General features: G+C 31.1%; 15 protein-coding genes, 1 long non-coding RNA gene and 4 pseudogenes across 55 annotated transcripts in view; 9 read left to right on the forward strand and 11 right to left on the reverse strand.

Annotated features, from left to right (window-relative positions):
* Positions 1-9,216: 9,216 nt before the first annotated feature.
* On the reverse strand, positions 9,217-12,927 carry LOC111296690 (protein SMAX1-LIKE 3-like). The gene is made up of 3 exons (XM_022891118.2): positions 11,481-12,927; positions 10,678-10,906; positions 9,217-10,559 (listed from the first exon to the last, which is right to left on the reverse strand). The coding sequence occupies exons 1-3, from the start codon at positions 12,674-12,676 to the stop codon at positions 9,402-9,404; spliced, it is 2,583 nt and encodes an 860-aa protein (XP_022746853.2). The 5' UTR covers positions 12,677-12,927; the 3' UTR covers positions 9,217-9,401.
* Positions 12,928-14,872: 1,945 nt separating this feature from the next.
* Positions 14,873-16,488, reverse strand: LOC111296579 (uncharacterized). The gene is made up of 3 exons (XR_016326137.1): positions 16,107-16,488; positions 15,615-16,029; positions 14,873-15,532 (listed from the first exon to the last, which is right to left on the reverse strand). It is a non-coding gene; the product is annotated as an uncharacterized LOC111296579 (long non-coding RNA).
* A 22,186-nt stretch (positions 16,489-38,674) lies between these two features.
* Positions 38,675-43,402, forward strand: LOC111296523 (cytokinin riboside 5'-monophosphate phosphoribohydrolase LOG7-like). The gene is made up of 7 exons (XM_022890873.2): positions 38,675-38,959; positions 39,973-40,070; positions 40,714-40,744; positions 41,180-41,279; positions 41,483-41,553; positions 42,428-42,571; positions 42,872-43,402. The coding sequence occupies exons 1-7, from the start codon at positions 38,801-38,803 to the stop codon at positions 42,968-42,970; spliced, it is 702 nt and encodes a 233-aa protein (XP_022746608.1). The 5' UTR covers positions 38,675-38,800; the 3' UTR covers positions 42,971-43,402.
* A 2,603-nt stretch (positions 43,403-46,005) lies between these two features.
* LOC111296355 (2-Cys peroxiredoxin BAS1, chloroplastic-like) lies at positions 46,006-50,451 on the reverse strand. The gene is made up of 7 exons (XM_022890618.2): positions 50,127-50,451; positions 49,354-49,428; positions 49,181-49,262; positions 49,007-49,086; positions 47,601-47,726; positions 46,605-46,718; positions 46,006-46,363 (listed from the first exon to the last, which is right to left on the reverse strand). Exons 1-7 carry the CDS (start codon positions 50,331-50,333, stop codon positions 46,247-46,249), a joined length of 801 nt encoding a protein of 266 aa, XP_022746353.2. The 5' UTR covers positions 50,334-50,451; the 3' UTR covers positions 46,006-46,246.
* A 70-nt stretch (positions 50,452-50,521) lies between these two features.
* Positions 50,522-51,142, forward strand: LOC111297795 (protein SEEDLING LETHAL 1, chloroplastic-like). The gene is given in 1 exon segment (XM_089741817.1): positions 50,522-51,142. A coding segment is annotated over 1 exon segment (621 nt).
* A 2,060-nt stretch (positions 51,143-53,202) lies between these two features.
* Positions 53,203-58,085, forward strand: LOC111297210 (transcription factor E2FA-like). 3 transcript variants are annotated; one of them, XM_022891860.2, is made up of 14 exons: positions 53,203-53,612; positions 54,724-54,907; positions 55,055-55,108; positions 55,217-55,302; positions 55,417-55,505; positions 55,622-55,676; positions 55,859-55,911; positions 56,000-56,050; positions 56,154-56,202; positions 56,321-56,386; positions 56,475-56,551; positions 56,709-56,937; positions 57,218-57,284; positions 57,427-58,085. In XM_022891860.2, the coding sequence occupies exons 1-14, from the start codon at positions 53,340-53,342 to the stop codon at positions 57,561-57,563; spliced, it is 1,470 nt and encodes a 489-aa protein (XP_022747595.2). In that variant the 5' UTR covers positions 53,203-53,339; the 3' UTR covers positions 57,564-58,085. The 3 variants fall into 3 exon arrangements, with proteins under 3 accessions (XP_022747595.2, XP_022747596.2, XP_089597421.1); XM_022891861.2 differs by having other exon boundaries at positions 57,430-58,085; XM_089741295.1 differs by having other exon boundaries at positions 53,590-53,605.
* Positions 58,086-60,898: 2,813 nt separating this feature from the next.
* On the forward strand, positions 60,899-61,603 carry LOC111297232 (uncharacterized). Its single transcript, XM_022891884.2, has one exon. It carries the CDS (start codon positions 60,974-60,976, stop codon positions 61,601-61,603), a length of 630 nt encoding a protein of 209 aa, XP_022747619.2. The 5' UTR covers positions 60,899-60,973.
* Positions 61,604-61,639: 36 nt separating this feature from the next.
* On the reverse strand, positions 61,640-64,371 carry LOC111297231 (putative HVA22-like protein g). Of its 3 annotated transcripts, none has more exons than XM_089741296.1 (7): positions 64,004-64,371; positions 63,837-63,910; positions 63,576-63,674; positions 62,687-62,743; positions 62,540-62,603; positions 62,247-62,456; positions 61,640-61,976 (listed from the first exon to the last, which is right to left on the reverse strand). In XM_089741296.1, the coding sequence occupies exons 2-7, from the start codon at positions 63,866-63,868 to the stop codon at positions 61,818-61,820; spliced, it is 621 nt and encodes a 206-aa protein (XP_089597422.1). In that variant the 5' UTR covers positions 63,869-63,910; positions 64,004-64,371; the 3' UTR covers positions 61,640-61,817. The 3 variants fall into 3 exon arrangements, with proteins under 3 accessions (XP_089597422.1, XP_089597423.1, XP_022747618.1); XM_089741297.1 differs by having other exon boundaries at positions 63,837-63,901; positions 64,004-64,083; XM_022891883.2 differs by lacking the exon at positions 64,004-64,371 and having other exon boundaries at positions 63,837-63,992.
* Positions 64,372-69,459: 5,088 nt separating this feature from the next.
* LOC111297907 (alpha/beta-Hydrolases superfamily protein) lies at positions 69,460-75,423 on the forward strand. 4 transcript variants are annotated; one of them, XM_089741300.1, is made up of 14 exons: positions 69,460-69,509; positions 69,594-69,839; positions 70,148-70,249; positions 70,337-70,410; positions 70,492-70,563; positions 70,659-70,687; positions 70,836-70,886; positions 71,363-71,407; positions 72,144-72,203; positions 72,307-72,389; positions 72,778-72,925; positions 73,163-73,213; positions 73,947-74,051; positions 74,881-75,423. In XM_089741300.1, exons 2-14 carry the CDS (start codon positions 69,781-69,783, stop codon positions 75,025-75,027), a joined length of 1,026 nt encoding a protein of 341 aa, XP_089597426.1. In that variant the 5' UTR covers positions 69,460-69,509; positions 69,594-69,780; the 3' UTR covers positions 75,028-75,423. The 4 variants fall into 4 exon arrangements, with proteins under 4 accessions (XP_089597426.1, XP_089597425.1, XP_089597427.1 ...); XM_089741299.1 differs by having other exon boundaries at positions 69,466-69,839; XM_089741301.1 differs by having other exon boundaries at positions 69,471-69,707.
* A 1,780-nt stretch (positions 75,424-77,203) lies between these two features.
* LOC111296611 (transcription repressor OFP6 pseudogene) lies at positions 77,204-78,462 on the forward strand (annotated as a pseudogene).
* Positions 78,463-89,563: 11,101 nt separating this feature from the next.
* LOC111295810 (transcription repressor OFP13 pseudogene) lies at positions 89,564-90,574 on the reverse strand (annotated as a pseudogene).
* Positions 90,575-96,793: 6,219 nt separating this feature from the next.
* On the reverse strand, positions 96,794-103,091 carry LOC111298023 (putative CCR4-associated factor 1 homolog 11). Of its 24 annotated transcripts, none has more exons than XR_016326144.1 (4): positions 102,145-103,091; positions 99,552-99,625; positions 98,367-98,431; positions 96,794-97,251 (listed from the first exon to the last, which is right to left on the reverse strand). XR_016326144.1 is itself a non-coding variant. In XM_089741304.1 (3 exons), the coding sequence occupies exons 1-3, from the start codon at positions 102,918-102,920 to the stop codon at positions 97,229-97,231; spliced, it is 873 nt and encodes a 290-aa protein (XP_089597430.1). In that variant the 5' UTR covers positions 102,921-103,091; the 3' UTR covers positions 96,794-97,228. The 24 variants fall into 24 exon arrangements, 10 of the variants coding, with proteins under 10 accessions (XP_089597430.1, XP_089597432.1, XP_089597431.1 ...); XR_016326141.1 differs by having other exon boundaries at positions 98,362-98,431; XR_016326139.1 differs by having other exon boundaries at positions 97,358-98,431.
* A 1,407-nt stretch (positions 103,092-104,498) lies between these two features.
* On the reverse strand, positions 104,499-107,530 carry LOC111298025 (ubiquitin-conjugating enzyme E2 variant 1D-like). The gene is made up of 4 exons (XM_022892712.2): positions 107,366-107,530; positions 105,754-105,893; positions 105,202-105,327; positions 104,499-104,885 (listed from the first exon to the last, which is right to left on the reverse strand). The coding sequence occupies exons 1-4, from the start codon at positions 107,397-107,399 to the stop codon at positions 104,745-104,747; spliced, it is 441 nt and encodes a 146-aa protein (XP_022748447.1). The 5' UTR covers positions 107,400-107,530; the 3' UTR covers positions 104,499-104,744.
* Positions 107,531-108,760: 1,230 nt separating this feature from the next.
* Positions 108,761-115,740, forward strand: LOC111298022 (uncharacterized). Of its 3 annotated transcripts, none has more exons than XR_002691136.2 (3): positions 108,768-109,017; positions 109,988-112,147; positions 114,966-115,591. XR_002691136.2 is itself a non-coding variant. In XM_022892703.2 (2 exons), the coding sequence occupies exon 2, from the start codon at positions 109,988-109,990 to the stop codon at positions 112,034-112,036; it is 2,049 nt and encodes a 682-aa protein (XP_022748438.1). In that variant the 5' UTR covers positions 108,761-109,017; the 3' UTR covers positions 112,037-112,407. The 3 variants fall into 3 exon arrangements, 1 of the variants encoding a protein (XP_022748438.1); XR_016326138.1 differs by lacking the exon at positions 114,966-115,591 and adding an exon at positions 115,611-115,740 and having other exon boundaries at positions 108,769-109,017; XM_022892703.2 differs by lacking the exon at positions 114,966-115,591 and having other exon boundaries at positions 108,761-109,017; positions 109,988-112,407.
* Positions 115,741-116,506: 766 nt separating this feature from the next.
* LOC111297120 (protein GL2-INTERACTING REPRESSOR 1-like) lies at positions 116,507-118,016 on the reverse strand. 2 transcript variants are annotated; one of them, XM_022891740.2, is made up of 2 exons: positions 117,732-118,016; positions 116,507-116,872 (listed from the first exon to the last, which is right to left on the reverse strand). In XM_022891740.2, the coding sequence occupies exon 2, from the start codon at positions 116,843-116,845 to the stop codon at positions 116,507-116,509; it is 339 nt and encodes a 112-aa protein (XP_022747475.1). In that variant the 5' UTR covers positions 116,846-116,872; positions 117,732-118,016. The 2 variants fall into 2 exon arrangements, with proteins under 2 accessions (XP_022747475.1, XP_089597436.1); XM_089741310.1 differs by lacking the exon at positions 117,732-118,016 and adding an exon at positions 117,002-117,714.
* A 9,833-nt stretch (positions 118,017-127,849) lies between these two features.
* LOC111297895 (uncharacterized) lies at positions 127,850-132,758 on the reverse strand. Of its 6 annotated transcripts, none has more exons than XR_002691113.2 (4): positions 132,402-132,758; positions 130,209-130,415; positions 130,078-130,135; positions 127,850-128,070 (listed from the first exon to the last, which is right to left on the reverse strand). XR_002691113.2 is itself a non-coding variant. In XM_022892484.2 (3 exons), the coding sequence occupies exons 1-2, from the start codon at positions 132,558-132,560 to the stop codon at positions 130,248-130,250; spliced, it is 327 nt and encodes a 108-aa protein (XP_022748219.1). In that variant the 5' UTR covers positions 132,561-132,757; the 3' UTR covers positions 127,850-128,127; positions 130,209-130,247. The 6 variants fall into 6 exon arrangements, 4 of the variants coding, with proteins under 4 accessions (XP_022748219.1, XP_022748220.1, XP_022748216.1 ...); XR_002691112.2 differs by having other exon boundaries at positions 127,850-128,127; XM_022892484.2 differs by lacking the exon at positions 130,078-130,135 and having other exon boundaries at positions 127,850-128,127; positions 132,402-132,757.
* Positions 132,759-133,658: 900 nt separating this feature from the next.
* LOC111297796 (short chain aldehyde dehydrogenase 1-like) lies at positions 133,659-135,260 on the reverse strand (annotated as a pseudogene). The gene is made up of 2 exons (XR_016326151.1): positions 134,983-135,260; positions 133,659-134,862 (listed from the first exon to the last, which is right to left on the reverse strand). The product of XR_016326151.1 is annotated as a short chain aldehyde dehydrogenase 1-like (transcript).
* Positions 135,261-137,426: 2,166 nt separating this feature from the next.
* Positions 137,427-138,941, reverse strand: LOC111296553 (short chain aldehyde dehydrogenase 1-like). The gene is made up of 2 exons (XM_022890920.2): positions 138,784-138,941; positions 137,427-138,437 (listed from the first exon to the last, which is right to left on the reverse strand). The coding sequence occupies exons 1-2, from the start codon at positions 138,813-138,815 to the stop codon at positions 137,636-137,638; spliced, it is 834 nt and encodes a 277-aa protein (XP_022746655.1). The 5' UTR covers positions 138,816-138,941; the 3' UTR covers positions 137,427-137,635.
* Positions 138,942-140,943: 2,002 nt separating this feature from the next.
* LOC111297798 ((21S)-21-acetoxyl-apo-melianone synthase SDR pseudogene) lies at positions 140,944-141,938 on the forward strand (annotated as a pseudogene).
* Positions 141,939-142,185: 247 nt separating this feature from the next.
* The window catches only part of LOC111296550 (IAA-amino acid hydrolase ILR1-like 3), a 3,853-nt gene continuing 3,642 nt past the window's right edge, over positions 142,186-142,396 (forward strand). The window contains exon 1 of the mRNA XM_022890919.2: positions 142,186-142,396. This exon is cut by the window's right edge and continues 606 nt beyond it. The gene's annotated coding sequence lies outside the window, so the exon portion shown is untranslated.

The following is a 142,396-nucleotide window of genomic DNA, read 5'->3' on the forward strand; positions in this document are numbered from 1 at the left end:
CAAACTTTTTTTTAGTTTACAAACTAAGTGCTCTTCTCTTTCACTTTAAAACCCTTAAGCTGATATATATAAATATCTTCTGGTAAGTCACCATGCAAGAATACAATTTTAACATCAAGTTGCTCAAGCTTAAGATTCAAACTAACTGTTAATCTCAATACCATTCCAATGAAACTCATCTTTACAATGGAAAAAAGATCTCATCAAAATTGAAGTCAGATTTCTGAGTAAAACTTTTCACCACTAATCGAGTTTTGTACCTTACTAGTTTATCACCTTTTTTTTTAGCTTGAACACCCATTTATTTTTCAATGACCTCTTCCTTTTTGAAAGTTTAATTAGATCATATATACCATTTTTCTATAATAACTCAATTTTTTCTTTCATTATTTTTAATCAGTGCTCTCTATCTAGAGTAGTTTATACATTTTGAAAGCTTTTTGGCTCCCTCTCATTGTAACTAAAATAAAATCTAAACTTAGTTACCTAGTAAATGGCCTATGTTTTTTGGTAAATCTCCTAGGCTGAGACGCTACACTACCTAATTTTGAATGTAACTTATTCTGTTCAACACTCTCTGGTAGAGAGGACTGTTCACCCTGCTCAATATTTTCAAATAGAGAAGACTGCTCTTATTGCTCAAAATTAATTGTATCTGACTCATCACTAACTATGGTTCACTTATTCATATCCTTAAGTTTTGTTTCTTGCTCAATTCTACCATTTGTGGCTCCTTTCGATGGACCTACTATTAGTGTTGAAACATTACACTCAATAATAACCTTTATAGTCTTCTTATTTTTTTCAAAGTTTGCTATAGTTTTTTTTTTTATGAAAGATCACATATTTGCTTCTGACTGTCTTTTTTTTCACTGGATTTCATACCTTTTAGTCAAATACTTCATCATCATATCCTATAAACACACACTGTATGACTTTATTGTCAAGCTTTGACCTCTATTCTTTCAGCACATGCATGAATGCTTTACACCTAAAAATTTTTAAATGAGAATATGAATCATTTTTTTCTATTCACACTCTTTTTAAAATGTCAAAGCCCAAAGAAACTAATGGTGATCTGTTAAGCAAATAACAAGCTGTGTTGACTACTTCACCCTAGAATAGCTTTAATTTTGTTATCCTCAATATACATTTGACTTTTTTCATAACAGTACGATTTATCCTTTAGCTACACCATTATGCTGTGGTGTTTCAGGTTCTATCATCTCACGTCTAATCTCATGCTTTGAACAATACTCTTCAAAGGCTTTGGATATGTATTCCTTATCATTATCAATCCGAATACATTTTAAGGGTAACTCTATTATTCTTTCCACCATGACATAAAATTTTTAAAAATATTACAATACATGACTCTTATTTTTTAACATAAATATCCAAGTTTTACGTGAAGCATCATCAATAAAAATAATAAAACACCTACATCACCCAATAACTCGACCTTAATAATACCACATACGTCAGAATAAATCAATTTCAATCTGTTTTCTTTTCTTTAAGAACTCTTACGAAAAGAAACTCTATGATACTTGCCTAACAAATAATAATCATATGAATTATGAGACATACATTTGGTCAAAGTAATGAGAGACAATCTTGCCAAAACTTATAACTTTTTTTCACTCATGTGTGCCAATCTCTTATGCCATAAGTTTGCTAAAACATCATCCTCAACAGCATTTATCTAGTTACCATTCAATTACATCTATGTCTTGTATATTTTACAGTATAGTTTTTCTCTTGCAACTATCATAGATCCTTTGAGAAGCTTTCACTGCCTATTAATTTATCGACTTTCATATCCTTCCTTATCAAAGGCATTAATAGCAAGCAAGTTTATTTTCATATTCAAAATGTGTCTAACATCCTTCAAAGTCAATATGTAGTTGATACTAATTTGTACAATAATATTACCAATCTCAACAATCTGTAACACACTATTATTTTCTATCTTGGTGTAATCAAAGTCTCATACTTTGTAAGTTGTAAACAACTCATTCTTAGAAACACAATCATGTTCCACTATTGTATTAACTATCCACTTAATGCCTGAATCACCAACATTATTACAACTACCATGTGTACAAATCAAAGCAACTAGATCACTATCTGAATTCACTGTTACAATATTACTATCATCTGAAGTCTTATCTTTTTTATTTTTTCGCTCTTGTTTTAAGATTTTGTAGTATTGCTTTATATAACATGCTTTACCACAGTGAAAGTATTTCACTTTATCTTTAAACTTGGATCTATGTTTAGACTTACTACGACCTTTTGAGTTTTGACTTCGTTGACATTTCTACCATTATTCTCTATAACAGAAGCTTGATTTCTATGGGCTAAGTCTTTCTGCCTTACTTTTTCATTAAGCATAGTATCTTTTACTATCTCTAATGTCACATTGTAATCAGAAATTGAATTAAGAATAGTCACAACTAAAGTATATTCTAGCTGTTTGGTAATAAACAAAAAAAAAAAATAATGCCTTCATTTTATCATCCATCTTAAGCTCCATAATAGTCATCCGATTAAATATATCCTGAAAATCACTTAATTACTTTGTAATCAATCGTCCATCCATGTACTGTAAAGTTACAAGCTTTTTAATAAGCATAATTTTATTCATATGTATTTTTCTCTCATACAATGCTGTCAATTTTTTTTACACAGTGTGAGCATCTATCTCCTACACTACATAATAGAACACATTGATATCAACCCATTTTTTTATTATAGCCAATATTTTTCTGCCTAACTTCTTTCAGTTTTCATCTTTCGTATCTATTAGTTTAACCAAATCACCCAATAATAGCTCATACAAATCTTTGTAATATAAACGATCTTCCATCATAGGCTTTCAAGTTTAATAATTTGATACTAACAATTTTATCATGAAACTTATGATCTTCTACGATCTCAAACAAAATTTACTTTTATCTTGGATTATTTTTGTATAAATGTTTCAAAAATAACCCAAGCTCCGATACCACTTATTGGGCTTAAAGTAACAAACACAATAACTCAAAAATAATAAATCGTAATAAACCCATAATAATATACAATAATCAATAATCAACAATGTAGAAAAAATAAAGCAAACCAAGATTTACAATATAAAACTCTTTAGTGTAGAGAAAAAAAATCATGAACCACAAGAAAAATCTTCACTATCAAATAATGAATATACAAAGTTCTTCTCTAGCTAAAACTAAAGCTAATCAACAACTAGAAAAATAATTGGAGAAACTCACAAAATAGGTGATTCAATAAATACACCATGAATTTGTTCCTAGAGGGCTTTAAACTCGATTTTCACCATTCAGAATGTATAACTCTGAATCATAAACTTACTGATAAAATTTCAGCTCAATCGGATTATGGGTCGACTTCCATTCAACCAACTCTCCCTTCTTTCTTTTCTTTCTTTTTTTTTTGGCTTTTTTTCTTTCTCTTGGTTTTGGCACCACCTTCTATTTTTCTATTACACAGTCCTGTTTTATTGTTTAAGATTTTATTTAAGTAGGGCTCTCTTAGCTCAAAGATAAAAAAAGGCTTTAGGTTTTTTAAGTGACCAAAACCAATAAGGCTGGACCCCACATATCCTAACAAATACAAGTACTTGGTATTTCAACTTTGTTGTCATTATTAGTTGGCTCAAAAACTTGAAATTTAATTCAATTAATTAGTTTATGTAATAAATTTTAAAAAATGACATTCATTAAATTTGATATTCAAATATTAGTACCTACAACATACCATAAATTTTTATGTACTAAGAAGTTCTCTTTTTCTATTTATAACTTCATACAAAAAAAGTACCATTAATTAAGGTAATATCCTACCCTCGTATGACTTACAAGCCAAACTTATTAATTAATTATGAATTGAGATTATTAAATTGGATTAATCCAAATTAACATCTAGGATTAAATGATGGCACCAAATTAAAATTTGTTTGGGGTGCCAAAGGAATATAACATATTGTTGTTTGAATACCTTAGCTCAATTGGGAAAAAATTTTCTATTTATTACCTTTGAAACCAATAATAGTAATTAATATACTCATTATCATCTTTTATATGTATGAAATTCAAGTATCACAAAAGTAATGATCAATATGAAATAATTAAGTCCTTTATAAAATGTAACTATTGGTGACAAGACTACCAACTCTTTAACAATTATTATTTCATAATAATATTATATATAATAATTTCCTTTATGCTAGTTGTAAAAGCAATATATGCCTTAAGGGTCTTCTAAGAATATATACCATACCTTTATGATGAAAAGAAAAGGGTAAGAGATCTGATAAAGGAGCACCATGATTTGAATAAGAAAAAAAAACAGATAAAATCGATATCTGAAGAAAGATACATGATTAGAGTTTCCAAAAAGTTGCTTAGTTATTATTCATTTTGTGGGTGGTTGGAAAAGGTTTACAAATCAAAAGAAAGAGAAACCAATATTTTTCTTATAGAATTATAAGTATAAGAGATGTTACAATCATGATTCAGAATTATATTCATGTAAAAATTATTAAATAATTTATTAAAGGATTAAAATATAACTAGTTAAATTTAATATAAAATTAAATCAAATCCATACATAATAAAATTTGAATATAAAATTTCATGATTTTAGAATCTCTTTTTTGTCACTAAACCAAAACGTTGACGCATGGCCAAAGGGAAACCAATATCGGCATAAAAGAAGGGTAAAGAGTAAGCTTAATTGGCTTCGAAAAAAGCAAAGAAGGGTTTTTGCCTTAATGAGTATGTCTCCTCTTATATTCATAAGGCTTATGGATGAAGTTTCAGACGTCCACTATCAATAAACAGACCCTTAAATGAGAGACAAAGGGCTCCACTTAAGGGACTTTTACCATCATTTTTATGGGCCAAATTGGAGTCCTTTTATTCCCCAGTGCGAGGAATTTTTGGCCACATAAAACTAATATCGTTTTACATATGTTTCAAAAGAAAGACACATGATTATTCCCTAGTGAAAAGGTTCCTCAGTTGAACCAGAATTCTTATTTTTGGAGATCCTGACCCCCATTGTTTCTGAAATATTTGTATTTGCACAAACGGTCTTTAATCGAAAATGACTCGAGTGACAAACTATACAGAAACCTGAGTTTAATCAACAAAATTAAACTTTACGGGCTTTTATTTGATCCAAATTAATCAAATAATTAAAGGAAATAAATCAAATGATAAATTTATTATAGAATACCTCATTTTTCTTTAATAATGTTAGAAGCAGAAGAAGAAGAAATTTTGATAGAGATTGAATAAGATCAGTTATCCTGGAAAAGAATTACGTCCAAAACTGTGTGTATATTATGGTTTCTTCGATCCTAAATTGTATGGAAAGACTGGCCGAAAGAAACCTAGTTTGCCAGCTTTGAATTTAATTTTATCTGATCATTTGTCGTTGCTTGATAAATTTTTTGAGCTGAGAAAAAGAAAGTTAGGACTGAAGTTAGGGTAAAGTTTCTTTCCTTTAAATTGGTGCTTTTATCCAATTAGACCATCTTTTAAGAATTTGAAAATACCAAGTGGATTAATTAATAACTTAGTTGGAATTTAATATCTTAATATTTCATTATGTAAAATTTTTTGATTGACTGATGTAATTTATAAAAAAAAATATTTGATTTTATTTGGATGAATTGAATTATAAATACTTAAAATGATGATATTTTAATAATTTTTGTAATTGAATTTATTTATTTATATTTTAAATTTAAAAAATTTATGAAATTAGAACTTTGAAATAAAGGGTATAATTACAATTAATCAAATTTGTCCATTCGTCAATTCTCTGCACTTTTTTTTCCACCCCAAACACATTGTTCATTGAGCTAATAATGGGTAACCTTTTTCCCATTAATAATATCATTGTTGCGCCTCTCAGAAGGAAAAAAAAAAAGTTAATAAACAAATAGATGAATAGGGATCAAAGTTAACCCCAGCAAGGAAGCGTAAAAAACCAATTGGAGAGAGTTAAAAAAAAAAAAAAAAAAAAAAAAAAGAGCTTTTGCTTTAAAAGGGGCACCCACTTTATGCAAATTAATTAATATTTTGTACATTTTTTTTTTACTTTTTCTTAATTAAATCATTTACAGCTTTATCTTCCATCTCTCCTAGCTTCCTGCTTTTGAGGGAAAAAATTAGATTCCATAATGTTTACAACTTATTAAAATAACACACTCTTTCCTACAAAAGATATCATTCAGATAATCATAAAAGAACATGATTACCCACATATTTTGACAAACCAATCTTCACTAAACAAAGATTTACTCCATACATCATATCAAAATTAATTTGCCACATTCATTAATTAAAGTAATGTATAATCTTCGATTATGTCAACACGTGCTCAGATGTCCTATTAGTAAAATGTTAAATTTTTAACTTCAATAATTAAGATTTAATTGTTTATTGTCTTAAATAAAAAAAAAAAACTTTAAATTATGTGATTAATGCCCTTTATATACCTACCTTGACTTTTTTTTCTTTGTTAATTTTTATAGCTAGGACGAGGACTAGTTATTTTTCTATATTAACTTCCCTACTCCTCCCAATCTTCATAGTATCAACTGATGAAGCATGATATTGTCTCAACTCTATATTTATAGTATTGACCCTTTAGATGAAGCGAAGAATGATGCCAGGAATTTCAATGGCGAGGTTAGTACCAACAGAAAACATTTATAGCTGGTATATAACAAGGTTATAGATGGACATCACGTTATCTGGGAAAGGGCTATAGATCTCTAAGAGAGGGAGATGGAAATGAGATTGATAGAGGAGGTAGAAGTGGGATCTGAGACTGAGAGAAAGGGAGACGGAAGTGGAAAAGAAAAAAAAAAGGAGAAAAATCACTAATTCTAAAATAACATTATACATATGTGTGTGTGAAGGGCATTTTGATAAATATATTGAGTCGGTCCATTTTCATCTAAATCTGTATTCTATTCTATAAGATCAGATTAAAACTTAAAGATTATGAGTTGAATTACCAACCCTGGTAGACCTCTGTTTAAAAGTTCAATACCGTTCTTTCACTAATGTAGAAAACTTATAAGGAAAAAAATAAAAGAAATAAAGGATATATAAATGTCTTAAAGGATTTGTTGGTGCCGAGTTAAATGTTCTTGCTCAACAGTGACAATAATGAGATCCTGAACATCTCATATTAGTAAGTAATAACAGGAAAGAAATGAAATGAGAAAGTTCAATATAGTTTCCAAATGTGTTAGTGAAAACAGCAATTCCCAAAATTAAAAATGAAAATAAAGATAAAGTTGAAAAGAAGAAGCAATCCATAAGCATTTATCCCTAACAAGTAATCAAAGCGAATAGAATTTTGCCATCTCATTCAGCAAAGAAAATTTCATTGTTGGGAAGAAAAGGTGAAAAAGTTGAAAGAACAAAAAAAGAGAAAAAAAATTAAAGAAAAAAAAAAGTGAGAAGAAGAAGAAAAAGGCAGTCTTAAATGGAGGCTTTTTCCTTTGAGATAGGCAAAAGGATGAAAGTTATAATAAGCAAAAAGTTGATTAATCAAATTATAAAACCACCACTAAGTTGGATTAGTTAAAAAGAAGAAAGAGAGAGGGAATGCAACTCATCAAACCCCAATTTTTTTTCGTCCAAATAAATATGCACTAATAATTTCAAAAGCCCTAATCTTTTTAAAAAGCTAAAAACGACAAATTCCCTACTTATACAGATTTAATTTAAAGTTGTGAAGAGATAATGATCTTTTTGTGATTCTAAAGTAAAAACAACTTTTATAAGATTTAAAGAGAGTTGCTTATCTATTTTTTCTTTTTTTAAAAAACTTTTTATGTAAAATAAATCATACTAAAAATAAAAAATAAAAGTGCTGAGATTCAAATTTTAAATTTATTAAATTTCTCTTAAAATTTTTTTAACTCGATATTGTTTTGAATTTGGTAACACCACAACTTTAATTTCCAATGCTTTGCCAAAGATGAGAATGTTTGGGGTTTGCGAAATCCAAAGGAAGGAAAAGTTATTATTTTAGAAAACACATCAAAAAGCATGAAAAGTAGTGCTCTCTTTTGATATTTCTAAGGGAAGATTTTGCTTTTCCCTTTAAAGCCTAAAGCAGAAAGAAAAAAGTTGCTTCTCCTTTGCACAACCCTTAAGTTTTGGATCATAAACTTAATCTTTACTTAGTGCTTCTATAATATATAACTCCCTCACATCTATATATTTACCCCTAAATACTATAATATTCAATTGCATAATACAACTTTAATTTTTCTTGGTATCCAAACCCATACAAGATAATCAAATGCATAGTCTTTTCTTGTTCCTTTTATAATTTAGTTTTCTATGGAACTTTTTTTTTTAACACAATAAAAGAAAATTGGATTTAAATTCAACTTTTACTTTTAGATATAATCAGTCAAAAAAACTATGACAAATGTAGCATTTTTTAAAATTCAAATTTTACATATCATGTTATACCCTATATCCCAAGTTGACTCATTCATGTTAATTTCTCTTTTTTTTTTTTTTTTAATTTTATGGACAATGTGATTCATTAAAAGAACACCTTCTATTTCTATTTGAAATAAGAAACTCCAAGATGAAATTTCAAATTCTAACCATCAAAGTGTCCTATTGAAAACTTAAAAAAAAAAGGTTCAGATATTCTATTTGAAATCAGAAATATTTCTCTCTCTCTCTTTTTTTTTTTTTCTCTTCTTTCCAATATTAAGATGTATATGCTTATTTGTTAAGTACAAGTATATTGGGGCCTCAAATATAATCAAAGGCTTGAGATTGATGTCAGCACAAGACAAGGATTCCATAACAGCTGGAAAATGGTTACCCACCCACACGGTTGGAATGCGTTTATATGTATATGATTTTAATTTGCTTTGTTAGAAAGACAAAAGAGCAACTTCATTTTTAGTTAAAGTCAGAAGTTATTATAATTTTGTCTGAGTCTGAAGAGCAGCCAGATGCTCTAAGCTAGACAGGATTCTTTTCTTCATTATACATATATATATATGTATGTATGTATGTATGTATATTGAAGTTGATTGATTGCTATTTGCATCTAATATCTTGAATTATCGTGTTTCAATTTAAAGATTCATATCTAAAGAAGAAGGGGGAAGATGTGATGGGAACCATCAACCTATTAGAAGAAAGATAATGTTTAATGTACATATGGTTTTACAAAAAGGCAAATTCTTCTTCTATTTCAGCCCTACCAAATGTCTAAGAATCTAAAGAAAGACAATTCAAACAAAGAGAATTTTCACAAAAAGTATTAAAAAAAAAAAGGAAAGTAGTGACTTAACAACTTGAAGGGTTTGTTCAATTTTATAATTCCTGAATTTTGAAAATGATCCTCCTGTCAGCAGATTCAAGAAGCCCAATGTCGTCGATTGATTGTTCCTCGAGACTATCATCGTCAATGGAAATATTCAAATCCAATGACACGCAAGGACTTGTCTCCTCCGATGCAGCAACTTTTTCTTCCTTAGACCCCTCCGATTTTTGCTTGGTAGGAGGAGAGCAAGCTCTGGATCTCGAGTTGAAGCTTTCACAGCTCAAAATGATGATAGCATCGCTAAGGGTAGCTTCTTCTCCATTTGCATTGCTTATTCTTCCTCTTTCACTAGCTCTTTTGAAAGCCATTTGAGAGCAATAATCTGCTTGCTCAACATCTTCAATTAGGAAGACTCGATGTGGGTTTCTCGAAACTGCTTCAGCAAACTTCTCAATGTAACTGCAACTTTGTTCGTCTCTTGATCTCTTGTTTCGACTATCTTCAGTCGAGTCTGCTCTTGTAGATGAGAAACTGCTTAGTGCAATCGTAATGAAGTTCGTCTGTGAACCAAAAACAAGCCTGGCCAGCTCTTTCGCTATCTTCTCTTTAGCTTGAACGTCAACACCTTGGAAAAACAACCAAGTGTCTTCTTTAGACTCACCTTCACTCAACTTACCTTTTCTTCTTAACATCCCCGACCTGCACTTTAAGATTGTGCTCACGATCTCCGGAATTATATCTTTTTGCCAAGGAACCTTCTTTTCCAATGCGGTGCATAAGGTGGTTAAGTTCTCAGCATTTAGTTCCTTGAACTTGTGAGCATATTCCATCTCCATCACATCACTGGAACAAGCTGAGTTAGGGGTTGAATTAGGGTTTGACGATAATAGTTGTTTAGGGTCCTTATTACCATGTTCGGGAATATATAATCTCAAACCGGTGGGTTCAACAGTAGTCTTGTCTACTGTTTCAGAAATCCAAAAATGGCTGTCTCTCCATGACTGTCTAGTTTCAACCACAGGCCAGTAGTGGTGGGGCTGCTGGTGCAAATGAGGGTATTGCCGGTGATGTGAAAAGCAAGAAGTAGAGGAAGGAGGTGAAACAGAAGAGATTAATGTATGGGTTCTTTCAGATGAAAATGGTTGTTTATGGACTGAATTGCAAAATGAATTCCACTTTTTGCAAAGTTCTCTGACTGAGGCAGAGTCCTAGTAGAGAGGGAAGAGAAAACAAGTTGCAAAAGAAAAAGTTAGTTTTAAACTTGTACGTGGTTGGACACTAATTTTGTTTGAAGAACAGAGGGATATTTGTGAATGTGATTATAACCTTATCATTGCTGCCAAGTCCTTTGTTCTCAATATCCTTGCATGTTTGAAACCATGGAGGAAGGCTTGAGGTGGTGGACTCATTGCTGCTTTGTAAGCTTCCAACTTCATTTTCAAACTTGGCGGAGCAATCAGCACAGCAAGTCAGTTGCTTCTCCTCTCCACCATCAAGCAAAATCCAGCTTGACCCGTTTTCAACTTTTTGGCTTGTGGACTCACTTTGTAGATCACTGAATGGAAAAAAAAAAAAAAAAAAAGGGGTTCAATGAACTTGAATTGATAAATATCCAATCTTTACACTATGGGAATTTGGAAACCCCAATCCTGAAGATTTTTGGGAAACTGTAACTTGAAGGGGAATAAGTATATTCGATATAGAGAAACCTAGCCTCCTTTCCTCTGACCCCTTACCCCCGCTTACCTTTCTTTTTTGCTTCTTTTAAGGACAAAGTGACTATGAATAACTGTCTTCAATTCAAGAAATGAAGCAAAGAATAACCACTTAGACATTTGTTAAAGAAGATAAACAAAACAAAAGGAAAAGAAGCTAAAATGAAAAGAAGCGTGAAGAAAAACTTGATTTTCCATTGCTACTGTGTTTACATTTACCCATAATAATATTTCCTTTTCCTGTTTGTATTCTTTAGCTACCTTGTTTAGTCTCTCAAAAGAAGAAAAGAGAATCCAGTTTTTCAGGATCAGTTTAGTTGATTCATATGAATTACATGAGAATCAAAAACTATAAATCCAATCTAATAATTTGCATATGTATATTTGAAAAACCTTTATGCAAGGCTAATTTACCCGTCAATAAGGAGACTCAAGCGTAAGATGCCTGCAGGAATTGTTAGAGGATGCAAACCCCAAAGATTTTCCAGTGATGGATGGCCAGATTTACATCTCATGTAAGTTTGGAAAGTGGCAATCCCCATGAGCCTAAACATTCCACTCTCTCCAATATTACAAACCAATTTCCCTATCTCCATGATCATATGCTCCACTGGATGGTAATAGCCCCTACCTTGGTCACTTGAACTTGCCGTATACTCAACAGCCCATTTGAGATCACCCAAATTGAAAACAATCCCTGTTCCTAAAGAATTCCTGACATGGGTCTTTAGCTCTTCTAGTTTTTGCTCAACATCTACTCTGTTTAGATGCCCAAAAGAAGAGAAAGAAAGGTTTACAAACTTAACATCTCTCAAAGACTCAGGAACATCTCGCTTGTCAACTTTGTCAAACACTGCTCTAACTACACCGTCAATACTAGAAATACACTCTCCCACAACCACAAAACTTCTTCTCTTTTTGTTCATCAAATTCTCTATCACAAACATGACATCTTCATTCCTGATTATCGGATCTGGTCCTCTTGGTTTCCCTGCTTTACTTCCAACTTGAGCAGCAGTAGGAGATTGAGAGAGAACTAAATTACCATTATTACTTTCCTTGGATGTACTGTTCACTGAAGGAGCGTTTTGGGAACAGATTTCTAAGGAAAGAGCTTGTTCGACGTTGCTTTTGACTTGTGTACTAGAAAAACCAGCTTCTCTCATGACTCTACTTACACTTGGATCGTCTAAAATGGATATTATAAGCTGCTCGAGCTCTATCTTAACTGCCAAGAGTGGTTGTTGCTGGTTTTCAATGGAGCCACGCCTTTGGTGAGCCTGAGCACGCTTGAAGGCTGCAACCAAGGCATTAGAGATGGAAGGGTATTGTGAATGACCTCCAAACATAGGGCTCGCCGTCGAAGCCGGAAGGCGATTAAGGGCAACATTGAAACAAAGCTCCAAGGCTCTGCACTGAAGCGGGTGAGAGTGGGATTGAATGCAGGCCGTGCGCAGCAGGCCTGTAGAAGCGGAAAACATAGTGTTAGCTACGTGGAGGGGAGTAACTTGGGCATGGCCACGACGCCTAGCAAGAGTTACAGCCTGCTTTACGACATTAGCAGCCTCATTTGTTAGAGCTTGTTGCAGTGTGCAACCTCCTGCTCTCATATTGTCTCTCTCGAAATCTATTTTTCTACAAAAATATATAGTGAAAGGATACTTAAAACAAAGATTAGATCAAGCAAGGAAGATGGAGTTAAAATTCAAGCTTCATGGATGCTGCTGCTTGGACTAAAACAAACTAGGATCGAAATTTGGGAGGCAGAGCCTAACAAAATCTAGTCTATTAGGAAAGTACTGATTGAAGGGTGGAGTTTCAGCTTTCTAATGCAATTCTAGATTAAGATTTGGTAGTGGGGAGAGAGAGAGAGGGAGTGTGTGTGAAATATAAGAAGGTAGGCTATGCTTTTCTTGTAGGTGAGGCAAAATTTTGGGGTCCAAAGTCTATTTTGCAGTGGAAAGTGGAATGCATGTGTTGACAAGCATGACGAATGCAGCAGTACCAAAGGCAACTCAGCTTTGCCCTTTCTCTCTTTCTTTCTGTCTCAATTTTGATGCAAAAAGTAATTAATAAAACATTTACGGGTTTTTTAACCTCAAAATCAACAAACGTCGACACCTATCTCCAAGTGCACATAAACAAAATCTTGGTATAACCATTATCATTTGTAACCTTGAAGCCTTACCCAATCCAGCACTTTTTCAGTAAAACCTAGCTCAATCAGATTCTTTTTAGCCACATGGAAGGAACAAAGTATTGATATAATAAGAAGAAAATTGTATCTTTAAAGAAACATTTTAATTTACAATTACAATATTATAAAGAAGTAAAGTTAGATATTATAGGAATTCAAAATATAATTTAATTGATTTATATAATTATTTTTAAAATATAATATTTAATAAATTTTAGATTTAAATTTGGATCTTTTTAAAGCAAAAAAAATTAAATATTATACATTTATGATTGAGGTAAAATGATAAAATACACCCTAGTCATATCAAGCATGGACATATGTGGAATTTTAGTGAAGCAAATTGGTGGCTGGAGTTAGCTCAAACCGAGGGAGGGAAAGAAAGAAATTAATGATGTTTAATTTCCACAACGTCAATCCGCCAAAACCGAGGACCTGAAAAGAGAATGGGGACTATGTGTCTAAAGGAGTCGGGAACTGTGTACGGTTTTCTTCCGAACATGGAATAAAGTGTTCCTCTCGTTTTATGTTTTTTTTAAGCTAAGGATTTGTTTGGAGGAAGGATTATATTGATTTTGGTAAAATTAAAAAAGAAATTTATAAATGTAATTAAAAAATTTATAAAAAAATTTATACTAAATATATCTTATTAAAATTCACATTTAAATTCAATTAATTAATATTACAATGAAGTCAATTGTATTACACTAAACGTACAAAAAAAATCCAAACACCCCCACTATATTACATACACCAAAACGTACTAGCATATGCTTTGCATGGGGATTGTTGACAAAACTTCCCAAAGGCCAAAAACATTCTCCTCTCACTCCCTCTCTCTTCATTATTTCATAAAGTTGGAGCTTTTGGACCCTCTCTTCGATTTTAAAAATAAAAAACAAAATGAAAAATGAAGAAACAAATGATCGAGTAAAACATATGATAACGAACTTCCAGAGTCCTAGGGGCATTCCTCGATGGGTCTGATTTCTTTTTAACATGGCCGATTACATGGTTCCAAATCATTTGCAAACAAGGCTGTTGTGCTCATTGCACTAAAAATAATTATCTTATACAAATGGGGTTGAAAAGTTGATAAGTGTCTGATCATCAAATTATATTTATAAAAATTAATTATTAAATTAGTACGTGTTAATTTTTAAATTTTATTTGTAAAATTTAAAAACTTTATTAGTATTAATGTGTATGATGAATATTTGTTGGTTATACTATGAAAGAGCTATGCATCAAGTATTACAGGAATGAACTTGGTACTATCAATTTGCCTATGTATAGATATGGTAGTCATGAGTATTGCTTGTATTGCACATCATAAGTGTAGACATCTTATTTTGTTCGAAATTTTTTGTCAATTGAGATCAATTCAAGTTCGATTGTAAAAATTTTTATTCATTTTTATTTTAAATTTTTATTTTGTATTTATTATTTATTATTTTATTTTATGGTCTATTTATTTTTTATTTTCTTTTTCTGTCTTCACTATCTGATTAATAAAAAAAAGAGAAAAAATTGAAAACTGAGATTAAGCTTGATGATGATTAGAAAGCATAATTTTATGTTAATCTTTAGCTTTGGATACTAATTAGAATTGAATTAAAATTCTATCAGTATAGATCTATATATCAACAATGAATACACTGGGAACGAAAAAAAAAAAACCAGTCATCCCCTACCTACAGACAATGGCTTAACCTCTTTTTACCACCAGTACCTCCAACTCCAAAATTCAAGACCATAGTTCACAGCCTCGACTGAAATCGATAATCCCTAGAGGCCAACACAATCCCACAATCACCGCCCACCATCCCACGACCATCCAGCGATCCCTACTAGAACAATCCCGATCCTAATCCCAACCGAAACCCACAGTCATCCAGTACAAGCCTTTAATAATCCTAAGTCCAAAACTGAAACCCATAGTCATCTAGTAACCTTAGACAATCAGATTCAGCCTAAGATACACCCAACTCTAGACTTAGCAGTGATCATCATAGCAATAATTCAGCCTAGACTCTAGGAACCCATACAAATCCAGAACACCCAGCAATCACTCAGAAGACTCCATGAAACAAAAAAATAAAAAGCAGAGCAAAATCATTTCATCATCCACAAATCCATCACGCTGAAACCAAGGTGGTACGTAGCACACCCTACCAAAGCCCTAAGTTCAATTCCAACAAACAATCAGAAGCGACCTTCATTCTGATTGCAACCCTGTAGCCCAAAAAAAGAATCTCGTTCCATCGTCCTGCAAAACAAAAAGGAAATAAGGGATTGGAAAATAGGATACAGAGAAAAAATAGAGTAACCCAGTGGTATCGAGAGCATACAGAAAGTAGCAGCACACATACAGAGCCCTCACTGAGCTCTACCAACACAAACATTATCTCCACCCATTGAAACCCCTTTGCACTAACACATATAGAAGCTACCAGCTACAAGAACCGAAACTTGCCACTACATTCAGCTTCTTGTTGAATAATCACCCCTTGTTAGTCAGTCACGTCAACATCAATTCAGAAATGTGACAAAATCAGAAACCAAAGATCAGAAACTAAAAGTAGAGGATTAAACAAAACAAAAAAAAAAAAGAGAAAAGAAAAGGGGAAAACCAGAAACCCCCTGGCAATGACGGTGACAGGCGATTGTTGGTGCGACTTCTGGGAAATCTGAACGGTGAAGACGTGGAGCTTGACGAAATAAATCATATACTGAAAGTTGGTGAAGATCCGATGGTGGGAGGGGCTGAAACAGAAGAAAGAAAAATTATAACTTGGACACCAGATCTACGCCTTTAGGAAGCGATTTACGAAAAAACAAACCGATATTCGAGACGAGAAGAGTAAGAAGCAGCGATGGAAAGAATTTTGGCTTGATCGATCGTCGGACGGTGGCAGAGTACGACGACACAAGTGGCGGGGAGCGATGGAGTCGGTGCCGAAATCTGGAAACTTTTGAAGTTTCCATCCTTCATTCTTCTGTCCTTAGAGAGAGAAAAAGAGAAAGCTGAGTGTAGAGAGAGAGGAGGAAACGGTAAAATGAAGAGAAATGCTTGAGGGTAGGCTTTTATAGGATCAATAAAACGGTGTCGTTTTGGCAAAAAAAAATCAGGTTTTTTTACCCGTTTCAAGGATCCACACGTCAAACATTGGGCGATTTGACCCAGTCGCTTAACCCGATCTTCTGTTCTAGTCCAGCTTCACGCCATTTGAGTTCTAAGTCGCGCTAATTTCTATGTCTGGAGTCGAGCGCGTCAACCTTTCAGTTAAGCTGTTTCGATTTTTTTAGTATTTTTTTATTTATTTTCTTTTATTTTTATTTTTTTGTATTTTTTTAATTTATGTGTTTGTATTTTTTTGCATTAATAAATAAAAAAAGAATAGAAAAAATATAAAATAAAATTTTCAAGAATAATATTTTTAAGAAAAAATTAAAAGTATCAAGTTTCTTTGAAAATAAAATTAAAAAATATATATTTTTAAAGGAAAGTTGAAAGTATCAATTTCCTTTATAAGTAAAAAGTTTTTAAAAATATATATTTTTGAAGAGAAGTTGAAAGTATTAATTTTTCTTAAAAATAAATTTTTTTTTAAAAAAATAAAAGTGTTTAAAAAAATATTTTTGAGAAAAAATTGAAAGTATCAATTTTTCTCGAAATTAAAATTTCAAAAAAAAATATTTTGAGGAAAAGTTAGAATTACCAATTTTTCTTAAAAATAATTTTTCAACAAAAACTTTTAAGAAAAAGTTGAAAGTATCAATTTTTCTTAAAATAAAAACTTCCAAATGCTTTAAGAAAAAGTTAAAAGTATCAATTTTTTTTTGCACAGAAGCAATGAATTTAAAAAATAAAAAATAAATAAATAAAAGATTTATATCTAAGGTTGAATCATTATTTTTTTTCTTTTCCTTTTTTTCTTAAATTTTCTTTAATGTTAAATAATCCGATGATGGAGTCTCTGCAAGTGAAACAATAATTTTTTTTTATACTCTTGAGGTGAGGGAATTTTTTTAATTTTTTGTCAAAAGTATTTGAGTCAATTAATAATAATTTCTAATAATTAATTACTCAGTAAAATTTTAAAAGCTTATTGGATAACATAAAATTAAGCTGGTACCATCTTTCGATGGACGTTGTGAGGGTGTTATAACTTTTTTCACACGTAATCGAACTTCCAAACCCTATTCTGGTTAGTAGACCTGAACCTATTCTTTTAGAAACCTTTAGGCTTAGGTGTTCCTTAAAATGATAGATTCCTTAAGTGGTCAATCACACCTAAACAAAAAAGATTTATGGTGAATCCTTCAAGTCAATGTCTAGCAATAGATCCTCGGATCTATATGTTATGACAATGAGTAACTATAAGACATGGGTTGTTTGGCAAATGTAGAATAGACGATCTCAATTAGATTATTAAATTAAATCATAGATCAATTGGCATGTACAGCATCAAATATTGAAAAGAAAAAAAGAATATACATGCCCTAAAACCACACTTAAATTCTAAGATTATGAAAACTAAGTAAAATGAAATTTGAGGCTAATATGGAAACCAAACCACATTTTATTCTTTTTTTCTTAAGGAAAACCACAGTTTATTCTAAAAAAAAAAAAGAAAGTCTATTATTAAAATGAAACTAAATAAAACTATATTTATAATAGGTTTATTAGACATTAGCTATGTAAGTGAAACGACCTTTTAGAGACCAAAATTTGAGATCCCCTAATTAAAAATCTATAAAATGAGTTGACCTAAACTACTACTAACAGATAAATTTAGGGATAACTTTTATTGGACAAGGCAAACATTTTTTCATTAATTTTAAGAATTTATTTAAGAAAAAAAGAAAGATTTGAGCCTAACTTTTTGAACAGAAGAATACATGTATAAACCACTTAGTCAAATACCCATGTGCAACATATAGCAATATTTTTTAAAAAGCTTTTCTTAATCAGACCTTTGTTTTTAACTAAGTTTCAAAGAAACTTAAAAAGTCCATTTTTAACCTCTCAACCAATAGCTTAAATTTTTAATTCAAGTAATTTCACAAAATGAGATTGTTAGAGTTTCATGAATTATAATCATCCTCATTTGTAGTAATTAAAATCTCACCACAAGCTAAGTATAAGGTGAATTTATATTTTGTATAGAAAATGAAGCTTTACCGATGAGTTTTAGTTTAATGGTATTAGAGTCGATTTCAAGATTGAAGGCCTCCAATTCGAACCCTATCTAAACCCAAAAACCAAAAAAAAAATAAAATTTGTGGGCATTTGAGAAGTGGTTATAATTAAAGTATAAGCTAAAGGAAAAAGAGAGAAAAAAAAAAAAAAACCTATGCATTTACATTAAAGGTTGCACTATATCTATCACAAATCAAAATTACTTATCGTTTCTTCATTTTTTTGCTCTGTTGGCTTAGTCGACAGAGGGAGGCCGACTGGTTCTAGGTGTTATAGCTTTGTTATGGCCCATCTTTAAACTTACTGCTCTTATTCCTTGGCATGCCATTTACATAGAAATGAGAACTACACCAACTACACTATCATAAATCTAGGAATTCTCATATAAAACTAATTATCAAAGCATATTTTTCTTACACAACAAACGAGATATCTCCTTTTAATTCCTCAACCATCTAATTCTATCTTTTACTTATTTTTTTTAATGTCAAATGTAGGCACCAATTTTGTTTGATTCTATTTTAACTTAAATATAATTTTGTTATTATTATTATTATTATTAAAAAAAAAGTCAAAACAAAAAAATTCAAGTTTCAACTCTGGCAGTTGAAATCAAGGTGCTAGAGTAATTATTTTCTCCTTGACACTACCTAATCTTGTAGCATGGAATCTGGTACCCAAAAAGGTCACTAGACAAGTTTTTTCACAAACCCCAAAAAGTCTACAAAATCTCATATTTTTTGAGATTTTGATTAATTCTATAAATAAAGCCAAGTTTTTGTAAAACAAAAGGAGGAAGAACAACACAGTGCAAAGCCTAAAGAAAAAAAGAGAAAAATACTGTAAAAAAAAAGAGGAACTAAAAAAAGGGTAACATTGCCAAAAAAAAAGTAGAAAGCAATTTTTACAACCATTTACACACATAAAAAAAATAAAAAAACAGTCATCTTTAATAAAGGAACCAGTAGCAAACATACAAAAAAAATTTCAGAAACAAAAAAGACCCCCCAAGAATGAAATTCTTGATCTAGAAGGCTTGAAAATTTTTTTATTTTTTTGAAAAATCTGATTTGGAAAGAGTGTTTAAAAAACAAAAAAGCTCAATTTGATATTTTTTGAGAATTTTTGAAAAATTTTTGAAGTCACTAGAAATTGAAAAAGTTTGACTTTTTCAATGACCTTTGAAGTTTTCAGCAATCGAATTTTGGGAATATTGCCAAAATTTGAAAACTTTAAATTTTTTGACGCGTTGAAGATTTTGATCACTAATGCACAACGACGACTGGCCAAAATTTAGGTTGTCACAATGGCTGACTAAGGGGTTGAGTTTTTAAAAATAGAGGTTCTAGGGGCAAAAAGAGACAATGGAAGGAAAAAAATATAAAAAAATAGAAACAGGCCTTTTATAAGTGCACCAAAATAACGCCGTTTTAGGTATCTGACCCGCACCCCACCTATACAAGATTTGCATGTGACTTGCACTCCAACTCGATCCGTTTGTAAGTTTTTCTTTTTATATTTTATTTTATATTTGTTATCTGTTTAAGATTTTTATAATTTATATTTTATAATATTTATATATTTTTATATTAAAAATAAATAATTATCAGTAACAATAAACATTAAAAAAATAATTACTAAGATTTTAATTAAATAAAATAAAGGAAAATGATAGATTATTTAAATGAATCTTTTAAATATAATTTTTAGATTAAACTGAAAGAGTTCGATTTTTTTTTAATTATTGCAAATAAAAATAACTTTTCAGATTTTACCATAGAATCGGAATAATCTAAAATTATTTTTACTAGAATAAAGATTTACGTAAACAATAATAATAATAATAATAATAATAATAATAATAATAATAATAATAATAATAATAATAATAATAATAATAATAATAATAATAATAACAATAATTGACATTTTGAATAAATATTTTTAAAAAATGTAGAAAATTGAAAGAATTCAATTTTTTTTAACACAACTAAAAAAATTAATATTTATATTTACCGGTGAGTAGGGATAATCTAAATTTTTTTATATAATAAAAATAATTAAAAAATAAACAATAAATAATAAAAATAATCACAATAAAAATTAATTAATTAATTAAATCCCTTAATTATTATAAAAATAATTTTTATTTAGGATCTCGTCAAAAAGTTGAGACGATGCTAAAACTTATTCAAAATTTTTAGGATTTCGTCGAAAAATCGAGATAATCTTAAATTTTATTTAATAAAATTTGAAAACTCACTAAAAAATCGAGATGTTGCTAAAATTATTTTGTTAAATAAATAAAATATCATATGATAAAATTTCAAGAATTTTGTGAATGATTAATTTTCTTAAAATATTTTTTAAATAAAAATTTTTTATAAATTCTACCAAAACATTAAAAAATTTATAGAATACGAAAATAATGTTAATTTCACAACAAAGAAATTTTTTTATAAATAAATTTTAAGAAATGAAATTTAAATATAAAAAAGATTGCATCATCAAAATTAAGGGATTACATATGTTTAATTAATGTTGTTCCTTGAATAGGTGACGTGAGGGTGCTAATACATTTCTAACTCATAACCATACTTTTAAATTTAACTCTGATTTCGTATACTTAAATTTTTTTTAATAAATATTAATTAATTTTAAGATTTTTATTAAAAAATAAAATTATTTGATGATCAATCACACCTTACAAAAATAAATTGCTAATAACTTCAAAAATTTTCATTCAAATTTAACCAGCGAGTCTCTCGAATAAAAAATCATTGCAACACCAAACAACTCTTTACCAAACGCATGCTTGCCGTTATACACTCATTTCAATCTCAAAATTTCTAGGAAAAAAAAAAGATAGAAAGAGGTGGAGAATAATTCAACAATCATAGAACTGATCATGATAAGAAACAGATATTAGTTTCATGGTCACATCTCACATGGTAGGCAGGTAGCTAGTGACAGAAAGCTGGTGAAAACTTCACAGCAGCCAATAGAGAACAGCATCCTAGCCCAAAAAACTAGAAGAATGTTCTTTGTATTTGGAATCCCAAGAAGGTATTAGCATTTCAAAAGAGTTGACATGATATGACATGACAGAGGGTAATTTGTCATGATTTAGAATATTGCTTGCCTTATTAATCTATGGTTTCTTTGTAGGATGCTTAAATTTTTGCAAGCTAGTTTTATTGTTTAAAATCCTATGCAAACACCTTTCTGCTTTTAGTCAATATATTTGTTGACATATAACTTCATTCATCAGGTTCTTGATACATTTCTTAATATCAATCTACCTGCAGAATACAAATAAATGGATTCTAATATTCTCAACGTGATTAAGTATATATACACATTTGCACTATATTATTTTGACTTTTCATTTTTTAAAAAAGTTTACATATCCAAATGCGTATCCAACATAAATGATTACAAAAGTTCGACCATTTCAATATAAGGGAAATTATAAAAAATAAAAAATTTAACACAATCACATCGAATACAAGCTCCTATCTGCCACTCATTATTAGCCCAACAAACATAGCATTTATGTAGTAATCACCCTTAGTTCTACTTCTGGCTGACAACATTCCAATATCATTGTTCCAAAAAACTTCCCAAAATCAAATTAAGCATTAAAATACCATACACATATATACATAATTAACATACATGCATTAATTGTTTCTACTGTCCTACATCATTGATCGATGGTGCATTTATATGATTTGCTTGTGAGTGGTGTACACGAAGGAATAGAATATGTAGAGAAGTAGGACCCAAAGAGTTCCTTACAACAAATAATCCACAACTCTCAACTGTTTATTCTTTCCCATTGAGCATTTTCTCAGTAGTCCCCCTTCCCCAGTCAAAAAGCTTTTCTATCTTTATTTGCATAAAAAGACATACAAAGAGGGCACCAAATTATTTGAACGCAAACCAATTCTAAAAGGCTAGAAAAGGAGTGTTTGAATGAAAGAGAAAAGGTAATATATGCAATTGCTTAGGCCGCACCCCAACTATATTGGTTAACTTTGTTTAAAGAATAGAAGCTAGACTCAACTGTTTCTTGCTAATCTATGTTTTGAAGACAAAAATAAATGGGCGTCAAAGAGAAATTAAGGGGGTATTCAATAGTTTTAAACTTGAAAGCAACCTCTTTGATTACTTTCAAGAAAAAGTATCTTACACATTTAGAATTAAAATTTTAACGTTTATAACTCTTTCTTTATCTTTAAGTTATGGACTTTTTTATATAAAAAAAAATTTTAAGTTAGAAGGTTTATCTTTTCTATTCTTTCCCTATCAAATCCTTTAATATTTCCAAGGAACACATTGCATTGGAGCTGCTAACATAGTTGCATATGTAGTACTAAATATAAATATGTATTTTCTTTTCTTCTTTTGCTTAAAGTAAAGCACTCTCTCATAAAGCAATATTAAAAGTAAAATATGGCATTATCTACTCAAAAGGGCCGCTCATTTTTATGCTTTTAAGCTTCAAACAAGTATCTTTTGGTCTAGATGTGGCCATGTGGAGGAAAGCAATATCTAAGAGAAGGAACAAAACCCTCTAAAAGAGAAAGGCAATTGTTAATAGTTATTTGGACGGCCACTCGGCCCCAGACTTTTAAAGGTTTGAACATTGGAGAAAAAAGTTGCTCTAATTTTGACGTGACAGCCTTGTTAAGTTAAAAGGTGATGGCATTACGTACCATCCACCCAAACGTTTCTAAAAAGTTCCCATTATTATTTTATGACCATTCTCTTTAACTAGCATTTTTTAAAATTATTTATTCTTATGAAATTTAAGAGTTCGTCGATTAAATATTCATATATTCAAAGAAATGAGTTTAAATTTTAAAATATATAAGAAATAGGGTTTAGAGAAAGAATGGAATAAAAAAAATGAAAGTCAATAATATGTCGATAAAATATTGAATTTTTAATTTTAAAGATTAAAATTTAAAATATAAAAAAATTAGAAGGAGAATAAAATTATTTTTAAAAAATATCACATCAACAGAAGAAATAGCATTTTCAAACATGAAAATTTCACATTAACAATCTATATGGCCAAAAATTTTTCACTGATATTTTATATTCAAAAAAATATACTTAGAATAACAACTAAATTCTAATTTTCGGCTTAATATAAGAATTGGTTCCATAATTTGATGGAATAGACGGGAATTGGAATGGAACCAGAGGGAATTTTAATGGCTGATATTTCTTGGCCTCAAACGAGTTAACTAGGAATATACTGACCTGGACTAATAAATCTTGGACCAGGGCTTTTTCCACCCAACAAAATGATGCTATAGATTCTAGCGTTAAGTAAAAGCCCAATCCAATCCTTGATTTACAGCCTTAATTAAAGTTTAAGTTTGGGAATTATTTTCTTAGCTTGTTTCTGTTCTGTCGGACTCCTGAAGCCTTAAGCCCAACTCCAAGAACCTTCTTATATTTGCATGGTTTCCACTTTCAACCAACCAATAACTAGCTAATGGCAACTTGCATTGAGTCATGCTAGCCGTGAACATTTCCTGAATTTATAAACAACATTAATTTTATCTGTTTGCCAAAGTCACAAGATTTCGAATCAAGGAAATGCAAATCAAATCCTGGAAAATCCAGTTGCCAGCATTGCCTTTACAATAATTTATCGGGGAATCTTAGTTAGAAACTATAAATTTAATGACAACTCAAGCTTTGACAGTTTCTTCTCATAGATTTTTGGAGATCATATCCTTAATACAGAAGGATTAGATAACATTACATAATGGGATTTTCATAAATTTTAAGCATAAAAAATTTAGGGTTTTGTGCTGTTCAGTAGTAAGTCCTACCTCATGTGTTTGCCGACATTTCTCAATAGATTATACTTTCATCTAAATACAATTTCAATATATATGAGATGCGTAAAATTTTCTATTGAAATTCCTTTATTCATTTTTTTCAAGATTTTTTTCTTCTTTTATTTGCATTCAAAGATTTTAATAAATAATTAGATCGGCCTGCGTTTTGTGATGATGATGATGATTTTGAAAAGATACCCAAGCAACCTGGGATTTCTTAACCTCTCAACAAGATCTTTTTTATTGAACATTTTTTACAATTTTCCGCTCATCATGTTTGTTTTCCAAGAATTTTACTTGGGTTTATGTTCATGCACAATTTAGAAGAACTCAATCCCGGCTACATGCAATGTGCCAAAGCAATTGATTGATTCAGACGAAAGACTGACAATCCACTCAAAAAGATTTAAACCAATTTACTGCCAAAAGAGGCGAAGTTTGGTCAACGACAATCCCAATTTGTCATGTCTAACTTCGAACACTGGTTTTAGTTAAAGTATTTTGTTCTGGAGCTACTTCTTGTTTGTTCCCCCCTCCCACTAATTAAAAAAAAATTTTAATATTTCATCTTTTTCAAAATATTTATCATATATTAATTTTTATGAAATTTTAAAAAAATTAATTTTAATGTATTTAATTTTAAATTTTAAATTTTTTTATAAAATTAAAATTTCATGATTTTAATATTAAAAAATAAAATTTTAAAAATAAGAATTTCAAATATTTTTAAAAATTAAAATATAATTTTACAACATTTCAAAAAAAATAAATAGAAAAAATGAAACAGAGGAGTATTGTTAAGCAAGCAGAAATTTCTAAAGTGAATGGCATTTATTGTCTTATGCTATGTTTGAATGTATAAAATATATTTTTAGCTTTTTTTTTTTCAAAGAAAAGTCCAAGTCTAACAAATAGGATAGGGGAAATTTCCGGTGTTTAAAATTTATTCTCTTAAAACAGGTGGATAAATTATTTGAACCAAACTTTAATTAATTTATTTAAAAATTATGCACTCAAATACATTATCAAACAATAAATGTAAAATAAATTAGCAGTGTTTTAATGAATAATCAAGACTTTAGACCAAATAAAAAAGGCACCATGCAAAAATTTTAAAAATTACAAATAAAAATTAAATAAATAAGATACTTATATAGATCAAGGAAAAGAAATATACTACTGCTATTTAAATTGAATGCTCATGAGATACACTTCATTCGTTTCAAATTATTTGGATAATATTGATTTTCACATAATTTAAAAAGAAAAAACTTTGATTTTAATATATTTAATATTAAAATTTTATAATTTTTAAAATCATAAAAAATAATTTTAAAATATAAAAAAATTTAAATTTTAAATTTTAAATATTAAAAAAATCATAATTTTAAAACATCTTAAAAAAAAAAAATAGAAAGGATTATGTACATGCATAAGAAAAGGGATAATATCATGTTTTCTTTTCTCAGCTCAGATGATCCAATGCTAATGTATCATCTGTATTACCCAAATGAATAGGTCCTATGCTGATATCCAAAGTTAAGCACCACATAATCTTTTCCCTTTTCTCTAGGTTTTTGTAGCCTTGATGTCAAAAGGCTTGTACTTCTTAATTTATTTATATTTAAAAAATATTCAAAATAGATAAAGTTTTTAATTATTAAATTAAAATAAGATATATCTAAAAGTGAGTAAATGATCGATTTAATCGGTTCGATTTAAAAAAATTAATAATCGATTTAATCGACTTTCATTTAACAAATAATCGAATCAATTGAATATTATTAAATAATTGACCATAATCGAACCGATCAAAATCTGTTGGGTTTGGTCGGTTGGGTTAAATAATCAATTTTTTTATCATTTTTTTATTACGAATAATTATTTAATCACAAATTTAATTCAATAAAATTCAAACTCTAGTATTATTCAAACTAAATTACTAAAGAATTTAATAATTTCAATAATATTTTACAAAAAAAAATATTTATTTCTATTTTTTTATTTTTAATTATTAAAAAATCGGTTAATTTGATTAGTGCGGTTATCAATTTTAAAAATCGAAAATCAATCAAATTAACCAATTTAACCGATTTAAAAAATTGATTATAATTAAAACCGAATAAATCAAATCGATTCAATCGAATTCACTCGATTTCGATCGATCTAATCGGTTCAAACGGACTTTTACTCACTCTTAAATATGTCTTATTTTTTATAATATAAAATAGATTATTATAAATTTTACATTTAAAATAATTTTAAAAAATGATTATTGATAAATTTAAAATTTAAAATTTTTTTATAAAAAATCAATTTAAATTAATTAAATTAATTACTTATTAATTTTTACTTTTTAATTTATTATAATATCACTTAAGCAACAAAAATTAATATGAGCAACAATGATTTAAGGTTTATTCATGAACCTTGATTAGGGCGTTTTTGTTAAAAAGTGACTCCTCAACTAGTATCGTTAATAGAAAACGATGAGGCAGTGCATATCATCCCCGCAGAAGGTATTACAAATTTGAACACTGAACAGTGTAGGAGCCTATTTCAAGCTAATAAGAGCTAACTGAAACCAACTGCAGAATAACCGTCAATCCCTCCATCCACCCATGGGACTCATCAAGCTTTGAAAATCTCGAGAAAAAAAAGGCATTAATAGTTTGACAGACAGGAACCACACCCCATGCTCTGCCCTGTTCTCTTGTCTGCGTGCGCTAGCTCCTGCTATTTCCTCGGTCCTTTCTTTCGTTGCCTCGCCCCGCCTGCCTTCTCCGTCGATTATTTTGCCGGCAGCTTGTCCCACGTGTGTATCTATCTATCTGACGTTATGGGCCCGCTCTCACACCAACATTACCGTGTCTTCTTGTCCATTTTTATTCATTTTATAAAAAAAAAAAAGCTCATTTCTTTTACCCCCAAAAAAGTAGGATTTTTTTTTTTCAAATTTTATTGATAATAATAATTTATTTTAGTACCTCTGTTCTCTTGTGCTTCTGATTATTATTATACCATCACGTCAATCAATCAAAAAGTATAAATCAAGCAAAAGTAAAATCATTAGATTTGTCAGTACGAATCCTGAACCTTTCTCCCTGGTATATTGGGGTTTTAGTGATTAAAAAAGTATCGTTGTCCGTTGTCGTCCTATAATCGGAGCATTCCGAACATTTAAGTTTATTTAATATATTAAAATAATATAATATATATAATATTACTTCAATTTAATTACATTATTATTTTTTTAAAATTTTTTTATTTATAAATATAAATATTTAGATACTATTATTTTAAGTTTTATCTTGTTATACTTCTTTTAATTTTCTTTTTGTTTTGATTTTTAATTTATGCTTTAAAATATAAAAATAAAAAATATTTTTTATTTTTACATCTAATTATTTTATTCTTTTCCTTGCCTTTCTAGGAAAACCTTCATGTTAATGTTCGACACAAATATTTGGTGCATTAGATAAAGGTTTTTTACTTATCAATTGAGCCTAAAATTATATCGCCCAAAAAGGAAACTATGGCGAAAGGAGAGACAATCATCTTGATCGAAACAAAAACATACAACAGTCAACACATAGATCGACTTGCCTCACAACAGTCAAGTCCAACCATAGAATAATTTCAAACCTTAATTGAACAAATACAAGCTCTGAAATAAATGTTGCACACCATAATCCTATTTAAAGCTTTAAAGGTACCTAATCTGGTCACCCTTAGCCAACAAGCCATAAGGAAGACAACCAAGCTATGAGAAAATAGAAGTTTCTTCGACCTTCAAGGAAGAAGAACATGATGTTTCGATCGCCCACCATTACCCTAGCCACAATTTGATACATATGACAACTCAAAAATCAAAACCAACCAACCCGAAACCCCATTTGAGTAGAGACCTGAAAGCTTGAATGCAAGCTATGAAAAAAGAACCAAAGTGAAAAGCAATTGCTTTTGAGGATGAGCTTAAGTTCTTGGAGACTTTGTCATTTGCTAAAGAGATTGATAGACTTATGCCTCTAAAAGGATCCAAAATGCCAACCTTGAAAACTTACGATGGTACATTTGACTCTTTTGATCATTTAGAGCTTTATAGAGCTAATATGATGATGCAAGGTACAAATAAAACTTCAATGTGTAAGGGTCTAGCTACCACCCTTAAAGGCGTAGCTCGATCTTGGTATAGTAACCTTAAGTCAAGGTCAATCACAACATTTAAAAAGTTCAACCATTTTTTTTGTCTCGTTTTGTAAGCAACCGAAAAACAAAGAAAATGACTTTGAGCCTGATGTCAATCCATCAAGGCAGAAATGAATCTTTGAAAGATTATATTACGCGGTTTAATGCAAAAGCTTTATAGGTGAAAGACTTAAAGTAAACGACCACTATAGCCATCATAACAAGTAGATTCAGTGATAGAAAGTACCGTCTTAAACTAACCTTATCCTTAAAGACATAAAAAATGCTAGCTGATGTTCTACTTGTGGTCAAAAAATATATAAATGCTAAAGCTATAATGAGAAACAACTAAAGTGAAAAAGGCTTATCCCCCTTCTTCAGTAGTAAAAAAGGCAAAGATTTCTATGATTTTTGCCTAAAAATGAGACAACATAAGGCTAGGAGCCCCTGTAGAGAAAAAAATTACAACACACTAAATACCTCTCGAGATAAGATTTCAATGCAAATTGAAAGAAATTCATAGCTCAAATGGTCAAAACCACTAAAACAAAACATGAAAAGGGATCCGACCAAAAAATGTGCCTTCTATAGGGATATAGGTCGCAATATCAAAGATTGTGTTAATTTAAAGAATAAAATTGAAGCCTTGATCAGAAGAGACCAGCTAAGAAAATTTTTAGACTGACGAAAGTAAGGACAGAGTTGATCAGACTACAGAAAAGATCGCAAAAAACCTATAAGGGACAGAAAAGGCAAGCCAAAAAAAAACATGAGAGAAAAAATTTGAAGGGATAAACAAAGATAAGATACAAGTTGAGTTGCTGATAATAGACCAATTATCGGGATAATCAATGTGATCACTAGGGAAAGCTCCACCTCAGTCAAAAGGTAGTTTGACTAGGGTATAGTCAAGGCAATTGATTCATTAACAAAAAAAGAAAAAAATTGAAAAGATAAACCAATCTCATTCAATTTGAAATATTTAGAAGGAATTTAACACCCTAATGACGATGTCATAGTAATCATGACTATGGTGTACAATTATGTGGTCAAAGGATCTTGTTTTATAATGAAACCTCGACTGATGTTTTATATCATGCCATTATGACAAAGATGAGAATAAAAGAAAACTAATTGTATCCAACACCACGACTCTAAATGGATTTAAAAATTAACAGGTACTAGTCAAATGGACTATTAAATTATCAATTTTCTTAGAAAAAAATCGAGAATAGTTATATCGATCATAGAATTCATGGTTGTAAATGTCTAATCTACCTACAATATGAGATTGGACCGACCTAGTCAGTCTGTTATATAGCTCATAAGCTTAGTTTCTCATTTGAAAGTAAAGTTTTCAGTACCTTATAGGGTTAGAGAGGTAAAGAAAGACCAATACATGGCACAATAATGCCATGTCACAATGATGAAATAAAAGACTAAAAAGTAGACTGATAGTTTGATTGAAATTAAAAAGATTGAAGAAAAGAAGAAAGTAACAGATATCAAAGAGAAATAAAAAAATAAGGGTAAGCACCCACAACAACAAAAAATCAACTTAAAAGAAGCATGCTCTTAAGTTGCTATGAACTTTTAAACTCCATAATAATAGAAACCATATTTTTAACAATTTTTGTAACTTTTGAACCAATTCTACAAGTGATCGAGCCCTTAAGCCAGCATAAAAATATACATGTCAATAGGATCAAGCTAATACGTTGACCAAAGAAAAAATTAAAATGAAAATATGCTTTTTGTTTAGCTTTATGTTCTTATTACTATCATTTGACTAATAACATACTAACTGCCACATCGGGGTTGTCCTCAAAGCAAACGATCCAGACCTAATTAAACAAAAAAAAAATAATTTACTAAAAACTTAAGGTAGATGAGAATCGACCTAAACCAGTAGAAGACTTTGTGTCTATACTATTTTAGGAGACATCCTAAAAAATTACATCCAAGTTAAAATTGAACTTGAACATAAAAAGCAATTAATCCAACTCTTAAGAAATAACACTGAGCTATTTACCACCATTTGATATGCCAAGAATTAACCCCGAGGTAATGGTCCATAGGTTACACACTAATCCAAACATGAAACTAGTTTGACAAAAGAAGAGGATTTTTGCTCTAGAAAGGTAAAAAATTATTGAAAAAAAAGTTAATAAGCTATTACAGGTAGATTTCATTAGGAAGGTCTATTATTCTAAATTGATAACTAACAAAGTCATGGCCAAAGAACATAACGAAAAGTAAAAAATGTGCGTTGACTTTACCAACCTTAATAAAACCTATCCAAAGTATAGTTTTTTCCTTTCTAGCATAGATCGATTGGTGGACAATAGCACCAAACATAGCCTTTTTAGTTTCATAAACACCTACTCTAACTACAATTAAATCAAAATGTTAAAGAAAGATGAGAAAAAATAGTCTTTATCATTAAAAAAAACTTATATTGTTATAATGCCATGCCATTCGACTTGAAAAATACAGTAGCAATATACCAGAGATTGGTCAATAAGGTCTTTAAATATCAGATCGACTGAAACATAGAAGCATACGTGAACAACATAATAGTAAAGAGCAATAACCCAATCAAGCACCTAAAAGACTTAAAAAAGACCTTTAATACCTTGAAAATATAAAACATAAGGCTTAATTTGAGCAAATACGCCATTGAAGTCACATTGAACAAATTTTTTAATTATATGATCAATAAAAAAAGGATAGAGGTGAACCTAAAAAATGTTCAAGTCATGTTAGACATGAAAGCACTGACTTCGATGAAGAAAGTGCAAAGGTTAATCGAAAGAATAGTCTCTCTGAATAAATTCATTTCTAGGTTGGTAGAGCAATGTTCACCATTTTTTAAGATCTTAAAGAACATTTTCGACTTCAAATGAACTCCTCAATGTTAAAAAGCATTTAATGAGCTTAAATAGTTCATCCCCCTTCACTCATTTTTTCTAAGCTAAGGCCTGATGAAACATTGTATTTGTATTTGGATATCACTGACCAAGCCATCAGTTTAGTTTGACTCAAAAAAAATATGAAAAGTAGAAGCCAATCTATTTTGTTAGTAAGGTACCAACAGGGTCGAAGATAAACTATGCCAAGATAAAAAAAGTTAGCCTATGTAGTTGTCTCGTTGGCTAGAAAACTTAAACCATATTGTCAAGCTTATACGATTCATGTATTGACTGATCAATCATTTAGGCAAATCTTACAGAAACCAAAGTTGTCAAGTAGACTAATCAAGTAGGTAATAGAACTCAATGAATTTAACTTATATATGCTCTTCAGGTCAGTTCAAAAATCTTAAGCACTAGTGGACTTCATTGTAGAATTCAAGTCGACTCAATCCAATAAATGGCCTGAGAAGAATATGAAAGTTAATTAAGAGGAAATATGAAAACTTTTTATCAACGGATCAATTACCAGCCATAGTAGTAGGGTTGGTTTCATTTTGATCAGCCAAAAAAGATTACGATATCAATACACCCTCAAATTTGAATTCAAGGCATCTAACAATAAGGTTAAGTATGAAACATTAATAACTGGCCTAAGATTGGCAGTCGAGCTAAATGTATAGCATATAATTATATTTAGTGATTATCAATTAGTGGTTAGTTAGATAAACAATGAGTTTAGAGCCTGAGAAGAAAGAATCTAAAAATACTTAGACAAAGCACTGGCCCTTATCGTTACTTTCTACAAAGTTGAGATGAGAAAAATACCAAGGTAAAAAATTACCTTAGCAGACTTCTTGTTCAAACTAGCCTCAAAGATGATAACAAAAAATTTAAGGTAAGTCGTGGTGTAAGAATCGACCCAAAAGAGCATTGAAGAGAAATTGCTTAGACAGATCAAGGAAAAAGAAACTTAGATAACCATCAAGGCATACGTAACCATAGGAGAACCACCCAAAAACGAGGTATGACCTAAAGCTTTGACGAGGAAGGCTCATCGATATGCCATAATTAATGGAAAGCTATATAAGATATTTTTCAGTCTACCCTACTTTAGGTGCATGGATGACGAAGAAGTAAACTATGTCTCTAAGAAAATTCATGAAGGGATATGTAAAAATCATCTCATACTTTGATTGCTTGTTTACATGGTATTTAGGAAAGGCTACTATTAGCTCATAATCAGAAAGGATACATCCAACTTAGTGAAAAGATATGACGAATGCCAAAGATTCACACATGTACAAAATCTTTTATCAACTGAGCTCACTCTTACCATTAGCCATTTACCTTTTCTGTAATGGAGAATGGACATCCTTAGACCATTCACCTCAATTACAGGGTAGAGAAAGCCTATGTTAAGAAATTTATATAAAAAAATATAGTCTGTAGATTTAACCTACCTCAATCCTTAATAATCAACAATAGTAAACAATTTGAATACCTAAGATTCAAAAAGTGGGCTTCCTACCTCTACATTGATCTAAGAATCATGGTAGTCACCCACTCCTAATCTAATGGCCAGGCTAAAGTGAAGAATAAGATAATATTAAAAACTTTAAAGAAAATACTGGATGAGTCTAAGGGTAAGTGGACCAATGAGCTCCTTTGAGTGCTATAAGCCCTAAAGACAACTACAAAGGTCCCAACGAAAGAGATTTTTTTTCACCTAGCATTTAGGATAAAAGTTGTGATGCTAATTAAAATTGACCTTCCAAGTTTGAGAGTCAAACTTAGCTCATAGGAGAGAAATGAAGAGGCCATCAAAGCCAACCTAGATTTGGTTGAACAACAAAAAGACGTGACTATGACCTGAATGGTAGCTTATCAACAAAGGGTATCCAACTACTACAATAAAGGAGTTTGATGTAAGAACATTAAAAAGTATGCCTAGTACTAAAGAAAATTAAAGCCTTAGAAGTTTATAGTTGAGGTGGCAAGTTAGCCTTTACCTAAAAAAAATCCTACATGGTTAAAAAAGTCATCCATGATGTGACTTATAAATTATAAAACATGAATGGCAGTCCCATCCTAAAGACATGGAATACAAATATTATCAATAGCTCGGATAGAACTGAGCTCACATTTGTAACCCAAAAATCATTAAATAAAGTTATGATGATCATGTTTAATTTGAGTCTTGAAATTGGCTTTTGTGTGACTTAATCTAACCTTAACTATGTTTGACCTGAGACTTAAAGTCAAATATAATTATATTTATTCTAACTTATGAGCTTAGACTTTGATCGACTGAATGAAGTTTGACTTGAAACTTGATAATCAAAATAGATTTTCAAATTAATCTAAAATATTCTTGAACATTTGGTTGAATTTTAAGCTCGTTTGAATTGAGTTGAAACTCTGATATTGGTTCATTAAATTATTTTATACCATCTAAGCTAAGTTCACTGAACTTAAACCATGTGATTATTTGGTGAATTGTTATCTAAGCTTATACTTATGATACTTTTACTTAAATGTTAAAAAAGTAAAAAGGAAAAAAAATTGAATAAACTGAACTAAGACTTAAACAAAATTTTCACCTTTTATTAATCATCATAAGGTCAGTAAAAAAAAGCTTTGATTGATAGAAGTTTAATAGAGTGACTTTCATTTAAGGTCAGTATAAAAATCTAACCTCACACTTAAATAAAAACTTACAAAAAATCAACAAAAAAATAAAAAAATAAAAGAATCTTTCAGACATTTTTTAGTCAGCAACAGTGGCAGTAGGCCCCTTCTTGGCCTCGAATGCTAGGGTAACCTCAAACTCTACATCTATAGCTACATCATCATCTTTTTTCTCTTTTCCCTTAAGAGTGTACTCCAAGCTGGTGTAGGTCTTCTCCGAGTTAAGCCTCAAGACCCGAGCCTCAAGATTTTTCAAGAAGAAAAAAGAAGAAGCCTCGATCTTTGATTTTTTGGTTAGAAAAGAAGTTACCATAAAAAGCTCCCTATGCATTGTCGTTTTAAGCTTGTTTTTGGTGATGGTAGAGAGTTTAGCTAAGGAGCTCAATTGCTTTTAGATGAGATTTATTGGTTTATTTCCCCTTTAAGAAAGGGCACCAAGCTAAATCTTTTTATTTTACCCTTTTTTGGGCCTTAATTTATGAAAAAAAAAAAGGAAAAAGTTAAAATTTTTTACTGGATTGAAAGACATCTCTGCAAAAATGAGCTGAAAGCTAAAAAAATTTTAAAAAATTAAAGACATTACGAGGTTATCTTACACCTAGCCCAATACTTGAATTTGTTTACTATTTTGAAAAGGTCAACTCATAAGCATCTATGACTAGCTTCTCTCTGTAAATGTAGTTTATTATTTTGTCTCGATTTGTAAAGTCTAAGATAAAGAGAGCAAAGAGCACATCAAGAAAATTTTTGGGCTAATTTATGATCTCTCATACACCAAACTCACCATCTTTATTTTTTTTTCTCCTTTTGAAGGTAGAGGAAAAGTAGCTTCTAGTTCTTTACTGAATTTGGGCAAGTTGTGAACAATTTTTTATTAGGTTGAGTTTTAACATAAAATCACCTTTTATCACTAAGGTATTTTTTTACAAAAAAAAAAATTTCTTGAATAGAGAGAGGTTGAGAAAAATACCTAACTATTGACAAAAAATTATAAATTTTATTATATACCAAAATAAGTTAGGGGTGAGCTAAGTGATTGATAAATTATAAAAATTAAAAATTTCAACAAATAAATAATGTAAAGGGAACCTTAGATTGGCCACCGTAGAATCCCAACATACATACAAAACCGATGAGGCTCTAGCTTATCAATGACCCGATTTGAGATGCTCGACATCATTATACTATACCCTTTATTTGAAAAAAAAAAAGTTCACTCCTAGATAACGAACATGATGAACTGAACATATATTAAGGCAATCTTTGAAGTTAGCCCTACCCTTTAAGTTCTTCATCATGTCCTAAGAGATTATACCTAAGGAATAAGGGATATAAACTGAAACCTCAACCAGCTCGTCTACCCCTAAAGAGGATTTCCCCTCACCTTTATTTTTTTTTACTAGATTATCCTCTATCGACTGATCTTCTTTGGAACTTTTCTCGTCGTTAGAGTCTTCATCATCAGAAAACTCAAACTCCTAAACAAGAGCAAGATTTTGAGTTAAAATAATGGAAGAAAGCACCAAATGTCAAAAGAAGATGAAGGATAAAGAGACTTCTCGAAAGAAAAAGATACTTCAATAAGAGCTAACCAAAGAGAAAGAGAGAATAAGGGCATTAATGATAGAAGGTTGAGAAGTAAAAAAAGTAAAAAGTTGATGAGGTTGAACCTTAGAAAGAGAAAATAGCTGACAAGGAAAAAAGGTTAATCGTAGAAGATAAATTGATCTGAGAGATTGGAAAAAAAAGATTCTCTAAATCAAAATTTATTTGAGCACACAGCTCATTCACCTCTAGGACCCGTTCTCCTCGAGCTCGAGCATTCTCATCAACTTTTTGCTACTCATCTTAGGACATTAGGTTAAACCATAGGATTGATTTTTTGTAGTCCCAACCTTTGGTGATCAATAGGATTAGATCGTCATCATCATGCCCAAGTCGACCTACCCTTAGCTTTACCCTAAAACTTTTTTCACCCCCAAAACTAGCACTAGTAAACATGGTAAAAAGAATACGTACCAAAGTAAGGGGAGAGAATAGTTGTGAAAAAAAAAAAAACTATAAGGCTAGGAAAGGTTGGAAAGCTTTTAGGTTGGAAAGTTTAGGTCTGATTGAGAACAAGAAAACAGAAATGTGAAAAATAAAGGTCCTAATAGCCTTTTATATAGCCACATCCCAGATTAGATGAACAGCCTAGATTATGCCACATGTTAGGACACCATTGGATAACGTATTTTCACCTTTCTCGTTTTGAATTTTTTTTGCCCAAACAACCTCTCTCCTCATTAAATATGATCTCAATCACTTAAATTGAATATAACCACAAGTCGAGCCAGTTTGGTGAACCAATTGTCAGGTCACCTCTAAAGCATAAACAAGGATTCAAGTTCCTAGAATTGTTTAAGTCTCGCATCGGCCAGATGAACTCCATTAGCTTTCCTAAACCCTCTTGTCTTCACCATGGACCACTCAAGGTAGAGCCACTTCGGCAACCCATAAACAGGCCATCTGCCTAACCTAAAATACACACAAAAGGTTACACTTATACCAGCATAGCCCAGATTGAGCCAAATAGCAAGTATATGCCCTTGATACTTACCTATCACATTGGTGTCAAGAGCATTTGACCTCAACCGAAAGAGGGCGAATCTTTGGTAATCCTTTTAAATCGACAAACATAAGCACAATAAATTAATCACCTACCCAACAATCTAATACTCAAACTAGTTTATGAAAGAACAGAATATTAGGGGCATTTAATGACCAAAAAGGTATTTTGATCTTTTCCTTTTATTAGAGGTTGCATTTTAAACATTTGAGCTGACCTAACATGTTTAGTACCACATAAGCTCTGTCAAGTTACTGTTGTCCCCCCAAGTCCCTTGCTTTTTATCTATAAATATGAATATTTAGGTACTATCATTTTAAGTTTCATCTTGTTTAAATTCCTTACTTTTCTTTCCTTTCAATCTTCCTTATCCTAATTTATGACTTACGCATTATAGTACAAACGCAAGAAACACTCCCTACCTTTACATCTAACTACTTTTTTTTCCTTTTATTACCTTTTCAAAAAGACCTCCATATCAAAGCTCGACACAAATAGAATATTTCCCATTCCTTTACATTTGCCTTTCTTTCTGGTGCGTAGACCCACTTTTATTTTTCTTTTTCTTGTGATCCTATAACTCACATGAATCTTTTATAAAATGGTTTATAATTTAAATTATTTGTTTATTAATTAAAATAAAAATCTTTAAATAAACTATCTTCGAAATATCTTTGGACAAAACAGTTGTTCCTGAATTTTAATTTAGTTCCAAAGTATACATATTAATCAGAAGCCATTAAATTAAGAAAAATCATTATGCATTCATTTAATACACATTTCAAAATTTTAGTATTTTTTTTACTTAAATTAACTTGATTAGTATGTTAACAGCCAATGAAACAATACTTTTTGCCTATGACCAACTGACTTTTAGGGGTAAATTTGCAATTCCATCTTCATGACATGAATAACACCATTCTTGGCACCAAACTAGATGACAATTGACAAATACATTTAATTAACAAGTTAATTAAAACTTAATTAAATTTGTCCAAATAATGTGGGATATTTAGTTAAATTAAATTAAGAAATTACTATTTGAAAGCTCCTCAACTGGCAGTCGCACTCAAAATATTGGGGTGAACTGCATGCTTTGTAATTAAACAAGACAAATGCCTTCTTCAGAAAAGTATTAAAATAATTAAGCAACTTATAATTTATTTTAAGATAAATAATAATATTCTAATTGAGGTGATGCTACAATGAGGTTGCTCTCATTTAATTGTTATGAGCTCCATTCAAAGAAAAATGGAGATTTGGACTTCAATCCACAACATATAATATAAAGTTTATATTTGAGACTTAAATTTTTTTTCCATTTACATTTTTGGAAGTTTTTCTTTGCATGAATTTATTTCTTTGATGTTTTAAATTATAGTTTTTGGGTTTAGAGCTAATCCCAGAGCGGCTTGAGCTATGTCGCATATATCTTATAACATTAATACCTGAATTATCGAATCCTAAATCATCAATGGAATTGGAATGATGCTAATCATAAACTCAAAACTCAAAACTCAATTTGTTAATGTTAAAAGATTATGGTTTTTTCTAACTTACAGGTTTTAAATCATCATGTATGTTTGGAAAAGCATACATAATGCAAAAGATCTACATGATGTTGGTTGGTTAACCAAAGCCAAGCCCAAAAAAATAATGAAGATCTTTGAAAGGCAGAGTATCTATCCACGTTGATGAAATCTAGTGGTTCATAGCGTGAAGCTGAGATATCATGCAAAGCACATCATCTACTCTCCATTTTTCTAATAAAGTTCCCACTCTAGGTTTATTTTGTTCCATTAATAAATCAATAACAAAGGCCCCTTTCTCTCCACAAATAAAAAATCAATATTTTATACCTTCCAAATAATATAGAAAATTTCCAAAATAAACACTCTTGAGAATTATATAAGCACCCAATTACATGGCTAAAGACTTAATGTGGCTTTGGAAACATTTTTCTTTTCTTTTCCTTGCCCTGTATTTAAACAGACAAATCCTAGTACTACTGCTGCGCACCTTGTTCTCATTTCTCAACCTTCTTCAAAGGACAACATTATTATTATAAATGAAAGAAAGAAGTGAAGGGAACAAAGGGAAGAAAGGACGAAAAGGGGAGATGGAAGAGACAAAGTCCAGGTTTACTAGGATTTGTGTGTTTTGTGGGAGCAGTTCTGGGAAGAAAGCTAGCTACCAAGAAGCTGCTGTGGAGTTAGGCAAAGAACTGGTAATTTGAAACAATCAACTCTTTCTTTCTGGGGATAATTGTTTTGTTCTTCTTTTCCTTTTTCGTTTCATTTGTACTTTTCCTGAGAAAATTAAAATAATTCCAATTTGAACCCTTTTTCTTTTTTGTACTTGTTTTCAGAACTATACTCCAACATTTTGTCATCTCAAGCTGAGATTTTAATTTCTCATTGATTTCAACATGGAGTTATTGTTTTGTTTTTCTAGAAAATCTGATTCATTGAATGAGTTTTTTTTTAACTTGGTGCAGTTCTCTTCCATAGTTGAGGAAAAACTTTCCTTAATTTCTTCTTCATGGTTAAATTTTTAGAATATCATGAGTTATATTCCTTTTAGATCCCAGGAATGATTTTTCTTTTATGAATTCTTTTTCTCTTTCTTCTCAAGTTGGGGGGTGGGTTGGGGTGTTGCAACTTGAAACAATCAAGCCTTCGACGTGCGCTTATGATTGTGAGGAGGAACTAGCTGTATAAGGCGAGAAGGCTTAGGGTTTATGTTTGGCATGAGAGAGAGACAGACGGACAGAGAGACAGACTTTGCTAGCTGTAACCTGCCTGTCAGTTGAGCAGCCTTCTTGCATGATCCTTTGTTTCATGTTTTTTACAACAAAAATGAAATTTACTAACATTAATCAGAATAATAATAATAATGCTAATAATCATAATCATAATCCCTTGCTTTTATCAAGGGAAACAAAAGTGGCTGCTCTGACATCATGACTCCTTTGAGCGTGTTCTCCCTTTGGGACTTCTACAAGAAAACCTCCATGATTTTTGTTTATGGGGTTCCATGAAAAATAAATTTATGTCATTCCCTTTGTAGGGTTTTCGTTTTTTATCATTCTCTTTTCCACTCATCCTTATAATTGTTTTCTCAATTTGTTTATGTTTCCAAATGTAAATTCTTGTACCTAGACGAAAATTTAATGTTTATGTCCTTGTGACGCGTGATAATGGTGTTTGGTTTTTTATGCATTTTGTTGTTTTTCCGAAGGTGGAGAGAAGGATTGATTTGGTCTATGGAGGTGGAACCGTGGGATTGATGGGTCTTGTTTCTCAGGCAGTTCATGATGGTGGGCGCCATGTTCTAGGGTTTGTTTTCTCTCTTTCTCTCTCTTTTTCTTTTTGGTCTTCTTCTTTTATAAAACAAGATCAGTGTACTTTTTTTCTTTAATCTCGGGGTAATGAACTTTGTGGTTTTTTTTTTTTGGGGGGGGACTTCGAAATGGGTTTTGAGTATTTGATATTTTAAAGAGCTTTTCCCTCTTGAACCATGCAAATTCTTCTCAATAAAGGCTGATATCATGGGATCAAATGCTTTTCCAGTGAAAATAATTGATTTGTCCTTTTTTTATTATTATTAATTTTCACGTGTAAGAGGTTTCTGTATTTACAAAGTTTAGCTTTTTAAGCAGCTTTGATCGATTGGGAAAAGTGAATCCCTTTTGGTCCTTGCATTGTCAGTCCACAATTGTACTGTAGCTTCCAGTTAAAGTTCATTTTAAAGTTGTAGACTTTAGGTCTTAGAAACTTTTTTTGAAGTCATTGGAGCTCCCTCGTTTTAACATAAATGAATGCTTCTTACATTGATTAAATGACTTTGATGCCCCTAGGAAAAACATAATTTTGATAATTGTAGACTTAATTTCCTCCAAATTTGAAAGTAGAATACACTACATTCAATTCTTTGTTTTGCGTCTTTGGAATGATACTGATTTATTGTTGGATTTTGCAGTGTTATTCCTAGGACCCTGATGCCTAGAGAGGTAAAAATTCCGAGTCCTGAATCAAATCTCCAACTTGTTCTGAGTTGTCTGCAATGTTACCTGATTTCTGTTTCCCATGGAACTGGTCATTCATTTACAATGACATGGCTGAAAATATAATAATATAGCAGTGTAGCTATCCAGCTGCAGCTGTCAATTATCTATCCTAATTATAGAACTAGTAGCTTTGCGGATTCTAATGATAAAAGCAAAAGAAATGAAAGCTGAAACGCAATGAAAAATTGTCACTTGGTTCACTCTCATTTACCTATGTCTGCTGTGTGTTCACAACAATAGGCAGTTAGTTGCTGTATTGGCTTGTTACTTAGTGGATATCTGATTGTTTAGTAATAACAAATTCCATAACTTTTTTATGGAATTTTATTGGGAGTTGTTCCCGGTATTTTGTTTGAAACATATGGGGTGTTGTTGCAGATTATTGGTGAGACTGTTGGAGAAGTAAGAGCTGTATCTGATATGCACCAAAGGAAAGCTGAAATGGCTCGACAGGCCGATGCCTTCATTGCACTCCCTGGTATGAATTCTATTCAATTTGCACATCCCTCTCTTATTCTTATATTTTGTCAGTCTTTATTGAATCCATTGATCAGAATGTCCTAAATATGTGCGACCATGCGTGCTTGCATCACATTATAATTTATTAGAAATGCTTGCTTGGAATGCTCAAACAGTACTTTGTGCTTACATGTAAATATGTAATGTTTTATTAAATTTCAGGTGGCTATGGCACCCTTGAAGAACTACTGGAAGTCATTACATGGGCTCAGCTTGGAATCCATTGTAAACCTGTAAGAAATATGTTTTGTTTCCCTACGTATGTTTAGTTATGTCAATTACTGAGTTTGATGGTTTCAAGATCTGGTAGATGACAGATACGGGTCTCGAATAAAAAAATATTTGCACGTAACTGTCGAAAACTGAACACGTAAACAACTTTCTTTTAAGTGGTAAAAACAAATCAAGGCCATGGTCGTTTGTTACAGAGAAAATAATTGAAGTTGTCAATTTCAGGGACATGTGGCCTTCCCTTAACAAATAAACAAACGGATTTAGGTGTTTTTTGTTCAACTTAGATCATTCTAACACGTTTATTGTCAGGCACTCCTATGTTCACATGACATCATGCTTTGTCTTGTAGAACACAACTTGGTTTCTAGTCTTGTATCAATGTATATTTCCATCCTGTCCGCAAGCCAAGTAGCGCTGATTCTACGTGTTTGATTTCTCGTGTTTCTTGACTCTTGAGTACATACTCTTTGAAAGCAAATTTGACACGATTTTGATAAATTAATATCTTATAAGTTATGATGTATTAGAAAGAAAAAACTTAAGAATCAATGCATGTGGCATGTGCTGCTTCAATACATTAATTCACATGGAAGGATACCATAAGATTTGATAACCTCATGATACTCGTGCTTCATGATTCGAAGAATTGATTGGAAGATCTCCGTTTCAATGGGAGAAAAGCTCTCACGTACTATTTAAAATTATAAAAAAAAAAATACAACTGTTGTTCAATTGAAGATGTTGGTAACTTGTCTTAGATAATTTATATTATAATTTATATCCAATAATTTTAAAATATTATAATAATTCAATCGACTTGAATATTATAATTTATATCCAATAATTTAAAAATAATTCATACCCTTTTTGCAGGTGGGCCTCTTGAATGTGGATGGATATTACAATTCTTTGTTGTCTTTCATTGATAAGGCTGTTGATGAAGGCTTCATTTCACCGGCCGCACGTCGTATTATCGTATCCGCCCCAACAGCTAAACAATTGGTCAGACAACTAGAGGTAAGCAGTTCCTTTCCAAATATTCAATAGCAAATAAAATTTTTTTAAGAAAATGAATAGGAAACTCACTTTTTTTTAAGGTTGAATAATCCCAATAATGGCCACGACTAAGACTAATTTAAGTGGAATTATTATATGCACCTTAATCCCCTTTCATTAATCATTCTTTCTTCAAGGCAATGATGTCTCCCCACCTTTGCATGAGAGTGACTGATTCAAGAAACCAATTTCACATGGTGTTTTGAACATATAATAAGAATGAAATTAACCTCATTGACTATGATTTTCTGTGTTAAACAGGAATATGTTCCCGAGCACGATGAAATAGCATCAAAATTAGTATGGGATGAAGTGGATAGATCACTCAGCTATGTGCCGGAATCCGGGTTTGCCACATGATATATCGCTTGGTTATGTATATTTCCTGCTGGGGGCTTTTGCCTACGAAGTATATAAAGTGGTATATACTGTCGCAATACCGTACAACCATGAGAGCACAGGGGCTTCTTGGGGGCATTTTGGAAATTGGCCAGCCAGCACAACTCTCACAAAAAAGCCTGATATATACTTGTCCATAAAGAAAAGACGTAGTGTCGTTGTCCCCCTTTGTGAAACCGTGAAGAAATTATCAATTCAAAACTAGTTTTGTTTACAACCATTAATTCTTTAAGCTTCTCTCAATATATAGTTATTATCTAAGAAAAAATGAATGGTTTTTGTATGTTCCGTGCAAAAATGAGTAAATGATGGACTGACTTGAAGATTCCTTGTATTTATATATTTATTGCTTGACTTTAAGGGCAATTGATGGACAAAGTTGTCTCTTAATAACTTTCTAAAATTATATGCCATTTTTCATATTTATTGCTATAATCCAAGGGCTGCTTCAATTTTATTAGTAATGGCTAATGAGGATTTAATTTTGAATATCAAACATGTATTTATATTTCAAAAGAGGTTTAATGGTTATTAATTTTTGTTTAACAAAACCCTTTTCCTTTAATTCCACATGTAAAAAGGAAGGAGCAGACAGTTGACAAAAATTATAGAGAAGGTGTGGTTTTTTTTTTTTTTTTTTTTTTCATTTGGGTTTATATTTTTATCTTTAAAATCGATTTTAGTATTGACGGTCTTTGATAGTCTTAAAACCAATTCCAATATCAATTCATTGGTAACTATGGAGAAGATTTCCTAATTATATTGTCATCTTTTATAGTATTGATATATATAGCTAGTTCAAGTAAGGACTAATATCATTTGCTTTTGGTAGACTAGACATTGACATCCAACTATTTGACACTTCAACTTAGAAGAAGCCTTTTACATCAAGATAGGTGGAAAAATATTGTTGAAAAATGTAATGTGGTCCAAAGGAATCCTACCATTTAAAAAATAAAAAGAAAATGATAAAAAAATCATCGAACATTAAAGATAACTTATTCTTAAGAACATTTGGAATCTTTAGATATGAAATTTTAACAATATATATAATTTTCAATACTCACACAGCTCACAAAATGTAAGTAGCAGTTAAATAAGGTTATTTAACTTCTTAATTAGTCATGCTTATTCATAGTCGATCAACTTATTGATATGCTAATATGCTTATGCTTAAGCTTAATTGATAAACTTAAGTAATCATGCTTACGCAATTTCAAGTGGAGCCTTGATAAATGAATTGAATATATGTGGTGGTTAGAACCCAAGGAATCGGTTGTTTGTTCTATAGTTACTATTCAGTGGATTTTTCCAAGTAAGAATCTCCTAGCATTCAATGTGGATGGTTGGCAAGAGGCAAACTTAGCTCTGCCAGTTGTGGAGGTGTTTAAGACACTCACAAGGGGATTAATTTCGTAATTTTATTATGGTCCTCTCGGTGAACAAGACTCGAATGCGGTTGAACCTTGCTATCGCACTTGAGATTCTATTACGAAATTGGGACTGAACGGATCAAATATTTTATGTTTGGATGTAAAACTTTTTAATTATGACTTTGCTTTGTTGTGGTGTAATTGGCTTTGTTTTAGCTTTTATCTAGTCTCTGTTTTTAGAATCATGCTTCGGGGATGAAACAATGGAATTGCCTTATCTTTTATTAATGAAAATTTATTATTGGCCGGGCAAAAAAAAAAAACTTATTGGTATGCCCACATCTACCATAAGAGGCGGAGACAAGGTGGCAGGTAGAGGTCACGGCCTCCCCTAAATTTCAGCTCTTTTATTCTGCGGTAATTAATTTTATCAAATTCCTACTTTATCCTCTTTTCCATTAAAATTATTGTTTTATCCTTCTCTTTATTTATTTTGTCTTCGTCCTTATCTATCATAATACTCCAATCATGACGTGGAGTACAGTGGCAAAAACATATTTATGACTTTAGGACCATATTTAATATATAAAATTATTGATAAGATAAAATAATAATAATTTTATATTATATTTGATTTATATTTAAAAAAAAAAAGATAAAGATTGCAAGAAAAATTAATATTTTTTTGTATAAATTATTCAATCTTTTTAAAATAAAAAAAATTAATTTTAATTTATAAAATTAAATTTATATGTCCAATTATATTCTTAAAAATTATATTAATAATTTAAATTATATAAATTTTAATAAATAAATAAATTATCATATTTTAATTTTTTTTATATATCAAATATAAAATAAAATAATATTATTTAATCTAATATAAGAAGCATGACCTTAACTTGTTAAATTGCTTATCTTGTTGTCATCCACATCATTGAATTATAATAGTTCCCTTAATTATATTAAGTGATGTCACCATGATTGCAAAATGAAATCATCATTGGATCATTAGAAAGTGGCATGGGCTGGGAATGTGTGAACATAGTATCCCTTAACAACCAACAAAAAAAACCATTTTCTATTTTAAAAAAAAAAATAAAAATAAAAATAATGCCCAATTTATGGGGAGAAATGGGCGGTGAATGTGATCAACTCATCATATTGTTATAGTGAATGCTGAATATAACGTGAGACACATGATTGATTGTTGATCCAACTGATTGGAATTTTGATGACTTAAAAGATTAGATCTGTGTAATCCCACATCAGGATTCTTTGCAATCAGCCAAAACATGGTCAACCCTATCTAGGGTTCTGATTTACTCGGCAGAATTGAAGAAAAGAATGCAGACAAAAACCAACAGGTGACAGGTCAAATCCAAAGCTGCCCCAAGTTTTTGTTTTAGAAAATGGCCTGTGTCAACATCAGCTGATTTGTTCATTTTCAATTCCTTTAGTAATTAAATATCTACCGATTTACCATCAATCCGCTAGAAAAGATTCTTTTCTTATTCTTTCCAAGCATTGCCAAACCGGGAAAGAACAATGAAGAAAAGTGAAGTACTCATTTTCTCCCCTTTCCCTCAATGTCATATGATCATCAACCAGAGGTTCATAACCTTCCAGCAGTAATGGCTCTCTGCAATTTTTCTTTTTTGTCAACCTTATCTGTCCAATAATATAATAAAATCTAACTATCCATTCCTCACATCCTCGAGTACCACAAAAAAAAAATGCCAAAGACCAATGCCAACATGATTATTCCCCAGCGATTACTGTCCAAAGCTCCACAATTGATAACAGAAACAGATACATAAAAACAAAACTCATTTAGACATTCCTAATGGACTCTTGGCTACCCTCAAATTGCTGCAAAGTACTCCTTGCTGAGCTTAGGGTCTGGTTTCATGGATTTCTCTCCAGGCTTCCACCCAGCTGGGCAAACTTCATCTGGATTTTCCTGCACATACTGCAAGGCCTGCAGGAAGTGCACGCCAAAAAAAGGACGCAGCAAAAAGCAAAGGACAAGACATTACATGCCAGAAAGGAAACTTCTACCATAAAGTAACATGCAAAATCTTAAAATTTAACTCTTAGAACCCATTGGATGTGCGGTGGGAGGGGCTCCCACTGCACTGGCCCGCCAATCAGGAATGGACTGATGCATCCAAAAGGGACTATAGTTGATTGCTGATTTCATTAAGGTAAAATATAATTACCTGGAGAGTCCTCATTGTTTCATCAACACTCCTCCCAATGGCAAGGTTGTTAATAGTAGAGTGCTGGATAATTCCCTCCTTATCTATAATGAAAAGCCCTCTCAATGCAATTCCCTGACATCCAAAGTGAACTTGTAAGAAATGTATGGTACAGATCATATTTGCAATGAAGTGCTCACTGCGGGGAAAAATGCAGTGAAGGAACATAAGCAGTCCAAATACTTGCTAACTTTTTTTTTAAGCCCAATAGCATTTTAAAAGAAAACCCTAAGCGGACCCTAATCTCTCATCTTCTTTTCTTCCATTAGCTTTGTGACAGTCACAGAACTCCCTCCTTACCTCCATTTCTCTCCTCTTCTTCTTCTTTCAATTGCAACGCCATCTAGAGAAGAAAATCTTTATTTCTTTAGAAATTTTGGAACCCCATTTTTGGGGATCCAGATAGTGAACTGGCCTCTCCATGGCCATAAATGACCAGCAAACTGGATCCCACAATTTGGTTCGTGGTTCCAAAGGGGGGAGCGAATTTGTTGACCATGATTCAGTCACTCAACCAAAATTTCAACTTGGGTTGATAGAGAGAGAATGACACAAGAGAGTGAGTGAGATGGCATGGGTATGGAAAACAACTTTCAGACCTCAACTTGTCAAGTGTCTTACAAAAACTTTTATGCATTCTTTTTCTAAATGCAAAACCTTTTTGTTTGACCACAATATTCTTGGCTTACCAAACACTAAAACAAGGAAAAAAATCAATCTCAAGAATTCATTTTAGATGAAGCAATCAATCCCTAAGGGATAAGGAATATACAGATATATAGACCTATGAATGAGCAGCACTTAATCATGAGCCTTCAGCTGTGCAGTCAAGTTTCCTCTTAGGTGACAGTCCAGCCAGCCATGAACATATCCCCAAAATTGCCGAAAGGAAAAACTACACAATGTAATATGCAACATTCTTGCATGCTACATATTCGAAAAGTTATTATCTCATACCTGATCAGGAATCAGCACTCCATACGATTTGGAAATTGTCTTCGTGACATCAGATATTAATGGATACTTCAAATCACCAAGACCACCTGACTTCCTATCTGTCTGAACCCAGGCAAGGTGAGAGAACTGCATAAAGAATAAGTTGAGGTTAAGTTTTATTTACCTTGAATGCAAAAACATAATCTAAACTATAATGCAACAAAGTAAACTTCATTAGAAAATTATAAATGCAGATGCCTCAACAAGCATATCAATTCTTACTTATCCCCGGTGATAACTATAATCCACACTATAAACATACAGTTTACATAGACTTCAAGAGAAAACTAAAAAATGCAGAGCATCAGCAGCAAACATACAAAATCCACTAAGATCTTAGTAATATCAACTTTTACATATTAGATAAGCTAACAAGCAGCGTTTGCTGGTGATTAAGCAACTTACCAGATAGTATAAAGTAGCAAATATTAAATTGATTGCAAATCACTAATACATCATTGAATGCAGAGATATTTTGCAACTAGAACAGGAAAATCGTCTATTTATTTTCCTTTCCTATAAACATCTCTTTTGATCCACTCTGAAATACTTGCTATAACAAAGCATTCCACCCGGGTAACAAAACCCTTACCATTTCATCAGTGCTACTACAAATCTTCTAGAACTGCAGACCTAAAATGTAGTGTATAGATCATAAGAATATACATACATATATATATATATATATATATATATATATAAAAGCAATTAGCATTGCATAGGGTACACTAGCAGCATGGCTTAATGAGGGAAAGGAGTATTTTGTAATACAATGTAGATAGAAAAGTTAACAACATTTGGTAAGACAATGTGCAACTCTGTGAATTTATTATAGGCCCACTATTTCAGTGATGAGATCTGCAATGCAATTTTGCTAATCACTACAACCATTTATCTTCAAAATCAGTCAATGACAGCCAAACACAACTAACATTTTTATGTAGCTGTGCAAGGCAAAAGGAACTCAACCACAAATCCTACCCAATTTATTCAAAAAAATTCAACAGATAGACCTGATTAACCTGAAACCCAATTAGATTTTAGCAAGTAAATAAGGCAAACATTGACCCAAAAGTGAATTGTCCACTTAAAATGTCCAAAGCCCAACCCTATCCAACCTGAATTGACTAAAAACAGTGAAAACACCTGAAAGACAATTTCCAACTCTATGCATAACCAACAAGAAAAATATTTAAAACTAAGATGAAGATGGAAGCATTCATTCAAGAATCTGCTGTGCCTGTAGAAAACTATCAACTTTTGTTATGGAAAAGAAATATACACATTTTTTGCTATAACAATAGGAAGGAGCTGGGATGAAGAATACAAGTTTTTCTTTTGCCTTCTTTTGGTAACAAGGTACTTACCACACTGTCAATAGAAACACCTAATATTTCCGTGTTTAGCTTCTTAAATTCTTCATAGCGGTCACTGAAAGCAGTAATCTCTGCAAGCAGGAAGAAATAGGGGAGGTATAAGTAAGAATGAGAATCTAATATCATAAAAAAAAATTCTGTTTAAATGTTCAGAGTCAAACAAACCTGTGGGGCAAACAAATGTAAAGTCCAATGGGTAGAAGAAGAGAATCACATATTTCTTCCCAATGAATTCAGAGAGCTTGACCTGAAACAATAAATGCACAATTTAGAATAAAATTGGAAAAAAAAATTGAAGTGGCTAAATATGCTTCAGAACAAACATCCGCATAAAATACCTTAATGAACTCCTGATCAAAGACAGCCTCTGCCTCAAAATCAGGAGCAGTATTTCCCACCAGTGGAAGCTCACTCTGCAAGAAGATGGCATGAAATGAGAAACCAAATCATGTATGCCAAATGCAGATACAGAAACAAAAAATGACCTTAAGGCAATAATGTGCCATCAAAACATTCAGAAATTGTTTAGAATAAATAAATTCCATGACTTTTTTTTAATTTCACTTAACATTTGTAATTTGCTCCTCTTTTTTTGTTTTAATCACCAAAATTATTTATTTTAAACATACTAATTCAATTAAAACTTCATTCTCAAATGATGTAAATATCCATTTCCATTTGGATGCCAACAACGTTTTTCCAATGGAGTTAGCTTTAGCTTACTATTTCACCTTTTCAATGGAGTCACCCACATTTATAACGCAAATCCTTTACTGGGTATAATCAATATTTCCATATTTGTCTAAAATCAAAACCGATTCCAAATTTATCATTTTTAACTCATTCTAATCAATGCCATCTTAAAATGACAAACATGTTCATGAAGGCAGTTAAAGCCTGGACACATCCTAAGAAATTCTTCTTTCAATTGTTCTCATTAATAAAAATAACGAATTAAATAAACTAAACATCACATTGCAGTCCATCCCCCTCCACATTCAACCAAACAATTTCCATAATTTGAAGAGTTAATAGAAAAAATGGAAAAAAAAAAAAACGCAAATAAAAAATAATGGAAGTGAAGAAGATAATTTTAAAAGCAATATCATACGCTGGCTTTGACGACTAAAGTCTTTCGAGAATGGGAGTCGCGGGAGTGGGAAACGGAGCGGGCGACGCGAGATAGGAGAGGAGCACGGAGACCGGTGAAGGAATTGGGGAGAGGAAGAGATAGGGAGGAGGGCTTGGATTTGGGGGAGAAAGCTCTAAGGTTTGAGGAGATGAGAGCTGCAGTGGTTGAAGTAGCTGAGCAAGCCATTTTTTCTCACCCACTCTGGGAGCCAACGAGGAGAAATGATATATCTGGTGGGTAAGAGGATAACTGGAAAGTGTGGGGGTTTTATATTGGGTTATCGGCCTTCATTTTTTTCTCCCTAATCCAATACCACCCTCCCGTCAATCGCCTCTCTCGATGATCTAAAATCAACCGTAGATTTCCTCGCCTCCATGAACTTCACTACACTCGAGCTTCGCCGAATCCTCTCCATGTGCCCCGAAATCCTAACCGCCAAATCAACTTCACTCCTCCAAATCTTTATTTTCCTTCTCCGTGAAACCCTCGTCAACGGCTCTGATTTAAAGAATGTGATCAACCAACGGCTCAGATGTCTCACATGCAACGGGGAGAGCCAACTGCACCCCACCCTATATTTCCACCAAAAACATCGGAATCTACGAGGTAAAAACTGCACTTCCTTACTGTCTTGCGGCGTGGAAAACAAACTGATACCTCGTATCAAATACTTCCAAAAGACCGGATTCTCATACAGACAAACGGTTTCCATGTTCCGTAGGTTTCCTCAACTGTTTAATTACAGTGTTAAGGAAAATTACGAGCCCAAATAAAATTAATTCGTGGTGGAAATGGCGAGAGATTTGAGAGAAATCAAGGATAACAGGATAAAGCCAAGGCACCAATATTGTGCTGAAAAAGGGGTTTGTTTTCCTTTGCCTGTTTTGTTAAAGACAAGTGAAGTTGGGTTTCATAACAGGTTGGAGGTTTGTTGTGATTCTTCGTTGCCTTCTAAGAGCTCTCCTTTGTGTTGTACAAAAAATTGTGACATTTAATATATGATTCAATATACAGTGCGAAAAAATGAATTGATTTTTACTTATATTTTTTTTTTCTTTTACAACCATGTACAATTTTGTGATTGGAATCTGAAATTAAAATGGGTTACCTTCAAACTTTTATATGGCTCCATTTTTGTGATTCAATTTAAGTAGATAGAAATGAAGAGGAACAACATGAGTAAAATTCAAATCGAAGAAAATAGGTTACAATTGATTTTTGTAATTATTTTTAAGATATGATTTCTTACAAGGATCAAAATTTAAAATTTTCTTACATTTTTGCTGCAAAAAAGAGTAAACGATACCATTAACATTTTGTTTAAGTATAAGTAATTTTATCAATTCATGTATTTATATAATATAAAATATTGATAATTCATATATTTTTATTATATTTTATATAAAAATTACGTGTTATAATTCATATCAATATAAAAATATAAAAATTATTTTTTTTATTTTTTTAAATTTTTTTATGTTTTTTGTTAAAATTTTAAATTATGTTATTTCATATATTTTATTTATATCATTTTTATATTATATTAATCTATTGTGTTTTAACTTGTCAAATCTTAGTATAGGAATGTTAAGCTTGTGCTAGCCTTGATTTCTTCAAGGGAATATCCAACAATGTTCCTTTTCCTTCTGAATATATCTCAACAAATGAATGACTTTGTCATCTCCTACATCGATTCCTGCTTATACATTTGTGTATAGGAACAAGAACAGATAAACCAAGACTAGCTAACTTTTCAATAGAATCAAAAGTTCAACATTCTGAAATAGGAATAAAAGGCACTAGGTTGAGGGTGGCAAGAGGAAATAAGCCCTCCAACTGATCCACTTGACAAAATGGACCAAACTTTTTGTTGCAATAACCAAAAAAAAAAAAAAAAGGAGGAAATTCAGGCTTCTGATTCAACAATATTAGAATTATAACATTGCTCAGCTATTATAATGAATAATAAGGATCAGGTATCAACACAATTGTAACACCTATGAATCTTAGATTCTAATTTTAGCAAATACCTTACAACTGGAAGAATCTTAAGACCATACATTTTTCCTTGATCCCACATTTTCATTTTTCTTATGAAAGAAGAGTTCAAGTTGTAAATCTGATCAATTGGACCATTTTAGATATTTAGTTCCCCTTACAACCATTACCCTTTTTCGTATTAGTTGTAATTTGAGATTTTAATTTGAAATTTTCGAATTTAATCATAAAAAGATAGAAAACATGATTTATAAAATGAGATTAGGTCATCACTTTGTTGCATTGTTGAGAATTACATGCATTTAAAAAAATTTTAAAGAAAAAAGAGGAATCGGATGGTTGTCATTTTGCCATTTGTCATGATAGGCCTTTTAGGTCCTTCCAAGTTTAGGGTTTTGATGATGGGTAACAAAATGGACGAAGACGAATAAATGACAAAAAACGCACTACAGCTCTTTTGTAATTTCTATTTTTGACTTTTTTGCATTTTATCCTTCTTTTGTTATCATTTTGTAGAAACACCTCAACTCTTTCTACATTAGCAAATTTCGTACTATTTTTTTTAAAATATTCTTTTAAGATATTTTTTGTTTGGATTAATATCACAAATGATTTTTATAGTATAGTAAAATATTTAATATGTATTTAAATTTTAAAAATTATTTATATAATATATGAATTATAAATTTATTAATTAATATAATTTTTATCTTGAGATGTAATGAATTAATAATCTTTTAGATATTACATTAATTATTAATTTTATAATTCAGATATTATACTAAAAATTTTTAAAATATAAATATTATATTAAATATTTTATCATAGTTTAGAGATTATCGGTGATATTTTTTTTTTTTTTACTTTAATTGTTTTTAATCTACGAATTAGATATTGAATTTCTTATCTTGTTTTGGGATACAATTGAAAATAAAAAAGGTTAGAGCTCAAAAAGGGAAAACTAAAAGCTTTAATACATTATTGTAATTTTAAACAAAATACTTCCCTCCACGTCCATCCGAACTAAAATTCCCTCCCTTCCCTCGTGACTGCTCTTTAACCTGTCCCTTCACTACTTTCCTTCTCTCTTTCTCTAACGCTCATTTTCTGTCTCATCCTCCTTTTTCAATTCCATTTTTACCCTCGTCTCTCTCTCCGTTTCCCTCTCACTGTCACTCCAAATCATAAACCTCCATGTCCAGCGGCGCTCGAGCCTCCGCACGTCCCACTCCGCCGTATCCTCCTCCTTCCCCGGCTGTCCCTTCAGCACCAGCATCGATGGGTCCTTCGATTGTTCCGCCGATACGTCGCCACCTGGCATTCGCCTCGACAAAGCCGCCGTTTGTTGATCCCTATGATTATCACAGATTTTCCTCTAATAATAGTAAAAATAATTTAACCGGCACTCTTAATGCTCATGGACTCTTCGCCGATCAAGATGTTGAAGCAATTGTTGTGAGGTCCCCAGTGAGTTTTTGTAATTTTCATTTTTTTGCATTTAAAAAATATGGTGGTGATGGCGTAATTGGTCAACATATTTTTAATTTTATGAGAATTTTATAGTTAGATTTGGTTAGATTGAATTATTTATGGTAATTAATATTCTATTCATTTTTATGTGCTTAATTTTGTGGATTCTTTTATCTATTCATATTGAGAACCTTTCGTGGTGGCTAGTTTACTTAGGGGGATTTAAATCATCAGTAGCATTATTTGTTTCTGCAGTGAAATTGTTATGCATGTATTTTAATATGTGGACTTTTCACAGGGCATTTACGTTTTTGGTGATGTATTTGATGATATAATGGACTTCGCGTAGAGTAAAGTGTTCATTTGCTGTACTAAGTTGAAATTTAATGAATGCCGGCCTCAACCAGTTTCCGGAACTTGATGGCTTCTACATTCTGATGTCTTAATTTGAGAGGGCTAAGTTTTAGTGCTATCATTTTTTTTTTCAGACATGCTGATGATTGAATATCTAGCTATTGAGTTTTGGTTTTGATGTTTTGGATTTTAAACATAATTGCAATTGATAGTATATTAGTTTTATGTAATAAACTTGCTATTCCCAGAGAGGAAGCTGATGCCTGTGCTGTATTCTTGGTTTAAAGCAGAATATTTGATGCCATGCCCGTTATGAAGAAAGCTTGACGTCTGTTAATTCTTTGGATGTTGCAGCTTTGATGGACATTTGATAAATGATTCAGTTGATATTGTTATGCCTATGACTGCATAATTTCCCCCTTCTGTATGATATTGATTGCTAGTCTGTCACACAAACCTGTGTTCATATATGACATTCCTTTTTCTTATTGTCCTCCACATAATAACAAGTGAATTAATAGTTGTTTTACTTGATTTTTTCATGACATTGATCTCTCTGTGTTTTGGCTTTTTTGCTAAACTTTTTAATCAAGTAGTCAAGTAATTCTGATGGTTCTTATGGCTAACAGTATGTTTTCTTGTGCGTGCTGTCCTATACTTGCATTTGTTAGACTTAGGCTCTTTTTAATTTTTTTTTCAATTAAATAGGCTGTTAATGTAAATATAACCATACACAACTACTGGTTTTTCTCAGCAATTAAAAAGGAAGAACACTATGGACAACAATGAAGTTGAGTCTAGCCATTGGACTGGCAGTCCAGGAGTTACCAGCATATCCAACAGTCCCTTCCAAACACCTGTATCTGCTAAAGGAGGAAGGATAAATAATAGATCAAAGTCCAATAAATCTACACCTCAAACATCTGCGTCAAATGCTGGTGAGAAACTGTCTGCTACAAGCTTAGTCCCTGGAAGGGAACTTATAATTCATTCCACTGCTGTATTATGAGTACTCTAATGTGTGAAGAAAAAGAGATAGAATATGGAGAAGAAGAATCACTGACATTATATATGGTAACTGGCAGGTTCTCTGTCTCCTGTTACACCCGCTGGCAGCAGCCGTTATGACAGTTCTTTAGGTAATCTTACTCATGTTCTTTTTCTTTTAACGTCTTTTTTTTGTTTTTGTTAGCTCCTTAACCTTTTTATAGATGGTGGAATGGTAATAATGTGGTCAAAGTTTTTAGGTCTTTTGACGAAAAGGTTCATCAATCTAATAAAGCATGCTGGAGATGGTATCCTTGACCTAAATAAGGCTGCAGAAACATTGGAGGTAGACAAACAGCTAACTGAGCTTATATATCATTGGGCATTATTGTGTTTTGTCTTGTTACTTAAAGGGTTCTTTTATTTTGTCCTTTTTTTTTTCCTCTAAATGTTGTAACAGGTTCAAAAGAGGAGGATATATGACATAACGAATGTCTTGGAAGGCATTGGTCTTATTGAAAAGAAGCTCAAAAACAGAATACACTGGAAGTAATTATTGATGATGTTAAACATTTTTCAAGAATTTGATGTCTTAATTTGGTTTGTCATTCTGGTTAACCTTCAAAGAACATAGGACTCATTTGAGGATTAATCAAATTTACTAGGGGTGTTGATGCTTCAAGGCCAGGAGAAGCAGATGGTAATGTCTCTGTATTACAGGTATGTGAAAGTAATATCAGTTTTGTTTTCTTTGAAGCAACAATTTTTCCTGTTATTTTGCCTTAGAATGTTTCTCTCTTTCTTTATGTTGATTTATGACTTTCAAGAGAATGGTCAGTCACTGCCAGTTAACTGATTTGTGCTGTTTATTCATATGAGCTTAATTTCTATTTTTTATGCAGGGAGAAATCGAAAACCTCTCCATGGAAGAGCGCAGATTAGATGATCAAATAAGGTGGTGCATGGCTTCTACTCTTGTTAGAGTAGTAACTGTTACTTTCTCAAACCTCTTTAGGAATGCTGATGCTTCTAAAATATTGCAGAGAAATGCAGGAAAGATTGAGGGGTTTGAGTGAGAATGAGAACAATCAGAGGTAAGATTTTTACGTCTGCCTTGTAGTGGGTTCCAATTAATTGCAGTTAACTACTGATTTTTTGCAAACAATTATACATTTGCTCATCTTCCAACTGTTTCAGGTGGCTTTTTGTTACTGAAGAAGACATCAAGGGTCTACCTTGTTTTCAGGTCTGTTTATTTTGAGTGTCACTAAATTAATACTTTTGCAATCATCTTATGCATTTGCACCAATCTCCAAGACATCTTGGTTTTTGTACGGCTAAATTTTCCATGTTGCTTTTGGCAGAATGAAACCTTGATAGCGATTAAAGCTCCACATGGAACAACACTGGAAGTGCCTGATCCTGATGAAGTAAGTTGATAGTTGGAGAACTTTAATACCATTTTCCACTTTCATGTTTTGTAGGCATAATGGCATTGGTTGCTCCTATATATTCTAGGCTGTTGACTACTCACAAAGGAGATATAGAATAATCCTTAGAAGCACAATGGGTCCGATTGATGTTTTCCTAGTCAGGTATTGCTCCCTTCTTTTTTATGCTAAATTATTTATCTATACATGTTTATGAACCATCTTTCTTTTGAAATTATATCTAGTTGATGATGGACAAGAGAGGCTCTTGTTTTAATGTCTTTCTCTTTTTGTCTTGCTTTTCAAATTGTTGTTTCCTCAGCCAATTTGAGGAGAAATTTGAAGAGATGAATGGTGTTGAGCCACCAGTGAGTGTCCCACTTTCTTCAAGCTCTGGCTCTAATGAAAACCAAGTTGAGTTGGACAATATGGAGGGCACCAGAAAGGAGATTGAACCACAGGCACAGCAAACTCATCAAATGGGCTCTGATATTAACGCTTCAAAGGAGTCTGTTGGGGGAATAATGAGAATTTTTCCGTCGGATATTGGTGTAAGTGCCATTTTTTTTAACCATTTATTAGTCTAGCCAAGCTTTATAAAGAACGAATATATGAAGAGTGGTTCATGTCAAAGGTTATTTATGAATTCCTGGTAATATGGAATAATTCATTTGGAGCCTTGGTTGTTACCCCTCTTTAGGAGGGTAAGGCCCTAGATTCAAATTCCCTTCTTCCCCTAGGACTTCATCATGCACCAAAAATGATGCTCTTGTTCTTTGTTTTCTGGTTGAATGTGTAAATTAACTATTACTTTTGTTGTCTTGGTTTTAGAATGATGCAGATTATTGGCTTCTATCAGATGCTGATTTTAGCATTACGGATATGTGGAAGACAGACTGTATCCTTATAGAAATTTTAGTTCCTCAATCTGCTCTCCCCCAAAGGCGGGAAGAAGCACATGCACAAACTCATTTTAATTCCTATCCAATATACATTCATGGGCACAACACGTAAATATTAATCCTTAACTCCAAGAATAGCAGGTTTTGAATGGAGTGGGGTAGATATGTTTCATCCAGATTATGGAATGGCTGATGTCAGCACCCCAAGGCCACAAACTCCACCATCTAGTATGGCTGAAGTGCCATCTTCCAATTTTAACTCAACTCGTAGGTAAAATTAATTTTCCTGACCAAGTACTGAAAAGAATGCCGACACCCCCTATCTTTAATTTACATGGATCACTGGATAAAGATGTGGATGGTAAGTTTAGGGGCATCGGAATTTGCTGCACGATTGAGCAATTTTCCTAACCCATGGTTTAGTTACACGTATAAAAAATGTTGCCATTGGAATTCTGGATTAGATGGGTGTTGAAGATGGAATAAATGCAATGGACAACACTGGAACAAGCACAAGGTTGACATTGGGCATCAAATCTGATTATATATGCTCATCAACATCCCTTTGTTGATCTGAGTTGCTTAATTAGTCAGTTTGAAATATCAAAGCTGCCTGCCGAGGATTGATCTGTTGTTTGTCTGAGACCAATCAGTTGTATATGGAGATTGTTACCATCTATATATCATCATGATTGTAGCCAATCCAGTGATTTTTCAACCACATAACTTCCCTGAACTTCATCACTTTGTAGTTGAATTTGAGCTATTGCGTGAAAATTCATAGCGGAGTTTTTCAAGTTCTGTTTTTGCTAATGTAAGATTAGTGGGTTTTCCAAGTTAGATGTATTGCCAATCCATGGTTTTTCATTTTCACCCACATTTCCACTTTATATACATATTTTCGTATTAGATGATTGGTGATAATGGGCAATTAAAAATTGTGACCTGGCTTCAAGGGGTTTCATCTCTTTTCTTCAAAGTTTCCTTCGCTTTGAGAAACAATATTGTACAATCAAAATTAAGAATCAAACTGAATGAGATTTTGGAAATCCCACACAGAAAGAAATTCAATCAAATGGATAGACCTGAAGGATTGTCTTTTTCGTCATCGATCTGCAACTCCATTTCCTTCTAAGGTATGTCTTAGTTATTATTATATATAAATATATTAATTTTAAACATGACTTAATAATATATAAAAATGATAAAAAAAACATAAAAATAAAAAATAATACAGTTTTAAATTTAAAAAAAAATAAAAAATATATTTCGTATTTACTTTATTACACAAAATAGATATAATATGGATATACGAATTGCTACTCTGACTATAAATATATATTGTATTTGAAAACGTCAAAAAATAATCTCTGATTTCGGAACCAGATGTACCCGGGGTTCTCAATCATAGTTTTGCAACTTTTGTTTCAAAGAGGGGGCACACAAACAGCAAAAGCAACCACAATTTGTTAACTAATTAAGGAACCTTTAGGTAGTTCAGGTAATTTGTTTTGGTCTCTGTGCCTTCGCATGGATGAGGTCGAGTGTTGCAAGAATTTGAGCTTGTCCAATCATGGTTCAGAAAAAATTTTCAAGATGCAGACTCTTTAAGTCTTGACACACGTGAAATCATAAAGGGACTATATTGATTCACCCACATGAAAAGAAGAAAAACATGTGAAGACAAACTAAAGTGTTTGTCGTTGAAACTTTCGTAATTCCATGATACAGGATCCAAATGGCCGATGCTGGCATCCCAAAACAGATTATTTCCTTCTTCTTAGTACCTGGCTCATTTTTCCTGTTCTTTTGGGAAGGAAAGTGATGCATTAGAAAAATGAAAATGTTGAAGAATTTAAAACAATAATTCAAATGCAAAACATTAAATTTTTGTAACTTCTAAAAGTTCATATTATGTACACATCATGCTATTACTTTAGTTCTTTCCTTGTCAGATTTAGACAAACATTAAATCCAAGACCAATTCTTACAACTGGTAATACACATAATGAAATGTTATAAAATTTAAATTCAGAATTTAATTTAATAATATATTTAATTATTTTAAAAAATAATATTAAATAAGTTTCAATTTTAAATTTTAATACTAGTAATTTATTTTTATATTTTTAAATTATAACTTTTTTTGTAAAAAAAAAATTATAAAACAGAATGAAATATGCTCCGAAAAATAGTTCTAAGTTTTGTGTTCATAATTTGCAATATTTATTTTTTTTATATAAATGATGATTCGGATTTGTAACAAGATAAGAAACATAAACCAACAAAATTCGTGAGTTGGGAAATAATAATGTTGAAATGACAGCGGCTGTAACGTTGTGGTTGGCAGCATACTTTAAAAAGGTTCCTTGGAAAAGCACATTGAAACACGACCAAAGGCAGAAAAAAAAAACACCCAAAAACAATGGAAAAGGGAACATACAAAACTGCAGGCCGCTTGATTTGATCGACCAACTACAAAACAAATTTTGAAAAAAAAAATAGGGATGTTTTAGCATAGAACAAGTGGCCACATATGGTTTCTCTTTTGTCTTTTTCTTTTTTTAATTGCTTCAAGAAACCAATCCATGACTTGGAAAGCGGGGTTCCATTGTCTTTCGTTCTATGTGATTCCCTCTAATTTAACTTTAATCAGTAAATTACGGCAGCTGGCCACCTTATTAAATGAAAAAAATATTGATACAGTACAATACAAGTGTAGACTATCAAAAATTATACTTACTGATTTATGATAATATTATTGTCAGTCCATATGATTTTTTTAATAAAAAATTATTATAATCAGTAAAATTTAATTTCAAATTTATTATACAAAAATTATTACATAAATTAAAAAATTAAATTTTAAATTTCATAAATAACCATTCAAAGACCAAAGCAACAGGACTATAATAAAATTAATCATCAACTTCATAATTATGAGATCTCCGAATTTGTATTAAAAGCATTGTTATTGGTTGGGCATATGAAACTGTAGTTAATCTAACATATTCATGAAGAATATGTACTTACCTCATTGACTTTTATAGTGCTTTGATCACATATAAGAAGCTTCCAAGTTATTAGGAGTTTTTTTTTTTTTTTTAATTTTCCCATACCATGTGTTCTAGAATTCATGAGGCTTCATTTAATATTTTGATTTATATTTGGATTCAGTCTCATATTATATATCATTGTGTTTTTATTTCCCAAATAATCCATATTATAAAATTTTATTTTTACGTAAATTACATTAATAATTTCATGTATATGATAAAATTATCAAAATGTTTTTGATTTAAAAAATATTTTATTCGCTCACACTTATAATATTTTCATAATTTTACTAAAAAAAGTTAATGATGTAATCTCGTCGTAACAAAGCTTTACCATAAAAACTTTGATTTTTTAAAAAATTATTATCATTATAATTAAATATTATATTTAGATAATCAATAAATAATTAATTATTATATTATAATCAAATTATTACATAACTACTGCTTAGATTCGCCCATAATTGCACTCCGGTCCCTACCATTAAACCATTTCACCTTTATTGTATAAATTAATATATTTTATAAGATAAAAGATTAATAATTTGTGCACTTTTATAAACTTGTATTGAAAAATAAAAAATTATTTTTCATAATTAATATTGATTTTTTTTTCGTTTATTATTTATATGTGGTGTGTTAAATTACCAAACGATTTGGCAAGGCTTCACTCAAAAGAGGAGGCTCAGACTCCCTTCTCTTCAAAGAAACACTTTCCTTTTGTACCTACCTTTTTGAACATGGACGACAAACTAGAGCAATCGTCGCTGTCAACTCTCCGCCGCCGCAACTCCATATCAACCCCTGTCCAAGTCCCTGCAAAGCTAACTCTCCTAACTCCAAAACCTCTCCAAATCGCCACCAGCTTCCCAAATGGCAGCGCCGCCTCGGCGCCGCTTGACCTCGAATTTATCTCCCTCAATACCTCCTTTGCTTCCTACACTTCACTCAAAGACATCCTCCCTTCTTCCGCCGTCGCTATCAACTCCCCAACCGCCGCAGGATCTGCTACGAATTCCGGGCACGGACTTTCCATCCGTAACCGTTTAGTTAAACAGGCGGCTTGGGCTTGTCTTCAGCCCATGTCTTCTTCCCCTGACTCATCTGGCCCTCACTTTTTCCGTCGGTTTTGGCTTCGGTTCTCTTCTCAAAACCCCATCTCTTCTTGCTTCCGGTTCTTCCACCTCAAACTCCTACCGGGTCTGACCCGAGTCTTAGATCGGGTCCTCCGATCCATTGGAATCAACTTCACCAGATAACACATAAAGGATGCGTTTCACACGCAAGACGAAGTGTAGAATAAACAAAAAGCTTTTAAGCTGTACGGACATTCATAATAGAAACATATTTTATATTACAAAGGGAGAAAAAAAGAATGAATAGAATTTCAGACTTGGTATGCAAGAAACAAATTCTGGGTTTCTTTTCTTTTTTTCTTTTGCGATTTTGGGGTTATTTTTTTGTTACAAATTGTTACTTGTGTGGTTTGGTATGACGGTTCTTGAAAAAAGCCTGTTGGAGCTTGAAGTTACTCGGGGACTCTGGAATTGGGTAGTCATCGCTCTGGTCGTATTCTGATCGGCTGTCACGTTCGATTTTTGTCGAAGTCCAATTCTTGTTCTTCCCAGATTTCTGCAACAGGTTTGGTGAAATAACATTGAAGAATTAGAAATTTTAAAGTGCTAATTGTTTCAATATGTAAATGAAAATCAAAGTATTAATCACACCATCGATGAACCAGAATTTGATAAAAAATTTTCATGTTGGATTTTAATCTTAAAGAAATGCTACCGCTGAGAAATGCTGGGTTGTTTCGTTTTCTCAATCTTCAAATTCAGGTTTCGCGGTAGTTATAGTTTTAAGCAAAGGGTAGAAATTAGAATAACATGGAAGGAAGATAACCTGATTGCCATTTTTTATCCTTGAAGATTGACCACCCAAGTATTGTATCATTTCGAAGAATTTTGTCTGCCCCAATTCTGTGTAGTTTTGCCAGTAGAACAAAGCCAAGTCCCATGCTCTATATCTCAGCTCCTGTATCTTTCTTTCCAATTCTGTTTCGTGTCTTGACATGAAAGGCCGCAACAAGGTGTTGTACAAGTAATCGCTTCCCTACAATAAAAAAGCTTATTATTGTCTATTGAGTTCAAGTTTTGAGAAAGATAAAATGTATTCCGTGTACGTTTTGCTTTTACCTTGGTTTTAGGATACCATAGGCCGATTAAGAGTGTAAGCTTCAGCTCGTCATACATCGGCAACCTTCAGGACAGTTAAAAATGTAATATTAGTATTCTAAGCAAATCATATTGGAGCTATGAAAGTTCAGAGTGCTCTGTATATACCATGAAAGGAATGTGTCCCCTATCCTCTCAAAAACTGTCAGAAACGCCACAACAATCCTGCAAAATTCATTGCCACCATGACTTTAAACTTAATAGAAAGCTAAAGAAACGAAGCACAGGCCAGAATCAAAGATTGGTTGAAGTGTGTTTTTTTATAGTAATAACAGAATAAATAAAGACAAGTTGCCCATGTTCCTATTCAATATGATGGCGACTTATCAATTGAGTTCTAATTCTACCATCAACTAATCCATAAATCAAAGTGAATTTTGATCTTACTCCGTTTTATGTGAGAATTATTATGGATTCTTGATGTAAAACTTAAATCAAAGTAATGGCTTTTGGGTATTTTCCTGCAATTCTTTGGGGTCCATACCCCTCAAAATCATATGCATGGCCTTTGGCCTAATGGTTCTTATCTGACAACGAAGTGCTGACTCGTTTTAAAACCTGGGATAAATCTAGGAGAGCAACGATAAGCTGTTGCCCTTTCTCCCCTTTTTTGAGTTGAAGAAAAACAGAATTATGACATGGGACTAATTGAAACATAAGTACCACCTAATCAATTTCACCTCAAATGATGTCAAGCATTAGCTCAGATGACATGCATATATTGGACAAACTCCTAGAAATATATTGGTTGGAAATAACAAAGCAACCTAACTGCGTGTGACATGTTCTAAGGAAGTAGCTATCCAAAGGCGGAGTGGATTTAATTGGGAAAGATTAGGCGTTAACGTTGAATTTCTCAACCATAATAGGATAAACAAGCATAAATAAATGAATAAAGACTTCTATGGATTGAATTGGCCAAAGGCCGTTCAGAATGAGAAAAGTCTACGGCTAGAAAGCAAATGCAAGAAAATGTGAAAGGCCAAGACTCTGATACCAATATTGACACCAAAATCTGAGTTCCTCAATCTCGACCTTCTTCTTCTCCACCGTTTTAAAGCATTCGATCGCCGGATATGCATATCCCAGAACCAACCTGAAAAACACAAATCACCAGAAAATAGACAAGATCAAAATCCAGAAATGAAAGTAAACGTTCTTTAATTATAAATTTAACAAGCAAAGAACATTAAATGTAAATCAATAATACATAAAAACAGCATGAAGAACAAAAAAAAAGCATCGGTAAGTCACTTACACAAGCAATCTGGTAACGAATTCACCCAACATGTTTTTTAATTCTTATTTCTCCAATCTCGTGCTCTAATTTTCCTGGGGACAAATTAATAATATCCCATAAGAAGAAAAAATCATTGAACTATAGTAAAAAACAAAACAAAAAAAGGCCAACCCAAATTCCCAAACCTGTTTACAAAACCAAAAAGATGGCAAGCCAAATGAGTAAATGAAGTTTACTGATCTATGGTATCAAAAATGGATATGGGGTTAAAAAGTTAAAACCTCTGGCGAGAAAAATGTGTTGCTCGACAGACAAAGAAAGAAAGAAACGGGTTTTGGGATCAAAGGGAAAATGAAAGAAGATGTTTGGTATTTGGTATTTGTAGCAGTTATTAACCAAGTACTTTTAATCTTGTTTTTGTTATTATATAAAAAAAAAAAATGATTGGATTAAAAGGCAGAAATGAAAGCAGGGGAAGGGGGTTTCTTGGCAGGCACGCGTTGGTTTTTTTTTTAATATCGGAGGTGTTATTAGGCTGCTTAAGCTCGAATCTAATTCTTGAAACAAACAACAGCTCCTTTTAAAGTCACTCGGTGGAGAGATTGTTGACGCCGGGACGCTTTGTTAGATTACACGCAATTAATTCACCGCGCAGGGGATTTCCTGGGATTTTTCTTCCAATGGACTTACCATTTGGCTGTTACAGAATCTTCGTAGGGGTATTTTAGTCATTTCGAAAATTTATAAAAAATTGTTGTTTTAAATATGAAGAAAAAAGGATGAAGAATATATTGGAATAATATGAGAGAGAGAGACAATTTCAATTTTCGAAAAATATTTGTCACATGATTGGTAAGTGGTTGCTAAATTGTCCATTCTGCTCTCACTTTATTAAAAGAGAGACGTGTCTTGTAGTGTTGGTTTTTCTGGTTGTTGACGTAAATATGAAAAATCTTGCAAACCTAAATCAACTTCTAATTAGAAAAAAAAAGGGAAATTTTGGGTAATGTTATAAAGTTTCACATTTTTTCATTTTCATCTCTAATTTTTTAGGTGCATTTCATACAATCAATTTTTTTATAAATATTTTATCATTATGAGAAATATTTCGAAAATAAATTCATATATATCTAGAATTATTTTTAAAAAATTAAGTTTAATATTAAAATATCATTAATTTGATTGTATTAAAAAATAAATAATTTTGAGAATGCATAATAATAAGTAAAAAAAAATTATAGTAGAAAAACATTTTTTTATCATTAATTTGAGGATTATAAGAAGGGATTAATTATAAAGAAAAAAAAGATTACTAGAGACAATAAACAAAAGTCCTTTTGCCCTTTTGCTTTTGGGTAGGACCTTCATACTATTCCTTCAGAATCTTCCAATGGTAAAGATTTACCCGACATTGAAGACTTGGTTGACCGCATCTTTTCTTTTTTTTTTTTCTAGTATCCCCTCGAGGGTGGCATAAATGCTTGTGCAAAAGCTAATTTCATGGTATGTTAGCATGAAGGCAACTCCGTTTTTCTATCTCCTAAATTCAACATTTTATCTTAAAATTCAAACTCAAAGATTTTATATTGTAATATTAAGGAATTTACTTATTATATTTAAGAGAAACTTTGTTTACTTCAATGAATGAGGTGCAAGAAGAAAATTCCTTTTCATTATTATAAATGTGCTTTGAATTTCAATTGTCCATGAAGAAGAAAAATATATATATAAGGTAAGCACTTGAAATTTCATGATCTTCTAAGTAAACCGGTCAAGTTTGGCCTGGCTTGGTAAGCCTTTTAAAAGTTCTATCCACGGTTCGATTTGATCCGTCAATTTTAAAATTTTAAAATTTTTTTAAAATTATTAAATTATTATTTTAAAATTTTTATTAAAAATTTAATATGTTAGACCGAGCCAAGTTTCCAACCATTGGACAGAAATTACAATCTGTATTTGCATTGTAAGCATTTGACTGGTTAAAAATGACCTTATCAACATTGAAATTTAATATGTACATTAGCAATTTCCACGATCCTTCATGAATCTTGACAGGCTTTCTTCTGGATGAAGGTTGGCTTCTTTGAATAAATTTCATGACTTTTTTATTACAATTAATACGTAAGATGTAACTGATGATGTTAACATTTGTTTATTATAAAACCAAATCGAGTCGTTTTGGTAGGTCAACTCTTTTCTCATAAGAGTTGGTTTAATATAAAACATGCCTTATAGTTTTGGTTGGAGTAGTTTAACTTGAATGCTTGGACTCTTCCCCTAGTTTCCTTTATGCATAATCCATATGTCAACCATCGATAATATTGATGGACCTTTAAAGCATATTTGGGTTCATAATTTTTAAGAACAATATAGGAATGATACATGAACCCTAAATTCCAAATTAATATAAAATTATAACCCTTTATCACATATACATGTTTTTTTTTTCTTTTGTTGTTTGTTTGATAATAAAAAAATATTTTTTTATTAAATGATTGATATTAATAAACAGTTATATGATTTTTTGATAAAACATTAAATATTAATTTCAATAATTATAATTTAAATTTTAACGATCTTAAATAAAAAATAAATATAAAAAAATTTTATATTTTACTCTTCGTGTTGGTTGGACCATATGAAATTAAAGGGTAGTCTTCAAAAGAAGTATTAAGTTCTGAAATGGGTCCAAGAGCTCATTTTAAATCATAGTTGGTTGGGTTAGCCACGAAAATAGATGGGAAGGTTAGTGACTAGGGCACATGGATGGGCTTTAGCCTTTGGAATTGGCCTAAAAAATTAGTTGTTGCATTTAATTTATGAAATTGAAAAACTATTCCATCTCGTTTATTTGAACTCGACGTTAATCGAATTGAAAATCTAATATATATTTATATATATATAATATAATAATATACATAAATAAATTTATCACGTGAGCTTTTACGTGGATAATTTTATTAAATAACACACAAAATAATTTTTTAAAATAATAAGATAATTTCATTTAATTACAAATTAAATAATTTTAAATTTATCTAAATATCATAATTATTTAAATTATAATTAAAAATCAAATCAATTTAAAGATATATTTTTTAAAACTAAAAATACAAAATATGGATTTTATTTTTTTAATAAATAATTTTGGTTGTTTATCAAATAATTATATTTAAAAATTTAATTAATTATAAAAATTATTCAAACATATTTAAAAATTACAAAGATTTAGTTTATCTAAATATTTTAATAATCTTTTTATTTTGATTTAAAAAATTATCTTTTAGAAAATTACACATGACTTTATAAATTTAAGCAACTTTATATAAGATTTTAAAAATTCAAAAAATTTTCATTTTAAATTTTTAAATAATAAGACCATTAAAATAATTATATCTATTTAAACTCTAATTAATAATTTTATATTTCAAATAAACGTAAAAAATTTAATATTATTTTTATCACTTATTATATCCATTTTAAAATTTTAAAAATTAATTTAAAAATTATCTATTTAATCTTAATTGACACTAATTAATTCTTCTATAAATTTAAGACTACAAATGTAATGTGTTATACATCAATATTTTTATTTTTCAATAACTTTTTTTCAAAGTATATTTAATTACTATTGTAATTAATTTTTTTTGTTTATAATATTTTTTCAAGATATATTTTATTGTTATTACAATTTCATTCTTATGAAAAAAATTATTTTTTTCAATTTTTTTTCTTTTTTCACATATTTTCTAACATTTTTCATATTTTGCATAATAATTTAGTCAAGATTACTAAAGTGAAAATATGTTAATATATTTTTGTTATTTAATTTATCATTCAATAATATATATTTTATTTTTTTAAGAAAAGCATAATTTATTTTTATTTGATATAATCATATAGGTGTATCAATATAATTTTTTAAAAAAATCAAAAGGAAAGACAATTTTTTTTTCATGCTGTTTTTAGAAAGTTCATTTTTTAATTACAAATTAATATATATATATATATATATAAATTTTATATATGTTATGAGTTTTAATGATTTGAATATAATTTTGAAAAAAAAATTAATTGATATATATAATTTTGAAAATAAATTAATTTGTATATATATACATATTCATATTAAATAAGTAAAATTATTTTGTATCTCACAAAGGTTATAATCTAGTAATATATAAGAAATTATTCAAATTTGAAATATTTTAAATTTAAAATTATTTGAATTTAAGTAAATTAAAATTTAAAATGATCCAAATTCAAAAATAACTCTTATCTAAACTTATTCATTTATCACTTTTATTTTTAATTAAAAAAGTTAAAGTAATGATATATATTTATATATAAAAGAATAATTAAACAATTCTAAACTCCATCTATTGGGTTAACAAATAGACATTCGATCATTATTAATTTTTTGAGAAAAAAAAAAGCAAGTATTTTTTTTATTTAATGTGGATCATGCTCAGAAAAGTGATGCCAAAGAATATTATCAGTGTCACCTTATTAAATTCGTCTATAAAATTAAAATTATGAATATATCTAATAGTGTCGGACAAACACAATTTCGAGAACATGAGCAGATCATGTGAAAGATTTGGCAATTGGCATCGCATCTCCCAAAACCCAAACCCGGTTTAAGTGAGAATAGGTTATAATCATAATTACCATTATTACTTTGCTCCAAAAGGTATTAGCTAGGGTATTAGTCAAAGTTTATTTTTTAATAATTATGAAAAATCTATCTATTTGGACTCTGTTGCTGTTAAACTAAAGCTTTTCAAATTTCTAACAAATTACAATTTGTATTTGAAAAATTAAGAAATTGGCCATAAAATGCATTTTGTTTTCATCTTAGGACATTCATCTATAATTTTTTTTATCATAATATTATAATTATCTAATTATAATAAATTTATTTAAAGATTTACTATTCAATTTTACAAAAAATTTTAATAAAATTTATAAAATTTTAAATTATAATTAATTAATTATACTAATTGTAGATAATATGTTATTTAAAAAAAAAAAACCTAGGTCGTGATTAGATTTGCTCATGGATTAGGTGACTTGTCAAATTTAAAATTTCATTCAAAATTTTAAAGGGTTTAATATGAATATTAAATTAATTAAATATATTTAAATAAATAAATGAGATCCGATAAAAAAAAATTAAAATTAGATTTCACAATTTAAAGCTTGAATTCAACTTAAAAATTAAAAAATATGTTTTATCATAATAAGATAAAACTCAATTGTTTTATTTTTTTATAAACATATTTTTATTATAATGAGATAAAATTCATTTACTTTATTTTTTATAATAAATAAGACTCGTTTGCTTTATTATTTAGAATATGATAAAATTTATTTTTTCATACAAAATAATAATATAATTTTAAGTTGTATTCAATAAAATTAAATTAAATTCAAATTTAAGTAATTTATAAATTTAATTAAAATTAATTAAATTAATAATATATTTTTTTTAATTTTAAATACTAATTCTTTGAACGAATTTAAATTTTATTATTGTATATAAAAACGAATTTTTTTTTAAAAAAAAGACCCGATAAATTGAATCAAATTAAACCTAAACTCACTTAAAAATACTAAAATATCGTATCAGACCCGATCCAAACCCGTCGCATCTCGGTCTGGCCAATGAGCAGGTCTAGTGACTGGCCGGTGATCACCCTCATCCATTGGGTACTCCTTAATCCGTCTCCCAAGACCCATTGGGTCTTATTACAAATCGCTTTCATGTTTCAGGTTTTCAACCCCACATTCCGCCTAATCAACCGGTGACAGGACATGCTGCTGGATCAGTGAGCTCCATAACCCCTACCCTTATTCAGGCCCCTCTCGGGGTAACCTTGCTTACAGGTTAGTGATTACAGCACAAAAAACAGAAACAGGTGGATGTACAATAATAAATCTATAAAGGGAGTGAAACAAAATGCTAGCTCGCATTGTTTCTCTAACAAGCAGACCAGTTCCTTTTTTTCGCTCCTTCAGGTACAGGTATTTTCAATTATTCATTTGATGATAACATACAGCTATCCAGACGTCTTACCTTTGTTAACTGTTTTGGATTGGATAGCTTGTTCTGGTCTTTTTTGTTTTCCTGCAACAGTTTTTGGTAGCTTTGCATTAGCTTTATAAGACAGTTGATCCATGAAACTATAGGCTTGGTTGTCTCAGTTTCTAAGTACTTATAAGTGTTATGAGAAATGGGTAAAGCCCAGTTGTTGACAATGTTTCACTATGAGTCATTTTTAAGGTAACCCAATTCTTTCATTTTGACGAAATTTTATACGTTTCAGGACAACTGATAAATCAAATTGCACAACTAGAGAAATGGGTTTTGAAGATTTGCATTCAGATGTTAAAAAATGTGTGCATCTTCGGTTGTGCAATGTTTCGGGGTAGGGCATGCTTATAATGGTTGTTTTTTAAGGGGTTTCATGTTAATGCTTGTTTTATTGATGTTTTTGGACATCTTTACTGGGCAGTTGTATGACTGAGATACTGGAAATTCATGCTGATCATCCTTCATTTCATGTGGTGTTTGTTCCTGGAAATCCTGGTTTGTTAATGTCTTTGATGTAATATTTTGCTGTTAGTTGAATTGTGAGAATTAAGACTCAAGCTTCGGTGGTCATCACAGGTATTATTACCTTTTACAAGGAATTCGTGGAATCATTGTTTGAGTTGCTCGGAGGAACTGCATCTGTATCAGGCAAAAGAATGAGAACCTTTTTTTGAAGAAATTCTCATTGTTGATTATTTGCCCCAATATTGTCGTTAACAATTGCTTTCCCGTGGTTCTTGCAGCTGTTGGGTCTGCAGGTCAGACAGAAAAGGTAGCTACAATACCTTTTTAATTGCTTGCATGTATACATACACACACACACACACATATATATATATCATACAATTAATTTTTGTAATCTATGTGCCTCTACATATATAATTTTCTAGTTGTTTCTTTCTTCTCTACCCTCTGTGCAGAACTGGGATCATGGGAACTTGTATTCTTTGCAAGAACAAATTGATCACAAGGTAACCTTCTAATTATTTATTTGGCTTTTATCAAAATTGATAGATTGGAAGAATTTCGATGAGTCTCTTTCAAAATGGTCAATTATTCTCATTCGGTAATTTTAATGTCCTCAGAGGTGAATGTATATAATACATTTTGATTTATCATGTTTATGGAGCCGTTTGAAACATTCTTAACAAACCTACCTGAGTTGGAAGACTGAACTTAATAAGGGAAAACTTGAGGACTCGAGTTTTGTGTTTTAGTCCCTTGAAATCAAATCAAGTGTTCTCAGTGGTTCACTGAACTTCTTTTTCTTATTGAATGTTAATTGGATTGTATTGGCTCTGTCAACTGTAAAACATGGTATATCCTTTGTGCCAAGTCATACCTTTCTAGATGATTAACTTTAGTTTAGAGTTATGATCAAATCCATTTTAATTTACCAGTTCATTACACAAGGTTGTAACCTTTGCTTTAATTTTTACTTTTGCAGATTGAGTTCATCAGAGTGCAAAATATTGAAGTCCCTTTAGTTCTAGTAAGAATTTTTTCTTCCCATCTGTTGTTTCTTCTTCCTGCTCACGCAAAAAACAGTTTCTTCCTCCTAGAATATAACCTCTTGAAATGTTTTGCTTTCAGAAAAGAGAAGCATAGAATGCATGTCTGTATCTGTGCAATACCTTTTGGCTTGCATTTTTCAGTCTAACATTTTAAAAAATGCAGCATTTTTGTCAATAAGTGCATGAAAGAAATGGTATTTTGCTAATGTAATTAGCTGAGGAGTGGTTTTAATATATTTTGATGGTTTTAATATATTTTGATGGTTTTATTTGAGATAAAAAAATGAGGAAGCAGGATGTTGACAATTTTCATTTTGAACTTTGCTAATTGTTAGCGTTTCTTATTTGTACGTTTAGAGGTTCAGACACCATCATGTTTTACAATTGAAATTCCATTACGCATGTTTCTGAGTTTTCCTTCATACCGTGTTTCTTCTTCATGGTGGCACTGCTTAAAATTAATCAAAGTTATTCTTAATGCCTGCAGGGTCTGATGATATTTCCAATTTGAACTAAATTAGTAGCATTTTTATTGTTTTCTGTTAAGAAGACAGCTGTTCCCCTTTCATCTCTACTAGTGAACAGTATTTTTCACTACTTTGGCTTAGAAAAGCACTAAAATTTCATAAAATGATATATTCCAAATTTGTGGCAGTTGATTTTTTATTTCTAAAATTAAACTAATGGTAATTGATGTCTAAATTTTCCATGAAGGTAGGGCACTCTATCGGTTCATATATATCACTTGAAATGCTAAGGAGGCTTCCAAAGAAGGTGAAATCACTATTTTCAACTGATTTATTCAACATACCTCTTACCTTTCCAGCTGTGCTACCAGAAGAATTTGTTTCCTGAATTCTTTGTCTGGTTTTTTTAGGCGGAATATTGCATTGGACTTTACCCATTTTTAGCCTTAAATCTGCAATCAAAGAAACAGTCTACCATTGTGAAGATTGCGATGTAAGGCTCTTCTGTATCATTAGTAACATTACTTTCTTACTCTACATAGTTTCTGTGAGTAATTCAGTACTTTATCATGATGAATAGTTTCTGTGAGTAACATTTCAGTACACTATTATGATGAATGCTAATTTCCAGTGTTCTTCCTTCACTCCACTCTTGCTCTATTTGTTGCACTTTCTCTACATCTTCGGTTGCCTTCTTGCACGGCATGTTTAAATTTCTTTTCCCACTATATTTGATGGTTATTCTCTCTTGGATGGTTGGACCTAATTATTATTCAGTTGCATCTGTTGGAGCTTATGTCCATCAATTTGCTTGCTTTTGTCATTCAACCATTCATGGATGGGGATTTAGAGAAGCAATAGAATTAATTTGTGACTTTCAGGTCCAGAGTACTGTCCACTACGCTTAGTTTTCTTGTAGCATCATTGGGCTTGTTACCCAGACAGGTTTTGAGGTTAATTTTCAAACTTTCTTTTGGAAAGTCATGGTCTAATACTGCCCTTGAAGCTGCTTGCTCTCACTTAGCACAGGTGAAGTCCTGTTAAAATACAGTTCGTTCAAATTATAAGCAATATATTTTTCCTTTTGCAGGTCTGTTTGCATCCTGTGTAAAAATTGCCCTAGAGGACTTTCTAATTGTCTTCTGGCATATTATCGTGCACACACACATACATATATATATTCTCATGACTAATATTAAAAGCATAGTGCATGTTTAATATTGAAGACATTAACCTTTGTCTCATATTTTATTTATTTGCATGCAGTATCATACTATGCGCAATATGCTATTTATGGCCATGACAGAGTTCAGAAAGGTATACTCATGCTGACAACAGGAAATCAGTGCTGTAAGATAGTAAAAGTCTATAAAAATTGATTATAACAACAGAACTATCCTCTATGAAAACATTTCATAACGATACATTGGATTTTTTATTGCTAAGACATATCATGTTCTTGATCAAGTGCTCTTTTTGTCATTGTATCCGTGCAACCTTCCTCCTAGGGAGTCACCTTCACTGATTTTGTCATCCTTTTCTTGTAGAACCTTCAAATTTTCAAAACTTTTGACTCACAATAATGTAGAAGTAATTTTCCTCATCCTGCAAAACCATAATAAAGCCTTTTATGAATTGTGCTAATGCTGGTCCATTTGGGTTTCTCTAGTTGTTGATAACCTTTTTCCAACTTGGTTTGTTTGCTTTTGGTGCACTTCTATACAGTAATAATAGCATATGGATACCGAGGTTGACTGCACATTTTATGATAATTGATCTGCCTTTTGAATAAGTTTTCAGCTAATAAATCCTGATGCTTCTTGTTTTGATAACCTTGGGTTAGAAATTTTTAGTTTCAAAACAAAGACTGCAGCTTTCCTGGTTTCCCACTCCATTTTGTGGCATTATGATTTCCTTTGTTTTCTTGGTTCAATTCCTACTGCATCTATCACTTAATCCATCCTGCTGAAAATATAGGGCAGTGTTACTCAACTATAAACTTACATTAGCAATGTTGTGGTAGCTACTTACTTTAATCCTTTTCTTATAGCTTTCAGAAACACCGGATTGGGAATTTATGACAGAAAACCAGGATAAAATTACATTCTTGTATGGCATTGATGATCACTGGGGTCCATTACAAATGTTCGAAGAGGTAAAAACAATGGACTATCTCTCTTAAGTCCTCTATTTTGGTTTGGGAGCACCAAAACCCTCTATTGCTAGAAGGGCATAAAAGTCATTTCTGAATTATTGTAGCTCCTCAGGGCTTGTGTTTGCGTGAGAGATATGTAGGTAATGATATAGTTGCTAGTTCTTTTTTTATTATTATTTTTATAATTTTAAGGGGAGGGGCAATTTAACCATAACACTCAATTGGTTTTTATGAGGTTGGGAATGCAATTCAATAATGTTGATGATAATGGGTCACAGTGATGATAGTCATTAATTTTCTCAAAGAATAATGGCAAATCTTATATCATCATCATTACAATCATGTCTCATTATCACCTCTTCGTTACGCTTGTTAAAATATTGGAAAACAATCAACTGGTTGGGTTGCTAGATTAATAACGAAGAAAAAAAAAAGAGAGACACTAAGTAGGCCTGCTATTGAATATAAGTTCCTTATCAATTAGATATGCCTTGCAGTAAAATTCCTGATAGAATAGAATGACGTATGATATGTGGCTGATCCTGTATACGTCGGAAAAACCAACTTGTTGCTTAGAAATGTTGCACCTATACTGATGTAAAGATGGTCCATCTGATAAAGGGAAATAATGTGGAACGAAAGGGGGCAAGTAAAGAGTGTAGTTATCGCACTGGCCATCAAGATCATGGTGTTTCTACTTTTGATATTGAGCTTTTCCTGTTTTCCATCAAAATATTTTCCTCTTAACAGTTTTGCCACCTTTACTTGGCATTGTTTACCTTTGGGTGCCAGGGCACATCTTTAATTCAGTATATATATTTTTTTTCAGATCTCTAAGCAGGCCTCAGGCATTGCTCTATCAATTGAAAGGGAGGGCCACACTCATAGTTTTTGTTGTACAGAGGCTGGCTCAGTATGGGTTGCTCACCATGTTGCTAGCTTGATAAAGAACAAATTAGCAAATTCATGTCGGTAAGATCAGACTTACTACCTTCTAGGTTTGGATTGCGGTGCAGTGGTTGAGCATTATTGACTGCAGCAAACCGGATGACCGATAAATGATATTAAAGAATCATGTTCAACTTGCAATGGGATTTGAAATAACTCTAATACTTTTAACTAAAATGTAATGCTGCTTCATTTTATGTGTTAATCACCTAATAAACATTGTAGTTATAGCAGCATTGGTTCCAACTTTCATAGAGAAACTTGTGTATGCATATGCTATATATGTGAACCTAGTGCTCCATTTTATAAAGATGCTGTCATCTATGATCTAGGTGTGCTGTAAACTTGTAATCCTAGAATACAAACAATATAGAAGACAAAAAATTGAATTGTTATATGCTAATTTTATCAAATTTCGACTCTATCCAGTGAGCTTGAGCCCATGGCTTGTTGGCTTCTGAGTTAGGTCAGAGCTTATTAGACGGTTTGCTGTACCTAGCGTAGAGGTACTTCTGCTCAAACTTGTCTAAATTCAATTACATTCGTCAGACTTATCCATATGGGAAATGATTAAGTTGAACATTTTGTAAGTTTTTTGTTTTTTCTTATATTTGGAAAATTACATCTGAATACCATAGACTTGGGGTGTCTGATTTGCATGTGATATGGGTAGATTAGGATAAGTTGAAGAGCTGGGTACCATAGCCTTTTATTATCCCTACTGCTATGCAGTCTTTAAGCTTAGTTTTTAACATTGTGGTTCCAACTTGTTAGTAAATGAGATCAGCAACAAGCTGGGTTGCTGCCTGAAGTAGAATCATTTCACTGATAGTATTACCAAATTTTTAACAGAAAAAAACCAAATATTGGCAGCAGAATCACAAGATTACTTGTGGTTGCTGAGCAGCTTGTTTGGTATTAGTTACACCTGACAATTTAAAATAGGTGACATCACATTAAAATAATATAAATAAAAAATAAAAATAAAAATTTAAAATTTCTTAAAATATCATTAATAGGTTTAATAAAATAATAAAAAATATATTTTATGTTTTTGTGCTGGCATAATTTGTAATATATAATTGTTATCTAAAATAATTTGAATATATAAATTATCAATATTTTATATTTGGATATACAAATTATCCGATCTAGTATTAACTTTGTATTTTGCCTCGTGAACCTGGATATGCGGACCAGCCCCCTGTACCCCACCAAACCTCTGCATGATCCACACCGTGATCCTTTTGTAGAAGCCCATCATAATGGAAAAATGTAAAGACTTGAGAATAGAGAATGGAGAATGGAGAATGATAATGCAATAATATTGAACGTGAATGTTAAAAGTATCATCAACTTGTTATGAAGCCCTCTGATTCTCCATTCTGGCCCCACCCAGCCATGAACACTTCCACAGGACCCCTATCTTCGTCCCCCATCTCCCATCATTTTCTCCTTGATTTGGATGCTTATGCTCACTCACCAGATGTGGCTGCCATACTGCCATTAGAAGCAATGAACTGTTCTAAATGTGTGGATGGCTTTTGGCTCTTTGATTGAGCAAAGCATAAGGTCTCGAATTTTTTTCCCTCATTTTCCTCAAGTAAAATTTTCTTACTTTTTACACCATAACTGAACACAAGAAAATGAAATCCTTGATTTTCATTTTTTTCCTCATATTTTTCTTGAACCAAACTGGTTTACTTTACAGAATTTATTTAGGTACCACCGACTTTCCTAGTATAGTTATTTTAATTTTTTATGGTATTTAATAATTTTTAATTCACAACATCAAATTGTGTATATAGAAAAGGAAATGTTAACTGGTGTTCGGTGGGATTGATTAATATGATATTTAAGAAAAAAATGTAATTAATGTATTATTTTTTAAATATTATGAAACCAGTGTATTAAATGCAATATTTTTCTTAAATAACAATTTAATTATCCTTAATTATTATTTATGAACACCAATTAATCACACCAAATTAAAAAAAAAATTGACCCTTGATGTATCAATCTTCCAAATCAATACAATAACAATACGTTTCCCATAAAAAAACAAAAACATTAAACAATAAATCGGTCTTTTCTTGAATGACACGGTACCCTATCTTGTTGAAGTTGGAAAATCCCCAACATCTCAATCAACTCTTCATATTAAGAACTTCCATTTTTCTAATAAAAACCATTTAATGATCCAAATGCTTGCAAAAACCTCTTTTTTAATCACTCAAATTGGACCGTTGTGATCAAGTTGTCATATAACTGAAAGTCACAATGCAGTTACTGTATCACCCATGGACCCTCCTTGCTTTCAAGCAGTATTTATAGGCAACTCCTCCATACTCAGGTGCTTCAACCCAGCTCAAAGCCCCCAACAGTCTGTTCTTCACCTCTTTTTTTAATTTTGTCTCTTGAAATCTTAAGCAAAACTCTAAAAACTTCTCATTTTCTTGGTTTTAATTTCACTCTGTTGCAAAAGTAGCTGTTTAAAAAATGTCAAGCAACCGGAAAAAGCTGGTCCTTAACACAGTTTCAGTCAGCTTAGGCTGCAGCAGCTGCAAGAAACCGAAGCTAAGCAGTTTTTTCAACCCGAAGCCGAAACCAAAACCTAAATACCACTCTTACAAGACCCATTCTCTTTGCAATTACTCTTCTTCAAGCTCCTCCAAGAAAACAACCAATCATTCTTTCTTCGATTACGAAACCGCCACCTCTTTTTCTCCGAGCACAGACAATCCTCGGTACTGGGACATGGACACCGACACAGACCAAGACTCCAAGTCTTCAATGGCAACAGTACGAGGGTTCGGACGTATCGGGGGAGAGAGCCTGGCTGTGGAGAAAGACTCTGATGACCCTTACTTGGATTTCAGGCACTCCATGTTGCAAATGATATTGGAGAAAGAGATATATTCGAAAGATGATTTAAGGGAGCTTCTCAACTGTTTCCTGCAGCTGAATTCGCCTTATCACCATGGAATTATTGTTAGAGCTTTCACGGAGATCTGGAACGGAGTGTTCTCTGTCAAGCCTGGTGGTGGTGCTTCCCCGAAGCTGCATTTTGGGTTCAGGTCTCATGACTTCTAGGTGCTGCTGCTGTCACGCATTTTCTTTGGGGTTTAGCTTCAAGTACGGTCCAATGGCTTTAATAAAATACTAGTAAATTCTGACAAATGTTTATAAACAAGGTGGTATTTAAGGAAATATTTTCTTGTTTAATGCAATAGTAAATTGTTTCACGCATTAAAGGAAAATATTTCTTTAAATAAATCTTTTTAAGAAGTGTGTTCATGGTACTCCATAGCTAATCTTCAGTAAAAGTCTTGTAAAAGGCTCAGCAAAATTTGGTATATCGGTCTTTGTGTAAGCATATGGTAGTGTAGAAGTTACTCTTTTGAACTTTGGCAATGGTTGTGGCAAAATTAATAGAAATAAGCCGTATCATCTTTTTGTTTCATTTTCTTTCCGTTTTGGCTATTCACAAAGTTATACCAGTTGACAAGTTTACCCCACAAAAGGGTTTTTTCGCTGTAAGGTTAAAGTTGAGGTATGGTTGCATAAATAAATGTTGAGAAACGTTTAAATAATGGTGAATTTGTTGGATTTGATCTTGGAGATCATGGTGGATGATTGGGGATTTGACTTGAGGTGATTTCAGATATATTATTTGACATGTTAATTTGCAAAGAAACTATGATCAATTATAAAAATTAGCCCAAGTAAACAGAAAAGATTGCTGGTGGGTCATCGGAGAAGAGATCATTGTCACCTTTTGCCCTCTTTGGAAAAATATGTGGCAAGTTTTTAGTGGTAAAGTACGTAGGGCAGCTTGTAGAAGAGCCAAGGCAAATGGGTTGATGGTGGCCTGATACGTTGTTTGTTCCTCAAAATCATGGCCCCATTTTGTATATGCGGCCTTGGTCTTGGGTGGGAAAAGATGGGCATTGGGATTTGAACAGTAAATATTAAAGAAGATTGTCGTTTTGTAAGTGGTGAAAAGAAAATGCGGCTTTAATGTAATAAGAAGTGGAGGAGTAATTTTTATGACAGGCTTTCTACATTTCCGAAACAGTAACCCCTGGTTATCATTAAAGTTGCCACTTGATTTTTATGCATGTGGGTTTCCCTCCCTCTCTCTCACATTGACAGCTTGCACCAACTTCAATTTCTCCAAGATATTTCTAGGTCAATTCAAGATTTTGGTTTACGGTAGATGATGGATTTGAAGCAGATCTTACTTGTATACTTTTATCTTTGACGACCTGAAAAGCAGAAATCGGGATTTGATCCCAAGCCTTCAGGAAGCCATTTGTTTATATATGTATGTTTACATACTTATCTTTATGCAATTAAAATATAATATTATAATTTTTTTTATCTTCATATTGAGACATTTCATGCGTAATAAAATCTTAAACAGTAGATTCTTTGAGATTAGAAAAATCAAATTTGAGAATTATTAACCAGAAGGCCATGAATATTGTTGTTTTTATATTTTATCTTATCATCAGCCTCTGGTAAACATAATTACCAGTTATTCATGATCAAGTTCAAATTCATAATATACTCTTGAAGTCATTAAGATTCAACCAAACTAATTGTAGCTAGCTACGTCATGAAGGAGTTTCCACGTTCAAATATTTAATAATCAAAATTAACAAAAATTTCAATCAATTTCCATAACTGGTAATTATCTTTGATCTTAGTAATTAAATGAAGAACTGACGGGCATCTGAGTTTGAACTGTATGATCAAATAGACTACCAACCAAAAATTGAAGTTATTATTATTATTATTTATATGAGAATGGACTAATGCAGTGGAGCAGAGATAATTATGGCTGAGCCTATTTCTATCTTTTCATTTCAATAACTATTTCATAAATGTAGTTGTCTGATGAAATTAAAATGTGGTCAAGTTTCAAGACAGTCAAATCCATAGATCAATTCTGGGAATCTTCATGCTGCTGCGAAGGGGAAACACAAGGGACCTTTGCAAACAAAGCATCCTCCTTTTATAATTAACATTTTCTAACATTTCCAAATCAAAAGTGGTAAGCTTGCCAGTCTAGCTTAATCTTAATTTTCTTCATATATATCTTTGCTACAGAAGGGAAAAAAATATAGTTCTTGCCTGCTTGCTCCCACTTCCAATGCCTCCTTTCTTCCCCTATATGTTTTGTATCTGTATGTATCAATCTGAATTCAGGATTTCGATGAAGTAGATTTGTCAATGGACCTCGTTTTTCTAACAGTTTGAACCCAAGATTTTTCTGCTGTGAGCAATACTAATCAGTTAATTTTTGTAGAGGTTTTCCCATTGCTATTCTTTTGTTGCAAAATCTTACCACTCAGGTTCTAAAGGTAGAAAACAAATATCATATGATCAGAAATTGGTTCTAGTAACTAGACAAAATGACAGACGAATTTAATCCCTTAACACCTTTCTCTCATAGTGGGGGACATTTCTTAACTTTTGGTGTGGCCGGTAAAAAAAATGCAGGCTAAAATGGTCACTATCCCTACCCTGAAACCAAACACTAAAAAACATAGACACCTGCAAGAAAAAGTTGATGGTTGATTTTAAAAGAAATGAGAAGCATGTAAAATGCCCAAGAATCTAAATATAGTACCAGCTTGAAATGTAAAATCTAGGAAGCTAATTCACTTGATATAGAAGTGGAAAATGTGTTTAAAAAAAAAAGTGGTAAATAGTAATGATTTGTAATTCAATATTATCAAGTCCATTTTAAAATTGAAAATTTAAAAATTTAGATTAATGAGTTATGAACTAAAAAATCAGAAAAAAAAAATGGTGGTAGATGGGTTGGGTAACATTTATAATTATTCATAGTACATATTCAAGCAGTCTTAATGATGCATAAATAGTATATTAAGTTCACACATGAAACATTCAATTTGTAACTATTCAGTGTTTATACGAAGCAAAACCATGCTTTAAAATGCCACTTTACTGTACATGCTATTATATCTTTATCTCTTTTCACAGTATCTCATAACTATTCCATAAATGAGGTTGTCTGATCAATAGAAGGGACTTAAATGTGGCGTGCTTTCAAGTGTTTGTCAAATCCAAATATCGTCAATCTCAAAATCTTTTGGTGCTAGTGGAAACATCCAGGGACCTTCATCATGAGCCATATCCAAACCCAGACTTGAGAAATCTCTTTCAGTCTGATAGAGAGATTATTAAGGATTGCAAGCAACCCAGTGCCAGTCCAAAACTTTTTCAACTTGTTTTTGTTAACAAACAAATTTTTACTAGCAGAAGAAAGATATTCTCAAGTGTACTTTATCTTATGTTTCGAGGGAAAAATTTTGTAGCTAGCTTGGACTTTATACACTATACATTGATGATAATTTTATCCTTGCAAACCAATTTTCATCCTTGGTAAAAAGGCTAAGCTATTTTTTTGCCATAATTATTTGGGATTCTTTATCATTTATGTATGAAAATAAAATAAAATTTTAAATTTTTATATAAAAAATATTTATTTGAATTGATTGAATTAAATTTTTAAAATTTTTAATTACAATAGAATCAGCTTATTATTTATTAAAATGCTGATCACAAATTTAAAATAAAGCAATACAATAGTACTTTGGGATCTTCTTAAAATTAATTCTTTTGCTGCAAAATTAACAAGTCAGCCTCAATGCCTCAATGTAGAAAAATATCAGAGCAGACATAATGGCTATCTCTATCTAGCTGAACTTTTTAACACCTTCCCTCTTAGTGGGGAACACCTCTTTTGTGGCCAGAAAAACTCACATTGCCTGGCTCAACCGAAAGCAAAAAACTAACATGGGTTTCTACAAGACAAGGAATAATTTCTTTAAAAAAAAAAAAAAAAGAAGAAAATGAAACAAGTTCATCTCTATTTGTTGAAATTTCAATTCCTTAATTACAAAGAAAATCTCACCAATTACAGATTTAAGGATTCTTCTGAATCCCTTTTTCTTGGGATTATAATTAGGTTATGACCCATTATTAGATTTTATGATAGGATTTTTTAACTTCTGTTAGCCCTCTTTTATGACAAAAAAAAAAAAAAAAAAAGAAATTTGGGTGTTGGATCAGAAATGGATTATGGTGTGGTTCTTAATCGTCATGGAAAATTTGTCAATATTAGAAATATGTGTGGTTGCTGTAAAAAGAACAGACAATTATAAAGTTTGAAAAATGAAGCTAAAGTACCTTAGGGCTCTCCTTGCCCAATGAACTGTTACATTTTGCATTTGGAAGATCAAAAGATTTGAGACTAAAAGGTAAAGAGGTTGTGACAATACAAAAGAAAAAGAATGGCCTTGTCTTAAAAGGTTTTATATTTCCTGGTGTTTCCTTTGAAAGACACAAAGGGTGGTTCTAACACCACCCGCACATCATTCGCTACAAACCTTCATTCACCAATGGGCTTTTGATGGCCTGTAATCCGTACAGGAAATTGCCAACAATGGACACAACAAAAGCAACCCATAAAGTAACAAACCCAAAATAATTGACACAACAAAAGCAACCCACAAAGTGACAAACCCAAAACAATTGACTACATTGTCATGAGCTTAAAGGCCCATGTATTCTTATAGTAAATAATAGCATTTTATGACTGAATATTTAAGAATTTTAAGGTTTTATTTGGGCGAGTGGTGAGATTAAAAAAAAAAAAAAATTTATTATAATTGTGATAAAAAATTAATAAAATATTTATATTGAATGAATTTTATTAAAATTAATATTTAAATTTAACTGATGATGCGATGATTTTAATTATAACATATCAAAATACATTAAAATTTAAATATAATCATGAAACACGATTGTGGTTTAATGAATGATACTTTTAAGTTTTTTTTTTTTTTTTTTTTTGCAAAAATACAGTCCTTTTAAATTGTGACTTGTTTTTTCACCATCAAGCAAATGTCAGGGATGGCACTGAAGCTAATGGAAAGAAGAGGTGGTCAGATGGTAGGTGCAATCAGAAAAAAATGCATTCAAAGGTAAGAACTAACACCAGACTAATGAGTAATGAGAAACAAAAATGGCTGAGACAAAGCATGAGCAAGTTTTTAGCAGGGTTTAATTATTCAATCGAAACTCAACTGCAAGTTATATATTAATTTGGACAGCAAAGGACTCATTCACAAGTCACTATCTCATCAATTCCAAAAACCAAAGTTCATATTTGGATCAATTTTCTATGAACTAATTCCAGCTAGTAGTACTTCTTTCTTTTTCTCTGATTTATTGTGGATTTCATTTGCCATAGATGTTTGGTTTGTTTAATCATTATTCTACATCTCTTACTTTTGTTGCTCAAAATTGACTAGGAGAAAATTTCCATAACAAAGAAAAAATTAAGAATGATGGATCATTTAAATCTAAATTATAATGACAGTGTTGTTGAAAGGAACAGAAGGCTCTGGTCCAGGGGAAAAGAGGCCATTGATACACTTTAACATCAAAGAGCTTAGTTGGAAGTTGGTTTAGAGTTTGAACAGGGATTTGAAAAAACGATGATGGCCTGTTCTTGCCATTTTTATTTAAAAATTAATGATGATCTTGGTAGGTAAGACTAGGGAAAAAATAGTTTTAAGAAAGAGGAGAGGTGGGAAAGCTAAAAGAAATAAACCATACAACTTCAATGGTTGAATGTTTTTATGTAATTTAATCCCTTTTTTTTTTTTGTTGCACCAAAATTATGAGTATTTGGTTTTGTATTCACTTAATTAAATATTTGTAGACAATTATTTTAATCCTAAAAAAATAATAATAATAATAAAATTAAAAAAAGGAGAAGATCAAATATTGTTTCAATCAAGCTGCCAAAAAATTTTTGTTCTTCCCCAAGTGGACCATTAAATGCGCTGAAAACTCACCTGTCATTGCCTAATTTTGGCAACGAGATTTTAGCCACAAAATCAATACAATTTAGGAAACTTTGTTTCAATCCCATATATTTTGGGATTTGAAAAGGGGGTCTTTACAAATTGCTAAGAAAATTTAACAACGAGAACACACAAGGGAAGGAAGAGAACACTATCAGAAAAAAAGATACAGAGTAATTTTTTTGGCTTTACAAGGTTATAGCAATTAAAAAAAAAACATATACAGGCATCAAATGAAAAATTACATCCTCAAAAGAGGAACCAACAACGAAAAAAAAAACAATTTCAAAAAAAAAATCGAGAATGAGATCCTTGGTCTAGGCCATTTAAGATTTTTCTGAAAAAATCTAATTTAGGAAAATTGTTTAGGAAGAGATGAAAAGGATTGTTTTAGAATTTTTTTAAAATTTTTTTGAGTCATCAAAATTTGAAAAAATTTAAAATTTTTGATGATCAAAAACTAAAAATTTGGTAAATTTTTGAAAATCTTTGAATGTTTTAACGTCATTTGAAGATTCTGACCCTCGATATACAGTGATAACCAGTCAAAATGTGAACTTCACCGTGGTTGACGAGGGAGTTAGAATTTTAGAGAGACATTATCTGATTTTTAGAGAGAAAAAACAAAAAAAAAACAGAAAAAAAGTCTTTAAAGGTCATCAAAATAACGTCATTTTGACGTCTTGACCTGTATTGATTTGCGCAGAATTTGTGCTTCAACCTGTTGAAAACCCAATTCATATGTAAGTTTTTTTTTTAATTTTAATTTTAATTTTTAATTTTTGTTATTTATTTAAGATTTTTTTTTACAATTTATAATATTTATATATATTTACTACAAATAAATATATATTAGTAATAATAAAAAAAGTAAAACAATAAAAAAACAAATAAATACTAAGATTTTAATTTAAAATAAAATTGATAAATAAAATAATAATAATATTATTATTAAGAAAAATTAAAAAGAGCTTTATTTTCCATAATTTTACTAGTAGAAATATTTCTTAAATTTTGTCAAAATGTTGAGATAATTCAATAAATTTTTTTTGCTAAAAAATAATAATATTAATAACAATTATTTATTTAAATAAATATTTTTTAAAATATAATTTTTTAAAAAAATTAAAAAAGTTTAATTTTTTTAATGCAAGTAAAAATATATATTTTTAAATTTTACCATGAGTCAAAATAATGTAGAAGTTATTTTAAAATAAAAAATTGTTTCAATTAAAAAAAAAAAAACAGTACTAATGCATAATAAAAATAAATAAAAATAAAAGGGTTTGTTTAAAAAAAACAAAAAGAAATTTGGATTTTATTGAAAAGTCAAGATAATCTAAATATTTATTTTCACTAAATAAATATTTATTTAAATAATAAAAACAATAAACAATAAAAAATAATAAAAATGTTTCTTTAAATAAATCTTTTAATTGTTATAAAAATATATTTTTAGATTTCACTATAAAGTTGAGATAATTCAAAAAAATAAAAAGGTTATTTTTTTGCCAAATAAAGATTTATTTAAATAATAAAAAAATGACAATAGTAAGTAGTAAATAATAACAGAAAAAAACAAACAACCACAATAAAAATTAATTAAATATTTAATTAAATCTTTCGAGTAAAACTTTTAAGGAAAAATAGGAGAATCTCATTTTTCTTAATTATCATCAATAAAAAATAATTTTTAGAATCTCATTAGAAAGTTGGGATAATCCTAAAATCGGCTTAAAAATTTTTAAGATTTCGCCAAGGGATAATCTTGAAATCTATTTAATAAATTTTAGGATTTCGTCAAAAAATTAAGATAATCTTAAAATTAGTTTTAATAAATAAATAAAATACCCTATGACAAAATTTTAAAAATTTTGTGAATAGACAATTTTTAAAAAGTATTTTCTAAATAAAGATTTGCTATAAATTTCATCAAAAAGTTGAAGAATTTATAAAATAGGAAAACAATAATAATATTAATTTTATAACAAAAAATGTTTTCATAAATAAATTCTAAGAAATTAAATTTAAATATTTTAAAAGACTATATCATTAAAATTAAAATATGAGATATGTTCAATTGGTTTCATTATGTGAACGAGGGACGTGAGAGTGCTAATAATATATTTCTCATTTGTAATTATATTCTTAGATCCAATCATGTTTTTTAATAAATTTTAATTAATTTTAAGATTTTTATTAAAAAATGATATTTTTAGATAACCAATCATACTTTATAAAAAAATTGATGACAACTCTGAAAAAATTTTTATTCAAGTTAAATGATTGAGTTTTTTAGATAAAAAATCGTTATGATAATATTATTTTATTAAAAACTTTAAATTGAATTGGTTAATGCAATATTTTTATATGAAATAAATAAAAATTTAAATTTTAATATTTGTAATTTTTTATTTTTTTTAATCTGTAAATTTTTTTATAAAATATAATATATCATTAAAGTATATAAAATTGATGTATAATATTATCCACGTTAAGTACGGTTAAGCATCCAAAGCCTTGCAAAAAACCAAGACCTCCCTTTGACTATTAGAAAAAAAGACAAAAAAATAAGGTATGTATTACAAGTACAAGTCTCGAAAGCTAATCTTAGATGGAAAGACACCAACTTCCATACTGTTTGGTCGTATTTTCCGTGAAAATCGATTTTCTTGGAGAATGAGGTTTCCATTTATATGTCATTATCTCACTAATTACCATACACTGGACCATCTCTTAATGTTTTTTGAAAAACTCATTTGTTTGGTTCCCCCAGGCTTTTCACAAGTAAAAACCTGCAGGGTAAAATTGCTTTAGGGTTATGTTTGTTTGTCTCAGGCAGACATCATCTGCTGTAAGCTAATTCATTTTTGGCACACACCTTTAGCTTTTGGACTCATGCCATCATCCTCCATTTATTAACGCATGGGGAATATAATTTAACTAATTGAAATATTTTATGTGTAAGATTTAATTTAATTATTTTTAAAAAGTAATATGTAATAAATTTAAAATTTAAATTTAAATTTTTGAAATTTTTTTCAATTCTCATATTATTATATTTTTTATAAAATATTTTTATATTAAAATTATACATTTGACAGTAAAAAGTGAAAACCATAATATTTTTTTAAATAATAACCTTAATTAATCAACATCTCTCTCGAAGAATGAGTTCCCATGCAAAACCAACGGCTTTGATTTTCAAAAATCGAGAGAGGAAAACATGGCAAGAAATTTCGGGCCCTTCGCATTAAATTTTCATCACTCTCCCAAGCAAAGTCAAGTTTGTAAATACATGGGAGAAAAACGTTATCTTCCAGCTATCGTAATAGAAAAGGAGCCCCCGAAAATTGCAATATATCCAACCCACAATCAGATTTTTTTTTGTATATCCCACCCATATAGCATTAATTAATTATTATTTCCCCTTGCTATAAGTGTGAGGATTAATTTAATTTATTATTATTATTTTTAAGAAAAGCATGGCTCACGGTTTAGAAGCTTCGGCGCTGAGAAGAATCCTAGGCTTTTAGTCCCCGAGATTGAAGCCAAAATTCTTGAACATGGAGCACTGCCGACGATTTAGATTAATCTGATTTTGTTTTATGCTAATATTAAAAGTATTAATCAATTATTTTACTTGATAATTACTCGAGTTTGAGATTAAAAAAAATCATTTAGAAAGGCTTGAATCTTAGTATAAAGAGCTCTTTCAAGCATATATAATAAAAATTTTTTTAATTTTTTAAAATTATATTTATAATCAAATATTGTATTTATATAATAAATTATTATAAAAAATGATTAAATCAATAGAAAATTACTTATTTATAAGAAGCCGAAAATGTAGATTTGAGAATAACAAATTCTACTCACTATTTAAGGAATAGTGAATCATATATCACTTTCAATGAGAAAATGAAAGGAATTATAATACAAATACAACGGTCCCTTCTTCTTCAGCCACCACTCGTTTCCCCTCCATGGCTCCGATATTCTCCTTCGCCCACTGAAAAACATGTGCATTTCTTGTTTGTTTCTCGTAACATTTACTCTACTTGAAACAGAAAGAAAAGGCAAAAAATATGATAGCAAACATTAGGCAATGAGTCGAGGAGGAGTCCCCACACTTTATTTCTTTTTTTTTTTCCTCGAAATTAACTTTTTTAATTCGCTTTATCTGAAAATCATTTTGTAAGTTATTAGAAAGGTGAGTTATACGTAGAAAGGATTTGTTAACATTCAGAAATTTGAACCTGCTTTTTATCGTCATTTTTTAATTATATATGTTTTAATATACAAAAAAAAAATAGACAAGCTAAATTAACAACTAATTACATAATATATAATTAGACGAAATTTACATCTAGTAAATTTTGAATATGAATTCTAAAGATTTTAAAACTTCTTACTGTGTTTTTCTGTATAAAAATGACAATCTGAAAAAAAAAAATTAATATTTAAATTTTAAATCTATTTAATGTTAATTTTAATATATTATAGTTTATATGATATATTTTATTTGAAAAATAATAATTGTTAGATAAGATTTAGATCATTAAATTTGATGTTGTTAAAAATTATGAGAAATATTCTCAAATTTGTGTTAGATAATATTGCTGCAGGCTGCAGCTGCAAATGATACTACGAGCGAGAGTAGGACGATGCCATTGTCCAGGCTGGAATTGTACCTATCAGACGAAAATGACTATTCAATTTGAAATCAACGGCTGTGATCTCTCTATCATATGTCAGGACATCCCAGGCACAACGTTAAAATAAATCCAATGGTAGATATTGCTCAATCATATCATCTGCACGTGTACGTTCATAATTTGCTTTGCATGATACCTAATTACCATCGTCTATATATATTTTTCCAGACATGATTTAAATGAAATTCCTTTTACTATGGAAATTTCCCTATACTACAAAAGCTCTATTTTCATCAATTGCAAATGACATATTGGCATGTGCATCATCGTCTAAGGATGGTTCATTTGAACATGCAATGAGATTAATTATTATAACAATAAAATTAAATATTATAATAATAAAATTAAAATTAATAATGAAATACATATAAATATAAAAATAATAATAACATTGAAATAAAAATAAAAAATGCGATTAAAAACATTAATTTAAAGGTGAATTAAAAATTATTTTGATACATATATTAATTTTATTTAACATTTAAAATATAAAAATTTAATTACTTAGGGTACAAGTAGACAAAACACTAATAATACCTGTACAAATAAAATGCTATTTTAAAATTTATTAAAATTATTTTAGTTTTAATAAATTTTTAAATGGAAAAAATTGAATTAAAAAATATTAATGGAAACTGGGTGCTAGAGCCACTGCACCCCTTTTTCCTTCCCCACGAGTGGAGATTACTTATTTCACTGGTGCCGCCAGGCAACCAGGCAACATGGCTGCCATGGAATACAAAGAGACCTAAACATTGAACTGGAGTCCTGCTTGGCAACACAGAAAGAAAGGGAAAAAGAATAAGCAAAGAATTTAAGAAAATAACGAAAGAAAGTTCACTGTCATTTCTGAACATTAGTGGTATAAACAATATTCCAATATTGAATAAAACATCTAATTAAAAGAAGAAGAAGAAGAAGAAGCATCATCTTTATCTTTAATGATTTCCTTTTCTGCTTCTCATAATGAAGATAAACAATGAGTATCGTCAATCTCTTCCTCAGCTTCTAATGAAGATACGCGTGGAGTGGTTGTTGAAGAATCATCAGAGGAAGAAGAAGAAGTGTAAAAAGATAAAGGAGAAGAAGGAGAGTGAGAGCAATTAGAACAAGAAGGAATACAAGTTGAAGAACTAGCAAGTTTTACAATTAAATCAATGAAGGCACCAAGGATGTAGCCATGATTGCTTTTACCATTTGCTCTCAAATACCAACACAGAAGTTCTTCTAGACCTTCCCTATGTTTTAACCCCTGAGCTTCTACCATTTCTTCCATGGACTTCCTGAAATCAACGTACGGATCTTGAGACTCCATTGACAAGACCACACTGTCTTTAAAAGGTAGCTCAATACCCGGCTTTGCCTCTTCCAGGATTGAACTAGTCTCTCCGGGCTCAAAAAACAGCCTCTCCGACCTTAAACCCCGAATGACAGTCTCGACAGGATCACCCCCAGATTCGTCAGATGCTGTTGAGAAGCTTGCTGTTTCGGAAGAGTTGGAGAACCATGGCTCGGGTGTTTCAGCTTCGATGATGGCATCTAAATAAGCTGAGTTGATGGTCTTCAACAAGCTGTCGTCTTTTCTGAAAGAGAGAGTTCTCGGCTGGTGACAGGAAGGCCACGGCCAAGAGGATTTTGCTTGTACGCTGTTGTTCTTGGAGAAGAAAGGGAGCTTCGTTTTCTTCCCCATATGACCTTTGTTCTTCCTTTGATTTACTATTCTCAATTTCTCTTAAATTTCTGATAAATATAAGAGTTGGGTGGCTATTGTGTGTTTCAAATGGTTAAAATTTTTTGAAAATTTTATGTAATTCTTTTATGTGGGCATTAATGGGCGAGTCAGAGCTAAGATCTGTGGGCTGTGGGAGGGAAGATTTTAAAGGAAGAAGATTGATGGGGTACGTTCTTCCCACTCTTTCTTCAGCTTTAAAATTTATTATCTCAGTTGAACTCATTTATTACATTATTAATATTATAGTACTTCTTCTACTGTATAGTAATATATTTAAATTAATTTCCTTTCCTTCAAAAACACTTGACGGGGCAATTTTGCATAAACTTAGTTGGCTATAATCAACATATTGCCCTTTTGCACCGGTGTTCTATATAATAATATTCTCACGACTCTCCAATTATTTACCCTTTATATATATATATATATATCAATTAAAGGCCAGGGTGCTTAATTTGGGATAATAATGAGCCATTAAAACCCCTATCCATTAGTGAAAAGTTGTAAAACCCCCAAGAAATTAAGTGGATGACAAATCCCAACCAAACCTACATTTAGGAAACTAATTATTTTACCAAAAATGGAAACTAATTCCATTGAAAGAATATATACATTTGCATGACAAAATGTAGCTGTCTTTCTCGTAAAAGTTTACATTAGCTAAATTATTAATCGTGTTAAACTTTTAATTTTAATGATAAAAAATCAAATTTTAATAACTTAAAATATAAAAAGATTGAAGTATAAAAAAATTTTTGAACTAAAATTAAATAATAATCCAATACTTTATCATTTTATTGCAATTAATTAAATTTTTAAAAATTTATTTTCACTAAATTGAGTTTTTATTAAACGTCATCACCAATTTTCATTTAATTTAGAGTTCAATTGAATAAAATAAGGGCTCAATTAGATAAAAATAAATATTTAAGAACTTAATAAATTGTAATAAAAGATACGAACTTTGATAATTATTTAATTTTAATATGATGATTTTTTTAATCTTTAAATTTAAATAAAAAATAATGAGAAGCTTGTTGCAAAGTCTACAAATATTTTTTCTGTTGGTTCTAAGGGGAACAGATGGTAAACCCTCGACCTGGAAAAAGTCTATGAGAGTTGATCCTCAATTATCAACAAGAAAGGATGTGAAAAAAAAAAAAAAAAGAAACCCCAAAATCAGTAGCATGCCGGCATTATTACGTATTTATCACATCAATGTTTATATTTGAGAATGAAACATGTAGAAATGTTTGACATATTTTTAACTCATGCGACAATATCATTTGAAAAGTACGATAGCAAACGGTCATTTTTTTAGCCTACTACAGAATTTGTATGTGATATTATCTATATAAATACATATAGACACATAGACTGTCGGATTTATATATATTTTTTTTACAAGTTTATGACATTAAAATCTGTTATATTTGAGATATATAGACGTTACACTAGTAAAGATCAAACTTCAACCTAGCTAGGTCAAAACTTAATTTTTAGTTGCAGCAATTAAGGTGTTTACATAATGCAAGGTTATATTTATCTAGTTATGTTGGTGTTGTTAAAGACAAAATCTGTAGTTGCTCATGGTGAAGTTCAATAAAAAAACCTATAAATCAAAAGAATTAGGATTTTTATTTTATTATATTGATTTGATCGTCAAAACAAGTATTGAAATTCAACTTGGGATGCCTTTTTATTATTTTTATTTTACAAATCTTCCGATTAAATGTCATGCATTATATGAACAACCACAATAAATTTTGCTCTCAGCAGATGTTAAGAGAAAAAAATTATATGAAAGGTTTACTCCAGTTGCATGCTAATTTTTATCCCTTGGCATATAAAATATGTGAAAATGGTTATAAATTTTTATAGTTTGATCATGGATAAAAAGACAAAAAATTAGGCCATAAAATTTTTTTGGCGGGTTGGGAACTTCAATGCACTGTGGACTGCTCTTTTATTGCTGTTTTACTAAAGTCAGAGAACATTTATTTGTTTGAAATAGGGATTTTGTGAGAAAGTTACATCAAGAATGGGGAAGGAAACAGTGTATTTGGAGGGAAAGAAAGAAAAGTTCAAAAACCCTAGCTAGTTAAAGCAATAAGAAACAAAAATAATAAAAATATGGAGGGATATGGGGATGAAAATCACGTGTAAGTAACTCTCTATCACGTGCTTTCCTTCTGCTTTCCAAAGAAAAGATTGGGACCTGAGAGAGACTGTTTTATTTGTTTCTTCTTCCATTTTATATTGGATTGGTCGATTTTATGTTCTTTACAGCAAAAAATCAGAGATGAGAACTTAAATCAATTCCAGCTTGAAAATGGGAGTTGTTAGTTATTACCTTCCAAATTTTGTACATATGTTGTTAGGATTAAGATCCTATTTTCCAAAAGCAATAATAGAATAAGTTAAGAAAAAATTAACGCACAATATTTATATAATGATTTACTGAGAATTACATTCATTTTGCAGTCGCTACACATTGATTTGCGTATTTACTTTACACAAAAACAATCAATATCAAAGACCTAATAATTAGGTTCCACACAACTTAAACGTATGTACCAAAAAAGAATATGAAAGAGAGAAACTTCACCCCCCCCCACCATGCATGTGATCTCGTTAGAAAAAATAAATAAAAAAATAATAATAATAAAAGAGAATTTTGATTTTGAAACGTAAAGAATTTTTTTTAAAAAGTAATTATATCTTTAGTATGCAACTAACCCTTAATCTTTTTAATCAGAAGTAGTAAAAATAGTTATATTGAAAGATTTATTTTATAATAAATGAACAGATATAAATTTTTATTAAAATAGATATGATATTCTGTATAATCATGATTTTTACGAACAATAATTTATTTAAATTAAAATAGTTATGACTATTTATCATATGAGAATTATTTTTATTCTAACATAATTATTTAAAATATGAATAAAACTAATGTAAAAATTAACTTTACACATTAATAATTAAATCTTTTTATCCAATGTGTGATGCACCACATTCTAAACCATCAACAATCCTCCACTAGTTTGAAATGTTGGTGCTATATTTTTTAACATTTCACACAAATAAATATTATAAATACAATAAGATATCTCTTGATTTAAACATTCAATTAGCATATATATCTTAGAATTCTAACGAAGTTGATGGTGTTGGGGGATTAAATCTTAACTTCTAATGTTAAAATTAAAGATATAACACACATAATACTTATTTATTCTTCTGTCAGAGGTTTATAATCTCTTTTAGTACTATTATAGTCATGTGCTTATCCTATCCATAAATATTTATAAAAGAGACTTCAATTTTTCTTATTGAAGTGACACTATTTCTATGTTTATATAGGTAGAGTTTTCATTATGTCTCAATTGCTTTAAACATTTAAAACTCTATTAAAAGTATAAAAATTCATCTTTTTCATGCAATGGATCACACTGGTTTCTAAAATTTGAATGAATTTTACTAGTGCTTAACAGACATATAACAATAACTTGCTTTTAGCTATTAAACTTTGTAATTAGAAGTTACTATTTCAAAGTTGGGTTCTCATTATTAGTGTCTAATAGTAAGGGTTTAAATGCATTCAACTTCTAGTATTACTAACCAAATATCTTGGAATTCAATTTTTTTTATGGTAATTACCTTCACTTAAGATTGACTCTCTAATATAATCATTTCAAGCTAATATGTTCAAAATTTTTATTTTGTATATTATTTATATGCTCCAAACATTATTGTCTCATTTTTATCATTTTAAGAAATAGTTGGTTTTAGTTGTGGTCACAACTCTATACTCATAAATTTCAACCATTCTATTTTTATACTTTTATATATCTTTAATACAATTATACTTCTAGTACAATTAGATAAATTTAATGAATAAATTAAACCATTTTAGTCCTTTTAAGATTTTAAGAATCTTTTTATGATTTTACTTTAACAAGTGTCTAAACTTATTAGCTTGTATAATTTGCTCATAAAATTATACTAAAATCTTACAACACTATGTGATAATTTTTATTTTTTTTTTAATTCTTATCACCTCTACCATGTGCAAGCATGCATTTTTTAATTAAAGAATATCTCATTCAATTATCAATATATTATATTTACTTAATCAAGTTGCTATTTCATTTATCTTTTTACTATTTTGTATTGTTTGTTTAAGTAGGAGGCATTGAAATCCACCCTTAATAAAATATAACTAGCAAATATTCTATATCATAATATTTTTTTTCATAAAAGTTTCAAAACTTTTATATTTTAACTCAATATAAAAGTTTATATGAATAAGCAAATTTCAAATATAATCATATTTATATAGTCTCTTTTTAAGATTTTTTATGTCAATTTATAAATACTTATATGAATCTATTTTATCATAGAGACTATTAATATATTTTTTTTACGAAGAACAAAACCATTTTCATCACTTAAATGGATAAAATAGCATTTTTTTGTTATTATAAAAGTTTTCATATTTACAAGATCTTTGAATCACTAATGGCTTTCAAAGTAAATATACTTTAAAATTTTTACTATATTTCAAAACTTTTAATAAAATCATAGATGATAAATCATTTGTACAATCTATGAATTATAACATATACATAACAAAAAATCATCACAATGTGATCAAGATTGTGGCATTAATTTTAGCTTATGGTTATTCTAAGCCAACCATAATAATCTACATTTTACCTACAAATCATGTAAATTTGGCTATTGAAGTTATCTCATTTATAGTGATGGTTTTTAGTGAAAACCAATTATCTCAAAAGTTATTTTGAGTTTTTAATGCATATATTAATTACGTTGGGATATAGTTTACATGTGAGTAAAGAATCTAATATCATTAAAAAATCTAAATGAGATATCCTATATATGCATGAATGATCCAAGAGCCTAATAACTTAAGTTTTTGAGCTTAAGTGGTGTTCAACATGTATGTATGAGCTCTCTGATATGCTATCATGGACTCCAAGTGTGATTTATCACCTCGACAAGTGGTATCAGAGCTAAGGTTACGACGGGTTCAAGTCTCAGTGGTGTTGTCTAGAAGGAGATTGTTGACAGATCGAATGTTGGTTGCATTTTTCAACTCTATGTGTTCGAACGTCGGTATTAAAAAGTTCAACTTGGATGCAGAGAGTCTATGATAATATGCAAAAGCAAAACATCCAAGTGGACGATGTGTTGAGTCAACATGAAATGTAAGCTTGAGGAAACACTGATACAACTTAAGAAGCCAGGTTAAGTGCAATGCCTTGGCCCAAAAGTGCACTAGGAATATATGATCATGGATAGTTAATAATTCTCCTTTACACATGTTTCAATGATTTATTGTATAGTATTATTGATATCATAAGTGATCTATCAAAGTTTTTTCTTTCTTTTTTTTTTTTTTAATGAAAGAGATCTATCGAAATTTGATGTACTTTAATAGAAAAAAAAAATTCATCAAAATAACTATTGTTTTTTGGCCACATGGACAATGTTGCAATATTGGAAATTGGTGTATAATCCAACATAAGATGATCGTTTTCAAAAAGGAGTGAAAGATGGGCCATTATCATATCTCTTGCTTTTAAAAATTTGTAGGGCCATATTTATATCCTTGCATATTTTTTATATTCACGATTGAACTTATTTTAAAAAAAAAACAATAATTATATAAATTTTTTTTTTCAAAAAATCGTCTAAATTTTAACATAATTTTTTCTTTAAAAAAAAAAAATCCAACTTGAAAGAGCAACATGCCATTTATCGGCCTTATTTATATTACATCCAATATTGAGGATTCTTTGTGCGGGAGAAATTACAAATTAATCTGTTCACAAGTTAAGTTACTCGTTAGATCTGTGGGCTTGGTTGTACTTGAGCATGACTAAAATTTTTAAACTCGAGCTTAATTCATGAAAATATTTTTTATTAAATAATTAATTTTAATTAAAATATATATTGAAAATATTATGATATTATTATAAAATATTTTAATAATAAATTTAAATTAACTAGATTTAAATGATTTTTAATGGATGGATTAGATTTTAAGAAATCATTTGAGGTTATTCGGATCTATTCGGATTCCAATAACTCAACACGGTCCATATCTATGGATATCTCTACTACAAACCTGGGACATTCAACGCAAATTTAAAATTAAAGTATTAATACTTACAATTTTTTTTTTTTAATCTCAGACTTTGATCTCTTTATACCCAACCAAAAAAAAAAAAAAAACATAAGCTATTTTGACTTTGTAACAGAATCCTAGCTAATTATACCATGTTAATTATAGCAGAGTTTTCTTTTCACCTTGAAACAGTGGGTGAATCACACGAAGAAGGAATTTTTCTCCCTCTTTTGCTTTGGTTTCATTGATCATTTTGTCATATACACAAAATGTTGATGAACCATTTCATTTTCATGAGGTTGTTTGTTAAGGGTACAAATACATGTGCCAGTCACAATTTATACAGCATGATTTGGCCTGAGCCGAGTCATGACTTGGTGGATATGATGACCGAGATGTCAGTCTCATCAATCTGCTTAATCAAGAATATAGAATATCACATTCTCTGACAAGACTCTCTAATAACAACCAAACCAGATCCAGTTCTTCAGGATTAATATGCAAATGCAAGACAATCCTGGAGTAGAACAATACTGTTAGGATCATTGGTCCCATGGATTCCTTTTTTTTTTTTTTTTGTTGATAGATTCCTTCATTTTTGCAAGTAGACAAAATTATATATGAAGGTCAATGGGCTTTAAATAGATTCTTTTTTCAGGCCCTGTTTTCATCCGCGATCACAGAAACTTTGGACCATCTGAGGACAGCTAAATTGCAAAAAATAGTTGACCTGCAATGAAAAGATTTCCAACCCAACGTTCAGTTTCTGGTTTTTCTTTGTTCATGGAGTTTATAATTCGACAAAAATGTTGGCATTATAGTGAATTATCTGTTACCATATTCTATAAATTGGCCAGTGAGGAGACACCTAGCAAAACTTCAGACCTGAATGCCACCTTTTAAGGATGGCTACATGAATCACTTGACTTAAATTCTGAGTTCAAATTGAACCAAATTGCAAGTAATTCAGAGCTAAGTTTCTTCTTTCAATGATGAACCAGTGAGAGAACATCAAATTTTGGAACAAGGGAAAGGAACATAAACAGACAATTTTATGTATGTACTGCAAGCAGAATTATTCTGCAAGAAAGATATAAATATTACGAACCAGAATGAATGCTAGAATTTCTGTTCAAATCAGACAAAATCCTGCAAGACAATCACATACCTAGAAAAGTAAAGGCCTGAAGGGACTATCATGCACAAATCAACAGACGTATTCAACTCAATCTAAGGCATGGTTGGCAACTTTAAATATCAACACTTATACCCCTGCTCATGAATCAACCCCTAACCAGCCCAAATTTTGCATGTGTATTATATTTTGTAAAGCATACTCAACATTTTTAGCGCCAGGCGCTTGATTGAACAAACAGAAAAGGAGTTTCTTGTATACTTTTGCAATCCAGATTCCTCCTTCGTGCCACCTTGTCTCTCTTTTCTTTTTTCTTATTTCAAATTGAATATAACACTTAAACCTAGGATCTAACATTATCCCATTCTATCTTCTAGCCATGAGAGTCATAATTCAATACACAATGATATTATACTATTTATATTTTCAAAATTGTTATCATTTTCTGTTCCACCCTTGGCCCTTGATCCATTTTATAGATAAATCCATTTCAAAAGTTCGTCATTTAGGTAAGAAAATCATTGATTTATATTCTTTTTTTTTTACTTAATGGCCTAACTATTGGAATTAAGAGTCAAGCATTCCTCACAACAGACACCCGACTGATGACCATTTATATTTTTATACACAATGTTACCAAAGAAAACATATTATAGTGCAAGAGAAGAGAAATACTCAAGACAAGATCCTTCATATAGAGCTGACCTTACGTGGTGGGAAAAGACCTTTTCATTGTTGTTGCTTTGGGAATCAAAAGACACTTTCCTTCATTTTGCTGAATACAAAGATAGCATTCATCAAATCACTCCTGAATCTGAATTAAACAAAGACAATAAAAGTTTTCCTATATGTAATGTGTAATTTGCAAGTCAAGTGTGCTGAATAGTTGCAGTTGTTTTAACCTCTGATATTGACCCACTGCTAAGGTTCAAGCAAGTTTAATGCTGGACATCAAATGGGCTAGACCCCAGAACTTCATTTTACTTCTAACTAAATTCCCAGCACCAAATTTCTTATTTCCGATGGGTATTTTAGTACAGGCAAAACAACACATCTGTAAGTTCATTTCTGGCATCCACAAACTTCTATACTTAATTATCAACAATGCCAATCATAAGTTCTGAAAGAACCTAAACATTAAGACCTTTACCCTTTATGTGGGAGACATCCACAAGCTAAACAATTTTCTTTGACAGACAAAAAGATCCTCCAGAAGTAACATATTTTCAACTGCTTAATCATCAGGTACAAATTTAAGAGGGCAAATATACAGATATCTAAGTTGTTATTTTCTTCTTTCCTATGGGCAACATGCTAGAAAAATCTGCAATGAAGCCAAAGGCCTTAAAGTGACTTTTATTGCAAGAATCAGTTTGGCAAAATCATAAATGCAAGTATTTGCATCGGTATTCAGATTTACTGACTTTCAGAAGCAAGGCATTACTTAAGAATCAAATATCTACAATGTACAAGAAATATTTCTCAGTGTTAAAACAATATGCTCTGCAACATGCATTAAAAGATCACAAACCAATGCTTTCCATGAGTGGTGAGCTCTGCATAAGCAAGCATAAAAATAAATAGATTTTTTAAGATTAGCCGTAAAATTTTTAATTCTCAGCAACCAAACGCAAAATACTTGAATACTATTCACAAAGCAAAATTCGCATGTAACTACATGCCTTCTTGCCGTTTTCAAATTATAATTGTTAGACCTTATCATGAAAAGTTGAAAACATCTCAAGCTCATATGAAATAAAACATATATAACAAACTATAAGCATCGCAATCAAGACAGTTATGTTAATTAAATTGATAAAAGACGCCAGTTGTAACTGTTAGTTATGAGCAATGTTGAGTGCATCAAATTCTATGTTGTGCATAGGCATCCATACCTGTCTTAGGAAATGACGATGATGAAGCATCAGCATTCGGCAGAGAGAAGTTCAAAGGCGACATTACTCTGGTGCTGCACTGAAAACAGCAAGTGCAAACCACTGTGGTAAGTCACTGAACTTTCTGAATATACTATCACTTAAAGAAAAACCTGACGACACCATCAACAGTGGAATCACACAGTTTAGTTTACACTCAGTTCATAATTGTTAATCCATCATACTTCTTTCCATCAAGAGAGAGAGAGAGAGAGAGAGAGAGAGAGGATCACCAGTATACTTCTAAACTGGAGGCAATGCAAGCTATTCAGCTACATACAGTTGAGTCCACCATAAAGTATATCAACCATCAAAGTATTATCATAATGCATTTCTATACTTCAAATGAGGGAGTTGAAGATTTTGCTTTAAGGAAATGCCTTTCTATGGTTAGAATACAGGACTCAAATGCAAAAGATCAGCATGGACTACAGGCAATCAACTGGATTGTAGCAACAATCATAAAAAATAAATACCCTGGATAACCATGACCAATGACCATTACTAATGCCACTCAACTCATACATTCTTTCCTCCCAAAGAAAAAACTCATACGCACTCAAAAAATAATTTGCAGAAAAATAAATTATAGGTTACAAAGACTGCCACTTTCGGGGAGTAAGGGCAAATGTCTTGACTGTTTAATTTCTGACATGTATATCACATTAAATAGCAAGAAGGGTGTGTGTGTGTGTTCTGAAATAAGTAGCAAAGTCACGACTTGACAGGTATGAATCTCTCTCCTTTATGTTCAATAATAATAATAAGGGTTTGAGTTGAGGCTAAAAATCAACTCTCAGTGGTCAAACAAGCAAACAAGTCAATCTATTAGTAGTTTTCAGCTGTAAGCAAGGAAGTAACCTTGCAATTACATATATGAATTAGTTTAAACAACATGTCTGGATAGCTGGTCTTTTAGCAATAATACCTATTAAGATCTTAGCTAATTAAAAGTAGCACATAGCACAAGACTGTCCCTGAAGGTGCAAGCCTGAACTTGAATGGTTTTATAGCTGTGAGGGAAACACATGTTACCCAGAGTATAAGCACTTGAAGAACACTGCACAAATTTTACAAATCAAGAGACATGGATTGAGATCCCTAATGTTTAGGGTTATCCTCCATGCTTGCCATTGTTTATAGTTCTTATAGGATTGGTATATTCTTACCATATCTTCTCAGCTCTAGTTTTAATCTTTATTCATGCCATTGCTCTCCATAGGGAAAGAACATAAAACAGTTACAAACTAGACTCAATGAGAAAAATCCCTTTCTAAATATTCTTAGGTGACTAATACCGAGATGGTCGGTATCATAAATTCATTTTAGTCCACTTGACTCTATCTATCTCGTTTTGCACTTGTTCTTAATATGTATTCATCCTTTAGGTCAACCAATAATGGACACAGAGAATACATTCTTCCCTCTAAGATTCCTATTTTATATGACAACAAATTTGAAGCACTTCCAAATTCTAATCCAGATTACTGTGAAGAAAATCCAGTTAACCAAGGTAATAATTGGGGAACTTTTAAGTTGATAACCGCATCTGTCAAGTAAACATATTGCGACCAATTCAAAAGCCAAGGAAACCACCACGAATTCTCTTACAAGATGCATAAACAAGGAAAAGAGCAATTGGCTATATCCTAACCCCAAAATTTGCATCCTTAAACCAACAACAATCTTCTGGCTAACGTAGCCTCCTCCATTACCCAGAGCAGTCTAAATTGCAAATTTGATGTTGAACTGACAGTTCCAGGATCATAAAGTTGAAACTGGAAGTTTGCTGTTCACTTCAGATACCAACTAAAATCTTTTGACCTTCAAAATAAGTTTAAAAAAACCAGAGTCAGTTACAGTTAGTTCAGTCTTCCAATTAAATCATCAGAAAACACTTTTATCTCCTAAATCCTGCATCAACCTTTCTCAGCAGCCTATGGCATTACCCAACTGTGAAAGCTAAAATTTCAAGCCCTTCTTATCAATACATCTTCCTTCAAAGTGCAAAGCTTCATTTCAAACAAACTAATAAAGAGATAAAGCTTTCACTTTCACATTCATCCCAACGAATAAACAAAATACATCTTTCAAGTTCTGGTAAAATTCTGAAGAAATTTCCAAGTTCCACCTTGTGCCAGTGCCCAATATACACCACCAAATGCAGTGCAACTGAATTCACACATGGTCCAGCTTTACCTCCCTGAACCGCCTAAGTCCAACCACATGCTTTCTCTTGCTGTTTCTTACCATTAAAATAAACATCTAACAAAAATATAAAACAAGAAATATAAATTCGCAACATGGGGAAAATGTGAAATTGAAAGTATTAAGCTGAACTACTTTTAGTATTGACGATTGATCAATAACCCACAAAATGTGTAGAAAAATCTAACTGCCTAGAAACAATTGCGCAAAGAATCTACAATTGCAATGAGGTTTCCTTCAAACAAGAAGACATCAAAAGAAATTTTTTAAAATTCATGAAGAGTCAACTTCTAAACCATAAAGAACATTGGCATACTTCTCAATGGGATCCCCCTTCCCAAAATACCTTTTCTTGACCTCCAACCACGCGTCCAACGTCAGCAAGCTATCGGAACCGGCCTGATGACTCTTCCCAATCGCTCGCTTCACCCCCAGTGCTTTAGACGCACGGTCAAGCCCTCCATATAATCCAGCGCAGAACCTCATCAAGTGTTTGACGTCGTAAACTCTGTCTCCAAAGAACAAGCACACGAGGTTCAGGAACTTAGTGAGTTGATCCGGTAATAGCTCGCTCGTTAAGCATTTCACGAGGTATCCGAAATCGTACGCGCAGTGGAAAGTCACCCACGTAACGGCGTCGTTCAAGAGGAGTCCCGAAGACATCATCAGTTCCGCGAACCGGACCGAGTCAATCCCAAGTTCCCGGTTCTTTTCGAAATCTATGCCTTGACGACGGAGAAGCTCGAGGGAATCATGAGCATGGACATCATTCGCGACATCGAAATCTTTGAAATTGAATTCCCAAATGAACCGGTTTTCGGTGCCAAGATCTGGTAAATTTCCGTCACCGTCCGATAAAGTGATGCCGAGTTGGATAAGCTTGAGTAAATTGACATTCGCTTGGAGGCTTCTATAATGCGCCTTTGCATCAGCCGGCCGGACGTATTGGCTACCACTGGGTGAAGTCGGCCTGATGACAACGCCGGGAAACTCGGTGTCCATGGAAATGATCGGAAAGCCGTCGATTATGGATCTGATTAATTCGAATTCGGACTCCAAATTGTCGGACCAAACGGAACGTACCACGACCACCTCTCGTCCAGGAGGTGATTTATCAGACATTTTCTCGGATCTTTTTCAAGGAAATCCGTCGCAGCTTCAATCAAGACGTTCCTTCTTTTCCTTTCCTTGGATTTAAATTGCGATTTGAAATTTTAGTTTGGGCTTTAGGGCTTATTTTTGCGGAAGAACCGAGAGATAAAGACCTGTGGGAAGAAAGGTTCTTTTTTTAAAATTTTTTTATTTAAATTAATGATTTATTAATTTAATGAAAGGAGTAATTATTTTTTCCAATTTAAAAAACGGTTGGGAGGATAAAACAAAAACGAAAGAAATGCCATGGTTAATATCAAAGTTTTACTGCCGGCTTGGGGTGTGTTTGCGGCGATTAAGCCATATTTTAGGTGGTTTAATTAAAATTATTAAATAAATATTTGGCATTTTTATAATTTTGATCATAAGGTTTTCGAGATTTTACTGTCCAAAATATTTTAAATTTAATTGAACAATTGTCGTTTTATTTCAAATGATTAATGTTTAAGATTCAAATTTTATTTCTTTTGAATAATATAAAATTTCAAACTTCATCTTATCCACTTTTAGTGGAATTTTTAAATTCCACCAATAAAATTTAAACAATAACAGTAACATATATCCACTTAAGATACGTTAAAAAATTTTAAAAACTAAATGAAAAATACATGGTCAATTTTTAACTTTGCTCGTAAAATATTTTAATTTTATAAACAATATATAAAAAAAGAGTTTTATAAAATTATAATATATATATATTGTTTAAAAAAACAGTTTTTGTTTTTGTTTTGGTTTTTTTTTTTTTTTGTGATTCCAACGGTGATGCATTTGCAATTTGCATTAGCTGATGCTGATTCAATAAATATGACTCTCAGAGCACTTGTTTTGAAAAAAGTAATCAGGAAAATTTCATGATACAACCTACAAAAAAAAAAAAAAAAAGGCTTGAAAAGAAAGTTGATTCTGTTGAGTTGTTTTCATCTTTTTTTTTTTTCTTTTCTTTTTGTTTTCTTTGCAAATGATTAACGGCGTAGATGATGACGTGAATACTAACTACTAAGAACAAAAACGTTTCATAAGAATGAAACCACCCACCAATCAATCCAGGAAGTCTAGCACCATTTCATAAGAAAACATCAAATACTAAAATGACAACAAAACACCAAAATAACAAACGGATAACACTTTTTCTTTCCTAAGATTCTAGTCTCTTTTCTTCTCTCTTTTGCTTGTTTCAGTAGGATTAACATGGATGAAAAACTTGTCCCCCAAAAAGTTATGCATAAACCATAAGGCATAACCTGTCCTCAACCTGGGCTTCCTCTCATTTGGAAGCATGATTTGCATGACACAGGTCAAAGCCGCAGGCTGCATTGTTCGATCGCCGGAGATAGCTGGCCTTGAGCAATCAACCTAAGCGGGTTTTTACAGCAGAAGTGGCACAATTCCTGTGTCTCACCCCTTTTTAATCTTTGGTGAGAAAGATATTTGTGTTCTTCTTTTTTTTTTTTTTTTTTTTGAACTTTTTAGTGAATGAGGAATAAAGAGATCAAAGAACATGTAAATTCTGAAAAGCTAATAAAATAAAGGGGAAAAAAGTGCTAGAGCTTAAACAATAATCAAAAGGGTATTTTTAATATTTGACACACGGATAAATTCCCATTAAAACAGCATCTCTTCAACAGAGTTCGACAAAAAAAAAGGATAAAGAAGATGAAGCCAAGGAGAAGTAATTGGAGAAGCCTTTTTCAGGCATTACCCAGTATTTTCTTAACTTAAACAGGATCAACAAGCATTACAAACTATATAGCTTACCACAAATCTAACTCCAGGATATCTATATGAACTAGAGAGCTAGAAGTAGGTACCCTCGGTAGGTTGGACCAGCTTTCGGTTATGTGGGGCTGCCATCTCCTTTTTCAGCTGTGTCAGTATATCCTCCATAGTATACTCCCTCTGCCAATTTGCAAGAAGTCCAAACTTCTTTGGTTCCACCTGTTGCCATTGGATACCATCAAATTCTTGTCACTAGGTTTTCTGTCATCATACTGATAACAATATAAATAATACAATTGTACAAATTAGAATGCCCTGGATAGTTGAATTACTTCTAAAATTTTGAGCACCCGAATTCCATGTCTATGGAAAGGGGGGTAATTTACACAATAGAACGTACCAGATTGCACTGTTGTCAAACCAGTGAATAGTTAAAATAACCAATAGATTAAAAGCAGCATAAGATTAACCAACAGATATGAAATAAAATAAACTGATCATTGCACTGCAAATGAACGCAACATTATTAGTGTACCACTCCAGTTTCGTGGTTAACGCAAGTAATGTTAATCCTTGAATGAAAACGGACGCTTGGAGGCTTCTCAGGATAATCTTTATCACAAAACAGCTTCAGCTGATATATTCGACCTTCATGCACAGTCTGACAACATGAAAAACAAAAATCACTACAAAGGAAGAAATAGAAATGCATATACAAAATGATAGTTTTCATAATCCCCCAGCAAAACCATTGTTCAGTTCAAAAGCAATAAGAGTAAGGTAATCCCAAAGACAAGAACCAGGATGCCACAATGCTAATAATTTGTGAAATGAATTATGAGCAACAATAAGATAGGAGGGTAATCCATTACAAATCAGCAGATCTTTTACACCCTTGGCTTAATAATTAAAACAAAAACTGAGAACAAGCATTAAGTTCTCTGTTTTTGTCAAAAGCTGGGTTTTAGTACTCAATGCTTCAGAAGATTCAGATATGATTGTCCATAACAAACACAAAATTTCATCTAAAGGAAGAACTCCAAAATATATGATTTATTGACAAAAAAGGAAAAGAAAAATAAATTACATTGTGCGGACCAATAATGGTGCCAGTCCAAGAGCGCATATAAATATCATCTCCGTCATCCATTCCATAACTGACAGTACCATCTCCAATACCTTTTTCTCCACGCTCAAGCTCCTCCAGCAACCTGAAGTTCCGAGGCACTGCCAAAAGAACTTATAATACTCAAGATCTGTTATGCTAATAACATATACAGACCTAGCATTGGGCTTAATTCCAACAAATTTCATCTCCAAAAAGGAAAGGTAATTAATTATTCCGTTTCAATCATGTAGCATGATTACCAATCCAATTGCATAAGCATAATCATAGTACACCTGCCACATATTAATTACTTCTCTCACTTAGACTCAATGATTATGGAGGAAGTAGCTCCAAAAACTTCTTGTATATCAGTTTATATCAGCAGTTAGCACAAGCTTGTACTAGTTTCATTTTATTCTACCTAATTGTAAATAGGGACAAAAATCCCTAGAGATTCATCGGTAATGACACTAAGCAGTAAACATACTTAGGGCACCATATAAATAAGCAAAAAATTTTAGCACAAAGTTCTCCTCATCTCAACCTAAGTTAATATGCACTTCTTAATTATTTCTAAGCCATTAATGGACATTCATTAAACACCCTAGTCTCCAGTTATTACAATCTCCTCCAGCTCAAGGCTCACACTTAAATGTCTATAGAAGTTTGATGATCCATGTAGTATACAAGGGAAAAAGAAGCGACACGGACAATGACAAGAGTGATTTGTCTCTAATGTCCCTTTTTTTAAAGGGCTCCTAATAAGCCTAGCAACCGACAAATGAGTAGTTATGAAAAGCTATCAATAAAAAATATGTTTAGTCCCCCAATGGCAACTGTTCAAATAAGGGAGAGATTACAACTTTTACCAGCCTAAAGCAGCACAAATTTTATACACCAAAAGAACTTCATTATCATCAATGCATATATAGTTTACTAGTAAGAGAAAAAAAAAAGTAGCAAATACTCAAAGACATGCACAATTCTATATTCTTTGATTCAAGATTTTCCATGCAAAACATATTCAATCAACTATTAGAGCAGAAATCATCAAACATTTATATAAAATTTCATATAGCAGTCTCCACGAGAAGTCTCAATTTGTCAAATATATGGCTATTCAGAAAAAGAGAAAAGATATAATTTTAAAAATAATCATTAATAAACCAAAACAGAACATTCATCATAAAATTAAAACATCATAAGATAGCCAAACAACATGCTTTAAATTGTTAAACACATACTCACGCTAGGCAAAAAGATTCATTTTTTACATCGAATATAACAGTAATGAAAACAACCTGAAAACAAATACAAAAATTAACAGCTAACAAAAACTTTAAATAGATAAAAAACCCAAAAAACAATAGAGGGAATTCCATCAATTTCTTATCTTAATCAATAATCCATATAAATAAACCAAACCCACGAATAATATATGACTATATGTGAAAGAAACGATAAAACAACAAAATCTAAGAAACCCACGAATGGATTCTAGGAATGATTAATAAAAACGCAAGATCAAATCGAGAAACAAGGAGGGAGATAAAATAAAGAGGAGAAGGGAGAAGGGGATCGAAAAGCTGACCCACGACACTCGATCCTCCAGAGCCAAGCGTCATGGATGATTCACTGGACGGTTTTGTTTGATGGGTTCGGAGAGATCTGATCGATGAGAGAGAGAGAGAGAGCTAACGAGGAGCCAGAGTACAGATTATGGTGAAGACAGGCGACGAAAGGCAAAGCTATGGGGAAGTAGGGACCATTTGATTTTTTTTATTTTCTATTTATTAATTAAAATAATAAAAATATATTCCTAATAGACTAATAGTGATTCTAATTAGAATATCAAATATAATAAGAAAATAATAAAAAAAAAAAAAACAGAAAAAGGAAAATGAAAACGAAAAATTGTGAAATACTCCTCGGTATGGATACTAGTGGATTGGTATTAACACATGATTTCACCATTTTAACACGTGATTTCATCATATAGCGATGCTTAATGAGCTTTTTGCTTTTGGAAAAATTTAGATTCACTTTTTTTAGGGTTAGTGTTATAAATAGATTTTAAATTATAATATAATATTTAAATTTAAAAAAATTTTAATTTAATATTTAAATTATAAATTTATTAATTAATATGATACTATTTATAATATAATTAATTTCAAATGATAACATATAACGAATAAATAATTTTTTAAATATTGTATTCGTTATTATATTCATATTTTAAATATTACATTAAAGATTTTTAAATTTTAAATATTATATTAAATATTTTTTATAATTCAAAAATTATTCATGATATTAATCCTTATTTGATGAATTGTTAATTTATTTTTTTAAGTTTAAGATATATTTTTAACTCTTTTTATCTTATTATTTATTTGATTATAAAAGATATTACGAATATAAATTCTTTCAAATTCGAATATTTAAAATATCAATTTCAATAACATATCAACTAATTTAAAAATCATTCAACTCAAAATTATGAGAAAATTTTTATTTTTATAAAAAAAATCCATAATTTAAAAATAAAATAATACTATAAATATTAAATTAAAATTTATCAAATATCATTTATAAAAATGACCGATGAACAAATAAGATTAAGGGACAGATTTCAAAAATTATTAATTTAATAATAAGTAAACCTACAAATTAAAATTCTTTTAAATACATGGATAATTTTTTTTTATATTAGACATCTTTTTAAAATTTTGAGTATTTATTGTCAAGAACTTTTAAATTTTGAAGTATATAATAGATTGAAGTATAGAATAGTTGTAAAAATTTGTTAAATAAATATTTATATTTATAACTCTCACTATATCTATTATAATTAAACTCAATTTAATTATTTTTCATATAAAGTATATTGATAATTTAAAGTTTTCTTAAATAATTTAAAAATAGGATTTAAGAAATAATTTAAAAAATTTAAAACAGTAAGTAATCCATAATATTCTAGGTGCCTTTTGAAAAAAGGTGTAGAATAATGGAGCAAGGTTTTTGTTAATTACTTCTCTCAGAAAACGACGAAGGGCGTTGAAGTCGATTGACCATAAAGTGGAAGGTCCTGCGCATGGTCCACACTCAAAGACTCTTCAGTCTTCAACACCAGATTCACGCCACACCAGTCCTTCAAGAAAGAAAGAAAGAAAGAAAGACAGAAAGATTTCTACCAAACACTAACTCTTTGTCTCCGCTATTTTCCACTGCTTTTGTTCGGTATCTCTGCATTTCTTTTAAGTTTTCTATTCTTTACTGTTTTCCTTATCTGGGTTTCTCTTAGTTTATTAGATGATTAACTGGAGATGATGCTATTGTTTATGCGTATTAGATGTTTGATAAAGTGCCTATAAGAAACGGAAACCTTTCCCCTTTTTTTGTATTTTGTTTTGTTTTCCAACAAAATGCTTGGTTCAAGTTAAGGATAACTTCTGTTTAGTTTTTTTCTTTTTTTTTTTATGGGTGGTTTTTCCTTTCTAAGTTCTTATCTTTAGGTTGCTTCTTTGCTGTTAACTGGGTTGATTGAGAAGCTGAATATATGAAGTATGGATTGGAAAGAAGTAAAAAAAAACTTTATAATTGTTGTTGTTAAAGGTTTGCCTTTCCGAGTCCAATCAAACTCATAAATACTTGTACTAATTTGACTGACTTGTCATTTTCAACTATACTTCATCTGATATATGCATTGGAGTTGTTGTATGTGCCCATACTTTAGTGACATATTTTTCCCCCGATGGCTATTTAGATTTTAAGTTTCAAATCTCTTTAGTGTATGCAGTAGCTCACATGAATCAATGAAATTGTGATGTTTTTGGGTTTTAAACTCAGTTGGGTCCTGCTCAATGTCCGTTATAATCAATGTAAATCTGAAGGAGTAATTGGCCCTTCTTCTTGTTGTTGAATTTTTGGATAACTTTGTCTGCATCACTATTATTGTTGGCAATGCAAATTGAATGATGTCTACCACTTATTTATTAAGGCAGTATAAAAAATTGTTTCTTTTGACCTGTCTGAGTATTGTATAGTTTGTTAGCATGGAAGCATTATTATTTCTTGCAACTATTAACACCAAAATGAAGTGTGCATAATGCTACATTGTTTAAACTTGTGCAGTGTGTATATAAGTTGATTTTCTTTCTTGTAAGGGAGTAATTATTCTTCTCTTTCTTGTCTAATATTTTTGTTGTAGATGTCTTTGTATATTGGCCGTCTATCATCTCGCACTCGTGGGGATGAACTTGAGTGTGTTTTCCGAAGGTTTGGAAGATGCAATGTACGGCTGAAAGGTGGCTATGGATTTGTTGTGTATGACTACCCTTCAAATGCAGAGAAAGCTTTGAGAGCACTTCAGGGAAGAAATATATGTGGGGAGCCATTAACTCTCACATGGTCAAATAAACAACCTAGATGTTTCAAAAAATTTGCTAGGGCTTCCTATGATCATGAGCCACTTAGAGTTAGGAGTTCTGCTGGAGGTGGAGATTACGGGAATAGAAAATTGGATTTAAATGTTCAGCAAGATTACAATATGAGAATTGAACAACTGGACGGTCATGGTGTCAGGCTTAATTCTCCTGATTTGCTTAATGCGGAGGTAGACTACCATCAAAGCCATTTTAAAGTATACACAGGGGAAGACAATCATAACTATGGGGAAGATTTGCTGAATGAAGGTGGTGAAGTTGAACCAAACCTGATTGACGGTGATAGGTGGGATGGGCAATGCTATGATCGGTCTAATAGTAATGATGTTGAGCATGACATGGAATTTGACCGCTACATAGGTTATGACAGAAATGATGACAATGAAAACCCTCAAATTGTGTATCCCAGTAGTTCTCCTGCTGCACAAAGCCCTCAAGAGAAAATAGCAAGAGAGCTGATAGGTGAAGGAACTATGAACCGTCCTGAGGATTCAAAAGCACATCAAACTTGTTACAGCTGCGGTGCCCTGGGTCACAAAAAGCATAATTGTCCCCGTGGAAATAATTCAGGCTCTAGGTTTGACCTCAAACATGACAATGACACTGGTAAAGGAGGTAGAGGACAAGGTGGCCTGGCAAGTTTTGGATCCAGTTCTCGGGCTAAGATGCGACAAGATAAGGATCCTGTAAGAAAAAAGCGATTCAAAGATACCAGAAAAGCATCTGCTTCAGTAATGTATAGGAGATTGATAGAGAATGGAAACTCCCTTGTTGCAAAGGAAACTGATAGGGCTTGGGAAAAGGACTATGGAGGAAAGAAGAGAGGTAGGAGAGGTGGAACTCCTAAAACACATAGTTCAAAGAAAGCAAAGCCAATTTCTTCTCCACATTGTCCTGATTACGGTGGATCCAGATCACGTTCAAAATCTAGATCCATAAAGCATATGCCAAGGTCAATTTCACGGTCTACATCAAGATCCATATCATCTAGAGCACAATCGTCGTCAAACAATTTGAGATCCAGTTCACATTATTCAAGATCCAGAAGTTCTAAGTCTAGCTCAAGGTCAAGCACTCCTACATCATTGTCTTTGTCTGTATCCCTTGGTAGGCCTTTACCATCATCCCCAAACAAAGGGCAGTTGAATGCGAAAGGCACTTCGGGTAAGTCTAACTCTCCAGAATCCAAGGAGATTATGGTTGGAGGGGAACCAGCAGAAGGTGATTTTGACTTGGAGAATGCAAAATTTGAAAATAGAGTGGCTCCAGTGAATATTGAAAATGCCGGGACATCTGGCAAAGCAGAAAATGAAGTGGAAAAGGACCAAGCTATGCAGCGAGGTAACAGTGATAATCATATGACACCCAGGTCAGTGGCTCAAGTTAAAAATTCAAGCACACCCCTTTCAGAGAGAGGTGCTCTTGCTTCTGGGAGTTTGTCTCCAGAGAGCTTGAGAGAGATCAAGGGTGGTCAAGATTTTGATGCACTGACAACAGAGGATGTGATAGTAGCACCTGTAAAAACTGATTCAGAGCTTACCTGTGGCAGCTCAATATCTTTGGAGGAGTTGTGTATGGTCATGAAGCATTATGGCCTAGAACCTCCAGATGAAAATGAAAGGCATCAATCTGCGGAAGCCTACTTTGGTTCTGCTCGCTTGTGGCCTTGGCAGATTGTCTATTACAGGAGGTTGAAGAAAGGTCCTATTTCTACTGAGAACTATGCCAGGCGAGTTGCACAAAATGAAGAATTTGGTATTGTTGACAAGTATATCAGAAGCAGCAGTGGATGGGGAGAACTGAATCACCCTTGAAAAGCTTTGTGAATTTTGTGACAGCTTATTTTATGTCCTTAGAGCGCCTCAACATTTTGGCCCTATTTTATAGTATGGGTTGCATATTTTGCAAGATAAAGATCTGAACAGGTAATTTTCTAGAAAGTATGCAATGTGGTTACCCTAACTGTACTGCTAGAATCAATATAATATCGTCTTTTTCCTTATAAAAATAATTTTATACTAGTATGATAGGTTTTGAGTGGTAGTATTATGCATATTTCAATATCTGAAATTTTTTGCCCTCTTTGCAATGTCCTGTATTAACCATCAAGGCTTCCCCTGTTGTGGCTAATTTGTAAAGCTTCTTAGCTCTTCCTTTCAATATTATAATGCACTTTAATTCTCAAGCTCAATGTTGAATACTTTTACCTTTAACTTGATTGTTTCATATCTAATTGTTTTCCCTTAGAAGTATTAAAATTTTGTTTTGTTTGTGGTTTCTATTGCACTATTTATTGTTGCTTCTTACAGATATGTTACCATTATTATCTATCTAATTTTAGGGATAAATTCTTGTAAATATATAGCTGCTCAGAAATATGGTTTAAACAATATATGAAAGGTTTGATATTTTTTATGCATCCTGTCCTGCAAAGGCATGTATTTAGAAATTTCACCATTGGACATGAGCTAGAAGGTGGTTCATTTTACTTGTCTAACAAAGGTGTATTGAAGTGAGAATTTCAAAGTTTTAGAGGTTATCATATAAAGGTGAAGCACCACAAGAACAGATGACCTTTGTGCTTGTTTAACTTCAGTTTGTATGGTAATGCTTACATACAAAACTAATGTGATTGTAAAGACTAAAATATTGTGATCTGGACAATGTGAGATATGATCATGAGCTGAATAGTTTCCAGATTGAAGCATTTTCATAGATTTATCTAAGGTGAGTTGAGTATGCAGCAGTGTTCAGAATAAAAGCATTATATATGACATGTTCATGGATCCTTGCAGGTTTTTATTGAATACGCTTCAATTAGTTTAAGAAAGTCAAAGCATTGTTCAAATAAGTTCTAGTGGACCTGAATCATATGAGTTAAATGAACTGGGCTGCAAACCAGTGTCAGACTATTACTGACAAGTTTCTTTGGCTTTTTCTAAGCATGTTTTAATTTTAATTAATCCTCAAATCCATATAACGTTGGGAGTCAAAAGTTGTCTTTCCTATCTGAAAGTCATAATGGTGTGGATATATGTTGTTTAATATGTGTGATAAGGAAGCAGCAGATTCCCATAAAATGTGAAAATCATAACTGAAAATTAAAAGTAATTTCTTCTAATGCAAAACTTTTAGTAGGTTGGTTGCTAATGCTATTATGAAATAATCTTTTTACTTTGACAAGTCAGTTGATAAAGTGTTTACCATTTGGCAGGTTTTCTGCTATGAATTCAAACTATTTGGCAATTGGCATCAAATGCATACAAATTGAGAAAAAAAAAAAAGCATAAAATGCATTAGCATCTATTCTAGAAAGTTTTCTCCATCTATTTTCTTGGGAATGAAACTTGATATCTGGAATTCTGGCTGGAGTTAAGGTGATCCAAGAGTATTTCTCATATCAGAAAAAAACATTTGAATGATTTTTCTTGGATAAATTGGTTACTATTCTGTTAGGTAAATAGTTTGTATGGTATTTTAATCAATCTATTTGTTGCATGCTATCTTGAAAGTTCTGGGGAATTTGGTTGGAATACTTTTAGTATGCAGGCTAGCTGTTTGCTGAAGCAGAAAGAAAGCAATAGGTTATAACCATCATCTTCCCTTCCTCCTTTCTTTTATCTAGCTGATGTTGATATATATTTACTTGTCTCTTTGCGATTTATGTCGTAAATTGACCCTAAATATAATGACTTGAGAATTTCATGTGACCTTTCACCAGTAAAATGTTTGACATTTTTGTCAGTTCATGTGCTCACTGCTCCTAAAAGGTAGGGTTTTTCCTCTACTATATAAGTCGAGAGTTGATGGTGTGGTCTTATACAGTGGTTTCAATGGCTTGCTTGGCCTTATCATTCAATCTCTTCCCCATATTCTAAAAATAGTCTCGATAAATTGGTTTTCCAGTTAAATAAAGTTATTAGTTTTTCATACATGAGATGCATGCAAACACATGGCGAAGAATAGAGTGAGTAGCATGTTCTAGTGTAGTTGATAATGATTTATTCTATATGTAGTATTATTGTGACATAGAGGAAGAATATTTTGAATAAAGAACAACAGGTTTGGCATGAATGATTCTTTTTGTTTCAGTTATTGTCTTGAACTTAGATCCTTTAAATCACTGCTGATTTTGAAACGAGTCATTTATCTCTTCAGAGATTTATAATTGGTTTGTTGCACCAGTAGCACCTATGTTTCATAACAAATATTGTTTCTGAATCTTTGCTTGGTCAGAAATATATTTCAGGTACGAGGTCTGGTAGATTAATGATTATTGCCATCAAACTGTAGTTAAGAAAAAACTCATGCCAAACTTTGTTACTGTCATTTGGTACAATTCGATATTGGTTTTAGGCAATGACTGAACGGATGAGGTTGAAACTAAGATTTATATGGTATCAGAAACTAAAAATTTCTGTTATTGATTGATTAGATTCCTAATTCAAAATCTGACAAGGAACTGAACAATCAAACCTTTCAGTTACTGTTGCATATTGTAGTTTGTTTGGCATCTTCATATCAATTAGAAGATGTTGTATTCCAGCTTATTGATTGCACTGTTCCTACTTGAACTCTCTCCCTGCCTATTTATGAGTTGCCATGCTGCATTTTTTTTCCTAAGATTATTTTTAGAAAATTGAAGTTATTTCTCTTCTGGTGATGCTCTTCACCATTATTTTTCTGTGACTTTGAAATTATGATAACAGACAAATGATGCCTGTTTTATATTCCCTATGCTAGTGCTACTAGATTTCAAGAGGGTTGAAAAGACAGAAAAAGAAATTGAATTGAATGGTCTGAAAATGGACAAAGAAGTAGAGAAAGGGTTACAAAAGTGGATAATGGCAGCAGATATGTGGCATTTAGTGAGTGATGACAACAGAGTGAAAATGAATGCAAAAATGAAGAGATTGGAATTAAATTTGTATTTATCATATGATGTAACACCCCTTCATTATTCTCAACCGCCTCAATTACTCTATGCATTTATGTGTTTTAATGGTCTTTCAATCTAATATGGTTCCGCCTTGTTTTTCAATGCTCGAACTACCCAACCTTGCTCCCCTTCATTTACCCAATTACCCCTTTTCTTCTTTTTTTCTTTAATAAACTCTTTCTAGTTTTAAGTTTGGATTCTGTTAATGAGTACTCTTAAGAATTTATTTATTAAATAGCAAGGGATTTTTGGACTTTGTGCTTTGTTTAGTATTTTTTTTTTGGGTTGATTTAAATAAATTTATTTATGTAGCAGGTTAATAAATTAGGTTTTGGATCAGTTAAGATAATTTGATATTGTTTTTTGCTTCCTGAATCCTGATATCTATGGAAGGAAACTGTATGGTGAGGAATTCTGTTTTAAGTGGTGACTCTGGCTAAATTTTACAGACAATTGAAGCTCAGGATTTAGCCCATTGGATTTGCAATTGGCAGAAGCAGGAAACTCCCCTGGCCCTGAGGCAAAAAAGAAAGAGAGCTTCATTTGGCGTTTGATTCGTGCAAGTTGTTAACTTTGGTGGATGATTTAAGCCCTATTCTCTTATCAAAAAGCAACGATAGCTAGCTGAGAACTGAGAAGGCAATCATGACATGGTGGGCCAAAAGTCTGTAGTAGCATGACATGATGCTCTCAGTACTAGAAAATCTAACCTTTGTTTTGTCATGGGATTCTACCCATGTTTTAGGGATCAGGTAAAATTTCAGTGATCATTCTTTTTCACTTAGTTGAACTGAGCGTTGCGTCATTGCCCCATCAACAACTGACGTGGCATTTTCTGATATGATATAAACCCAAAAAAAAAAAAGTGAAACCAAACAAAGACTAGAATTGAGAAAACACACCACTTTTGCCTACGAAATATTTTTTCCCTTGTTCCTAGGAAAATTTGGGCAGTTTCAGCTGTTAAACCAGTTTACAGTAGTCTTCTGCTAAAGAGTGAAGAAACCCTCCCAAAAAAAAAGTGAGACACTCACTACCATAAACGCCCATATTCTATGTTCTATGATTAGGAACCCTCCCCCCCCCCAAAAAAAAAAAAAAGAAAACGAAAGTGCTATTCGTGCTCCACCATTTTTTTATCACTAACAATTTTTGCTCTCCGAGGAGCTTGTAGAAAGGAAAAAAAAAGGTGCAGGGCCAATAGCTCTATCTGAGAAAAATAAAGGGTAACATTTAAGGAAGGGAGCTATAACTTAAAGTCCTGATAGCCGACACTAAAATATGCAAAAGGGCCGGGGGGGGGGGGGAGGGAGGGGGAGGGGAAGGGGAAGGGGAAGATGCAAGTCTAACTCTTTCTAGTCTTGTTAGTGGCAGTAGTATCATGGAGGAAATCAAGCAAAACGGTGCTCTTGCATTTGGGGCATTTAGGGTCATCCTCTGACAGCATCACGTACATCAGGCACCTTGGGCACCCTACCAGCACCATTGATGTTGTCTCAGGGCTGCTTGAGTATCTGACAGTGCTAGTGTCAACGTCCTGGTTCATCTCTGATGACACGCATGAGCTTGGAGGAGATGTCGGTGACACGATAGCTGATCGGCTTGGTGATTCCACTCTTGGATTAAGCCTTGGAGGTGATAGGTTCAGCTTCAACTCAAGCTTGGGACCATTTCTGCGACTCATCTTTGTATGTTTACGTATATAATTAACCTGAATGAAACATGTAAGAGAACCCCCAAAGAAAAACAGAAAAAGGAAGTTAGTTCAATATATATAACAATTGAATTGTATTGAAAAATTTTACCATAGGAGAAAAAAAAAAGATTGAATGTTAGTTACCTTGAAGGTTAAGGAACCTTAGGCAGTGTAGGATTAGGAGGAGAAAAGAGAGGCTGTCCTGGTACTCTAAGAAGTGAGTGATGAGAGGTGGGAAAAGGAGGGTGGGCTAGGCTGAAGGCCTGAAACCCTGAGGAAATCCTCTTCTTGCAGAATCAAAAAACAAGGTGAGGGATTGGAGTGGGGAAGTGGTGAGGGGTTTGAAGCAGAAAGAGCAACATATATAAGGGGAGAAATGAAGGGAGAGAGATGGGTTTTATTTAAAGCATAATTAAATTGTAGTGGGGAGAGGTGGAGGTGTAGGTTAGAGAGAGAGAATGGAATTGAAGGATTGGTAGAAGAAGAGTGAATTGAGGCCAGGAAATGTATTAATGGTTTGGAAAAATCCCAAGAAGTAATGCAGAAGGAGGAAAATCGCAGTAAAAATTATTGCAATTACAAAAAGTGCAGGGAGGAAAGGAAAGGAAAGGAAAAGGAAAGCCTTCATTCATTGCTTTCTTAAGTGATTTCGACTGTATTATATGCAAGTAATCCCCAACGGCTTTTATGGCTAAAACCCCAGATTTTAAAACAACCAACACAAAGGCCACCTAAGAATTTAATATCAAACACCAAGAAATTTAATGGCAGCTAAACCCAATTTAAATGTTCAACAGAAGTCAGATAATTAAAAATGAACAACACCCACAATGATATTAATGGCAACACCACCAAATTTTCATAGGAAACATACCAGAGTCAAGGCTTCCCTCTCTCCTCCAATTTACAGGATTAAATCTTTTGGCCACCAAACTGCCCCTGCTTGCTTTCATTTCGATCCCTTGCTTCAGAGTTCCGCTAAGAACATTCAAGTTTCAACCAGTGAGAAGTCCATTCTTTGATTAAAAGCACTACTAATTTTCCATTCAAAGAAACAATATTTGATCTTTCCCTTCCTTCAAACACTGGTAAAGCTCATCAAATTTGTCCATTCTCATTCACAAACTTTTTATGGGGATACCATTTTCCAAGTTTATGGCTTCCTTTGACCGTTTCCATGTGATATTATTATTATTATTATATTATATATAAGAAATTATCATATTTAGATTTATTAAATATTATTTTAAAAAATAATTATAAGTATAAATTAATTAAATTAAAATTTTAAATTCAATTCGCTTTTATTTTTAATAGTACAATATTGACCCTGCAAATTTTGTTAGACATGATGTGTTTTTCTTCTTCTCAATTATGGGGTCATTGAATTCCACGTGGTTAAGATTCATTAATTTTGCATTTAATGAGATGTTACGGCTTTACTACTTATAGTCAATTCCCTCAACATCTTATCAGGTGAGAAAACTAAGGATGAGTAAATTCCACCCTTTCACCATTTGCCAAACGTTCGTTCCATACCAATTGTTACATCTAATAATGTCAGACTCGACATAATTATATAATACAAAAATATATTAAAAAAATCATATATATATATATATATTAAAAAAATATAATTCGAATTTATTTGTATTAATATAAATTTTGATACGATAATATTTTATATATGTTAATATATTTAAATATGTGTAAAAAATAAAAAATATATTTAGATAAAATGTATTATCGATATATATTTAACATATGATATAATACAAAAAATATTTTAAATTTAATCTTATCATAAAAATACATATTCAACATATTTAATATATTTTTTTAGATTTATTTTAATTTAATATAAACATAAAAAAGTTATTTTATTTTTAATCTTTTAATTATAATACTTAATTAGCTATTTAATACTATATAATGATTATTTTAAACATCTAATTATGATAATTATTTAATAATTATTGTAAAATTATTTTTTATATTAATAAGGTAAATACAATATAGATTTTAATATTAATCTTACACATCATTATTTTATTCTTTAATTTTTAATTATTTATTATTTTGAATTTGATACTAAAAACTATTATAATTATGTAATATATATTAAAATTTAAATATATATTGAATACATATTAAATGGATATAAATTTTTTTTTTAATATGTAAGTATTTTTTTATATTATTAATTGTCAAGTTTATTAAGTTGTAAATTATGAATAGTTTATAGTTATTTATTATTTTAGTCGTAATTTTTATATATTTGCATTAGTCATGTCTATTTATGTATATTCGTGTTAGTCATGTTTATTATTATATATTTGTGTTATTCCTATTTATTTATATCGTATTTAAATAGATTGATTATATACGTATTAATTATGTTGTGTCGCACGTAACATGTATAATAAACGTTGTAGACACCTTAATCTATTTGAGGGTCTATAAGATTTGAATTTTGTTAATAAAAAGATAAAAAATAATAAAAAATAAAAAAAGGGAAAACTAAAAAAGGTGTTGAGTTTGTGTGAAAGTGTATAAGAAGTTTAAGTTGGATTAAAATTTAGAGTTAAAACTCAGAAAGGATTAAAATTTTTTCTGAGTTTTAGGTTCTGATCCCTATAAATACACAGAAACACAAACAACAGAAAAGTAGAAAGCAAAAAAAAATTTTGAAAATTTTTTTGAGTAAAAAAATTTGAAAATTTTTTTGAGTAAAAAAATTTTTTTCTGGGAATTTTTTAAAAAATTTTAGATTTCGACGAAATTTTTTGGCATCGGTTGAATTATTTGGTGACTTTTTCAGCACCAATTGAATTTTTTGACAAGTTTCTTAGAATCCGGTTGAAGATTCCGCATTGATTGAATTTTTCGATGAATTTTCGGCTATCCAACCCAGATTCTTACGGGATTTCTAGAATCCGATGAATAATTCAATCAGAGTTCATTTGGGTTAAAAAGAGAGGGAGAAAAAAGAAAAAGAAAAAGAGAGAAGGGGAAAGTGAAATATAAGGAAAAAAGGCTAGGTGCTACCTTTTATATCAGCTCTAAAACGATATCATTTTGACATTTTAATTTAACCCAAGATTCGCACGTTTTACTACTAGGCGACTCGATCCAAACGCTCGACCCACCTTCAACCTACATCCCTACCTTTGGCTCCAGTTGAGCCGAGCAGCAAACCCAGCCACTAAGCTGAGCCTCTAAGCTGTCTCCTGAACTTGAAGCCGAGCCGCATCGAGCTATTCCAGTAGAGCCATTTCGTTTTTTGGTTTTTTTTTATTCTTTTGGTATTATTTATTTATGTGTTTATTTTTTTAGTATTTTTACATGATTAAATTTAGAAAAAGAATAAAAAAATAAAAAATATATTTTTAGAATAAGTATTAATTATCCATTGATGAAATTTATAAAAATTTTAAATGGTAAATTTTTATAAAATTCTTAGATGAGAATTTTGTATAAATTGGTCCCAAATTGTATAATAATTTAGATAAAATTTTAATAACAATAATTAATATTTATTTTCAAACAAAAAAATAAAAAATAAAAAATTTTGGGTGAAAATATTTGACAATTATTCAAGAATGAGAGTCTTAGAAATTTCAAATAATAAATTCATAAGAAATCTCTAAGTAAGAAATTTTTTTTAAATTTGTCTCAAATGGTGGAAGAATTTAAATGAAATTTCAATAAAAAATAATTGTCATATTATTTTCCTTCCGAAAAAAAAATAAAAAGAATTTCTAAATAAACCCAAATAGTGAAAAATTTAAAAATTTCAAAAAAAAAATTTAATTGACCTAAATAATGAAAAATTTAGAAACAAAAAAAAAAATAAAGAGAATTTCTAAATAGCCCCAAATGCTGAAAAATTTAAATTTTTTAAAAGAGAAAATATTTCTAAGTTGGTCCAAATTGTGGAATAATTAAATGTATTTTCAATAAAAAATAATTAAATATTTTTTTGATGACAGAGCCTCTTTAAGAAAACAAATGAGATTCTTGAATATTATTAAGGTAAGAGAATATTTTTAAAAATTTTACTAAATTGATAGAAGAATCTTATAAATTATTTTAAATATTTAATATAAAAGTTTGAAACTATTAAACTCAAAACCCTAGGATAAATTAAAAATATACAATACTTTGGATGAACATGTGGGGGTATTATAACCTTCTTTATATGTAACCGAATTTTTGAACCTTATTCTAGTTTATAGATTTAAACCTATTCTTTTAGGGACTCTTAGTCAAACTTAAAAGCTTCTTAAGATAATAGATTCTTTAGGTGACCAATCACACTTAGATAAAAAAGATTTGTGATGATTTCATTTATTAAGTTTAACTATAGATTTACAGATCTATATGTTATGACAAACGTATCGTATTTTTATTTAGAATTTAAATATTTTTTATAATTTGTGTTATATTCGTATTTTAATAATTCATATCATTACATGTATCAAATATGATACAAAATCACAATATAAAAATATGAATTGTTAGATATACCAATTACCTTTATGCTTCAACAAAAAGAAAAAAATAAAAAAACTGAAGTCATGTCAAAGAATTTGTGAAATTTTGACAATTAATTCTAATTATCCAACATGTTTTATTATCAAGTTTTAAGCTTCATAGTTAGGAAGAATTCTGGTAAAAGAAAAGGAAAGAAAATCAGTTGTCGTTTTCAGCTTTGTTTTTTAGGTACTTGAACTCAAGGTATATAAACCATTATCCCCTAGCCGGGCTCTCACTTTGGACAAGGTAATGTTGTGGATAATGTTTCAATAATTTTTTTTTACTCTTCCAAGATTTTAAAAGCATACTCCCCCTAATTGGACCAACATTTACCAAACATTTGTTCTTACTTTTTCCATGATTTCCTAATGACCATACTATAAATATTTTATTTTTCAAGTTTCATTTAAAATGTAAAATTACTAATGCTTCATCTTATACTTTATCTTGATGATCGTTGAAAATAAAATCTCATCACATTATTACATCATTTTGGGATTGAATTCTTAAATCTCTTTTCATCATTATCTAAATGAAGTCTTAATTCAACCATCTTTTATCAAATCTGAAAAAAAGAATTGAATTTGAGATTTTTTATTTAGAGGAAACACGAAAATGGGAAATGCAAGTGCTAAAGAAAGTGCTCTCTCTCTCTCTCTCTATGTATATATATATATATATATATATATGTATTAATCAAATGTTTGGTTTCAAAGCAAAAAACCTTCTAGCAAAGCAAAAAATGGATTTTGGAAGGACTTTAGGGGGGAAAAAATAAAGAAAATAATAAGGGTATCATTATATATAAGATTTTGTTGGTGATAATGGAGTGATTGAGTTGTTCATCATTAATGGTCCCAAATTACCATATAAGCAAAAGAATTGTGGTCAAGTTTTCAAGTTTTTTACTGATACAAACATACATGTTTCAAATATGAAAATGTCAAAAAGGGATTTGAAGTTGAAAAACCCACATTTGACATTTGTAAAGAAAGATTGGTTGCTTAATTTTCTTTGCTTCCATAAATAGGAATAAAGGTTTTTGTCTTGTAAAAGGGATAAGCCATTGCTTCTACTAATTAGGAATATCAGTTTAACCCGTTCCCAACGAGTTTTGACATGATCTTATTTTATATGATTGATTTATTTTTTACAAAAATCAGATTTAGGGTTAGATTAGAAAACAGTAAAAAAAAATTATAATCAGATTTTAAGCAAACTTACTTCGATCTGACCCGGTATATAAAAATTATTTTTTTAGTATTTAATTTAATATTTATATTTATTTAATTTTATATTTACATTAAAAAATATTTTATACTTAAAAAATAATATCTTATTAATTTTAAGTCAGATTAGATCAAATATGATTTATATAATATCAGGTTCAGATATTTTAAGTATAAAGTCAAGCTAGATTCAAGATGAGCGAAAATTCATCCCAACTCAATTCGTTGCCATCCTTACTATTAACCAAGCAATCCCTTATCATAAATATGGAAATTTTGAATTAGTGAAAAAATGTCCACTTGGTTAATACAATAAACAGTATGTTGATTTCGTTTATTTAAATAATAGGGTATCAACAAAGGGCATTTATGTTGGAGCCACTGAAGGGCAAAAATGCCAATGGAACTTCTTCATTATTCCATTTTATATTAAGCCACCTTTGGATAAGTATGTCTTTAAATCACCCTTTAATTTATACCATTGCAATTTTGGGTTATTCTACAATTTCAAATTTTCGTTCAGTGTTACTGTAATCGACTGCATGATTGAATGTTTCAAATTCAAACTCCAATCATAACTTAAAAAAAAAAAAACAAAAGAAATTAATTTTGAGATTAATTCAATGGTAAAAATAGCAAGTTAGCTAACCATCTCTCCATAATGGTAATTTTTTTCTAAAGAGTAATGTCATTTTGTTAGACATTTTGATCTTAATATACCTTTAAACCTTTTTTTATAATATTGAAATTCAACTATATTTAGTGTAAAAAGTAAATAAATATTAAAATTCACGTTAGTAAATCAATATCGCATCAACAAAGTTAACATTACATCAGTAAAATTAATGAAAAATAATTTGCTTCATTAGTAATTAGATTAATATTATCAAATTCAACTTATATAAAGACAAAATTTTTATGAATTATGTAGAGGGTTAAAATTCAAAATTTGTATCAGTACAATGACCATTTGTATAATTTGACATAAATTATATCATGTCTTATAAATTTTTTTATCTTAGTGGGCAAATAACATTAGATTTGTTAATTCAAATAAACATATATTTTTATTTTTATCAAATTAATATATAATATTTATTAAAATTTATAAATTTTTTTTTATCTTAGTGGGGCAAATAACATTAGATCTATTAATTCAAATAAACATATATTTTTATTTTTATCAAATTAATATATAACATTTATTAAAATTTTAAATCACGTTATTTTTATAAATTATCATCGTATTGTATTTTAAATTATAACATCTAAATAATATCCAACATACAACAAGAGGAGGTGTTATCCCAATACCATAAAACAAAAAGAAACTTTGGATAAGGTTTTCTTACATTAATGATGCATAATCATAAAACATTAATTTTAGGAAAAAATTTATACTCAGCATTAATGTATTTAAAAGTATCACGTTGAAACTATAAATTTAACCAGCTAACAGTTTAATAGAATTATTTAACAATAAATTTGTCAACTCATTATTATTCCCCTATTAAAAGATTTTCTTTGTCAAACTATAAATTTTTTTCAAAAATGAAACTCCAAATTCAATGTGTATAATTTATTTTCAAAACATAACATGGAGGAAGAGGGACTTTTACATCTATATATAACTTTATCTTGTTTGGGTTTTGAAAAAAAAAAAAAAAAAGAGTAATTTGTTTCAAAGGGACATCTCAAGCTTAGAATTTGCTACTTTATTTAAGAGATTTCAAGTTTAATCATCAGAAGAGTAGATTTACAGGATGTAAGAATTATTGTATAATCCAAAATGCAATGAATATTTATGTAAATAAGCATAATTTTTCAGAATAATTTTTTATGTATATATTTAAAATAAATAAATTGTTCAATCCTTAAAATTAAAATAAAATTATACCATGAAAATATGATGCATTCGAGATTAACATCAACAAAAGCCATCATATTGAATTTTAAATTTAAAATTACTTACAACAAATTAAATGAATTGTTGATCAAACCAATATAATTTCTCAAACGAGTTAAACAACAAAGAAATTAATAAAAATGGAATTGAATTTATAATATGAGTTTATATTTAATATATTAATATATAAACTCAATACATTATCACTAAATTAAATAATACCACTTAATTAAGGAACAAATATTAATCTTTAAAATAAATATACAAAAATTAATAACTCGTTAATAAATTGGTATTATATAATTTAATTACTTCATTAATAAGATGGTATTATCTAATTTATTGATAATGTATAAAATTTATACACTGACAGTACATCAAATATAAATGTAATATGAGTTTATATTTAATATACTGTCAGTGATAAACTCTATAAATGTCACTAAATTAAATGATGCCACCTAATTAATGGATAAAAATCAATCGTTAAAATAAAATATATAAAAATTAATATTTTAAAAAATTAACTCATTAATAAGATGGTATTATAAAGTGACATTGCATCAAATATAAATGTAATTTTTTCTCTTTTTTTTTTTGTTTTTAACACATGTGACAAATTGCTGTGATTTTTATCTAGACTCCAATCATGAAGCAATAAAATTTCAGGGCCGAAATGAGAGTGCAAATGCACCCGCCGCAATGGTGTGGTGCTGCAGGCGGTGAAAAAGAGCAGCCACCATATTTGTTATTTCGGTGCCAAGGCATCCCTGCCAAGCTGTCTAGTTGGCTTTAAGATCGAATAGGTACTTTAAAATATACCCAAAAAAAAAAAAAAAAGAGAGAGAGAGGTTTAGTTAGAGCTGTGCAACAAATGGGGTTTCTCCTTACTTTCTAGTAAGGCCACCAACTCTCCTTTATTTCTCTAAATTAATCGTTGTTTGAAATTAATGGGTCACTAGGAATAAATGTAACTTTCAATATTTGCAACTCAAAGTTTAAATTCACAGTTGCATGAGGCCAAAGATGAATCAATTCCTTGTACCAAAAACAGAATGAATTCCCTTAATACTTGGATTTATAACCCTTTCCCCCTCTCTTATATAATTGTCAATGTTTAAATTCTTATTTTTTTGGTAGGTCGGAAATAACAATGTAAAGATTGTTGGGCTGCACCCGTTACAAGATATATATTATCTGCTCCAAGAAGCTTGGAAGCTTGACTTTAAAAAAAAAAATGTCTCGAGACGAAGATTTATATTTTCTTGTAAAGTTATAATTCAGTATTTGATTATTAAATGTAGGATTGTTCCCCCCTCAACAAACATTAAACAAAAACGAATGTGATTATAAAGAGGAATAAATATAAAAAAAAATAAAAAAAATGCAAATTAATATATAATTTTCTTTAAAATTCAAATGTATCCTTAAAAGATAACTGACCAAACCAGCAGCAGTATATATTTTCTGCAGCAGAAAATAAAAATAATAGGTGTGATGTTATTAATGTACGACTAACCATATTGAAGTCTCTTCACCTCTTTCAGCAGAGGCTGTTGATGAATTTACAACATTCTGTAAGAGTTTGGGCTTTTATCTTGGGAAGAGACCATACAGTTAGATATGGTCATCATATAACCTAGTTATTGTTTGTTTCCTTCTTTTTTTTTTCAAAAGAACTGCCATTTGGCTCCATTCCATGTCTTTTTAATTTTCTTTTTTTTTTTTATAATTCTATATCTTGATATACATATGAAAGTAGAGTAATTAAAAACTTGAAAGAAGTTAATTGTTCTTGTCTCTATTTGATAGGTAATTGAGGAAAAGATTTTGCAAGAATGATTAACTTTTTAATTGAAGATAAAAGAATTTTTTAAAAATATATTAAATCCTCCTCCCCACCCCCAATCTATGAAAAACTGATGAGTTGCATATTTTTATGAGATCAATAGATCATCCTTCAATGCTGCTTTTAAAACTCTTTTAATGAACATCATATATATATATATATATGCTTTAATTTTAGTTTTAATCTCATTTCAAAAAGTTCAAAAGCATCAAATACTCATGTTTCGGTAAATTATTCCAAAGGAATTATAAAAGTGATAACGGTTTGAATCAAATCAAATTTAATTTAATTTTTTTAAACAATATATAAAATTTTAAAATTTTAAAATTTGATATAAATTCGAATCAATTTTTATACAATTCAATCTAAATTAAATTTTCTAAATTTAGTTCATCGATTTTTAATTTATTTTTTTTGTTTTTAAATATTATTTTAGTGTAATTTTTAATATATTTAAATAAATTTAGATACAAAATAATTTTAATTTTATAAAAATTTAAAATATATAAAAAAACTAATAAAAATATATAATTTAATTCAATTTATTTATTTATTTTGATTTTTTATCTTTTGATCATAAATCTGAATCTAATATATACATTTAATATCTAAATTTAAATTAAAAAAAAAAAAGCAAAATAATCCAAACTAAATTGAACATTACAATTTTAAATTAATTTTTAATCTTTTCAATTTTATTCCACACCCATAAGAGGAAGACTATGATTTGAAGGTTTTTAGTCCACGGTCTATAAACCATGCATTACGGGCTTCCAGCAAATGCATGTGCTAGTATGAAACTTCATCACTGGTAACAGCAATTTAAGACAGCAGTGGTCCAGCCTTCAATTGCATACTCTATACGTCTTATAAAAATAAGTAACTATATAAATGAAAAATATAACTAGGGTACCAGTTTATTTAAGGTTTTCAGATCAAATCGGCAAGTGTGCAAATTGGATAGGCCTAAGCAATGAATCTTCTTTGAAATTTTCTTCTTGGGGTTGATGCTTATGCGTAGATCGACAAATAGATAAAGATTGAATGGAGCTAGAGAGAGGGTGAGATACAAGAGTGAGCTAATGCTTTGAAATGAATTAGGCAAAAATTAATTCTTTTAGAATCGACAATACCATGTTTGGCATGAAAGAAAGAGGAAGAAAAGGAGCGTGTGAGGAAAAATTATTTTATTTTCTTCATTTGATAGGAGAAAAATATGAGAAAAAAATATAAGTGAATTTGCACCTTTAATCTCTTTCTTTCCTTTTATTTTTCATCCTTCAGTGAAAAAAAAATTTTATTTCCCCTCTTTTTTTTCCTCACTTTTTTCCCTTTCATTTTCCTTCCTACCAAACATATTGTGTGCAAGAGAAAATTTTGGAAACAAAGGGCGGCAACTTTCTTAAGGATGATATTTGATTTTGATGGGGGCTACTAGGGTTTGAAAATGCACATTAGCACATGTCCTGTTTTCATCAAGAGTCTGCCAACTAATGATATAATTGCATATGAGTAAATCTATTGAGAGGTTCATGAGATGGGTGTGAGGTTATGGCTGATGTACACAAGACATTAAGAAAATCCTACCCCTTTTCGGAATCGTAATCGACAAGTAATTACAGAATTACCACCATCCGGAACAAATTCTAGTGCTTGAATCTTCTCTTCACCAGATCAACCATTCTCCATCCTGGATTAGAAAACGAAATTTGCTCAAGTGGCAGTGACAAACGTTGAATGACAGTTACTACAATGCACAAAAAGAAAGTAAGAAAAGAGCAGCTGATCAAGCAATTCAGGTTGTAATTGATCCATGAATCGGCCCTAGTTCAGCCAATTCCTTAACATATGCTCAATCGAACTTCAACTAAAGAAAGTGAACAAGTGATCATGAATGACTGCACCATAGTATCATTAATTTATAGATAAGAGGGAAGAATAGGGAAAAAAGAGGAATCTACTTCACCGTACAATCCAGAAAGGTTAGTTGCAGGGATGGGCTCGAAATTGCACAAGTACATATTTATATAGATGCTGAAATTTTAAATTAACTCTGGCTTTAGCATTTCAGGATATGAAGAATAAACTAGTCATGGAACTTGGGAGTTGGGACCTTGGCTGAAAAGGGAGCAAAATGACTTTTAAATGCAGGGACTAGATTGTTAAGTCAGAGACCTGGTTATATAATCCAATTGCCGAGCTGTTCTAACACAAGGAAAAAGTTTGGGAGGCAATCTGTAACCATAATTTAATTTGACCACAAAAACGTTTAAATGCCCAATAACAGACTTTCCTAGTACCAACTTGTGAGAAGATGGGGATCCTTTCATTGTACAGCTGCTTGGATAAAAGTTATCACATTAAATTCACCCAATCTAAAGCAGATGAACAGATATCATTAATAAAATGCAGTTAACCAAATGGTTGGCATGAGACAGAGAGAGAGAGAGAGAGAATGGAGAAAGACTAGGGTCCCCCATCAATTGATATGAGTCATATGATGATTTACTATTTATATAAACTCTTCTAGGAGAAGGGATAGAAGGTGAAGTAGCACCAGACCATAGGTTCTCCAGGAATGGTAGAAAGATTAACAAACATAGTAACTAAATGCTGCTGCATATATTGTTCACTGAAAGTTGAAGAGCAAAACTTGTAGATATGGGAAGAATTTTGGTCACCATGAAAATGGAATAAATTGAGTGAAATTCTTAAAATTAGCACATATTATACCTGAAATCATTTATCTATTCTCAAGCATTAAAATGAATAGGAATCTTGAACACTTCGGTCCTATTCAACAGATGACTTTGAATGACCACCAATAGTTGACATATGATATTGAGCTGCTAATAATTGAGTCACTCACAATCACAAAGTCTAATGACCACAAAAATGATCAACCACCTTACAATCTATTTCTTTCCAACCATTACTTTTGATAGGACAAACTCAATAAAAAATTAAAGGCACAAGCCCAAGAAAAAGGTGTTCATGACCTAAAGTCACATTGATCCAACGGGCAAGTGGGCAGGAGTTGGAGCGCAAAAAATCTAAAACTGCAGATTCAATCAAGTAGAAGCATCTCAAGGGTGTGTGCAATTATTATTGATTATCTGTAGGATATAGGTAAAAATAATTTCTAAGGGCCAGTGTGAATATGGTAATTGATAAAGTAAGAAATCCAAAATCCCACCTCAGACAGAGGAGGTAGACAGTGAGAATATCAGGTAAAGATAAAATAGGTTTGACAACTAAATTTTAATAAAATTTTAATTTAAAAAAAAAAAAAACAATTGAAGTTACCAGCAAGGAAAGTTTCAACTCAACACAAATAAATATCTTGAAATCCAACTCAGTATAGTTTGGTGGGTATAAAAGAGATGGAGATAATTTATAGAGATTGGAAATAGAGAGACCTTATAAAAGTTGCCTACGGTTTAAGCAGCATAATTTAAGTTATGAATAAAATCATATTCCTGTAATTTAATGTTCATATTTCTCAGCAATTCTACTCTATTTTCATACTACATGCAGTATTTATTGCACATATTTCTTCCATTTGCCATCAAACAGACTTCCCTTTCTACCTCAATTCAGGACACTATCCACTAACCAGTTGTGCCATGATTTCAACCACAAAATCACCTTGAGAAGGAAACTTTATTCTAGAAGATTATAAAGCACATTAACTTACAGCATCTATGAAAAATTGATGAGATATTCAGAGTTTCATGTCATGTGTTGCAGGTCAACTGAAACAATGATCATTGTCAAGCTACAAAAAGGAGGAAAGAAAGAAATCAAGATTTATATACCAGCACATACCAAACAGTATTGATTTTATAGGCACATGACCCAACAATACTAGTCATCCAACATTGGTTGCTGCTCAAGCTCACTTGAATGTTCAGTCAAAGCAAATGCAGAACTATTGATAATCTCATTTTCAGCCTTACACTGTAGCAACTGTTCACGTAGACTCCTTACTAGCTCATTCAGTTTCTGAATATTCCTTTCTTGAGAAAGTATGATCTGCAATAGAAAATAAATCTAATCAGTCTCTTAATAGTTGGAGATGAAGATGATGTATGCCATCCCAACAAACCATGGAAATTTTAGTTCACTTCAAGCAACTACACCAGAAAAAAACAATGAATGCAGCCTGGAAGAACAAATTCAAACCGGATCAGTAAGAAGTAGAAGAATGGGTCATACTGAGGTACCTAACTGGTACAAACTATATGGAACTATTAACATCTGGTGTATATCAAGGTATTTTTAAATGAAAATTAAGACAAATTTTAAAACATAATGCAAAAGTCATACTAGATGGGGAGTTTGGGCAACAAATCTATGATAAGACAATATATCAAGGTATTTTTAAATCAAAATTAAGACAATTTTTAAAAAATAATGTAAAAGTCATATTAGATGGGGAGTTTGGGCAACAAATTTCCGACAAGACAATCATATAAAAATGTACCTGCCAAAACAAATAGTAATTCGAACGTATCACTAATTGAAGAAATAAATCCTACCTAACTTCAATTTTGATATTATGTCTAACGTTGCAACTAGGAATACTAAATATTTGACTTGCTGCTTCTCTCTCAAGTGACTAACAGAATTAGAAGGTGGAAGGGGACAAAACCTAAAGCAAAATCTTGCTACTTAAGGTTTTCACTTATGGAATTGCAATCGTGGAACTGAAATCAAGACACTAGATAAGCATGTCACACAAAACTTCTGGACCAAAATAGAGATATATGTCCAAAAGTAGGATGTAACAATTCATGATTCTTGTCCACACAAAACTCATTGACCTTGGCTGAAAAGGTAGATATAAGAAACTAGGTTCATCCTCTAGCAAGCATATACTAAAAGAGATTTACCCAGTTACAACCCCACCATATTGAATTCTTCGGACGGCTAGTATAGATACAGTCCTATCCCCTAGTACTTTTGTATAATGCGGCAACCCATGCATATTTTAACCAGCGGTCACTAGCCCAATGATTTTGCTTTCCACCCAGACATTGGCTCCTGTATGAGCAAACACATTTATAACTGACGGTTAAGCAAAGGACAATCCTTTACTAGAACAATAATCATGTTTCATAACTTTTTCTTCTCCAAACAACTGTGTCTATCTGCTGGGTAACATTTTTAATACAGTTTGAACAAGCTATCTAATAGAGTTCACAGCACTTGTATTATAGCATAAATTAACAAGATAAATATAGGGTAGGAAGGAAATATTTCGATAAGCTAAAGATTAGTGAATACGTGCAAAGTCAAAACCAGATTTAGCAATGCATATATGTTGTTTGTTTTGATCATTGCAAAGCAAATTTAATAATAAGTCCTGATCACTCCAATTAGCATGGATATTCTAAGAAGTTATTCTTCAGTGAATAGACATCTGAATAAACCAAGAAACCTTCTTCTTTAACCTACATTGAAATACAACCTTGGTGAGTAGAAGTATAGGAAATGAGAAAACACTCTAGAGAATGATTAGCTTGTTAATAGTGCAACAAACTTCAAAGGACAAATTAAAGGAGCGAAATCTTCATCAAAATGACCCACAGATTTGGCCATTCATGGAAATGCTTACTGTTTCATACCCTTCCTTTGGGTATACCTGATTATGCTAATTAAACTAGAAATTGTATTCACATTCTCAGAGTCTCATGCCTATATAATTCTAACCAGATCATCGCGTTGCAATCAACCATAGAATGAACTCTAACAAACAAAAGGCAAATACTATTAGAATTACCAATTCAAAGAAGCCCATTTTAAGCCTTTTTAAAGATTTTTAGGAGTAAGTAATCCACTAATAGAATTGAAGACTAGAAACAAAAAAAAAAATAAAACAAAAATCACTTCAGTTTTTATCATTATACCCTTTGCAAGCCAATAAATATTGGGAAAAATTGAATAACATTGTGAATTAACAAAATTTTTCGGATTGAAAAAGACGAACTTGAATTTAAAAATTGGGAAAGGCGAAACCTTTTCTTTGACAGATTCTTGGCGTTTCGAAACGTATTGGTCTTTAAGAGAAGCAGTGGGAGTTGGCTCAATTTCTTCACCAAATTGCTGCTTCCATTCAAACTGAGAAGTGAAGACTACTAGAAATACTAGAAAAACCAGTAGCCAAGGTCTCGACATTACATTTATCTAACCCTAACTTTTTCTTGAATTTCCCTTTTTCTCTTCTGGGTATTTGAGAAAATGAATAACCTGTTACCTGCGATTTTCGGAAAGAAATTTACAAAAGAAAGAACAGTCGCAGATCGAAATGGACCAGACCGGAGAAAGGCACTTCGTTTGAAAATTTATCATAGGGGTGTATTTCCTTTTTCATTTATTAAATTAAATTAAATTTTTTTTTTTATATATTTGAAACCGTAAGGATTTTTTTTTAAATTTTTTTTTAATTTTGTCATGATTTTATTTTGATGTGATTTTTTATAGTAGTTAATTTATTATAAAATATACAAAATTTTTAATTCATGTATCTAAATATATACCTTAATGATTAATATATAATTTTTATTCAAAAAAAAATTGGATTTTTTCCATCCTCAAATGAAAAAAAAAGTTTAATTATATGCTGTAAAACATTGAAAAATATATACCGAGGATCGTGGAAATTCATTATAAATTACACATTTTAAGAATTAAATATAGTAATGTAAACTCAAATTTTTCACTAGTTAAATCACATTTTCTAAAGTGAAATTTATCTAATCAAATAAAATAAAAAAAATTCTTATATATTAGTATAATTTAAAAAATTTATCAATGAAATTAAATTAAACAATTACCACATATTTTTTTAGATATATTTTGAAAAAAGGAAATAAAAAATTAATAAAATAAAAATATCAAATTTTATCAGATTATCACATACTTTTAGGATATATTAAAAAAATTAAGAACCCATTTTTTATACCTTCTCGATTAAATTTTTAAACTCTAAGAAAAATTAAGAAACTATTATATATTCTACTTTTTAAAGTAATTATATATATTTAATATATCTTTCATTGATGAAATCATTTTTAATTTATGTAATTTAAAATCTTAATTGATGATATGTAGAAAAACAAATTATGAAATATTTAGAATAATTTTTTAACCCGACTTGTGGTATTTAAAGCAGAGCAGAAAAGAAGAATGGGAAAGAGCTAGCTAAACAGTCTGTCAAATCCTCGTTTTCCTAAACAATCTGTCCTCTGAATTTCTTTTCTGAAAAACTACTTTTTATGCTGTGGGTATGATCGAACTGACTAAAATATATATGTTTTATAGATTTTACACCACAGGAACTGGAGGATCTCATATCATTGTTCCCTTCCCTTGCTGCCCAGTTACAGAGCAATGATCAATACATTTGTTCATATGCTTTTCATAAAAAAAGGGAGAAAGTTCCCCTATCAATTATCAATGATTTGGTGGTAGGAAAATTTTGGTTTGATATGGATAAAACACCTTTTATTGTCATAATATTTATTTTGTATTTCTCTGTTTTGGAATAAAATTGTTTGAACTTTCAAAATGAAAGACAAAAAAAACACAGATCCCATCTTTTACATGATGTAGTTTTGGATTTGTGTATTTTTCCTTATTTCTAAACATTATTTAAAGAGTAAAGTAGACTTGTTAACACAGGAAGGTTTATTCAGAAAGTACTGAAAGTCCCATCTTCCATGATTGATTGCTGAGGCTACACCCTCCATCAATTGCCAGGTTGACACCGCTAACGTATTTGGCCTCATCGCTAGCCAAATACAGGGCTTCGTTTGCCAAATCCTCTGGTTTCCAATATGGCCCCTTTTAATACTGCTGAAACAGAAATGACATGCTGTCCCTTCTTATCGAATAACCCGAGTGTTTTTTGGAACAAAGGGGTGGCAATTGCATGAGGGGAAATGCAATTAACTCTAATTTCATGCTTACCTAATTCCATGCTTAAGCTCTTAGTCAACCCTACCGCAGCATGCTTTGATGCCTTGTATCCATGAGGGTTGCCGTAGCGTATTTTTGAAGCAAGACTTGAAGTGAAGAGAATGCACCCTTTCTTGGCTGGAACCGTGACCCTGGCGGCATGCTTGGCACCCAAGAATCCACCAAACACATTGATGTCAAATACCTTCTTGAAGTTTTCAGTATCTGTATCTGTGACTCTTCATTGTCACCAATAATGCCAGCATTGTTCAACATGATATCAAGCTTTCCATACTTAGAAACTGCCAATTCAACAGCATTTTGGACATCAAATTCGCATGTTACATCGCAGGGGACATAGCTGATGGTTTCTGTTCCAAGCTCTTGGCTAAGGTAGTGGCCCAACTCATCTTGAATATCAGCAATGAGAACCTTGGCTCCATGTTTGACGAACAGCCTGGCTGTACTCTCTCCTAGGCCACTGGCACCACCAGTTATCAGTGCCACCTTACCTTCTAGCCTGTATCAGAGAAAAAGCAATAAGACTGTAAACTTCTTGCTAGGTCAATTTCTGATTGACAGAAACAACATTTCTTTCAATGTTCTATACTGATATGAATTTGGGAACCGTCGGCTTTACATCATGGTTACTGAAGACTCGGCACTCATTGTAGTTCTCAACAAACCAACTCTTGCCCAATATATCACCCTGCCCCTATCTGCAATACTTGGACAGTGTGTTTCACTTCATTGTTTTCTGGTCTTTATAGCTCCATGGAGTGTAACCATGTTATGAAAAATCAACAATGGCGTCGTCATCTTTCGAATGCCTTCATTATGGAAATTATATCGATATATACTAAACTTGCGTCCAAAAATTGAACTCCTCCATTTCAGTATTTGAAGTCTCGAATGTAAAAGAAAATTTCATGACTTTTAGGTATTGTCTCTCGCAATATGTAAAGAATCATTAGCACGTGGGCGGTAAAAGATTGACCAAACACTTCAAAGGATTTGTACTTGTTATACCTTAATGGCTACGCCAGTAACACTCTGGCTGCCATTTCATCAATGTCGACATTCAACTTTAAGATAAACAATCACCTGTCCAACTAGCCAGGCATGCAACACCCTACTTTACCCCTTTTCTACTTTCTCTCGCTATCTTCTTTCTCCTTTACTTGCCCATGTAAACAGTTGAGTATGAAATCATCTATTTGTTTGTTCAAAAAGTTAGGTTCAAATTAATTTCCAATTCTCCAAATAAAAAGAAATTAATTTGAGTAAAAACTTAGGTGATCATGGGATGGAGTAAAGCCCCCTCCATTTCATGACTCTGTGTTTGCTTTAAATATCTTAAATTTTTGTGGCAATGAAATTACATAAACCCAATATTAGGATAAGGAATATATGAGATGATTTTGAATATTGAATTTTAAATTCTAAAATGTAATTTCAAGTATATCATATGATAATGAAAAAACATAGAGCCCGACATCGTCAAATATCTGGGAGTCGAAGTAGTTGAGCAGCATTGAATACAAAATTGACCAACTTAATTGTTATCAAATAGAAATGAAAACCAGGCTTGACCTTCACCTAACCTATTAAGCATGAAAACATTTCAAACTGAATCGAGTTTCAAGCTCAGCCGGGTAGCTCTATTTATTTTTTTCACCTTTCACACAAAATAAGACACTGTAGGCAACTCATCAATGACTGGTGTGAGAGACTCCCACCGCCCCGTAGGTCTAGTCATAAAACGGCACCGAGAGGTCCCCTGAAGGATGTGTGACAGCCTTGCTGGACTGGCTGGGTTCTTGTACCAGAGAAATTAATTAGCAGCCTAGGAAATTTCCTATACATAAGGAATGCTCCTCCCTTCAAGGAATGTCACCATCACCACCAATTACCCCTTTTTGTACTATCTTTAAATATCAAAAAATAAATGCACGAAGTTCCTTGGATCGCACTCTACCTGGCCCTTGTTCTTGCAATCACGTAAAATGAGGGGGAAAATCAGATAAAATTGTAAAGAAAACTGAAGAATACTAGAGACAAATTATATGCATGCACAGTTGTTTAAAAATATTTACAGCAAGATACTCATATATAATAATTTTTTATTTTATCCAAAAAAAGGCAAAGCAGTAAGTAAATATGAGTTTGGGAATCATAGAATTACTTCTTGGATGCTGAAGACTCAGTGCTCATTCAAAAAAAAAAAAGAAAACCTCCACAATGCAATATATAGTTTATTCACTGTGTGTGTTTGATTGCGATATTTACTTGTGAGTTTTACTTTCATTTTTCTCTGTTCTTTATAGCTCATGAACGTATCATACTTTGAAAAATAGTCAATGGTGGTGCATAATTTGAATAGCTTGCTGATAGCAGGCAACAATAAATCACTGTAGTAAATGACTAATTGCATAATAATAGTAACAGCAACTTTTTTGTCCTTTGATTCTATCTTCAAATCATGTCAAGATTATGTACAGCCAAAGATTGATCAAACATGAAACATGTGAAAAATTTATAAAATATACTTGATCAGAACATATATATGCTACAGTAAATTCATAATCTGCTAAAAATATTATGTCACCCTGTGTTTGTAAATCTCTCTTTTAGTTGCAATGAAACAATGTCACCCAAATATACAGAGTCAGTAGATTAATGAGCCAACGGATATAAGTTGGAAAACCCTTCTCTCAAACTTGCTTTTATTGCAACCAAGAAAAGAACTTGCTTATTTTAGTTCCTATAAATTTAAGTTTCTATCAAGTTCAAAAGGTTCATTCATTTAAGGCAATTTTGAGATGATATCTTGCTCTGTTCAAATAAAGAGACAGTTAAATTCATTTTTGAGTTATGTTAAACTTTGGAATTAAAAGGTGATTGGTTGAAATCATAAAAGGAGTAATTTCAAGCAGATTAATTCAAAGTGATTTACTGTTACTGGGAATATGCAACCATAATCTAGAGGCTAAAGCAAGGGTTATCCGGCTTGGTGTTTTCATAGTATACATCCAGAGTCTATGGTGATTGAAGGAGTTGAATATGGTTTGGAAGGACACAGCATTTTAAACCACTTTAGCACTTTTGTTTCTAGTATTAATTCAGGAAACATAGCTTTTGGTTGTAGCAGCATGAAAAGCTAAAACCTTTACTTACATTTAAAGTTAAGGGAAAAAAGCCTAAAAATCACATCATAACCAAATATTCATCAAGTTGACCATATATAAAAATCCTAAACTTATTAAAGCAAGAGGGTAGAATGGAGTATATGATTATTCAGGAGTATAGTCTTTGAGTCCCGTTTTCCATGTTGGTTTGTAAAGACTATAACCTCCATCAACCGGTAAGTTGACACCATTCAGATACTTGGCTTCATCACTTGCTAGAAACAGCGCGGCGTGTGCAACATCATTCGTTTCCAATATGGCCCCTTTCAATACTGCTGCCGCAGATATTTTCTCCTCTCCATTTTGCATATCCAAAATCCCTGATGCACCTTGGAACAATGGGGTAACAATTGCATAAGGAGAAATGCAATTAACTCTAATCCCATATTCACCTAACTCCACTGCCAAGCTTTTAGTCAAACCTACCACAGCATGCTTTGATGTGGTATATGCATGAGGGAGACCAGTGCATATCATTGAAAGCATACTGGCCGTGAAGAGAATGCACCCTTTCTTAGCTGGAATCATCACTCTAGAAGCATGCTTGGCACCCAAGAATGCACCAAATACATTGACATCATATACCCTCTTAAAGTCTTCGATATTTGAAGCTATGGCCCTCAGTTCAGGCTCGCCTAAAATGCCAGCGTTATTGAACATGATATCAAGCTTTCCATATTTGGAGACTGCCAAGTCCACGGCATTTTGTACGTCAGATTCACGTGTTACATCACAGTGGATATAGCTGATGGTTTCCCAGCTCCCTAGCTCTTTGCAAAGGGAGTGACCTAATTCATCTTGGATATCAGCAATTAGAACTTTGGCTCCATGTTTAACAAACACCCTGGTTGTGCTCTCTCCTATGCCACTAGCACCACCTGTTATCAGTGCTACCTTACCTTCTAGCCTGCATCAAGCACACAGACAAAATTCAATGATCCAGTCCTCCCTTTTTTATTTGTAAAAATTGCATGCATGCCTTTTTTCTTTAATGGAGGATGAAGATTTTTGTTTTTGAAAACACTGTAGCAAGGGATATACAGCATTCTAAATAGGGAAAGAACCTCTGCAACAGAAAGAGAATAAGAAAAAATTGAGAAAATCAAACGGTCCATGGCATGAGTATAGTCTAAATATTTATGAGAAACAAATTTCTTGCTAACTCAATTTCAGATTGACAGAGTTTTTGTTCTTTCAATGCTGTGTAGTGACATAGGAAAACTGAATAAATTAAAGGGAATCGAAACAATTACCTCTTAGCTACCGAAGACTCAGCGCTCATCATAGATCCCGGTTAAGAAACCCTTCCCAATATGTAAATTTGTGTCTGTTTTTGTGTTTCACTTCATTGTTGTCTGGTTTTTAAGCTTACCAGGTAGCGTGAAATTTATGAAATGCGTTCATACGTTCGAAAATTCAACAACGGATTTGTCCTGTTTTGATTGCTTTCACGATCAAAATTAACAGAATGATTTCGTCCTCAAGTTAAACTACGTGCATTTCAATTTCAATTCAGTACCATGAATTCCCAATCCAAACTTAAGATATTTTGAGGAGTACTGCTAGTTGCAAAATACACCAAGATTATGTTGTCATCACGGGGGCCCAGGTTGCCCGAACTAGTGATAAGAATTTATTGATGAATTCATAATCTAGTTGAAAATTCAAGTCATGATCTGATCATCCTGTGTCAGCTATAAATTAATTTCAATCTTTTTGTCTTAATGAAAATGTTGAACTTAGCCGAAATTATATTTTAGAACAAAATTAGATCTAAACACTTGATTCAATAGTAAATATATATTCATATAAAATTTATATAAGACGCATTATCAATTTATAATCGAAGACTCAATGGCATCAATACTCATCGACTACAGCTCTCACCGAAAAATTCCTCAATATTTTGTTGCTGTTTTTTTCGTGTTTTCACTTCTTTGTCATCTTCTCATACAGCTCATGATGGAAATGAAAAATCATTTGGTTGGTGTAGGTCGTCATAATAGTTTCCAACCACAAATTCAAAACCATTTCAATGCTTGAGGATCAAACCAAAAGATATTTTCAGGACTATTTCTAGTCTTGGGATATGTCACAAGGATCAAAATTAACATGACAATATTTCTAGCCTTGCATTATTTTCAAGACTATCACATATTATTTCTGAAATCTTGACGATTAAATCTGTTAATCTTGCTATAGCTATTTTAAACTTTTAAATTAACATGGCATGATTTCTAATTGCACCATTTTTTTAATATCTAATACCACAGCATGGGAATAGGAGAAGAGTGTGAGAATAGGAGAAGGGTCGAGATTACAAGTATTAAAATTAAAATTTTAAATTTATTATATGTTATTATATGAATTAATTGAATTAAATTTCATATTCGATTAAAGAATGATTTTTTATTTTCATCTTCATAAAAATTAAGGACATTATTTGTTTAACGATTATTATCTATATAATTGCTTGCACACCACTGAAGAAAATACCCAAACAGCCAAGCTTCAACTTTCTTTCTCTTCCCTTCTAAATTGAAAAATCTCACGTACTTGAAAAACAAGCATTGCAATGCAAGAAAAAAAAAAAAAAGAGATCACTTATATTGTTGAGTAGATTAAATGAAGGAAAGGGGAAAAACATATGTACCATCTATTTACAAGATAACTGGTAATTGTGTTTATTAACTGACAAGTGGAAAACCAAGAGGTTCATTAATATAAAAATTGATAACAAAGTAATCATCTAAATCTACTTATTTGACTGAAAAAAAACCTTAATGATATGTTTAGCAGCTAAACGAGAATTTACAGTCCAAAAAATGCAAAGCATCTATAAAAATTTTCAAAGTTAAGATAAACCATTGAGTGCCGGCCACAAAGGTTTGGTTAGATACATAGTAGGCGTTTAAAGAGCAATGTCATATTGGTTTCCATTGTGCCAACTGGCTAGGAATTAGCCAACAGTTTTTCCAATATGCTCGACCTTTTTCTTTTGGTTTCATTTTAGCTTAATTTGTTGTATTGTTCTGTAAATTTATGTTGCAATTAGGTATCTATGGCTGCTTAATTGAAAAGCCTGCTTTCTGTTTCTGTTTAATTTTTTGCATACGGAAGTATTGTAAAAGGATGTCTAGTTTACCATGGAAGTAGTCATAGCATTTCTCTGTTGCTTTAACCATTTAATATAATCCTTTCTTCCCACAAATTTATTACAGTGATCAATCAATAGTAAGGAAAATCCCAAGCCAGAAACCAATTTCCTCTGATTTTTCTGACTTCTTTTCTGCTTGATTTCAAATTTCTTTAAGGAAAATGTTTCTTGTTTGATATCACCCCTTGAAAGGTAATAAAATGCTACCGCTAGTTATAATTACAGTACTTAGCAAATTGCTCCTAAGCTAATTGATTCTTATAGCAAATGGTTTCAGAGAGTGGGAAATTTTGGTTTAAATTAAGGGAATATATACATGTAAAATTGAGGGATTATAATTTGCATTCAACAGGGCTCTTACTTCTTTAATTTCATTTTCTCTTGAACTTATTGCTGCATCATTCTTTGCTTTATTTTTCAATTCTTTGGCAATGGCATTCAAATTCAGGTTAGCAGGAAAAGTGGCGATTACAACCAGAGTTGCAAGCGGCATTGGAGCAAGCACAGCAAGCCTTTTCCATGAGAATGGTGCCAAGGTCGTCATTGCCCATATCCAAGACAACAAAGGAGAAGCCCTAGCCAATAAGCTCGGGGGAAGTGCTAGCTACATTCATTGTGATGTCACAAATGAAGATGATATCCGCAACCTCACCGACACCACAATCACCAGACATGGAAAACTTGATATAATGTATAACAATGCAGGCGTTAATATGGACCGCACCTTAACCAGCATTTTGGATACCACAAAGACAGATAGAACAAGCTATTGGGGTAAACCTGGTTGGTGGTCTCCTAGGAGCCAAACATGCTGCCAGGGTGATGATGCCTCAGGGTAAAGGCTGTATACTTTTTACTGCTAGTGCTTGTACAGCAATTGCAGGGCTGCTATCGGGTCATGGCTATGCAGTGTCTAAATATGGAGTGATGGGTCTGACCAAGAACTTGGCAGCCGAGCTGGGCCAATATGGTATAAGAGTAAATTGTATATCACCTTCTGGGGTTGCGGCTCCATTGATTGTAGCAAATGAAGCTGAGGTGACGAACATGGAATTAACACTGGCAGCAATGGGCAATCTCAAAGGGGAAATTCTCAAAGAGGGTGTGGCACATGCAGCTTTGTATTTGGCTAGCGATGAATCAAGCTATGTGAGTGGGCTCAACCTTGTTGTGGATGGAGGCTTCAGCATAGTCAATCCTACCATTATGAAGGTTTATAACCTTACTCAGTAAATTATATAGAAAACATGGTGTGGGCAAATCTTAATCCTTTCTATTAGAGTTAATATGTTTTTTCTGACTTTTTTATAAATAAAATTATTTAATTATCCTTCTCATAAAATTTTGAAGTTTTATAACTTTTCAAAAATGAATTTTTAAAAAATTATATAATTTTTCGAAAATTCATTTTAAAAAAGATTTAGAATCTTCCAAAAATTCCTTTAACTAAGACTGAATGTTCCTTGAACACGTTAACTGTGGTGAACCTTGACTCCAGCATGCTACTTGCTCTTGGCCTGGTTGGGCATCCCTCATTCACCATGGATAGCCAAACCAAAAAAAAAAAAAAACCGTATTTAAGGAATAGGAACCATGACTTTGACATCAAAAAACAAATAATGGGTAACTCGTGTCATGATTAATGATTTTGCATTTCATTCGAGCATTTCCCTATATGATCTTTGGATCTAATGTAAGAAAGTCGCTTT

The sequence above is a fragment of the Durio zibethinus genome, chromosome 12, assembly GCF_047325235.1.
Source record: "Durio zibethinus cultivar Kanyao isolate XHJ-2024 chromosome 12, ASM4732523v1, whole genome shotgun sequence".
Taxonomy (NCBI): Eukaryota; Viridiplantae; Streptophyta; class Magnoliopsida; order Malvales; family Malvaceae; genus Durio; species Durio zibethinus.

Coding starts and splice junctions, on each gene's coding strand:
- LOC111296690 (XM_022891118.2), bottom strand. CDS start 12,676: ATGAGAGCAGGAGGTTGCACACTGCAACAAGCTCTAACAAATGAGGCT. Junction 10,907..11,480: donor TTGAGTCTCCTTATTGACGG/GTAAATTAGCCT, acceptor TTTTCCATTCAG/TGATCTACAAAGTGAGTCCA. Junction 10,560..10,677: donor GACTTGGCAGCAATGATAAG/GTTATAATCACA, acceptor CCTCTCTACTAG/GACTCTGCCTCAGTCAGAGA.
- LOC111296523 (XM_022890873.2), top strand. CDS start 38,801: ATGAAAGAAAGAAGTGAAGGGAACAAAGGGAAGAAAGGACGAAAAGGG. Junction 40,745..41,179: donor GGACCCTGATGCCTAGAGAG/GTAAAAATTCCG, acceptor GTGTTGTTGCAG/ATTATTGGTGAGACTGTTGG. Junction 41,280..41,482: donor TGCCTTCATTGCACTCCCTG/GTATGAATTCTA, acceptor ATTAAATTTCAG/GTGGCTATGGCACCCTTGAA.
- LOC111296355 (XM_022890618.2), bottom strand. CDS start 50,333: ATGGCTTGCTCAGCTACTTCAACCACTGCAGCTCTCATCTCCTCAAAC. Junction 47,727..49,006: donor GTGTTTCTATTGACAGTGTG/GTAAGTACCTTG, acceptor TTCTTTATGCAG/TTCTCTCACCTTGCCTGGGT. Junction 46,364..46,604: donor AAACAATGAGGACTCTCCAG/GTAATTATATTT, acceptor CACTTCCTGCAG/GCCTTGCAGTATGTGCAGGA.
- LOC111297210 (XM_022891860.2), top strand. CDS start 53,340: ATGTCCAGCGGCGCTCGAGCCTCCGCACGTCCCACTCCGCCGTATCCT. Junction 53,613..54,723: donor CAATTGTTGTGAGGTCCCCA/GTGAGTTTTTGT, acceptor GGTTTTTCTCAG/CAATTAAAAAGGAAGAACAC. Junction 55,303..55,416: donor AGGCTGCAGAAACATTGGAG/GTAGACAAACAG, acceptor ATGTTGTAACAG/GTTCAAAAGAGGAGGATATA.
- LOC111297232 (XM_022891884.2), top strand. CDS start 60,974: ATGTGGTGTGTTAAATTACCAAACGATTTGGCAAGGCTTCACTCAAAA.
- LOC111297231 (XM_089741296.1), bottom strand. CDS start 63,868: ATGTTGGGTGAATTCGTTACCAGATTGCTTGT. Junction 62,457..62,539: donor TATGGTATCCTAAAACCAAG/GTAAAAGCAAAA, acceptor TTTTTATTGTAG/GGAAGCGATTACTTGTACAA. Junction 61,977..62,246: donor GGATAAAAAATGGCAATCAG/GTTATCTTCCTT, acceptor AACCTGTTGCAG/AAATCTGGGAAGAACAAGAA.
- LOC111297907 (XM_089741298.1), top strand. CDS start 69,781: ATGCTAGCTCGCATTGTTTCTCTAACAAGCAGACCAGTTCCTTTTTTT. Junction 70,887..71,362: donor AAGAACAAATTGATCACAAG/GTAACCTTCTAA, acceptor TTACTTTTGCAG/ATTGAGTTCATCAGAGTGCA. Junction 72,926..73,162: donor CTTGCTCTCACTTAGCACAG/GTGAAGTCCTGT, acceptor ATTTGCATGCAG/TATCATACTATGCGCAATAT.
- LOC111298023 (XM_089741302.1), bottom strand. CDS start 102,920: ATGTCTGATAAATCACCTCCTGGACGAGAGGTGGTCGTGGTACGTTCC. Junction 99,626..102,144: donor TGGTTGGAGGTCAAGAAAAG/GTATTTTGGGAA, acceptor TTTTCAGTGCAG/CACCAGAGTAATGTCGCCTT. Junction 98,981..99,551: donor ATCGTCATTTCCTAAGACAG/GTATGGATGCCT, acceptor GCTTCATTGCAG/ATTTTTCTAGCATGTTGCCC.
- LOC111298025 (XM_022892712.2), bottom strand. CDS start 107,399: ATGACGCTTGGCTCTGGAGGATCGAGTGTCGTGG. Junction 105,328..105,753: donor CCATTATTGGTCCGCACAAT/GTAATTTATTTT, acceptor TCATGTTGTCAG/ACTGTGCATGAAGGTCGAAT. Junction 104,886..105,201: donor TTAACCACGAAACTGGAGTG/GTACACTAATAA, acceptor CAATGGCAACAG/GTGGAACCAAAGAAGTTTGG.
- LOC111298022 (XM_022892703.2), top strand. CDS start 109,988: ATGTCTTTGTATATTGGCCGTCTATCATCTCGCACTCGTGGGGATGAA.
- LOC111297120 (XM_022891740.2), bottom strand. CDS start 116,845: ATGAGTCGCAGAAATGGTCCCAAGCTTGAGTTGAAGCTGAACCTATCA.
- LOC111297895 (XM_022892484.2), bottom strand. CDS start 132,560: ATGTCGAGACCTTGGCTACTGGTTTTTCTAGTATTTCTAGTAGTCTTC. Junction 130,416..132,401: donor AAGAATCTGTCAAAGAAAAG/GTTTCGCCTTTC, acceptor TTTCTATTGCAG/ATCATACTTTCTCAAGAAAG.
- LOC111296553 (XM_022890920.2), bottom strand. CDS start 138,815: ATGATGAGCGCTGAGTCTTCGGTAGCTAAGAG. Junction 138,438..138,783: donor GAGTCTTCGGTAGCTAAGAG/GTAATTGTTTCG, acceptor TGCTTGATGCAG/GCTAGAAGGTAAGGTAGCAC.